The following is a 115759-nucleotide window of genomic DNA, read 5'->3' as shown; positions in this document are numbered from 1 at the left end:
GTCACCACTGTCTACATAAGAGCGCATGTGAGTTCACAAGCACAAGGTCAACACATGGTCTTTTCACCTGACATACTTAATTCTCCACCAGAAGGCTTGATCTACCGTGATGTATTGGTGCAGATCCCAGAAAGGAGAGTGCCATACATACCCATCTCTGTGATCAACACTACTGATCGCACCATCTGTCTGGACCGTCATAGAGTGATTGGCCACCTGGAACCTGTCAAGACCATATACACAACATCTGTGCAAATGAAAGAAAATGAGACAACAGCTGAAACGAAGGACAGCACAGAGACAAAGTCCAGCGAAGCAAGTAGCACACCACAGTCAGATAAGCAAGCAAGAAGACCAACCTCATGGGACCCACTTGTAGATCTCTGCCATCTCTCAGAGGGACAGCAAGAGGCTATAAGGAGAGTGTTGCGGGAGGAATGTGAGGCCTTTGCCTATGACAGTGATGATGTGGGTTGTATACCTTCTCTCAAGATGCATATCACCCTCCATGATACCAGCCCAGTGCAAAAGACCTACATGTCCGTCCCAAAGCCTCTTCACAGTGAAGTTAAGGAGTACCTGCAGGATCTATTGAGAAGGGTGTGGATCACACCTTCCAGATCCCCTTATTCGTCGCCGGTGGTGTGCGTCCGCAAGAAGGACGGTGGTCTCCGTCTCTGTGTTGACTTCAGGGAACTCAACCGTAAGTCAGTCCCCGACCGCCATCCGATACCGAGGATTCAGGACATGTTGGATGCTCTGGGTAGGAGCTCATGGTTCTCGGTTTTAGACCAGGGTAAAGCTTACCACCAGGGTTATCTGGATGAGGAGAGCCGGCCTCTCACAGCATTTATCACACCCTGGGGGCTCTACGAATGGGTGCGTATACCCTTTGGCTTGAGTTCGGCACCTGCAGAGTTTCAGAGGAGCATGGAGTACTGTTTGGCTGACCTGAGAGACACGGTTTGCCTCCCGTACCTTGATGACAACCTGGTACACAGTCACAGCTTTGAGGAGCACCTAGAGCATATCCGTGTCGTCCTTCAACGCTATAAGAAACATGGTGTGAAGTTGACCCCGAAGAAATGTGAGCTGTTTAAATCGAGTGTGAGGTTTATTGGCAAGTTGGTGACAGGAGAGGGTTATACAATGGACCCTGCAGAGATGGCTCCAGTGATGGCTCTCAAAGAGAAGGCACCTGCCACCGTTGGTGAGGTACGCCAGATGCTCGGGTTCCTCTCCTATTACAGACCATTCATCCCCAACTTCTCCCGTGTGGCCCACCCGCTGTATAACCTACTCACCGCCCCCAAACCCTGAAAATCACACTCCAGACCCGACCGTGAAGAGGCCCAGTAAGACAGGAAAGAAAATAATGGTCACCTACTGTCACGGACACCCATACAGTGGACCAGGTCTCACCAGGAAGTGTTGAATCAGCTTGTCGAGGCACTCACAAAGCCCCCTGTCCTTGGATATCCTGATGTCACTCAGCCATTCGTATTACATTGTGACGCATCCCAAGTTGGTCTGGGTGCGGTGTTATACCAGAGACAGCAGGGGAAGATGAGGGTGGTCGCCTATGGCTCCCGCACCCTGAGTCCATCAGAGAAGAGGTACCATCTGCACTCTAGAAAGCTAGAGTTTTTAGCTTTGAAGTGGGCCATCTGTGAACGTTTCCGGGATTATCTTTACCACGCCCCATCATTCGTGGTATATACAGATAACAACCCACTGACGTATGTGCTCACTACTGCAAAACTCAATGCAACAGGACACAGATGGGTGGCGGAGTTGGCTGATTATAACTTTATAATCAGGTACCGCCCAGGCAAAAACAACTCCGATGCAGATGGGTTGTCACGGATGCCGTTGGATATTGAGGACTACATGCATAGCTGTACGGCTGAGGCCAGTCAAGATGTAATCAGTGCATCTATGGAGAGGGTCGTTGCGGAAAGGGGGAATCCTTGCCAGGGCGTGGGGTTGATCCAGGTCAGTGCTTTGAGCCTGGTGAAAGACAGTGAGACCAGCCAACCTCTCACCTCTGATCAAATCTGCAAAGCTCAGGAGGAGGATGAAATCCTCTCAAGAGTTATCTGGTACAAGTCACAGAACAGGAGGCCAAGTAGAGCTGAAGTGAAAGCAGAGAACCCCGCAGTGGCCATACTGCTGAGACAGTGGTTAACCTGTTAACCTTCACCTCCATTTGTGGCCTCGCAGGTGAAAATAACCTACCTAAATTAAAATGGTAACAGTTTGTGACAAAGTGTGCTTACACAAACAAATTAGGTATCTTTGGAAAGAAGAGACTCTGGGCTTTACTATCTATCATCCAGAGTTGATAATGCTCAAAAAGATAAAAAGTTATAGGCACTGACGTGCCTTGAAAAATATTTTTCCACACTGAATGTTTTTTTATTTCATATACAAATACATGAAATAAGTCCTGGAGCAATCCAGAAAAGTAATGGATCGAAAGCCATGTGTCTCATAAGTTCATATTTCAAATTTGAAGAAGATACCATGAAAAATGAGATTCCTGCAATATTTTTTCTGAAACTATTTATAGTCCCCCCCACCCCCCTGTTTGAGGAAAAATAACCACCAAATGGATTGCAGAATTATACAAGCTATTTTAGTCATTATACATGTTCCTGCATAGTTTTTCAATTATAAAATAATAGACAGATTTATTTGAGCACTAAAAAATACAAAAATAATTATTTGAGTAATAAAAAAGGAAAAAAAATAGAAAAAAAAATGCTTTGTATATAGTATGTATACTGAAGTATTCTTCGTTATTCGTTATTACAATGATAAATATCACTGCCAGACGTGAAGTGATATTGCCAGACATGGTCATAGAGTCAGTAAACACACGCTGATGTGCTTCCATTCAGATTATAATCAAACAGATGGGCCATATAATCAATAATAGCTGATCAATGAATCACAATGATAGCCGTCATAGAGTCGCTAATAAACACGCTGATGTCCGTCCATATATATTATAATCATGCAGACACGGCCACATTCCCCACACAATACACACACACACATATAAAAAATGTAGAAGAAAAAAAAAACAGTTTTTTATGGATAAAGCAGATCGCTAAGTTACGCCCCGCTCAGATGACAGAAGCGTCATAGCCCGCATCAGAGCTGGCAGGAGGGAGCGCCAAATTCAAATAATCTATATTCCGCTTTTCTGAGACTTTTTTTTCCGTAGACGGTCTCATTATTTTTGTAAAACCGTATGCTGCAACATCGTTTTGTTTTTTTACCACCAAGACGCTGTTTTTGAGCGTAATTTATTCCATAACGGACGCGAACAATAACTCTCTGAAGAAATGAAACGTAAACAAAGGGATATTCATCCTTATTACAACGTTGTTTCGCTGGACTAAAAGTGCTCGCTGGGATGTTGTTCTGTGGACCCTTACCTCTGTAACTAAACTGGGATTTCAGCAGTGGACGCGTTTGTGGCTCGTTATTACAATGATAAAGGTACGTACTGCTTTTTTATTCTGCGTGTTTGGATGTGTACTGCTTACACAAATGTAGCAAATTTGTGCCACTCATTCCTTATAAGCTTTCCATCGAAAAACAGCGATCTGTCGTCGATGCTTAAGGCTTAGACCCTCAGAATGATATATAGTTTGACAAGATTAACTTTGTCCCATTTCATTTATTCTATTAGAAAACAATGACACATGCAAACAAATAGCGTTCAGTGCGAGGTCGCTCTGGTGAACGTTAACAGGTTAAAGGTTCTTGTGGGTCAAGATGGTGTTCTGCGCCGTATAACTTCCCGTCGAGAACAACTGCTGCTCCCCAAAGCTTATCATCCGCTGGTCTTCAAAGAGCTGCACCAGGATATGGGTCACTTGGGGGTCGAAAGGACACTTGACCTGATTCGAGAACGGTTCTACTGGCCACAGATGAGTAAAGATGTTGAACATTTTGTCACAAGAGTGTGTGAATGTCTCAAGAAGAGGAAGCCGAATAAGCAGACACGTGCGCCTCTGATACCAATCCAGACCACCTACCCATTCCAGCTCGTCTCCATAGACTTTCTGCATTTGGAGAAATGTAAGCACGGGTATGAGTATATATTGGTGGTGATGGACCATTTTACAAGGTTCGCGCAGGCCTATGCGACAAGGAACAAAGCGGCCAAAACAGTAGCTGACAAGATTTTCAACGACTTTGCACTTAAGTTCGGGTTCCCGAGCAGACTACATCATGATATGGGCAAAGAGTTTGAAAACAGATTGATGGCCAGCTTGAAGAAACTTTCTGGCATCCAGGGCTCACACATGACACCATACCACCCCCAGGGTAACGGGCAGGTGGAGAGGTTTAACCGTACCCTATTGTCCATGCTGCGCACCCTGGAGGACAAGGATAAGGAAGATTGGAAGGAGTCACTCGCTAAGGTTGTCCACGCGTACAACTGCACAAAGAATGAGGCAACGGGTTACGCGCCCTATTACCTCATCTTTGGACGGTCTCCTCGCCTGCCCATTGATCTGTTGTTCGGACTTGGAAGGGATGAGGCTCGAGACACGTATGATGACTATGCCAGTCATTGGAAAAAGAGGATGCAAGAGGCCTATCAGATTGCAGCTAAAACAGCCATTAAGGCAGCAGCTCGGGGAAAAGTCTTCTACGACAGGAAAGTTCAGGGAAGAGACCTCCAACCAGACGACAGAGTTCTCCTCAGAAACCTTACCCCCAGAGGGGGGCCAGGAAAAATTCAGCCCTACTGGGAGGATCAAGTGTATAAGGTGAAGGAGAGAAAAGCAGATGGCAGTCCCGTTTATGAGATCAGCCCAGAAAATGGAAAAGGGAGGGACAGAGTGGTTCACAGAAACCTCCTGCTGCCTTGTGACTTCTTACCACCCGCAGAGACTGTCCAACCACAGAAAAACTCCCTGGGCTCATCAAAGGAAAGAACCAAACCTCGACATCAGCAACGGCAGCAGCCAGAACAGAGTGACACCTCTGGTGATGAATACAGTGGAACCTGCTATTGGCATCTTAGACCTGGCAGAGGAAGACGGCAGAGACAGACGTCACTGAATCCTCTAGCAGAGCCTTTCCAGCCTCAGCAGAGTCCTCAGAATCATGAAGAGGATGTGCCACTACAGAGCGAAGAGGATGTGCCACTACAGAGCGAAGAGGATGTGCCACTACAGAGCGAAGAGGATGTGCCACTACAATCTCAGAGACCTGATTTGAGTTTTGACAGGCCTGAGTATGGTGAATCAGGGGCAAACCCTCTAGCCTCGACACCAGAAGAGCAACAGACAGTAAGACAGAGACCTCAGAGACTGAAACATCAGCCTGTGGTACTGAGTTATGACACACTGGGTCAACCATCCTTGGTACCACGAAACTGCTTGGTAACAGAGACTCAGGTAACACAGATTATAGGTTACTGGAGGCCATGGATGGCTGAGGTGTCTTAAAGAAATGCTTTAATTGTTCCCAGAAATGTCAGGAGACATTTAATTTTGTGGGGGAGAGTGTAGCCTCGGGTATTTAAGAAAGTTGGATTAAAAAAAAAAAAAAAAGAAAACTGCCCCTTTCAAATTTTGAACTTTGTCACGACTGTTGTCTGGGAACAGTGAAAATGATTTTGTCATTAACTTCCATTACTGGATTCTTGTTCTGCATAAACTGGTTAGTGTTAAACTCAGGTTCGCCAGCAGGGGGCACCCAAGCCTTACACTACGTATCAGTAGCTGACTGAGAGAACAGAAATAGCATTCAGTACGTGATTAGTGTCTGTGTACACGCAACGGAAAGCGTTCCCCATTTAACCTGTGTTTTTCATATTGTTTTAACAGGTAAGCTGACGATAATCATTACAGTAGTGATGCCCAACAGTATATTGTGTTCCTATAGAGTCGGATATCTGGCCTGAGACATTAAGAAAGGGTGACTGTAACCGTGAGTAGGAGTGCCGTGCATAAAATGGCGGACGAGAGTGTTATCAACTCCAAGAAAGACTAGTAACTTTCAGCACGAGCAAAGTGAGAAGTAAATGTATAAAAATACACATAGTGGAGATAAGAATGCAAAATGTTGAATTAAATAGATGTGTACGAACATTGATTAGTCATGTGTAGTGACATACAGCTGAGTTAAGAAAACACTGAGAGTGTTTATGAGAATACGTTAACACGATAAAACTTCATTTGACGTCATTCTGTCAGCCATAACATTTGAAAGAACGTTCGTGAAATACAGTTAATAAGAATTCCAGTCAGATTCAGTGGTAAAATGCTTTTATTAATCATGTTGTCATAATGTTATGGAAAACATGGTGTTCGGTTAAGATCTAGTTCATGAGATAAAGTCAGTTCATTAGCATATTTCATAGAGGATTCAAAATTATTAAAAAGAGTATGAATACAGCTTCATACAGTTATCGATGCTGGAGTAATATGGATATAAAATAATTAGTCATCCTCATAGTTTGTTTATAGGTTTTGCATTACTCGCTTGTATTCATGTTAAAGTGGGTTTGTGATGTTTAAATGTTATTTGTCATACTTTTTCTTTACGCTGTGTGCGAGTGGGCACAGAACACATTCAGATCTAGTAGATAATGAAGTTTATGAGTTTACAGCAGATATTTCTTGAGAATTGAGTGTGGTTTAAAGAGTAATGTGTCCAGTGCCATGTATCTGCATAAACATATGCACTATAAGACATGTTATTGTTTATGATACTCTGTTAAGATAGCTGACTGAGAGAACAGAAATAGCATTCAGTACGTCATTAGTGTCTGTGTACACGCAACGGAAAGCGTTCCCCATTTAACCTGTGTTTTTCATATTGTTTTAACAGAAAATAAATGTGTTGCCATAAGAACGGACGTCACATCCTTCTTGAAAGTGTAACACACATATATACATATAAACAACAAATTATTACCAAATTAAAGAAAAACCACATCCCAAAGACGTTATACATAAAGTGTCCGAAAAGGAGTAGGATGAAGCAAAAGCTTATTATTATTCCCACCCCTATACAATTCCATAATATTCCAGTATATCTTTTAATATTACATCAATCCCTATATTATTTTTATATATTCCTCCCAAATTAACAAATCCACAATAAACAAACCCCAACCACATTGTTTTCATCCAAAATAACCCATCATTCTATAGTCACCTAACACAATGAACCTTATAACCCTCTCAACCCTCACAATCACCCTATACATCCACATATCCTTTTAATAAAGAGTTTTTATACAATGTTTTAAACTGCTTAATATTTATACAATGCTTTAACACCTGCTCCAAACCATTCCACAACCGCACCCCACAAACAGAGACACACATACTTTTTAAAGTTGTTCTTATACGAATCTTTTTAAAGTTTAACTCTTCCCTTAAGTTATAACCACCCTGCCTTTCCAAAAAAATTTTGCAAGTTTCCCGGAAGTAACTTATTTCTTGCTTTAAACATAATTTGTGCAGTTTTAAATTTAACCAAATCAATAAACTTCAATATATTAGACTGTAAAAATAATAAATTTGTCTGGTCTAGATATCCCACATTATTAATAATTCTAATTGCTCTCTTTTGTAATATACTTATTGAATGTAAATTAGTTTTATAAGCATTTCCCCAAATTTCCACATCATAGCTTAAGTACGGTAATATAAATGCATTATACAGAATATACATTGATTTATTATCCAAAATATATCTTGCTTTATTCAAAATTGCTATAACCTTTGCCAATTTTTATTTAACATACTTTATTTGTGGTTTCCAGCATATCTTGTGGTCTAATATTACACCAAGAAACTTATTTTCATATACTCTTTCTATATTTACATGATCAATTTTCAATTCCACTTGAGGGTTTATTTTGTATTTTCCAAATAACATAATCTTTGTTTTACTTATATTTAATGACAATTTATTTACATCAAACCATCGTTTTAATTTATTAATTTCTATTGTTATTACTTCCAAAAGCTGTTGTAAATTATCCCCACCACAAAAAATATTTGTATCATCTGCAAATAAAATAAAATTTAATATCTGTGATACTCTACACATGTCATTTATATAAATTATAAACAATTTTGGACCTAGAACCGATCCTTGTGGTACACCACAAGTTATGTTCATATATCCAGATTGGAAAGTAAAATAAAATATATGTGCTCTCCAGTTGTATCAGAGGTCATCCTCTGATACAACACATGAACCAGTGAATCTAACAGATCTGCAAGGAGATGAGGGTGTAACCCATAACACTATATTCCCATTATGATCGTGACGATCATAATGGGAATATAGTGTTATGGGTTACACCCTCATCTCCTTGCAGATCTGTTAGATTCACTGGTTCATGTGTTTTACAGTGTGTTTATGATGGCAGCTCTTATCTGAGCTTATATATATTGTGCTACTTACTGTTTCTTTGTCATTTCTTTTTTTTCTTTTTTTTAATAAAAGTGTAAGTTTAATTTCAATAAGTTTGTTTTGTTTTTTTAGCATAAAGGTTGCAACCTAACGAAATGTGAAAAAATGTGGAGGTCTGAAAACTCTAAATGCACTGTAGAACTGTGTTCCCCAAATTTACTAATATACATTTACCCCAAAAAAATAAATAAATAATCCACACTGTATAATTATAAAGGTGAACCACAAAAGCTGCATTTTTATCAGAAACACAAACTTCTCTTAACAAGACCAGGCTACATTTCCTGTTCATAACAGCTTACAAGACCGGACTACATTTCCTGTAAACAGAAGCTGCAAGCTTACAAGATGAGGCTGCATTTACTGTAAATAGAAACTGAAAGGGATTTGTATGTAAAGCCTAAATTTGACTTTATGCATTCCTGTCCGCTGCAGTTAATAAAATCTAGATGGGCACAAAAAAAAAAAACACATTGTTATAGTAAGAAATTAGTATTTAGTATGATGCATATGTTGGTGCTGCCCCCTTAATGTCTACTTTTATTTTCATACAATATACTGTATGAAATGAGGGTGACTAAATGGTGAACACTTTAAAAAAAAAAAAAAAAATCCCTTTTAAATTATTGAATTGCTCCATGTCACTGAAACTGCAAAAATAAATACAACCGTATGAAATGCCTTAGCCCAGTGGGTTTCAAACCCGTCCTGCAAGCACCGGTCTTTGCAGGACGGGTTTGAAAACCACTGCCTTAGCCAAACAACAACTGCAAAATTGCAGCCAAACAAATGCAAATATTTATTAAAAGGATAATAACTAAACATGTGAAATAGATTATAATAAATAAATTAGTTCCAACAGGGTTAGGAATTGTGCTAGTTGGCTGGTGCCTTATTGTGCGACTTTAGAAGTACTCCTAACCATACTCGGAATTTGTGCTCTGCATTTAACCCATCCAACGTGCACACACACAGCAGTGAACACACACACACCGTGAACATACACCCGGAGCAGTAGGCATTTTATGCTGCAGCGCCCAGGGAGCAGTTGGGGGTTCGGTGCCTTGCTCAAGGGCACCTCAGTCGTGGTATTGAGGGTGGAGAGAGCGCTGTACATTCACTCCCCCCACCTACAATTCCTGCCGGCCGGAGACTCGAACCCGCAACCTTCGGATTACAAGTCCAACTCTCTAACCATTAGGCCACGACTTCCCTTACAGTTGATATGCTACTTATTACGGACTGATTCACGAGCTCGGGAGCTAGGAAGCTGATTGAGACACACTACAGGTGCATCTCAATAAATTAGAATGTCGTGGAAAAGTTCATTTATTTCAGTAATTCAACTCAAATTGTGAAACTCGTGTATTAAATAAATTCAGTGCACAGACTGAAGTGGTTTAAGTCTTTGGTTCTTTTAATTGTGATGATTTAGGCTCACATTTAACAAAAACCCACCAACTGTCTCAAATTAGAATACTTCATAAGACCAAAAAAAAACAAAAACATTTTTAGTTAATTGTTGGCCTTCTGGAAAGTATGTTCATTTACTGTATATGTACTCAATACTTGGTAGGGGCTCCTTTTGCTTTAATTACTGCATCAATTCGGCGTGGCATGGAGGTGATCAGCCTGTGGCACTGCTGAGGTGGTATGGAAGCCCAGGTTGCTTTGATAACGGCCTTCAGGTCATCTGCATTGTTGGGTCTGGTGTCTCTCATCTTCCTCTTGACAATACCCCATAGATTCTCTATGGGGTTCAGGTCAGGCGAGTTTGCTGGCCAATCAAGCACAGTAACACCATGGTCATTGAACCAGCTTTTGGTACTTTTGGCAGTGTGGGCAGGTGCAAAGTCCTGCTTGAAAATGAAATCAGCATCTCCATAAAGCTTGGCAGCAGAAGGAAGTGCTCTAAAATCTGTAACTGAGAAAAACATTTTAATGATATAATGTTAGGAGTTTTGTTTTTGAATTCAATCTGTATTTATCTATTGCTACTACTATGTCAACATAAGCTTTTAGGAGCGCGAGAGAAACAGAAGATCATGGAAGTTGAATTGTTAAAGTACTGTATATAATAATATTTTTTACTGCATTGTAGTTGAATTATTGCAATTGCTGTGTACTTTTCTGCTGCATTGTCACAGATTTGTACATTGTACACACAAAAATTTGCAGAATTTGTGTTTTTGTCAATTTCCCATTCATTTCCTATGGTCGATCATTTTTGACCAAAGACCACAAGTGTGACTATTTTTTTTATGACCACTTAGCCAGCTCGAATCAAGTCCACAATTTTTTTGTGTGTTCACATTCCAAATGCCATAAAAGTCACCAAGTTTCGTACCATTCCGATGAAGATTTAAAAAAAATTCAAAACAGAAAATGTTTTCAGTCAAAAGTGAAGTCTAGATGTCAGGATGTCCCTCTTCATTGGCTAAAAATGAACAAGTCACATAGCATTTACAGCTCAGGTTACTGAATGCACATGAGCGAAATGGCAGAATTCAATTAACAAACTTTCGGGGGGTCCTGCACCAGCCGAGCAACTGCCATTGAGATAAATTACAGTGTAAACAAATAGCTCTCCCCAGGTATTTTAAACCCTCTTGTCTTGCACATATTTATCAACATCTGCTTTTCAGCAAACAAGGTAGAACCAATTGATATTCATAAGCCAGTTGATTTTATAATCTGCCCCCCACTACTTTTCGTTCCTGCACCATTGCACACTAGTGCTGCGATTTGCTAAAACCAACACATAAAAATGCTAAACTATCAGAGCAGTGCTCATCATGTATCCAAATTAACTGGAAAATATTATAATCCACAGCATTAAGAGGCAAAGGGGGGCCATATCGCACACATTTTATCTGCTGTTAGTGAGGGGAGGAAACACAAGGCCACATTAAAGGTGACAGAATGAAAAACTGTCTTTACCCTGGCATATTTAAATAATAACAGTTCTGTACATGGAAATGACATACAGTGAGCCTCAAACACCATAGTTTCCTCCTTCATATGTAAATCTCGTGATTAAAAAAAGACCACTGAAAAACAGGCGAATCAGAACATAACACCGACTGTGACGCAACAGTCAGGATCACTACGCCCCCAACATTTGCATAAACCCGCACTTGTTCTAAGCCGGCCGAACCATCAGAAGCTCTGCAGGTATTGTAAATAAACAAGCGCGGACAACAGCGAAAATAACACAATAAATGTTATGTTCCAGGCCGTGCAGGGGGTGTGAAGTGCAGGGATGGGTTGGTGTCTGTATTCAGAAAGGCACAGAAAGCAAATAACGCGAGCCACTAAAGGGACATGGTTAGCTCCTTGCTAGCGGTAGCCTGTTACAGTACATAAGATTTCACTCTCAGTAAGGAGAGATGAGGATGATGGCGAATGACTTACAGATCCTGAGCACCGCTGACAAGCATCTGATCTTGTGAAATGTGTGGTAAGTACTGTTGCTCCATAATGTAAACATAGTTTGTGTGATCGCGTCTCTTGAAAGTGAAACTATAACGCGATCGATGGATTGTTCAAAAGCAGTTTCAATGCCTCGCATATTAATAACGGCTCCCTGATGCCTGCGTTTTATATACAGTATAATTACCCGACGATATAACTGCGAGAGAAAGTATTTAAATATATATTTTCCTCCCTGTGCTTCCTTCTTGCTGATGAGCCGTACTGTGAAACAGCCAATCAGAGCAGAGCTCATTATTATTCATGACCCTGCTAAATAAGCCAATAACAGACCGTTTCATTCTAGGGAGAAATCCTAGGGTTGTAAATGGACATGTAAAATCGTTTCTGGAGATTTTTTGCCCTTACCTAAGCCACATACCTTCTGTGTAGATATCAGAGAACAATTTAAAATACTGTATCAATGCATTCTATGGCACCTTTAAGGATATCGCTGAATGCCAACAGCACATGCCAGCTCATTGTCATTCACAATCCAACTGTGCCATATCACTAGAGCCATGGCAACGGACTTACCGACCGAGGGCTAGTCTCTGCAGAAATAAAGCCATTGAATCCTGTTAAAGCGTGTCTATGCTGTCACGTTGGCAGACATTGTATGGAATCATTATTAATACTTTAGATAATAAAGCACGCACATTCCTTTTTTAAAAGAGAGACAGTGGTCTGAATTCATTACCACGAATGTTCCAAATGTGAATCACTGTTTCAGTACAATTGAGGCAGCGTAAGGTTCATATCCATAAACAATAAATTACTGCCACTGGCACCACCTACCTTGACCTCTGAATAACAGTAAAAATCACAGATAGACAAAAACATCTTAAAGGGATAGATAACCCAAAAATTTAAAACATTTTCCTTCATTGTCATGTCATTCCAAATCTCTATGATTTTCTTTACTGTGTGAGATATCTTAAAGAACATTCCAACTGCTTATGTCCATACTAAAAACATTGGACCTGACTTTCACTGGACAAGAGAAAAGAACGACCTACACAAACAATGGCATAATTGCAATTTTTAAGGCTCCTTTTAAGCCTTCAGGATATGTTTGGTTTTGTTCAGAACAGAATATTTCCATACTGTTTATATTAGTGTGTTAAACTGATGAAAAAAATGTTTGCATTGTTACAAAAGTCTTTCAAATAAATGTTATTCTTAGAAATGTATATTCTTCAAAAAATCCTGAAAAAATTAAATGTATCAGGGTTTCCTTTCATAAATATAAAAGTTATTTTTAACTGCAATATTAATATTTTCAGTTTCCACTGTTTTCAAATTAAAATATTAATTTATTGCTCGTGATTCTTTTGCATTGTAGGGTCTAATTAGGTTGAGCTGTTACATTTGAAAGATACTATCATATATATGTGTGATATATTCAGACGTCAAGAAAGTCTCAGTCCAGCCAGGCAATCAAGTTCATTTCATATTCCACACAAAAGAATGTTCTCTCTGCCAATTGTTTTTATCATGCTGATAATTTTGTTTAGTTATTTTATTAAGTTAACATTATCATCTAACTTTTAAAATTGGAAATACATTTTTAACAATCATCAACTCTTTCAAGTGAGACTTTTATAAACCTGTTGAATGAATGTAAGTGACAAATGAAATAATTTAAATAAAATGTACATTCTTTGTCACTATAGCATATAAACAAGTATCAAAGTGAAAGTCTTGGATGCAATGTTGTGACAGGAAAGACCAGAATCCACGAAACACTAACTAACATAGTATACATGCAATGCACTGTATTCTCATAATTTACATTACTACACAAAATGCACAAGAACATAATATACAGAATGTTTAAAATTCATTATATGTTTTAAACACTGCAATGATCCTTTCAACAGTTCCTGTTACAGTATAAGTTACAAAACAGTGAATGAGTATGTTATGTATGAGTATGTTATGTGCAATATCAGTCTTTATGGGGATAGTCCATCCAAAAAAAATGAAAATTCTCTAATTATTTACTAACATTTATGCCCTTACAGAGGTTTATGACTTTCTTTCATAACATAAACAAAGATTTTTAAGAAAATAATCCATCTCTGAGAATCCACATAACACAAGTGGATTGTAACCCATGCACGTTTGATAGTTGAAAGGAAGCGATTGTTAATAGTCAAAAGTTTAAATTAGTGTTTTTCTTATCTGTTGTTTTACTTCAAAAATATTAAATTTAACCACTAAAGGTCAGATGGACTAGTGTCATGTCACTGTGTGTGGTTTTTAAAGCATCTTTAGGACTCACAGAGATGGATTATTTGCCTAAAAATCTTAATTTGTGTTTACCTGTCCAGTAGAAAGAAAGTAATATGCATTTGGGACAGCATGAGCGTGAGTAAAAGATGAGAAGTTTTAACTATCCCCTTAACAATCATATGGTCCATGTGGGGGGTGGTTTGGGGTGGTCCATGTTTCCGGAGGTAGGGGTTTGTATGGGGTTTCAGAGGGGGGCGGGGTGGTTTGAGTTCAGGGCTCTCACAGCCTGGGGGAAAAAGCTGTTGAGCAGTCTGGCGGAGCGGGCTCTGATGCTCTGGTACCGTCTTCCTGATGGTTGGAGCTGGAAGAGACTGTGGGAGGGATGGGTGGAGTCCTTCACTATGCTGTTGGTTTTGCTGGAGCATCGTGTAAGTAAAATGTCCAGGATGGAGGGGAGAGGGGCACCGATGATCTTTGCAGCTGTGTTCACTGTCCGCTGGAGGGTCTTGCGGTCAGCAGCACTGCAGTTCCCGTACCAGACAGTGATGCAGCTGGTCAGCACACTGAACTTGGCAGTGCAGTCGTGGGTCAGCAGTGTGAAGAGCAGCGGGCTGAGCACACAGCCTTGTGGGGCCCCTGTGCTCAGTGTGGTAGAGCTCGAGGTGTTGTGGCCGACACGGACTGACTGAGGTCTTCCGGTTAGAAAGTCCAGGATCCGGTATGATTGTTGTGGATTGAAACACGTGGGGACGACTGCCTGGCTCAGCGAGGTGTTGAAGATATCTGTAAGCACATCTGTCAGCTATGCAGCACAGTCTCTCAGAACATGGCCAGGTATGTTGTCAGGACCCGCAGCCTTGCGTGGGTTAATCCTAGATAGGGTCTTCCTTACGTCGGCTGGAGACAGACAGAGCGCCCGGTCGTTGGGAGGTGTGGGCAGTTTTTGTGCAGGTGTGTCATTCTGCATTTCAAACCGTAAATAAAAGTGGTTGAGTGCATCGGGGAGGGATGTGTCCTCATCACAGGCCTGTGGCGGGGGCTTGTAGTCAGTGATGGTCTGAATGGCTTGCCACAGGCTCCGTGTGTCTCTGCTGTCTGTGAAGTGATTGTTGATTTTTTGAGCGTATGACCGTTTTGCATTTTTGATGCCACAGGACAGACTGGCTCTTGCTGTTTTGAGGGCTGCTTTATCTCCTGATCTGAATGCTTAATCTCTGGTCTTTAGCAGCCCACGAACCTCTGCTGTCATCCATGGCTTCTGGTTTGCACGTGTGGTGATGGTCTTGGTGACGGTCACATCATCAGTGCACTTTTTGATGTAAGCAGTCACAGTTTTCTCAGTGTACTCATGCAGGTCTGTGTGGTTGTTGTAGGTGGCTGCCTCTTTAAACATGTTCCAGTCTGTGTCCTGGAAGCAGTCCTGCAGTGCTGAGGTGGCATTGTCTGGCCATTCTGTGATCTGCTTTTGAACCAGTTTGGCGAGTTTGAGAAGTGGTCTATATGCTGGGATTAGCATAACAGTGATGTGGTCTGAGTACCCGAGGTGGGGGCGGGGTACAGCCTTGTAAGAGTTCTTTACTGTTGTATAAAAGTCCAGTGTGTTGTTTCCCCTTGTTGCAAAGTTCACATGTTGGTAGAACTTTGGCAAAACTGTCTTTAAGTTTGCGTGGTTGAAGTCACCGGCTATGATGAAAAAGCCATCAGGGTTATTTGTTTGTTGTTCACTGATGGTGCTGTACAGTTCACGAAGCGCGTCCTTAGCGTTTGCACACGGGGGGGGGGGGGGGGGGGGGGGGTGTAAACTGCAACAATAACAATGACCGTGAACTCCCGCGGCAGATAGAACGGTCGACACTTCACAAACATAAACACTGTTCATCGCTGGTGGAGTTTTGATAATACCGCAGCATTGTTACACCAGTCTTTGTTGATATACACACACAAGCCACCTCCGCGGGTCTTACCAGACAGTGATGACTCTCTATCCGCTCGGTAGCTGTTTAGCCCGTGCTGCTGAATGGCGGAGTCCGGGATGTTGTCGTTTAGCCACGTTTCGGTGGAAACAAACACACAACAATCCCTTGCCTCATGCTGTGTAGACCGACTGAGTTGAATTAAATCCAGTTTGTTTTCCAGAGAGCGAACGTTTGAGAGCATGAGTGTTGGAAGAGCCGGTCTTGTGGGGTTAGCTCTTAGCCTAGCTCGTATAACTCCACGCTTACCGCGTTTCCGTCCTCTCTCACACCGCTTGCGATGCTGCCTTGTGCGGGTAGCATCAGTAGGCGAGGCCGCAGTCTCAAGGTCCGGCTCCAGCAGTAAACAAAGGCCTCGTAGCTTCTCAGTAGCCGCTGGCGAGAGTTGTTGTTTGTATGCGTTGCCGATATCCAAAAGACTTTGGCGATCATAGATGAGTTTTGGGGTGATTTCCTTATGAGTTAGCGGTAAACTGACACTATTTGGAGACGAACAGATGACATTAAAAGACATAAAAGCACCGTCTTTGGGACCCGGAGTAGCCACTGCGTCCGAGCGCGCCGCCATCTTGGATTGATGATAATGATGATATCATTCCCTGTGCTATTCCGAAGAAATCATCTTAATGTAGTGCAGCAGCAGAACAATACTGATAAAATAATAATAAATAAAAATATTTATATATTATTTTATATCATTAAAATGAAATAGGAAGCCGCTAAGAGACGCTCACATCCACACTGGGGGCGCAACACTGAAGCCTTCACTTCTAGGTCAAGAAGCTGTCAATCAAAAACTCAGTAGCCAATGAGAACACACCGCTGCTAGCCCTGCCCCCACAAGGGATTTGTGCCAGAATGGCGAACAAAAACTTCAGAATCGTAAACAAAAACTTTACAAGCGTATTTGTAAGTACAGATCAACGAATGAAAGAGGAGAAAGCAGTCGCAAAACATGCAGTGTATTAAAAAGTCAGATTTTGCATGCAATTATTTTTTCAGTTTCAAAGACATTTTATTCCGTTTCAGTTTATATTTTCATACATTTCTTGAAAAATTACATTCATTTTAATTAGCTTTATTTTCCTTATATCAAGAGGCATTTCATTAATTTCTACCTGTAAGGTAGGAATAGGAGTGATGTGATTCTGCAACCGAGCCTGGTCCAAACGCAGGATTTAGGTAAGGAAACGGTTATGAAATATTTGTATTGTTACATTACCCTCAGGCCGTCAAAAATGTAGAGGAGTAGGGTTGAAAAGGGGCAGAAAATTTCTGTAAAAATAAAATAAAAAAAAACGTTCCCAATTTTTCCTAAAAATGCTGGAAACTCCAAAAATTCAAAAAGGTTTCCAGAAATTTACTGAAAATTTCCATAAGTGTTCTGCCTCTTTGCAACCATGTAGATGAGTTGTTTCTTCATCGGAACAGATTTGGAAAAAAATTAGCATTACATAACTTGCTCACCAATGAATCCTCTGAAGTGAATGGGTGCCGTCAGAGTGAGTCCAAACAGCTGATAAAAACATCACAATAATCCACACCACTCCAGTTAATAGTGTCTTAAAGTGAACAGCTGTGTTTGTAAGAAACAAATCCATCATTAAGACGTTTCAATTTTAAATCTTTGCTTCTGTCCAAAATATGAGTCCTCTCACATCATAAATAATCCACCAACATATTTGTATAGAACTGTTTGCACTTGTAAACAGTGCTTGATCTGAACATATTTCTTTAGCCAGAAACAACAGTTATTTCTTAAAGACATTGATTGATGGACTGGAGTTGTGTGAATTACTTATTGTGATATCGTCTTCTGTTGGCACCCATTCACTGCAGAGAATCCATTGGCGAGCAAGCGATTAAATGCTAAATTTTTCCAAATCTGTTAATTTGAAGAAACAAACTCCTCTACACTTTGGATGGCCTGAGAGTGAGTAAATTTTCATTTTTGTGTGAATTATTCCTTTAAGACTGTAAACACACAACTCACCGCATGTGTGGCACAGTTAGCAGCGTGCTCATATTCTGTCGGCTGATATCTCTTATTAGATGGTGCACGATTGTTCATAAATCTAAAAAAAAAAAAAAAAAGAGCTACAAAAAACAGGATGAAGTAATGCTAACTACAAAGTCTTCACATAGAGACTTTCTGAAGAGGACATGTTGCACTGCAACACTCTCACTGAACAAAAGCTCACTGAACAAAGAGGAAGGACTAGTTTTGTGCCACGGTTTTTATAAGAAGTCTTCTTTGTGACCTCCACCAGCGAATCAAAGATGCGTTCAAAGCTCATGCATGTCCTCTGCTGGCTGGCTTGAGTCTTTGCATAAAACACAGACATGACCCCAAAATAACAAGTATCCAATGGCAAGTTGTTTTTAATTTAGATACAGTTTCTTTGTCAGGAATATCTCCATGCAGACAAGCTGAATTCGGACATATTTCCTTTAAATAATCTTATGTCATATTTTAAAGTAAAACACTTATTTTGATGTGTTGACTAACATACTAAAGCATATGTATGTCATTATAATTTAGTTTTATTTAGTATGACATCTAAAGTTATTATATTTCAAATGTCCTATACTGCAACTTCAACATTGCCAGATGTTTCTTGAACAGCAAATCAGCATATTAGAATGATTTCTGAAGACACTTAAGACTGGAGTAATTGTTGGGAAAATTCAGCTTTGCTCACAGAAATAAATTACAGTTTAAAATATATTAAAATACAAAGCAGTTATTATAAATAGTAAAAATATTTCACAATATTACTGCTCTTGCTGTACTTTTAATTATTATTTTGCATTTAGACCTTTTTATGTGATGGCCATACAAATAATAGGGTTATCTGTGGTTTCAGAAATTGTTGTATTGGCTAGAAAAAAAGGGACCAAAACTGCACCTTTTGGGGTACAAAAGCTTGTCAATGGAACAGTACCCTTAATAGGACATATTTGTTCCTTTTTTACCCCTAATAGGTAGGCCTAGTACCTTAAGGGTATGAATTACTATGAGTGTGAGATTTTCCTTTTGAATGGTGTCTTTGTTGTTGTCCCCTTTTTAGGCTGCTTTCTGTCTGGAAGAAAAAAAGTAGCAATGAAATCATCTTAACAAAGCATTATAATAAATTACATAAAGCTACAGTACATACAGATATTTATACAGAAATATTTTTATAACACTTCTTACAGTGACATTGGTGTTAAGGTCATAATCAATACACTTTTATATATACCATTACAATATCAATAATTGTTAAAATGAATTGTTCCAACAATTTTGTAGCACAAATATCCAAATTAAATCACTTGGCATACCATTCAATTTACTTATTCAGCAAAACAGAACAGAACATGTATGTATGATGCACGTGTGTATGTATGTATACAGATGACGACTCTCGAAATGAGAGGAGGCCTCTACACTCCACACACTGGAGGTCTTGTAAGGAGACTCACTTAGAGCCTACTACTCACAGATGCTGTCTGGGCGGAGCTCTGGCAAGCGGAGGCCTCTAGAACCCTCTGAGCGAGAGGAAGCCTGATGACACTCGCCAAAATAGTCGAACTCTTGGAGTGAAGACCTCTGCATGGCAACTCTCTAGATCGAGAGGAGGCCTGCTACACTCCATATGCTGGATATTTTGCAAGGATACTCACCTAGAGCCTACCACTCACATAACTCCCCCCGCGGAGCTCTGGCAAGCGGAGGCCTCTAAAACTTTCAGATCGAGAGGAGGCCTGACGACACTCGCCGAACGGCCGAGCTCTCAGAGCAGAGGCCCGAGCATGACGACTCTCGAATTGAGAGGAGGCCTCTACACTCCACACACTGGACATCTTGTAAGGAGACTGACTTCGAGCCTGCTACTCACAGATGCTGTCTGGGCAGAGCTCTGGCGAGCGGAGACCTCTAAAAACTCTCTGAGCGAGAGGAGGCCTGACGGCACTAGCCGAAACAGCCGAGCTCTTGGAGCGGAGGCCTCAGCAAGACGACTCTCTGAATCGAGAGGAGGCCTACAACACTCCGTACACTGGGCATACTCCTAGCGGAGCTCTGGCGAGCAGAGACCTCTAAAAATCTCAGAGCGAGAGGAGGCCTGATGACACTTGCCAAATGGTCGAGCTCTTGGAGCGGCGGCCTCAGCATGACGACTCTCTGGATCGAGAGGAGGCCTGCAACACTCCAGACACTGGGCATTTTGTGAGGAGGTACATCTACGACTCACATAGCTGCCCTAGCGGAGCTCTGGCGAGCAGAGGCCTCTAAAACTCTCTGTAGGCAAGAGGAGGCCTGACGACACTCACCGACCAGTCGAGCTCTTGGAGCGGAGGCCTCAGCTACCCCTCACAAAACCGAGCCAGCGGAGCTCTGGCAAGTGGAGGCCTCAAATCTCAAGGCCTCAAAACGCCGAAAAGGTCAGGCTCTAGGAGCAGAGGCATCAGCATGACGACTCTCTAGAACCAAGAGGAGGCCTGCTACGCTACACACGATGGGATTTTGTAAGGAGGCTCACCTGGGGCCTACCACTCACAGACTGTGCCAGTGGAGCTCTAGCAAGCGGAGGCCTCAAAACCTCTCAGCAACGAGAGGAGGCCTACAATACTTGCAGTGACCGTTTCGAGGGGAAGAACCAATATAGGTATGCTTTGCCCCCAAAGCAAACCTCACAAACCCCCTGCTAAGGGAACCAGTCTCCTGAAACTGGCCTCTGGTGTAAGAGACCCCCAAAGGGGTGGCGAGCATCCCAGTTCCGCTACGTTTCCGGCCGGAAGAAACTGGGATGTAGGACAACTGGAGATCGCTGCGCCCTGGAACACCGAATGTGTCAGGGATGGCAGACTGATCTCCTGAGGGCACTGAGGAGAGACGGGCACCGTATACCGCAGTGTACGCCGCTCTTCCCCAGCAGGACCTGCCCTCATGAGTTCTGGGCCATAGGCAGCAGGATGTTTTAGTCAAAGACTATCCAGCGAGAATGACGGTCCGCTGATCCGCCTTCTGCTAGAAAGCTACAGCCCGGCAATGCCACTCTGACTCCAACATTCTGGGGAGTACGAGAAGTGACGTCCCCTAAATGAGGAGCTGGAACACGACTTCCGATCCCAGAGAGCGAAGCGCTGGATCTGATGGGAAAGGAATAAGATAGGGGCTCGCCCATCTTCATTCCCTCCACCATCTGCAATTCCCACGAGCGCAGCCGCCGCTCCGCCTTGGCGAAAGTGGGGCCGGCACCACGAGGAACGCTGGTGAAAGCTCCCTCCTCAAAGAGAGCCCTCTGAAAGAAAGCATACGCAGTGACAAATGCTCACAAAGCGGGCAGAGCTCCCTCGAGAGCTGACTCTGCATGCTCTACTCTCAAGCAGACCACACACGGACTGTGTGCATCCCCAGCAGTGAAGAACACATAGCCTGTAATGCGATCTACTCTCGCCCAAGTGCTAGTACCCTGCACTTAAAGACATTGTGGGGCTTATTTCAAGTGACTGTAAACAAACAAAACTAAATAAGACTTACCTCACAGATCGACAGACACACACAGAGTAGCGGTTGCTGAATGACAAAAGCTGATGCTGGTTCCACCGCACATGCTTTTATGCTTCCTGGCCATTACGTCACCCGGCCGTGACGTCTCGCCCATCCTTTGGACAGATTACACTTGTATCAGAGCACGGTCACGCTGAAGGCGTTCCCCCAGTGTTCTTGGACGCAGCTCGAGTTCCTGAAGAGGAACTTGTGGCACCCCTTGTAAATATGCAGGAAAAATGTAAACTTTTAAACCTAACTGTAGAAGCAATCGGGTTCATGTTTAATTATGTAATACATTTTTTTGGACATTTTTAACATGAGAAAAATGCAATTACCTTCTCTTTTATCTTCTTTCTGGTGTAGATTTTCCTTAAGTCTTTTTTTTTTTTTTTTTTACCAGTGGACATGCTTTATCCATGATGATTTGACCATGAATACAAATGTTTATTGATTGTGTGATGTAGCTGAGGTCAGGTTGAATGTGTATTATGTCAAAGGCTAGGTTAGGATGCCAATGAAACATGACTTTGTTAAATTAACTTTTTACTGTTTGTAACAATGCATATCTAGACAAAGATATGAACCTTGGGACAAAGACAATTGTTAATTTGGCCTTTGGTATGGGGAATTTGCTATGATAAAATAATGAAGATAATCTCTGTTATGGCTAATTTTCAAAACTTTCTTTAGCCCCTTGAGGTTAGACATAAACATAAAACACGGCACCATTGCAGGTGATCGCATGTGATAGCATGTGATTGAATAAACTGTCGTTCTCCGCCCTCTAACTCTGTCTTTCTAAACAATGCTGCCTGGCTATTATGACCTGCACTTTCGCACCACAGTGATGCGTAAAGGAGGAGGAGCAACACAAATCCACGGATAGTCTAAAAATTTGACAAGATTTCTTCATATACTTAAATCATAATGTTTGAAATACAAAATAAGTCAAAAATAAATAAATAAGTCAAACTTAATTGAGAATCCGAATACGGCTCCTACATCCTGTCCCCTAATTGTTATGCCATAAGCAGAACAATTACCAAACACAAAATATTCAATGGAGCCATGGCACATTATCAGATACTATCTAGCCATATGTTCAATATATCAAACCAAATGTCATTTCATATTGCATTCATCAGATCAATCACATTGCATTCCATTCATCAATCTCAGGACATTGTCACTGTCACATATTTTTCTGTACAATTACCATGAATCCCCCCATAGTATCATACAACGTACACTCCATAAGGAGGGAAACAAAGAGTCCATTGGGAGTAAATGTAGTGCAAAATGAGAAGTCTATGTATATGCAAATTTTGAATGTATATGTGCTGAAAGTCCATGTATGTAAGGATATGTACTGGTGTGTGAGCACGCCATGGTATGTGTAGGTTTGTCAGGATATATGTGAAAGCGTGCGTATCAAGCAGACCATAGAAAGCTGACATTGCATTGTCAGCCTTTTAATCTGAAGCTTCAGCTTCCAAAAGTAAGCAGAGTTTGGTGATTGGTCTTTGGAGCGTAGTGGTTTTAGTTTTCACCAAAACACTGTGGACAAGTCCTTCAGGCCCCGACAGGGTCTTTACCACACGACCTAAAGGCCACGAGTTTCTTGGTACTGTATTGTCTATGATGACTACTATGTCATTAACCTTGAAGTTTCTCTTGGTATTAGTCCATTTTTGCCGTTGCTGCATCAAAGAAAGATATTCAGTGGTCCATCTTTGCCAGAAAAGGTCTGCAAGTTATTGCACTTGTTTCCATCGTTTCTTAATATACAAATCATCCTTACTGAAAAGTCAAGGTGGAAAGAGGGATTGGTGCCACAATCTGTCCTGATGGTCAGGACTGGTCCTCTTCAACATAGAAACCGCCGAATAGCATTGATACAAGAGTCTGTGTCTAGTGTACTTGGCACTTCAATATGAATGGCTCGGCTAGTCAGGCAGGTGAATATGACTCCCCATCTTTTCACATGAGAGCAACCTCTTTTAACTTCTATATGTCCGAAGTAGTCAATACCTACATGTGAGAAAGGTGGTAGATCAGGAGAAACAACTGGAGAGCCAAGCACAATGGCTGCCATGTACGGTGCCATCTTGAGAACTAATCTTGAGAATTTTCTAAATGGCGCACTGCAACGATTTAATCTGCAACGTTTATGGAGACTAAAACATCTAAAGTTTAACTTAATGTGCTTTTGTTATACATAAATAGATAAATTTGGATATTATTTGTGGAAGAAAACTATAAATATTCTTTAACTAATTATTAATGAATTGCTTATGCATATTACAAACTACCTCAAACAAAATTTTTATAACATTCCTTAATGTGATTCAAACCAAAATATAAATGTTCATTTAAAAAAAAAAAAATGCATGACCAAACTCTCAGATGCCACTGTGGTTATATTCATAACAATTTATTTATATTAATTCCACATATTCGCAATGCTTTTTACATGGAAGAGGTCTTTGATGATTTTTATTTTTTTCACCAGGGTCAGACAAACACATTTGCCATCTGAAGGTTTACACAAAATAACAACTGATTATAACACAGTTTTACACTGTAAAATATTTCATATTCCAACATCTATTCCATTGACTTTGCAGGGTCATAATCAAGGACAACACTGTTATGATTGTCGGAAAATGTTCAGTTCTGTTGTATTCCAGATGGCTGGTTTTAAAGTATCACTTATAAAGCTAAAATTAATAACATGATGCATGGATAAAAAATATTGCTCTGTAGTCTTATACATCTTGTGATGACATAGTCTTATCTTATTTTAGCCACTTGTATAGAATATGCAACATCTCCTGTCAGCAAGCCTTTTTTTGTTTGCATGACAAAACAGGAATAATTGCACTGTCCAAGAGATTAACACACACTCAGCCTTTACAAAAAAGTACTGTGTTGGTGGTACTATGGTATCAGATAGTAATACAACAGTACTGTATGATTACCATATGCATGTACTGTAGAATTAACATGGTCATCCAAGCTACTTCAAAAATACCATGGTACCGTGTCCAAAAACATGGCACATTTTTTGTAAGAGAAGACAAGCACACAGTCTCTTTCCCAAAACTATAAATATACACTTCCTAATTCTCTCAGTCTCAAACTGACTTCCCCTCCAAACACACAAACAAACAAACACACACACACACACACACACACACACACTTATTAGAGCACATTAGGAATGAGCAGGTGTCTGATGCATTCCATACTCTAGACTATCAATGATAACTATAACCTATATTTCATATACACACTACTCTTTCCAGCATCTTATTCTGAATTCTGTCTATATCTATGTATTATACCTTGGGCAGGGTGGGATTTGTCAATGCAAGAACTACACTACACAGTCAGACATTCACACACACACACTGACAACAACAACAACAGCAACAACAATAATAACATACACAAAGATTACAATATACCTTTTCAAGTCCAAAGCTTTTCTTCATTATATTTAAAAGGAACAAAGAGATCTTGCACAAAATAGTCCAAAAAAGTGTGAATATCTTCAGGGTCATAAATGGTGTAGCTCTTCATATATTTAGTCCAAACTAAGTGTTTAGTAAATTTTCCAGTTGAAGACCACAAGGTAAAATTCAAAGTTCCCCTTTACATGTGGACAAGCTCTCAGCAGAAATGTGTAAAAGAACAATGCAGCTTCCTAACATCATAAAAGAGAAAACGACTTACCTTCACTGGTCTTAGCACTGCCATCAAAAGAAATATTCATCGATAGTCAACTCTCACCCAACATGTAGTACACACATATAAACACACTCATACATATTAGCATTTATATATTTTTATAATATCTAGAAAGCTTGTCACATAGTCTCTCTTAATATTGTGCTTATCTCTGGAAGCAGCATGACAGCAGGTCAGAATACATACTTGCAGTACCTACTGTGGCCACTAGAGGAAAGGCTGGTGGAGAATGAAAGGGGTTTGAGAAAAACATTAGTCAACAATTAGGCTTTTTCTTAGAGATGCTCAGTTGAAGTTTGACTTTTAAACATGTTGGAATGGAAGAGATTCATTTGCCCTATTGAGTTTCCAATCCTGTTGAGATGGCATCCCTCACGGAGAAACTTCAAGAAGCTTAAGTGTGTCACACTCCCTATGGAACCTGGTATAACTTTTGGTTTTTAATCTAACATGGCCTCCAACTGATCCGCAAGATCATCAAACATGCTGCCAATGTCATCGAGAATGTTGACTGTGCTCTTGTTGTCCACAATGGAGCTGAAGAGGAAAAGAAAGAAACTAGAGTAGACAGAATGGAAGAGATTTCAACAAGTAACATCGTCATCAGAAGAAAGATGATTTGAAGAAAAGTATTTGTTTTAGTGTTTGTACCTGTCATCCTTCTTAATCTTCTCCTCCACTACTTCCAGAGCAGCAGCCAGGGATGCACTGGTCTCCTCCAGTCTGAGTTGTACCATGTCCCCCAAAGCAGAGCCCCCTGTTTCAGCAAACTTCAGTAACCCTTGGCTTTCCACCTCTGTCTTTCCTTCTCCATCTTGTGGTTCACCCTCTACTTGTGTCTGTCTGGCTACACCTACTTTCCTCCTCCTCATTACCACGGGTCCTGCTCCCTCCCCAGTATCTGAAATCAGGCCTTGTTCACCTTGAAACATTTGATCCACCTGGATCAGACCTGTCCTTTCCATTCTAGCAATTCCAACTTGCTCTACTCTTTCTTGCCTCCTACTGTCAACTTCCTCTCTTTGTTTCTCTATTTCTCTTAGATTCTTTTGCACATCCATTCCAGGCAGTTCTACTTCCAGAGGGCTTGGGATGTCCACTGAGAGACCAGCCATGGAAGACCTTGGGGGCTTCACTGGAGCTGATCCTGAACCTGGTGTAGAAGGTGTTTGTGGGGTTTGGGGTGTCTGAGGCGTCTGTGGACTCTGAGCTGGAGATGTTACTGCACGTGGGGAAAGCATGCTCCCATCTATTGGTTTTGGGGTGACCGGACTCAAAGTCTGTGGTGGATGCTCCAGTTGCTCAAATGGAGCTTGGCTGAAGGAGGCACTGGATGGGCTGAGAACATCTGCCTGAGGAGAGCCAGGAGTTCCGATTGTATGGATTGGTTTGATTTTTACAGGTTTGGGCAGTGTAGGAGGTGGACTTGGCTTGGGAGATACTGGAGGTGGAACTTTCTTAACCTCCACTATATAGAAACAAACAAAAAAACATAATATAAAACTTGTCCAAATCATTTCATAAAAGACTTTTTACTACATTAACCATAAATTGGGAAGGCGTCTATTGATATGTGGCTATTTAAATACGAGATACAAGCTAAGCAGAGATCTGGTTTCCTTGAGCAACTGTGAAAAAATACCCATTAACTTCATGCATGGATGAATTTCTATTTTTGCTTGCTAGACTGGTTTATACTTACTTGCTAGTTTGCTACAGACAGACCAGTTTGCAGGACAAAGAGTGAGAAAAAAAAATGAGAAAATTAAGTATCTATTAGATAGCATTGTTACCTGGGCTATGTTGACCTTCTGGTCCAGGTAAGGGAACCTTCCTTGTAGGAGTTGAGGGATCTGGTTTTCGAAGGGCCATTGCTGGTTTAGGTGAAACTGGGGGTTTTAGTATTTGTCTGGGAAGAGAGCCAAAGCCATCATGATGCAGTTCTTCCTCCCTACCACCATCTCCAACACAAGCTTCTGATACAGGCCTTCTCCGAAAGTTCTCTGGCCCACCTCCATCAGTGCCCTTACTCTGTGCTGGAGCCAATACTTTGGGTCTTCGCTTTATAGTACTTGTTTCTGCCAGGTTAAAATGTTCACAATCTGAGTGATGTGGTGGTCGCGGTCTTCTCAAAGTTGCTGTGGCATCCATCCGTGACCACTCCTCTTGTGGCAGAGAGGAAACTCCCACTTCCAGATGAGTGATCATGGAACGAGGACGTGGTTCAGGGGCCTGTTTAACTAGTTGGGTTTCACGAGGTGCTGGTCTATGATGTGCGGAGTCTTGCATGACTCGGCTCATCTCTTCTTCTCGTACATCATCATCAGGCTGCTTATGAGAGTCATAAAATTCGCTGATTGTGCAGCGGCGACTATCTGCATCAGAATTCAGAACTTCACGGTTCTGCCGCAGTAGGTTATGGCTTGCCTGGGGAACAGGTAAAACATAAAAAGTGTGCTGGGCATCAGTACTCACTATTCAAAATGTAAATGCATTGCATAGTTCCTAGTTACTTTGTCTATCCAGTTACATGATGTATGCATCAGAAAAAATATGAAAGTTCATGTATCATCAACATTTTAATTTGTGAATTGTTTTTAACTGCATTGTAAGATACATTTTTTTGCGTTAAAACAAGCACTTGGCCATTTGGGCATTAGCTATGGTAGCTTAAAACAATGCCTAAAACTATTTAATTACCTGCAGATTACCACTTCCTTTATCACTGCTCCCGAGATTGGACATTTCAAGCATGGCAGCAATATCCCTTACGCTGCCCCCAGATGAAGTTTTTTCAGAGGCAATGCCACAGTCACTACGTCTGCGCTCCCTGTATGTCACATTGAGTAGCAAATTGTTAGCCCTATTTTCACTAGACCTTGCATCATCTTCTGCAGCCTCGTCAGCCAGGTTACCAGTGGAAATGGAAGAGCATGAACGTTTTGGTGGAGTTGGAGGACGAGTCCGTCTGCGCGGCCGAGCTGTAGCGAATGACTGACTGCGATTGACACTGTTGATGTCAAGAGTTTCACTAGAGGCTCTCGAAGAGCTGCTGGGTGTAACCCTATGTCCACCTAGTGTGGCATATTTCACAGAGGAGTCTGGCATGGGTAAGTCATGCTCAGCATCAGTAACAATGGACTGCCCAAGTCTTGGCTGGGGCAGAGTTTGGCTATTGCCTTCTTCGGTTTCTCCTTCAGGCGATAGGCAAAGTAAGGGGACAGTACGAGTGTGAGAATGCGAACGGGGAGAGTCGCAAGGCCCTCTAGCTCTGCTCTGTGCTTTTAGCGGGGAGGAAGGACTGTGTGAAGGAGAATTTGAAGCAGAAAATGAAGTTCTGCTTTTAGTAGGGGTGTGTGGAGGTGTTGGGGTGGGACTCTCAATTGAGCTGGTTTTCTTCAGAGAAGGAGGGGCATTAGCTCTTTGTATGCCCCGTCCTTGGGTGCTATGCCGGGGAGAGCTACGCCCCTCCAAACGTCCCTCTGTTCTTTTACGTATTCGAACAGAGGGGACAGAGTTCTCATCTGGTTCTGTGCTGGTTTCTAATGATTGTTTTGAATCTGTGCTTTCTTCTAATTGGCTCTCCTTGGTGGCAATGTCTGCTTCTGTAGATTCACTCAGTCGTTTGACAGCTAACATCAACTTCTTTTGGTGTCCTTGGTGGGAAAGAAAAGGCAGAGGTGGAAAGTTATTATTTTTGTCTGTTAGGTTCAGCCTGTATGCTTTTTTCCTGCTGAAAAGACCAGCATGAATTATTAGAACAGCGTCAATGGCGCATGGTACCCTGAGTCATGCCAAGGTTTTGGCAATCAGGCCTGATGTTGTGGTTTTTGTGGTTTAAGTCAAGTGCTGACAAAAGCGTGTGTCAGCATCTTCTTGAAAGTTCTCGTAGCACCACAGAAGAACGTAGAGAATAAAAAGAAGGAACATAGGCTTTATGGCTAAACAACACATACAGTAGAATATTCATCTGAAATCCAACTTATTCAACATCTATGCTTCTATGTCCTCCTATTCCTCATGACATTTAGTAGCAAAATGTAGATTCTGCTTGATCAAGGAAGTCTAGCTGGTTAAGCTAGATAAGAAGACTGGGACACCAGCACCAACTTGCCTCCATCCAGAACACAATATACTGTGGTGGTCATTCATGCCAGTCTTTTCTGCATGAATTCTAAATGTAAACATAAGTATGTGTAGTATACATGCCTAGTTTAGTGATGCCAATCTCTTTTAGGTCCTCCAGGGTAATATCACTAATGAAGTCCATATTGTCATAGCCGTTCTGAACCAATGTCTGGTAGTATTGATTGAGACCAATTGCCGACAGCCACTCAGCCAGATTTGACTATAAGGTGCAACAGCAAGTTCACATTACACATTACATAAAATTGTACATGTGTATATATAAATACTGTATAATCAGCAAACCACTTTATATAAAAAATGAACATGAATTTCATGTAAGCCTGATAATCATGTTCTACAATATAAATTTATAAATGTACGTATTTGATTAGAGACCTAAAGATAATCAAAATATACTCAGTATTCTCAAAATAATAATGCTTTCTGTAGAATTTCCTTTTTATTTCCTTTAAATTATATTTTGAATTCCAGATTTCTGGAACCCCACTTTTTTCTCTTACAGGTTTCTCTTGAGGTATCCAGTCTGGGATGTTTATTTTGCTGATCTCTGAAAGCATTTTCTTCCTGTGCCCTGGTTTTGTCACTCCAATAGCAGTGAGGTCCTGTGGGGTGCACATACATACACAGCTTATAAAATCTCAAAACTGATATAAACAGTTAGAATAATTGTAAACATATATAACAATTAAAGAACTATTTGCAAAAAAATATTATGTGTTTTATTCTGACTGTCCCTATAATGTAAAGTGGACTAAAAAATAATAAGGGCTTAAGTCACTTTGGGGTCACTATACATATATAGTTACAGAATGCAACATTTATTCTGTTTTAAGAATTCATAATTTTAATACTTCAAGAGACTTTGCATCATATGTATTAAATGCTTATACATAGGATGCGCAAGGAATGATGATTGACAGCGTTTATCTGAGATTTTGCATTACCTCTGATGTCATTCTGTTTATGGTCTGCAGGTCATAACCAGCAGTGAGAAAGTTTGTTGTGTAGAACTGCAGCTGTGCACTAGTGAGCCATTCAGCAACAGCCTCTGAGCTCTAAAACACACACACATACACGGCAGGGAAAGACAGAAATGCATCAATAATTCAGACATTCCTTTGACAGATTCATGATTCCAAGTCCAGATATGTTATCAAAGTGTGTCAGGGAGTACACGCTATAACCACTGCGTGGCAGCAAATAACATACTTGCTTCAAAATTGTACTTCACTAACCAAAACGTATCATGTCAATACAATCTTTACAATATCTTGATATCAACCCTAACATATGAATATAATAATAATTCAGCGTTATGATATATCAAATTACTGTGGTATTATCTGATACAATGATGGCACTACAGTACTTACTAATAACTTTGACTAATAAATTGACATATAAATGTTCTTTTGAACATTTACGTTTTCTACAAATAAATGTTCTTTTGAAATTTCTATTCTTGAAAGAGTACTGAAAAGAATCATATTTTCCACAAAAATACTAAGCAGCACAACTGTTTTCAGCATTAATAATAATAATAATAAATCGTTCTTGAGTACCAAATCAGCATGTTAGTATTATTGGTTAACACTTTTCAATAAGGTTCATTAGTTAACATTAGTTAACTACATTAATTAACATGAACTAAGAACCATCACAGGAATAAATTACACTTTAAAATATGATAAAATAGAAATTAAATTGTAATATTTCACAATATTGTTCTTATCAACGCCTTGGTAAACAAAGGAGACTTCTTTCAAAAACATGTAAAAATCGTATAAACATTTGTAGAGTAGTGTATGTTTAAAAGTGTGTAGCTTTAAGTTTTACAATATTCATTCTCATTAAAACACTCACTAAGTATCTGACCACCCAAGAGACAGATATAGACACAGTATGATTCACATAAACAAATCTGGTCCACCACACACACACACACACACACTTGCCTTGCTCTCAGCTGAAGCTTCATCTTTCCTCTGCAGCAATGGATCCACAAAGGGTTTCTTCCTTTGCTGACGTGGGACAGCAGAGGCACTCTGAGCGTGCTGAGAAGACACTATGGGGGGTGGGTGGAGTTAAAAAAAAATTTAAAATCACATTTAATATTTTTACTTATGAATAGTAGTATGGGCTTGAGTATGGACATATAAGATGTGTACAACTGAGACATATGGATAAAACCTAGATAGATAGATAGATAGATAGATAGATAGATAGATAGATAGATAGATAGATAGATAGATAGATAGATAGATAGATAGATAGATAGATAGATAGATAGATAGATAGATAGATAGATAGATCTTACTTCACACATCCCCTAAAAACACCTGGCCACCATTACATGTACAAAAGTAACTATAATGGCTGAGAAAAATGAAGTTCCTCAGAATACTGGTATATATATATATATATATATCGCAGTACCTGAATTAGGATCTAAAGACTGAGATGGGTCCATAAGATGTTCTTTTGCTTTGGCTGACTGGGACAGCACCGTGGCCAACAGCTAAAAAACACACACACAAATGCACACACACATGATCAGTAATGTGAGAAATAAAGAGAAAGACAGACACATCTGTCCTTGTGTGCATCTTTGGGCTTTGTGTGCGCCGCACCTTCACGCCCTCGGCCTGAGCATGCAGTCCCGGGACGTTGAGGCCATGCGCGTTCACCCCGGGTGAGTGCGTGGGGGTGGTTGGCACAGGCGCGGGTGAGTTGGTGAGGTGAGCGTTGGCATTACTGCTTTGTCCGCTAGTAGATGAACGTCCACTGGTCAGACTGCCTGTGCTGCCCATACTGCCAACACTACCCCCTGCTGGCAGACACAAGTTATCATAAAAAAAAAAAAAAGTATGTCCATGTTTGTGCATGAGTTTGCTTTAACTACTTAAAAGAGAAACATGAGATATTCAAAATGCACATTCTGTAGTTCAGCATGTGTTTGGGTTGCTGACAAATAACATGACCATATTTGAATATATATGAATGTATATGGTAAAGTTTTTGGATCAACCTCTGTTTTAACAATCAAATGTCATTTACGGTTGCATTAATTTCAAGACATTTATCCGTATTGCTTCACAATGTATCACAAGATTCGAACCAAGTATGTGGTGCGACGACTCTTGAAGCACTGTAATTGAATGCACAAATGAGATTTGTTGATATTTTTGGTGTCTTTTCATCATACTATGGTATGGTATGGCTTCACACTTGTAATATTGTCCTATATAGACTACTTTTATCTGCTTTTGAACTTTTAGGATCTTGATAATGTAAGTCGCTGTATTTTTATTTATGAAAAAGGTCATGAATTCAGGTTTGGAACTAAATAGTCCTGTTTACTTGGTTTTTATACACTAATATTAAAAATTTTGGTATTCTTGTTTTTTTTTTTTGGTGAAAGAGTAGCATTAAAAAATGGTATAAATTACATTTTAACATATATCAAGTAATATTGTGAAATATTATTACAATTTTATAGTTTGTTATACTTGATCAAATAAATGCAGCCTTGGTGAGTATAATGTAAAAAACATAAAAACATCTTACTGATCTCAAACTTTTTATTTTTAAAAGCATAAATATTCCATGCCTCTAGGTTAATATGAGACCATAATAAATGATGCAAGCATAATATGAACAATTTAAAAAAAAATGTTTTATATAACATATAGCATGCCACATCAACTGTCCAATAAAACTGTCCATGTGTTTTTACCAGCTAAAGGTTTCCTCAGTACCCAAATCTCCTCATTAGCACCACTCTGCTGGCCGCTAAGGGTTGGAGAACCATGAGGGCTGGAAACGGATCCCCTTGAGCCTGAAAGATAGCAGACACACACAAACGCAGTGATGTAAGAATAAAAACATTACTTTGCAAACTCCTAACTGGCAACCACAGATGCACACCGAGGGAGCAGATAGCAAAGGGATCATTTAGGGCAGTTTAAAAGGACTGTAGCATAACCCTCAGTAATGTGGGAGCCTTGCTGATGAAAATACATGTCATGTTTGCAAATACATTTTCATGCAAAAAATATTCAGACCCCTTACAAAGTTAGAAAACTCAGTTAGCTGTGCAATTTTATGTCTAGTACTGAAACAAATAAGATCCTCTGAAAAAGTCCTGTAATACAATTGGTTTTGTTTTAATATTCATAAAAAGGCAGTGCAACAAATAAAACACTACTGTTAAAAACAAAACTGGGTCAGTAATATTTTTAATCTCTTTGAAAGAAATATCTTATGCAGACTGCATTAAATTGATATAAAATACAGTAAAAACAGTAATATTATGAACTATTATTACAATTTCAATTATTTATATTTTAACATATTTTACAAAGTAATTAAATTCCTGTGATGTCAAAGCTGAATTACTCCAGTCTTCACATGATCCTTCAGAAATCATTCTAATATGCTGATTTGCTGCTCAAGAAACATTTCTTATTATTCATATTGCTGCTTAATATTTTTGAGGAAACTTAGATATTTTTTAAGTTTCTTTGATGAATAGAAGGTTCAAACAAACAGTATTTATTTATTAATTAATATAATTTTTGTAACATTATAAATATTTTTACTGTAACCTATTTCTCCTCACTGAATAAAATTATTAATTTTCATTTAAAAAGTCTTAGCGACCCTGAACTTTTGAACAGTAGTGTGTATATATATATATATATAACCATAAAATGCTGAGAATTGGGGAGAAAGTTGCTTAACTGACATAAAAAAATTAATGTCACAATGTTTTTAAAAACATAATTTTTTTTCATCCAATATATGATTTTTAACTTTTTTCTTGAGGTGAAATATTATCTGGAAATGTTCTCAATAGGTTTAGTCAGATTCACACAAATATCTAATTTTTTCGCATCCGAGTTTAGCAAAAACATTCAGATTCACATCTGTTTACTGCATTTTACTATGCTCATGAAGTTTAAAAAGAAAAAAAAAAATGCCAGGTGTATGATATGATACACTCATGATGGGTAAATGTAGGTATTTTTCTGACTGTGTTATGTGTGTTTATACCTGTCTCTTTTTGTGGCTCCTCTGAGCAGGAGGAGGCTGGTTCATACCCAAATGTGCTGCAGGTAGGCATATTATAGCCAAATGAGGTGAAGAGGGGCTGATGGGTAAGGGGCTGGGTAGGAGGGGGAGGGGGAGTGAGGGGCAGAGAAAAAATGTGGAAGAAGTCACCGTTCACCATGACAACTGAACCAATTGCTGGCGGACGGATCTGTATCTTAAGATACTGTTGGGTTGAGGGACCTGGGTACAACAGAACGGCAACACCAAAAAAACACAAACAACAAGAACAACAACAAAAAAACAGGAAAGGAAACAAAACAAAACATGTTCAAGCAAAAATGTCTAACTCTATTGTTGAGCTTAACTTTACCCTGTAAGTTAACATGCAATGGGAAAATGAACTTATGTACACTTAAGTTTAGAATACTAAAAGAAAACAAAAAACACTATACTCATGCATACTATTTCCACAACATACAGTATACTTGCAATGCATTCCCGCCAAAAAAAAAAACATATTCATAACTGATCTATGTGCTATGCATGCAGTCTACAATTCACGCATGAAAAAGGAAGATAACAGGGATCGGAAGTGTGTTAGAGTGTCGCCTATGTACATCAATCAATTACAATTCAATATTGGCATATTTCAATAAAAAAAAAAAAAAAGTGTGAAGTAAAACCCAGCAATGAATTTTGTAATCACACAGCCCATAGAGCCCCACTGGGAGTCTATGGCACATAACTGTATGCAGATTTTAATGTACCACAGATTTCGATGCTCATCTGACAAGAGGAACTGCACAATTTGGTCAGAAATTGCATTTGGTTATATTGTCCAAATGCACAGTAAGTGACCCAAACTCAGAGCATATGCAGGGATGAATCCCTGTAGATCAGTATTTACTGCAAACTGAGCCACTTCGAGAAACTAAAAAACCCAGATCCTGAGCTGCTCACATGTACATAAACACAGTGCCACGCTTTACTGTGAAACCTGCAGTGCATATATTTATTTAATTAAATTGCAACCTCTTTGATTTGATAAAGCCGCTTTTTTATTATGATTAATCGTGCAGCCTTACTTTTTAATTACTGTATTTTTACGTCTTGCCTAGAAGCCCAGCTTCTCTTATATGGACTGGATCCCAACCAGCCCAACACAGCCTCAAAGGCACAACCCATGGCACTGGATAAGTAGTAGTTTGAGAAGTATGCATAAATTACGGACACTAGAATAATTTTTTTTTAAATCTGATACATATTCTGATACTGATAAGTGATGTTGTTTCTTCACTTTTGAGATGCAGCAGCCGCCGCTGATTTGCATGTATAAATGTGTGAAAGCCTGTTTGCATGTGTGTGAATGTGCAAAAGTGAGAATTCACTGATGTGAGTTGAAGGAAAATAAATGGGGGCATTAAATGATGGTACAGGTGGACTCAGAGATGACTAAACCGTGACAGATAGATGAGCCACTCTCATCTGCCCCATTTGTCACTCCCTATTTCATCTCTTCAAGCTGACACTTCTAATTAGAATCACTTGACTGGTGATAAAAGGCAGGACAGTTGGATATAGAGCGAATGAATGACATCCACACACATCTACCATGGGCATGAAAACACATTTTGAAATACAGACAGCAATGATCAATTATGAGATTTAATTTTGCTTACAACTTAAAAACATTTCAGCTATTTATTAACTGCTATATGTTTTTTAAGGTGATTATTAATGTGTTGCTATGTGGTTGCTACAGTATTCTTTGTGGTTTTATTGAATGCATTGCTAGGTTTTTGTTAGTTTGTTTTTTTGACTGTACTAAAGCATAAAAATGATATGTTTGCAGATATTATGCAAAGTTTACATACTTGTTTCTCTAAAACATAATGCTACAGCCAGTTATTCTATTTTGAAACGTGTGTTCTATGTTGGAATGTCTGTTTTTGTTTTGGTCTCTGTGATTCCGCCCACTATCAATTTACCCAATAGTACTTCAACATCCTGGGTTGCCAGTTGTTGGAAATCACAGCATATTGAAGCCATGGAAGCCAGCAAACAAATTGAGTGAGAGATCGCAGATTCTACCTGACCTAAAAAGCCTGGGTATCCATCTAAAAAGCCAAAGGACCAAATGAACATTAAAACGCAAATAAATCAAGTCTTCAACTTACAGTGTAAGGCGCGTCACCTTCCATTGCCAATTGTGTTTGTTCCTGTTGTGTATCCCCAATCTGGCAACCTGTGAGTGTTAAGACTGAGGATGACAACAACTCCACCAGTATTTTTGAATTTGGACTGCAGTACCCTTTTCAACGACTAGCTGTCAATATTACATTCTGCACCATTAATGAAGTGTTATGTGGTTGCTAAGAGTGTACTTGGTGGATCCTCAAACTGTCCACTCTGCCTCTATGATATTCTGGTCTTACAATCAGTTACACTTCTGTTCAAAAGTTTGGGATCAGTAAGATTTCTAATATTTTTGAAGAGGCTTCTTATGATCATCGAGGCTGTATCTATTTGATCAAAAATACAGGGGAAAAAAATTGTGAAATGTTATTGCAATTTAAAATAATAGTTTTCTCTTTCAATATGCTTTAAAATATAATTTATTCCTGTGAAGCAACGCTGAATTTGTCAGCATCATTACACCAGTCATCAGTGACAAATGATCCTTCAGAAATACTTTTTCCTTTTAAACTTTTTATTTATCAAAGAATCAAAGAAAAAAGTATCACAGGTTCCAAAAAAAAGAAAAAATGTATTTAAAACCTTACTGATCCTAAACTTTTGAGCGGCAGTCTAAGTCTATGGGATTTTTATTTAATTTTTTTTTTTTCATTTGTCAGGAACATCTGATCACTTTCTCTCTTCAGCAAGCTGCATAATTTGCTGTTTCATTTATGTCAGCAGGTTTGATCCAATATTACAATAGTGATATCTGCTCCCTTAGTTATGATTTATCTACTTACTTCTTCCATTTACTCAAGTGGATGAAACAAACAAAATGCTCATCCCTAACACACACACACACACACACACACATGAAAATGAATACATAAATACTTATATATGCAGAAATGCATGCAACTAAATCAAAAATCATTTAAACACACACACACACACACACACACACACACACACACACACACACACACACATTTATTTAAGTGCCAGGTAGATGAGCTTCAGATTGACCTCAATGTAATATGTGCATATGTGTCACATGACATCCTAGAAGGCTCATGTGGTGATGCAATGGCACACCTGCCCTTTTGATGACTTCCACTATGTTGGACGGAAAGTAACCCACACGGTCATTTCCTGTTCGGTTTTCGTGGATACAGCCCTTCCATCGTCCATCAGAATGCTGCTCCAAGACCTGAGGACCAAACAGAAATGTTCCAGAATGAGCAGTGAATATAAAGAACCACTATAGAGTAAAAAAAAAAAAAAGTGTTTCGTTCCTCTTAAGAAATATGCATGCCATCACTGTGTGTAAAGTTTAGTTAAAATTCAGAAATGCACACCTTGCAATGTTACAGTTCAAGAATTGCTTCTTTACCGTGATGATGTCGCCTGTTTTAATATTGAGGCTTGTCAGGTCGTAGTTGTTGCAGTAATCCTTCAGAGCCCTCACTTGCATGGCAGCTGATGCATCTGTATGCACGAACACACACACAGACACCAGCGAATTTAGAAAGCCTTGGACATTTCTATGTGAATCTGTGTTTTCAGAAACTTTCCCCTATTGTACCTCTCAGCATCTGTTTGATTTCCTTGCTGGCTTGGGTAGTGGTGAACTGGTTAACAATATCCAGAGCTGTCTGAGAGTACGTGTTCCTCACCCCAGCACTGATACCACTCTGAAGAGATAGAAAAAACATTCACATGGTACATAGTGGTTATGTTGATACAGACATGCCAAGGAGCGCACCAACTCTCAAACTAAAATAAACATATTAAAGCTATGGTCTACGATTTCAAAGATTGTTCATTATTAATAACCTCATTTAGATGCTGGTTATGGTTCTACAGTACAATCCTAATAATATGAAGAGAAAAAAGAATGAAAAAAATCCATTCACTCTATTGGGTGTACACCCGCAGAGAAATTGACCAATGTAAGCTGTCCGGCCGGACAGTTTACATTGGTTAACTGCTCTCATCCAATCCCCTGCTCCACTCGCGTCTCCACCCACCGCACCCCACCCCGCCCCCTCCTGCGACATGAAATTTCGCGCGAAAGTAGGCAGCATCAACTCAGCAATGGAGAAAAACTAACAAACAGACAGCAGCGAGCGGCCCCTGCTCGCCCCAACAGTCAAGGTTGGAAGAAAGAGAAAGTCAATTGAGGAAAGAGCAGAGATTAAAAAAAAATGTGAAGAACGCTGGACTCAAAGCCGAATCAATATAGGGTCCACCATTGCCCGTTGGAGGAAGCTTCATAGAAACCTTGGACTTAAAACCGACGCTGACATGGCTGACTTTTTGTTGAGCAGGTAAGCATTTATTTATACTTTTATGGTGTGGTGTATTACATAAATAGTGACGTTGTTCAGGTCGTTTCCCGGTGGGAGGGATCAGGTAGCACAGAGGGGAGGGGTGTGCGTGTGGAGGGGCGGGATGAGTTTTTTAAAAATTCTGGCTTTCTCGACTGATTTTCAACATCGTAGACTACAGCTTTAAGTAATAAATGCAAGTAAACTTGGCTTTGGCGAGTAAATAAAGCACAACTGGCCAGCCATTTATCAAGAATTGCCAGCCATTTATCTCGTACAATAATGATGATTTTTATGTTTATGATTTTATGACTCAATTACTTTTTTTGCCACTTATATGCAAGAAAAAAAAATTAATTGTCACAGTGACAGAATACACTACCACTCAAAGGTTTTGTTTCAGTAAGTTTTTTTTTTTCTGAAAGAAAGTAATACTTTTGTTCAGCAAAGATGCATTAAATTGATCAAAAGTGTCAGAAAAGACATTTATAATGTAAACAACATTTCAATTTCAAATAAATGCTGCTCTTTTGAACTTTCTATTAATCAAAAAATCCTGAACAATTTATGGTTTCCACAAACATATTAAGCAGCAACTGTTTTCAACATTGATAAGAAATGTTTCTTAAGCAAGAAATCAGCATATTACAATGATTTCTGAAGGATTATGTGACATAAAGACTAAAGCAATGATGCTGAAAATTCAGCTTTGTATCAAAATAATAAATGACATTTTAAAACATGCAAAAAATAATAAAATAATTCACAATATTGCTGTTTTACTGTATTTTTATCAAAATAATGCAGCCTTGGTGAGCCTAAAATACATATTTCATAAATATAAAAAAATCTTACCTACGCCAGATGTTTGAATGGCAGTGTATATTTAAAAAACAAAAAAATGCATACCATTGGCAAGCAGTCAAATGAATTACTCACATCCAACAGCAGTCGTACAGCCTCGGTTTTCCCACAGAGAGCAGCTTCATGCAACGCTGTGCCTGATTTCGTCTGTCGGTTTATATCTATACCAGCCTGGATCAGTAACCTGAACACATACACGCAAGAAAATGTCATAAAACATTTATTTTATTTTATTTAAACACACTAAAAGACATATTTCACAAATTTGTTCTAATTCTAATAAACACTTCTTTCCAGAAAAAAAAGGTTATTAAAGTAAAAACTTGTAGGTGTCCAAATACATGAAATGAAAGTAATTATCAATTTGCAGCAATTTAAATTAAGTAAAATATGTCCTTCACACACATCCAACCAAACTCATATTCATATTGATCCATAAACAATCTAATATGTGCGCTGAGTGATGAAATCACTAATTAACGTTGTGCGTCACTAGGCAGTGATGGCACTGTCCATCAAAGGGAAAAATGAGGACACACGCTTTGAATGTGTGTGTGTGTGAATCTAATGAATGAAGCCTCTGGGGACTGATCGGACAGCCCACAGTGCCTTTCATTTCTCTCATCATCCCCGATCCCTTTGCTCCTGACCTGTCTTAGCACATCAGTCATGCAGTTTTGTGTCAGTGAGCTAAATGCTGTGTCAGGATTTCGCACCATCAATGTCTGTCCCCTAGTAAGGAATTGAAATGAAAGCAATAATAAAACTAGTACAATTCCTCATAAAAAAAATCATAACATCCTCTGAGTTTTGCAGACTTTACATCCATTTCCATTCCAAAGTTTAAGATTTTTAAAAGTCTCTTAAGCTTACGAACAGTAATATAAAAATTTAATTGTATAAATATTAAAATAACTGTTTTATATTTGAATAGAAAACCTAATATTTTTTTGTGGAAATAATTTGTGGAAAAAATATTCTTAGGATTCTTTGATGAAGTGAAAGCTTTTTTGTGACAATGTAAAAGAATTTACTGTCGCTTTTGATCAAATTAATGCATCTTTGCTGAAATGAAAGAGTCTTACTAAATCTCACTGTATTAATTTCTTTCAAAAACAAATTAATAAATAAATACTGACTGGCTTTTTTAACTGTGTATATACTACATAAAACGATGTTCATATACAGAAGTCATGTGAGTCTGAAATCTTTCAAGATTGTAAAAATTATATTTAATAAAATATTTTTTATTAAAATCAATATCAAAGGCAGTACAACACATACTTCTATGATAAATACATACTCAAATACAATATAAATTATATTTATTTTCACATTAATAAGACTTTCATGAGGGAAATGTGTATCATGACATGAAGGCAATGCCACAAAATTGAATTATGTTTTTACAACATATATATTGTGTTTTATACAACATATTCCTGTTTTATATTGCTATTTCTATATTTCCTATTTCTTCTTCTTTTGTTTTTGGGGTGAAATATGAGCCAGACTTTACCCATTTATATTTTTGTGAGATTCACCAAGTATTCATGATATTAAAATGATAAATGATAAATTGTTCTAATCACCTCACTGGATAGTTTGAAATTTAAGTTCTAATTCATGGAAAATTACATGTGAAACATATAAGCATACGATTCATAATAATATGCTCACTTGAACTGTACCAGTAAAGATAGGTTGTACCTAACAGTATGTAAGATGTAACCTAAATGATGACTTCAGTGCATATGTGTAGCGATAAAGTGCAAAGTCCAGTGAGCACCTACTTGATGATCTCGATATGTCCATTCTTAGCCGCCAAATGGAGCGGACTCATGCCATTGGGATCGGAGGGCTTCGGTTCTAACATAGCAGCACACATGTTACTGTTCAGGAGCAACTGCACCAACTGTAGAACACACAGAAAAGATACATGCATACTGCACAAACACAGCTTACATAGGTGTGTAATGTCTGTTTGATCTGCTATTCAGTGGTGGCGAACTCCGGTCCTGGAGAGCCACAGCCCTGCAGAGTTCAGCTCCAACCCTAATTAAAACTCACCTGCATGTAACTTTTTTAGTAATCCTTCAGACCTTGATTAGCTTGTCCAGGTGTGTTTAATTAGGGTTGAAGCAAAACTCTGCAAGGCTGCTTCTCTCCAGGACCGACATTTGCCACCCCTGTGCTATATATTCATTCTTTCGTTATTTAAAGGGATATTTCACCCATAAATGAACATTCTGTCATCATTTACTCTCATGTTGTATGATTTTCTTCTTCTGCTGAACAAAAAATAAGATATTTTGGTAATCAAATAGTTGCTAGTCTCCATTGTCTTCCATAGTCTGGAAAAAAATGGGCACCAGAAAACAGTCTGGTTACCAATATTCTTCAAAATATATTTTTTTGTGCTCAGCCGAATAAAAATTCAGACAGGTATGCAACAACATGAGGATGAGTAAATTATGACAGATTTTCATATTTGGGTGAACTGTCCATTTGATCAGGAACAATACCGATTAATAACACATAGAAGCAATGTAAAATGTGCCATATTTAGCCAAGATATATCTTTTTTATCTGTAGTCCCTGGGTAGGCTGATGTCCAAAGAAAAAAAAAACTGTATATAAACACAAAATTATTATACTAGTCCTTATAAATGTCCCAGAACAAAAAACAGAATGAAGGAAAAAATTCCACAATGTCTATGTTTATAAATACAGAGTTCTGGCATGCAACTCTAGATGGCGCAGTCCAATAGGTCAATCTTAATCTGACCTAATGACATCATTATCACATGGGACAGCTGACTGGTTCTCTCCTGTATCAGTAGCCAATGAGTTCGCTGCTCAACATTCAAATATATGACTAGTGCTTTCTGTAGCAGTTTGCAGCGTGCTTCAGAAACCCTTCACCTTCCCCAGCTCCACCTGTATAGATCTTCTATGAGGTGATTCATGTATGCTATAGGGGGTTATTTCATGTATGTAATATTTGCAGCAGCAGTATACCTAACATGCTCACAGCAGCATGTTGTGGATGTATTCAAGTAGGGATAACTGCAGGCTTGAGCAATGGGCGTGGCGAAAGGTCTTAATGATTGGTCGACAAAGCTGTCTGTCAGGGTGTGGGGGTAGGGTTAGGGGTAGATTTTGTTGTACTGATTCACCTTTCGGAACGCCTCATTTCAGCACGCCCATTGCTCCAGGCTGCAGCTACCCCCGTCTCGATGTATTGGCAGTAGCAAGTCTTGGTACTTGGTCTGCCACAGCAGCAGCATAGCAGATCTATTCCGCCAAGACCAAATACATTAACATTGTCATGTACAACTCTCCCTCCGAGAGTTGTTGTGACAGAAATGTGGCATTAAATAACCACCTTGTTAATCACAGTAAATTTAGATGGTTTTCACTTAAATAACTGTTTAGGAAAAGGGTTTGATTAAACGTTAGCATTGTTGCCCACAAAATCAAACATTACGTGCAAAATATATTAAATATTTTTATTTTATGCTGTTAAAAATGTTTTGTCAGTTAATGGTGCTGTAAATATATTTTTATGGAATAGCATGCAATAAAAGCCCAACTACCTGACAGATATCACAGAAATAGGTATTGTGAGAAATCACACCTGTCTCTCTGACAGCTTTAAGCTCTGTCAACAGCAAAAAGGGATTCGATCACTATTGTTTAGCCAGTCGGAAGACTTTGAGTCACTTTGACCTGTCAGTCACTTTGAGCGTTCGGATAAGCTGACATGTTTTTGGTGCGAGATATTTTGAAGAGAGAGTGATTTAATTCAATATCTGAGTCTGGCTGAAAGTCAGCAAAACAGAGCATTATATGCGGCAACTTTAACACACACAAAAAATCTTTGAAAAAATGTTTTAACATGACAAATAAAACAGTATGTCAATAAAACAAACATGAATAGTCAGGCATAGTTCCCTCAGTGACTCACCCTCCAAACCCAGAAATGTAATTCTTCTAGAACACAAAAGGAGGCTTTCAAGCTTCAGACGGATGTCAAAACACCATAAAAGTATCATACACTCATAAATTCATACATGGACTCATATATAGTGCAAGACCTATAAAGCTGATAGATTTAAGTGAGGAACAGACAGAATTTAAAACCATTTTCGATGGATCCAGACAACTGCCCTAGCTCTCCTTATTGTGTTTGCATGAAAAGTAGTGATTCGTTCACAAATGAATCATTCTTTTAAGTAGAATCTTCTCAGTGAATTGGATCCCATTCCCAAATGCGGACTGAACGCATCATTCACAAATCAGACTTATTTATCTCTCTGAATGATCTCAGGGAAATTCAGTGATTTAGTTACAATGGTTAACTGCTCACTGGAGGTGAAGATCTTCAGTAAATTACACAAAGCAAAGGTTCCAAAAGGGAGTTTTTGCTGTGATGCCAAAAGCTTTTTTCTCAGTGTGAGAATTTTTGCAGTGGAAAGATTCCATGGATCTTAAAATACCCCTATTATGGGTAATGAAAGGTTCAGATTTTGGTTTTGGGAGTTCCCAATAACAGGTTGACATGCATGCAAGGTCAAAAAACACTTTCATTGTCTTATAATATGCATTTTATTTTTCCCTTACTTGCTCAACGATTCGCTCAATGATACTTTTTTCAAACCCCTCCTTTGCGTGACGCTAATCTGCGGTGATTGGCCCGATTGGTCTCATTGTCATTTCATCATGCTTGAAATGCCTGATAAAGCAGCGGTTTATGAGTGCAGTGCTGCTTTGTGTACAGCATTACCGGGGAAACAGCTATTTTACCATTCCAAAAGTGCCACCTATTGGCAAAGAATGAATTTGCATTTTCATTCAAGGGTTACTTCACCCCAGAATGAAAATGTTGTCATTAATCACTTACCCCCGTTGTTGTTCCAAACCCGTAAAAGCTTTGTTCGTCTTTACATTTATTCATTTCATTTACATTTATTCATTTAGCTGACGCTTTTATCCAAAGCGACTTACAATTGCTATATATGTCAGAGGTCGCACGCCTCTGGAGCAACTAGGGGTTAAGTGTCTTGCTCAGGGACACATTGGTGTCTCACAGTGGATTCGAACCCGGGTCTCTCACACCAAAGGCATGTGTCTTATCCACTGCGCCACCACCACCCCATCGTCTTTGGAAAACAATTTATATTTTGGATGAAAACCGGGAAGCTTGTGACTGTCCCATTGACTGACAAATAAATAACACTGTCAAGGCCCAGAAAAGTATTGAAGACATCGTCTAATTAGTCCATCTGCCATCAGTGGTTCAATCTGAATTTTATGAAGCGATATACTTTTTGTATGCAAAAAACAAACAAAAATAACGACGATTTTGAATTTGGGGTGGAGTAACCCTTTCAGACCAACGCGAAAAGACCAACTAGTGGGCGGGCAATATGCTAATGTTTCATGTTGACGTCAACATGAAATGGCTTGACTTGTTTCAGTGATTCAGAGTCGACTTTTTCTTTTGAGAGACAATAACTTTATACATGGTGCACTTTCAGATTTAAAACTTTGCAAGATGTTTTCATTCACTTAGAGCTGTGTTACACATTGCATGAAAGGTCATTTTCAAAAATCCATAATAGGGGCACTTTAAAAGCACTTCATGGAACCATAGATGCCACTAAAGAACCTTTATTTTGAGTCAATGATTAAATTTACATCTGTTTTTTCACATAAAGCTATCATATGACTTCAGATGATTTGGAATATTGTGCATATGGATTTACAGTATAACACATTTATGGCTCTTTTAATATTTTGAAATAGCATCCAGTACCATTTTAAAAATTCCCCTGTCGTGTTCCATGGAAGAGAGAAAGATTTGAGGTTGAGCAAATGGTGATAGAATATTAATATTTGGAAGAATCGTCCCTTTAAAAAAAACAAGTTATAATATACTGTTATGACAATCTCTTGTGCTCATTTGGAAGCAGTGAAAAACGGGCTGTGCGTGAATAAGGGGTTTCCTGCATTTGGCTGAGAACGTGAGAAGAGGTGCAGTTCCCACAATCACACAGGGGAGCACTGCTTCTCATCTATCTATCACAAACTCCTGCGTACACGCAGACAGACACGCACAAACACAGCGTAACTGACCGTGACTCGTCCAAATTCACAGGCCAAGTCTAGAGGGGTTTTCCCAGCGTGGTCTCTGAGGCAGGGGTTCGACTGATGTTGGAGCAGCATCTCGCTCTGCAAACATACACAGAACAGTACAGTGAGTATGTGTGTGTACAGCATGAGTCTAATTGTTTATGTGTGTGTACTCACTCCTTCATAATGGCCATGTTGTGATGAAAGGTGTAAAGGGATCTGTCCCTCATCTGATTGGCTGTTGAGTGATGAGCCCGCCTTGAGCAGCATTTTCATGGGCTCACACTTGCCCTGCCAAGCAGCGTAATGTAAGGGCCGCATCCCTTCAGAAAAAGGGAAGATAGAGTTTGAATGAGAAACATAAACAACAATTCAAATGTTTGAGGTTAGTAAGAAATTAATACATTTATTCACCAAGTACACATTAAATTGATCAAAAATGACAGTAAAAACATTTATAATGTTACAAAAGATTATTATTTTGAATACATGTTGTTCTTTTATACTTTGTATTCATCAGAAAACCCTGTAAAAATCACAGTTCCCACAAAAGTATTATGCTGTGCAACAGTTTTCAACATAACATGTTTCTTGAGCAGCATTTTAGCATATTCTGAAGGAGCATGTGACACTGAAGACTGGAGTAATGATGCTGAGAATTCAGCTTTGCCATCACAGGAATTAATTACATTTTAAAATATAATAAAATAGAAAACTGTTATTTTAAGAAACAACTGTTTTGATAATTGATTAATCTGTGTAAGTAAATACTGTGCATGTGTCCATATGAGACAGTTACTACTAACTGGACTCAATACATCTGCATGTGTGCGTGGTGCTGTGTGTTTGTACCTTTCTGGTCTTTGATGTCTACGACAGCTTGTGACTCAAGCAACAGTGAAATCACCTCCACGTTACCGTTAAGAGCAGCATGATGCAGGGCAGATAACCTATAAAACAAAAGCACACAAACACATAACGCTTTATAGATTTCTGGAGGGAAACCAGTGGAATAGACTTAAATACGGAAAGTATAATTGTGAAAGTAACTGATTTCATGTCAAATGAGAAAGACCAGAAGATAATGTCACATTTAAAATAAGAAGTCATTGTTAAAATAAGAGTTATTGGGTGCAACTGTAAGAAATTAAATGAACCCACTGTATCTCAAATATGTATTGAAGCCCATTCCTGCCATATAAGAAAAAAAATACTTTGGTGAATCATAATTATGATTCTAATATGAGATAAAAGGTCTATTATGACCTATGTCAAAATTATGACATAATCATAATTAAAATGAAAAATCATTAAATCATCAGATAAAATCTCATTATTGTGACATAAATAGTATCTTATAATTCCAAATGTCATGATGCACACCTTAATGTTTTCTTCTAAGGCATTTTTGTAAAAGTTTACTAAATATCTTACTTTAACTAAGGCCTAGTCCTGGCTTAAAGGGGTCATATGATGTTGCTAAAAATAACATTATTTTGTGTATTTGGTGTAATGCAATGTGTTTAAGTGGTTTAAAGTAAAAAAAACACATTATTTTCCACATACTGTACATTATTGTTGCTCCTCTATGCTCCGCCTTTCTAAAACGCATAGATTTTTACAAAGCTCATCGTTCTGAGAAGCGAGGTGTGCTCTAATTGGCCAGCTATCCAGTGCGTTGTGACTGGCCGAATTGTGCCTTACCGTATTGTGATGCCGTGTCGCGGCGTGATGAGACAAAAACAATAAAACCTATTATAAACGAGACATTTTTGCATCCAGTGGGGACATAATTACTGATTATAATGATTTATACTGTCTTTCTACGCGTCGCGTTGCATTTCACCGCGTAAACATTACCATGTCTGCATTTGTGATCGGAGAAACGACAAACAACAAGTGCTACTCTACACTGCTCAAAACTCGCGTTTGAATAGTCAGTGGCAAATTCTTTAAATATGAAAACATACTTACAATCTGTGAGTTAGAAGCGCCAGACTATCCTTGCAAAGTTGGAATTGCCCCACTTTATAGAAACAGCCTTTGTGCACAGCTGGCATTGTAGGCTACTCTCCCAGGTTTAGGAAATAGTCCTCCGTGAAATGCGCTGCACACACTCTTATATTTGGGTTGAACTGTTCTGGAACAGTGTCGGTTAAATATAACTTAACCACTGATTTCTAGTTGTGTCCTCTTTTGGAAGGCCAAACAAAGTACTTTCACAACGAAACACAGCGTATACATTTGGCCGGTGTTCTGCAAATCTTCCCACACCGTGACGTAGACATGTGGGGGCGTGTTTGAATGAGCTGTTTTAGGAAGTCGTGGACGAGTCTTAACTTTTATAAAGAATATCTCTTTGGGTTTGAGACTTTAGTCTTTGCACCTTTAAGGATCTTATCTATGCACGAACAGCTTGTAACACTCCAAAGAGAAAGGAAAACATGAAATCGCATCATATGACCCCTTTAAGCTAAGCCCCGTTTGTGAAACCGAGCCTACAGGTACCTAAAACAAGTTAAATCTTAAGAATAAAATATATTGATTGCTTGTTGCATCAAAACACTCTGCAAGCTATACATTTTGATTAAAAATATTCATTGCACATTTTAAAGATATTTTTTTTCAGTTCAGTTATACATTTTATTTCATAATGTAAGTAGAGATACAATTGCTCAAAACCTTAAAGCCATGAAACAATCTGGGATGGTAGCTGTGAGCAACAGTGTTAGCATCTGTCATTCATGTTAACATCAAACCATCAGCATTACTGTGCATGTGTGGAGTGGTTACCTGAAATGTTGTGCATTGCAACTGCCCTGAGTCAACTCTCTCACAGTCTGATGAACAACATGTATTCAACATGTTATTAAAATGCAAATACTGGGACCCATACAATGTATTTTTGGCTATTGCTACAAATATTCCCGTGCGACTTAAGACTGGTTTTGTGGTCCAGGGTCACATATCTCCTAATAATCCCATAATCCTAATATCTCATTTCCAGCCCAAGTGCTTTCAGCATCCTGTGTAACTTTTTAGAGGGTCCCTAATCGGACTTCATTGCAGCTCAACTCTACCACATCACTCCGATCCCTCACTGCCTAACTGAGCAGGAGGCTATGACCTACTTCCATGAGTAAGAGATTTTTCTCTGCCAGAGCCCCAAGCCACGTGTGTACACACACACACACACACACAGACTCTCTCTTACTCTAATACACTGTAGCATTCTAATAACAACACACCTGTATTATGCTGTAGGAATCTTGAAAATTCAAACAGTACAAAAGTTTATTCAACATCATACCTGACTGTCCAGTAGATAATTTAACCATGAAATGAAAATAGACTGTATGGTATTGACATCACCAAGCACTTAGTTTTCAGCTCTTTTCTTCCAGCCACCTAACGGTTATTTGGGTAAATACAATTCACAATCCAATCAATTGCTAATTAACACAAAATCCTGATCTGTGTTACCTGGAAATATGTCACATTAAGTTGCAAATGCAGTTTCCTGTTTAATATAGCCAATGGCCACTGAATAGTCCAGATCAGCTGATCAGTAATTGATAGTGCATGAGTACAAATGAACCTCACCCGTCTGTGTCCTGGAAATTCACATTCACTTTCTTTGCAGCACCCAGGAGCTCTGGAGAGAAAACAGAAAACAGTTTTGATTAGTTTTAATTACTATAATTGTAAGGAAAGATGTTTAATTAAATTGGCCAAGCTGAGACATTTGTTAAACTAACAAAAAAAAAATCTAGATCAGACATAAACGTAATGCAATGATTACATATGAAAAGTAAAAATAGATGCTTTGTGTTTACTTTTAAATAATACAAAATTGTAAAATAATAACAACAACAGTAATAGTACGTTCAATTGTATTTATTTATTTATATAACAATTGAATAATATGACTGGTCCTATTATAAATAGTAGTAAATACTAGTAAATAGTATTATATATTGTATTTATATTTCTGGAAATGCACCGAATGATGTGAGAATACACCAAATGTCAGAAATACTGGAAATGCTGAAAATATACTAAATGTTTGATAAGTATTTCATGCTGAAAATGTACAAAAATCACATAAAAATACACATTAAGTTATATGAATATAATTCAATTTAAAATGCATTCTTAATTCCATTTTAAGTGATTTTTGGTTTGAAGCAGAACCCTAATTAGCAGGAATAAAATACTTTCCCACCATGTTCATATTGAGGTCTAAGGTCAAAGCGAGATGTGGATCACTCACAGAGGGGATTCCTTTAAATCTAAGCCAGCACGTAGAGTTTCCATTCATTAAACTCAAGCAAAACTGTTTAATCACAGCTGGTTATGAGCCACACTTCCACACAACCACATATTACAAACACACTGACAATCCAAATCCAAATCAAAGCTATGCATTAAATTCTGGGCGATATTTCCATCAAATGTCAATGGCTTGATATATAAATCTCCAGATGTATGCGTGTGTGTGTGTGCATATGTGTACTAAATGAAAGGAGTTCACACTTTCATTGTCTCAGAGTGTGAGACAGGCGATGGGGGTGTAGAGACAGACAGAAAGTGAGAGAAATTTTATAATGCAGGAAAATATCACTAAACGGTGAAATAAACAACCTGTATGTGTATGTGTGCTGCTCATTTGACCTTAATAACAGTCTTATTCTAATAAACATGCTTAAGAAGCTATTCATTATGCATAAATGATATTATTATTCATACTCGCTGATCACAGCCTAATCAATTATGCTTATGACTTGGTGAGGATGATGAATTAGTTAATTAATTTCCCTATGCAACATTATCTCTTGAAAACAGTAAATTAATAGATACGTAATTAGTGTACATTTAATATACAACTACTAATTAAGCATTTAATTTTGTACAAACACACTCCTTCAGAAAAAGTACGGAATTAAATGATAAAAACGCAAATGAGCATTTCCATGATGACTCAATGTCACTGGGATGCTAATTAGAGAATGTGACAGAAATGGCAACGCCTCACCTGGAGTTGCTATGCAATGTGTCTCTAGTATCATGATACAAGAGGAAGTTATGGGTAGATACATACATTTTGTATACATTCACAAACTGGCACCCATACAGTCGCACACCATGAGGTGTTTTGGAACTCGGTCATAATCCTTCCATGTGATAAATTATTCATACCATTATCACTGCAACCTCATTGGTGCCTGTTGCTATGGAAACCTTGACCTTAACCATGACAATAACAATCGGTGTTGCCCAGCTCCTGCTCACGAGCACGCAAAATCTCCTGTGCTTCAAACATTCTTTAATACTCATCTTCCCCTTGGATCCTCTTTCAATGATGCATTTGGTTAATTCACAGCTTTATGCTCCAAAAGACCCAGCTGGAGTGTTTCAGAGTGTCTAAAACTTGGAAATCTACAAGAGGTTAAAGGTTAAGATTATATAATCCATCATCTGCCATGGCAAAATGCAGAAATCAAATTTTTGCTCATAAACATAACAAGACTTCTCCCTAAGCAATGCTCAAAAAGTGCAAAAATCCCTGGCATTTTGTTGCCATACAGCTTATGGTCTTTGAAACGATTAGGTCACCCATAAATGAAAATCTTCACTTCATTTACTTACCCATATTGTTCCAAATTGAGAGGAACACAAAATGAGAAGCTTAGCAGAATGTCTGAGCTGCCCTCTTCCTTAAAGAAGAAGATTTATGCCCCTTTTTACAAGATGTAATACAAGTCTCAGGTGTCCCTAGATTGTGTCTGTGAAGTTTCAGCTCAAAATACCCCACAAATACTTTATTATATAATTTCAAATGCCTATTTTGAGTGGGAGCAGAAACATGCTGTTTACGTTCATGTCTCTTTAAATGCAAATGAGCTGCTGCTCCCTGCAAGTGATGGGAAGATCGGATCATTTTACTGACTCGGATCTTTGAATCTCGTTCATCAAAATAAACAAATCTTTTTTTAAGTCATTTCCTTCACTTCAGCAGAATATAATTAAAATGTTACATAATTATAGCCAAATTTGACAACACATTAACTTACACATCGTTTCGAGTAAAACAATGCAATAAAACTATAATGCAGCAAAGGCCGAATTATGAGAACAAGACATGATACATTTATTGTTTCAGGTTATGCAGTTTGTTATTTTACTTCACCACCCGATTTGTATCGTTCGTTCTTTTGTCACGTCACATCCCCATAAATCGAAGCTATGCAGTCTGCACCGGAGACAGAACGGATTAGTTCATTTCTCGTGTCTTCGGGTTAGAACCATTCTCTTCTTTCTTTTGAAACACACAAGTTTATGTTAAAAACACACAAGTTACAAAAACACAGTCGGTTGTGTCTGTAAAGGTAAACAGCTGGGAAAATCACATGTTTATAAGTGACCCGTGCTGGCAAAATGAGTAGTAATGCGCACTGGCCAATTTTGAGCTACGGGCAAAAAACCCCCCGAAAAATATAGATTTTAGTTGAATTTGAGATTTTCACAAAAATTAGTTCATTAAGCCCTGTGATCCCAGTGCTCCAAATACTAATTCAACATCTAAAAGTATCTTTACTTGTATGTTTTCTGAGTGGAGTACCTTTTTTCCGCTCGCTTCACATGCTGCCTCTTACGGAGCCCCTAAGAGCTCATGGTGGTGGAAAGATTTCGGGGTGGGTGAAAAAAATTCAGGGTGGGAGGAAAAAATATTTTTCAAATCTTTTGCGTTCTCTCGCAAAACTTTTGCGTTCCCTAATTTTTGAAAATGAACTCATTGTGACTCATTTTGCCAGCAGAGGTCACATATTAGATCTGTGTATTAAGTGACAGCAGTATAATGTACAGCACCTATACTGCTGTCCATGTTGATGATATGACCCAAATAAAATAAAAACTTTTCTTACTTGAATTCTGCTTTTAAATGCTCTAGCATGAAGATAAAGATGGCAGACTGTGTGCAACTCACTCAGGGTGGGGTCTCTGCTAATACGGCATTGTCTGGCAACAGTTGTGGGCGGGGCCTGTGCAAAGTGATGAGGACCAGATGTTGTCAAGCGCCATAAAAGTAGTTTTTATGACTTGTGCACTATATTCTAAGTCTTCTGCATTCATAAGATAGCTGAGCGTGTGTGAAACAGACTGAAATTTCACAAGTTATTTCACTAAATCCTGTCTTGAAATCTTGCTCGACATCCATGGTCACCATTCACTTTCATTGTATGAAAAAAGTACCACACTGGTACACTCCTGTGTTTTACAGAAGAAAGAAAGTCATATGAGTTTAGAAAGGCATGAGGGTGAGTAAATGATGGCATTTATGATTCCCATCCCTGGATGGTGCTCCTGGGCAAATGCCAAAATGCCCATATGCCTAATCCAGTCTGGACTGCACAGAAGTTAGCTACCAAATTTCCCATACAGAAACTAGAGTTCAAATTTTTATTTAGGCCTTACAGCAACACTGAGCTATCATGAACCAGTTAAATTCATTAGCTATGCAGGGCATTGATAAATCAGAAAGTCACAGCTGGGAAACATTAAAAAGTGTTCCAATAGTTCCTAATAATCTCTCCAGCAGCACTTAGACTCTTGAAGCTGTTTACAGCTTAACTGAACTTGTTTCATAATTGATAATAGAGTAATTGAACTGAACTGAACCATCACTGAACTGACTGGAGCTGAATAATGACACTATTGTCTTATTAGAACTGCTTTGTAGCAGAATTTGGATTCTCCTCATATTTGATTCATTTTGCAATCACTGATTCTGTTATTTTCCTGTGAAGCAGGAAGCATTGAAACATATTGTATAAAGCATTATAGAAAATAATGGTGAATTCACTTGATAAATATGATTTTAGGTTAGATTAAGACAATTTTAGTCTTAAATATGACGTGAGATTCACCCTCAAAAACAAAGAACAGCACTCTCATTCTCTAACTTTTATGAATGTAATTCTTAATTAAATTAAATTAAAAGTTTAATAAAATAATTAATTAAATATTAAATTAAATTAAATAGTAATGAGAAACGGGTAAAGACTTAAAAGATATATTTTGCATGAGGAAATATTTGTAAGACCATTTTTGCATTAGATTCTCATTACTATTTAATTAAATATTAAATTAAATTAAATAGTAATGAGAATCTAATGCAAAAATGGTCTTACAAATATTTCCTCATGCAAAATATATCTTTTAAGTCTTTAAACTTAAACTACTGTAGATCCAAATAACAGTAATGTATCAGTATATTGATACTTCACTGTAATTTACCCGGTGTGGTTTACAATAGGAACATTATGGATAAATGCGCATCAGTATCACATTTGTCATCAGTGTCACGTCACATTTCATAGTAAAAAACTCAGAATTTTGACTTTTTTTCTGGCAAATCTGAGTATAGAACGTTGTTTGTTTGTTTATTTGTTTCCCATACAGAATGAAAAAAAATAAAAAGCTAACTGCAATTTTTTATCTCACAAATCCAACCTTTTTTCTTGCAATTGTATTTATACAGTATGTCACGACTCTTGACTTTTCTTCTCAGATTTGCAAGAAAATAATTGAGATATAAACTCAATTGCAAGAAAAGTCTGTTTTGTGAGATAAAAACTCAAAATTGCAAGAAAAAAGTCAGAATTGCAAGAAAAAAGTCTGAATTGTAAGATATAAGATGACAGAATTTTCATATTTAGGTGGACTATTCCTTTACATTGGGAAAAGGCTGTGATAAACATTTCATACTAATGTACATAATGTACTTAATGTGACAGATACCATTTTTTTAAAGGACACCTATGATGCCCCTTTTTACAAGATGTAATATTGGTCTTGGGTGTCCCCAGAATGTGTCACCCAAGACCAAATCTGGAAATACTAAATCTGTTTTTTGCGAGTGGGATGAATTAATGCACATTCACATTTAGTCTAGAACTACAGTAACATGTTCACACAGAGCACTGCCAGTCAATAAATGGCGTTACTTTTTTGGAAGAGTAACTCAGATATTCAGATATTCAGATATTTCTTGTAAATGAAAAAGTAATGCGTTACTTTACTAGTTACTTGAAAAAAGTAATATTATTACGTAACTATTACTTGTAATGCGTTACCAGATTAACATTAATCTGTGAAGCTCTATGATACTGATGCTGGACCTCGGGATGGGGTGAACACAGAACATAACTTACTGAGCTTCAAATCCCCTTCGGGGACGGGCTGAGACTTATCCAGCCTTATCACTGGCTATGAAGATACTGAAGGATACAACACAAGTTCAGTACAAAAGAGGTGACAAGAGCTGCAAACCTTTAACGCAACTGATTCAGGAATTAGATTAACGCTTCTCAATGTACTGCCCCAAGAGGAAATGGAAAAGGAATATAATTTATAGCAGTGGATAAGGTTCACTCTGGAGACATGATATCTTTCACAGGTGCACACCAGTACATTTCATAACAAAATCAATAGGACGAAAAAAAACCTGATATTTTGCCTAAAGAAAATAAAAACAATAAGACTTTTTTTACAATGTGCCATCATTTTCATGACAATAAAGCCTCAATAGTCATTACTGTAATACAAAATAAATAAATATTCAAAAATGCCATTGTTTCATTTGTATTTATATACAAATATACTAATTTAATTTCAATAGACTCTAATGAGAAAAAGGTCAAATATTCTTATGCTAAATATAATGTAATTTTAGACTGAAATGTAATGTGAGATTCATCCTTGAAAACAAAGCTGTCACGCCCCTGCACTGTTTTGTCCCTGTTTTTGTTCCTGTTTCCTTTTTTGGTCTTGTTCCTTTTCTTGTTTAGTTAATTTATTCCAGGAGTGTCTCGTTCTTCCCTAACTGTCTGTGTATTTAAGTCGTGTCCATTCAGTTAGTTTTTGTCTGTCCTTATCGTCATCCCTGATGTTCTGTGTCTCCCTACGCTTCCTGTGTTCCACGTTGAATTATTAAAGACTCTCTTTGTGATTGATCTCCACGTCTCCTTGTCTCCGTGTGAATTGTGACAGAAGGACCGACCGAATACTGTTACCTCTGTGTGTGTACCCTCCGTTTTTTGTTTCCGTTTCTTTACCCACTGTTTTTCTTTCCGTTGTGTTCCCGTGTATCCCCTCGTCCGGCCCGAATTCCTCCTCCTCCAGCTGGAGCAGGGGGACCGATCTCTCGAGGACCATACCAGACTGTTCCTCCTGTTATCTAATGCCACCAGCTACCCGGACGACGCGCTCTGCTCATTCTATGATGCAAGCCTGAACACCGCAAGCAGAGTGCTATCGTCCGAAGATAGTCCTCGAGAGGATTTTGCCACTTTTGTGGAGTGAACTCTGGCGAGACATGGATCGCCACTCACCATCTGCCCCGAGGATGTATATAATTAAATAATATTTCATTATTAATTTAATTTGAATGAGAATCTAATGAAAATTGGTCTTACAAATGTTTACTTTATGTAAAATATAATGTATTTGAATTTTAAACTGAAATTTTGAAGTAAATTATGTGAGGAATCAAATTTCTAAATTCAGAAATTTCATTATTTTATTCAGAAAGCAAACACATAATAATGGAATTCCACCATGCCTGTTTTTTTTTAAAGGAAGTAATTTAATCTCTCAGCTCTGAAACATAATCTGGGACAAGCACAGTAATCTGAACAACACACACACACACACACACACACACACACACCACCATCATCTCCCTCCTCCATTCTCATGCTTTAACCCACAGCTATAATTATAGATATTTAATGATTATCATTTTAAAATGACCCGAATGCATGAGTGCTATAAGTGGCCAGAACTGCAAAAAGCGTGCTGAATATATACTGCCACACTTACCACTACACTCCTTTTGAGTTCTGTGAGTTATATTTGGTTCTTTGTGTCACAGCAAATGTACTACGGTCTTTTCAATACCACCGAAAAGGACCCGTGTGCACTGCATATTTACACACTCTCACAATACACACACACAAACCCTCAGTATCCCTCAGCATCATCTAACTGTGTGCAGTTTAAAACAGCCATGGCCTGAAGCTTGAGCAAGCTGACTGTGAGAAGAAAATGAGAGCGAGAGAGAGAAACATGGAGAGAACAACAATTTTCTTCCACTAGTTTGGCCACACGTGCCATACATGTGACTGTCAGTTTCACACTAGACTCTATAAATAAATATGAGGGAACCCATAGAAAAAAAATCACAAAGGAGTTTCTTCAATATTTTCAATGTTTCTCCTAGACAGCAATGGAGACTTGAGTGAAAATCTGTTTCTCCTGAGAAGAGAGCAGAAAAAACTGCTTTATACTATATCTCATCATAAAAGGCAAAAAGTTGCAAAAAAGCTCATGAAAAGCACATGAAGATGAAAAAAGACAACAAAAATGCAAATGCGAGATTAAAAAAAAAAAAAAAAAAACAGCTTTACAGAGGAACAGCAAACATTTCAGCCACAGCATGACAATTGTTTTTATCTTAGATAAAGTTATATCTCGTCCATGTAAATTTACATTTTTGTCATAACTTCTCATGATGAGCTACAGGACATTTTGTCAGTTGCTTAGTTTCTATTTGTGTGATGTTGTGCTGAATGGCCCCGCCCACCGTAAAATCTCATTGGTCCAAAATTCCTTTCCACTCTATACAGAGTACGACAATCAGGTTCTGGGAGTAAAAAATCCCACTTATAGGGGAACATTATTTTAACTTATTATTTAAATTGTGTTTAACAGTAGAATTATGTGTGGAAAAATTACATTACCCACAATCCTGCAAAGAATCATGGCGGACAAATGGCGGTAAAATAAAGCTTTGCGAATCCTTATGCTCTCAAACTAATTATACATTTGTGTATATGTAATGAACGTAAAATATATGGTTTTTATACATATAATCAACATCTCTAAATCAGCAGTTTTATATTTTGCCACAGTTTTTTAAATATCATTCACAATACCTCATATATTTCCATCATACTGTAAAAGATGTTAAGTACATCTTGTCATTTTGTACAATTTTCAAATACTTTTTTGCTTCAAATTAATGTTTGCAATGATGTTGTTACAGCTCTGCCCGGGAGCACGAAGACACGGAGACCAGGAGACGAGGAATTCACAAACACGAGAATCTTTAATCCAACTAGGAGCATGGGAGGCACAGGAAACACATCACGGACAGGGAAGACAATTCAACGACCGACAAAACTAACTGAAAGGACTGGGGCTTATAAACACAGGATAACGAGGGACCTAAGGAGACACACCTGGGATCAAATTAACAATTAACATGAGGGAGAAACTGGGTCACAGAACACATAGGGAGCAAAACACAACAAAAACAGGTCCACAATCCTGACATATCGCCCCCCTCCCGGAAGGTGCGTCCTCGCACCGTAGAAACATCCAAAGGGGAGGGGCGGGTGGGAACTAGGGAGGCGGTTCAGGAGGAGGACGGATACCCGGGAGGGGGCCGGCAGACAGAGGCCAAGGCGGTGACGAAGGAGGGAGGAGCCAGGGAAGAGACAGGAGGGACCCGGAGCAGGAGGCGCTCAGCTGGACCCAGGCCACAGCCGTGAAGATGGCCCACGGTGGAGCCGACGGAGGGAGGAGCCATGGAGGAGGGATGGCCGCCGACTCCAGGGGGCCGACCAACGGCGGCGGAGCAGGTGGTGGAGGGGCCCGAGGCGGAGACGGAGAGCCAACGAGCCAGGGTGATGCCGAGGATCCGGGGGGACAGGGTGGAGCCGAGGGCTCTGGTGACCGAGGTGGAGGCGGAGACCCGGAGATCCGCGGCGGAGCCGGAGCGACTGAGGACCAAGGTGGAGCTGGAGGGAGGAAGGAGCCCAACGGAGCCGGTGGGACGGAGCGACGAGGCGCAGCCAGAGGAGAGGAGTCCAGAGGCGAAGGCGGGTCGACGCCCGACCAAGGCGGAGCCGGAGGGACGAGGGAGCCCGGTGGAGCTGGTGGATCGAGGAGTGACGGTGGAGGCGAGGGAGCTAGGAGCCGAGGTGGAGCCACTGGGTCTACGGACCGAGGCGGAGTCCGGGCCTCGGAGGCTGGAGGCGGAGGTAAGGGATACTCCAGCCCCGGCAACGCTGGAGGATGGCAGACCCACGGGGCTCGCACCGTACCGATAGAGGGCTGAGGGCGAGCGGGGGGGCTGCCAGACGACAGCGGTGGAGGAGGCAGGAGTGGGTGGGAGGGTGGGGATCTTCGAGGAGCAGGCACTGGAGGGCACGTGCGTGGAGCCGGCACTGGAGGGCACGTGCGTGGAGCCGGCACTGGAGGGCACGTGCGTGGAGCCGGCACTGGAGGGCACGTGCGTGGAGCCGGCACTGGAGGGCACGTGCGTGGAGCCGGCACTGGAGGGCACGTGCGTGGAGCCGGCACTGGAGGGCGCTCTGGAAGCGCGGACACTTGGGGGCGCTCGGGAAGAGCTGAGCTGGACGGGACCAGCGGAGACGCAGGAGAGCTGGGCGGGACCAGCGGGGACGCAGGAGAGCTGGGCGGGACCAGCGGGAACTCAGGAGAGCTGGGCGGGACCAGCGGGAACTCAGGAGAGCTGGGCGGGACCAGCGGGAACTCAGGAGAGCTGGGCGGGACCAGCGGGACTTCAGGACGGCTGGGCGGAACCAGCGGGACTTCAGGACGGCTGGGCGGAACCAGCGGGACTTCAGGACGGCTGGGCGGAACCAGCGGGACTTCAGGACGGCTGGGCGGAACCAGCGGGACTTCAGGACGGCTGGGCGGAACCAGCGGGACTTCAGGACGGCTGGGCGGAACCAGCGGGACTTCAGGACGGCTGGGCGGAACCAGCGGGAACTCAGGAGGGCTGGAGGGAGCCGGCACGGGAAAGTCGGACGCCCCCTCTCTGTCCAGCAGTCCCAGATTTGTCCTCAGCTCACCCTCAGCCGCGGTGCAGGGGGCGGAGCTCCACTCCGCGCTCACACCGTCCACGGCTTGCTCCCTCGTGATGAACACTGACGCCGGCTCTCGCACCTGGTCTGACGGGTTGGGCTCTACTTCCGGGACGATCATCCGCTCAGTCGCTCGGCTTCGCGCTGGCTCGCAGATCGCGGCGGGAAATGGCTCTCCGTCATCGGTGGGCTCGGGCTGGTGCTCCGCACCGTGGGGAGATGGTGGGCTGGGCTCTGGGTCTGGAGTGGTTCTGGCGAGATCATCCTCTGATGAGACTGTGAGAGGCGATCCGTTTCTCACCAGAATCCACTCCACAAAAGCGGCGAAATCCTCTCGAGGACCATCTTCGGACGACAGCGCTCTGCACGCGGTGTTCAGGCTTCCATAATAGAAAGAGCAGAGCACGTCGTCCGGGTAGCTGGTGGCGTTAGCTAACATGAGGAACAGTCTTGTATGGTCCTCGAGAGATCGGTCCCCCTGCTCCAGCAGGAGGAGGAGGAATTCGGGCCGGACATAGGGATCCATGGGTCACAACGGAAAACAAAACGGAAGGTAAACGTAGAGGTATCTGTTTTCGGTCGGTCGTTCTGTTACAGCTCTGCCCGGGAGCACGAAGACACGGAGACCAGGAGACGAGGAATTCACAAACACGAGAATCTTTAATCCAACTAGGAGCATGGGAGGCACAGGAAACACATCACGGACAGGGAAGACAATTCAACGACCGACAAAACTAACTGAAAGGACTGGGGCTTATAAACACAGGATAACGAGGGACCTAAGGAGACACACCTGGGATCAAATTAACAATTAACATGAGGGAGAAACTGGGTCACAGAACACATAGGGAGCAAAACACAACAAAAACAGGTCCACAATCCTGACAGATGTGAGTCACCTCATTGCATGTTGGTTTTATTTCATGGCTTAAGAAAGACTTTTTAAATATCTCTTTGGGAAAAATGAACTGGAAACATATTTCCAGAAACAAGGCTGATGGGAAAGAAGGCAGGCACTGTTGCACTCTATTAAACGTTAAATATATGCTGATGGGTGTGATTGTCACATACTTCTTATTTCGTATTTCACAATGCTTCTGTATGTGCACCGCAATAAAGTCACAAGTCATTTAATATAACTAACATTCAATTTAACAACAAGAAAAGGCAGCCTCAGTTCTGGAGATTTAGCAGCTATAGTGTTGTTGTTTCTCTGGTTATTTCTCGTCACCTCAGGGATTAGCCTGTCCTTCCATCAAATACACACCGACACAAAGCCTTAAGAGGATAAAAAACAGATATGCAATATGTCGATACCCAGACACATGGCTCTAGTCTCAGCCAATACAGATGCTCAGCATTGCCATGGAAACTCGGTTGACTAGTTTTATGAATAATAGTATTTAAGCATGTACACTGTCCCCATATACACAAAACCAGATGTTCATCTCAGCTGTGAGAACAACATGAAACAAGGATGCGAAAAACAATCTGCAAATTATTTCCTCAAGCCTTAGACCTCAAATACTATTTCACAAGCAATAACACAATATTTTAAGTACACTACAAGTCATTTGAAAAAAGTCATGCTCATCAAGGCTGTATTTATTTGATAAAAACTATAGTAAAAACTATAACAATGTGAAATATTATTACAATTTAAAATAACTGGTTTCTAATTTAATATATTCAAATCAGCATATTAGAATGATTTCATGCTTTGCCATCATTGCCATCAATTAATGACTTCTTGAAATATATTAAAACAGAAAAGAAAATAGATGAAGATGCACCTTTTTAGATACCCTTTGTGTGCGGATTATTTAAACACGCTCTCTATATGTTCATATCTCTATATGATATCATATCTATGATATCCTTATTAAAGCCACAGTTTTTTGAGAGACAATCTAAGCTGAGGACAAAATTAATTGTGTTTAAATTATGTTTGTAGGGGATAATGAAGTGCTTTCATGCAGTGTTTTGTTGGCGTTTCTTCATACCAAAATCATCTTACAAAACTGAGCTCTATGAAGTCAGCAACAAATGGAAAGGTTTCATCCAAACCAGAAAATTGCTCATGTTGTTCCAAAACTGTATGACTTTGTTTCTTCTATTAAAGATGAACAGAGAACCAGAACATTGACACAGCTCTTAGGTTAAAGCTATAAAAAGGGACACATATTTTTACTTTGCCCTAGTAAACATATACTATAACTCTATGTTTAAACTGAATATTATGAAAGACTCCAATCAGGAGTTATGGTTGGAATAAAACAGCAGACTGATTGATTTATATCAGTAAGCCAATGTTTTACCTTACAGACTTCAATCCTTCAGACATATATAATGATGATGACATTTACACTTGTTAACAAGGGTGAGAAGGCTGAATAAATTTCTTATTAGTGGCTCTTAAACACAAACCCAATCTAAAAAACACACACCTCTATGTGCATCGCTCCATGTTGTGCATGCCACATAATATATCATCACGATGTCATTTCTTACTTTTTTTGTCTCTGTATTTATTTATACATGCTTAATTAATTTTAAATACATATAAAAACAACTATAATGTTCAACATTTTATTTAATTGGAAATGGAAAGCATTATTATGGATCATGGACTGGTAATTTGGCCAGAAGTGTTGGTTTGATGTTAAAAAATTCTTAATGATGGATTTGTTTCTTACGCAGCTTTTCACTTCACAGGATGTTAATTGATGGACTGGAGTGGTGTAGATTACTTGTGGATTATTGTGTGAAGTTTTTATCAGCTGCTTGGCCTCTCATTCTAACGGCACCCATTTACTGCAGAAGATCCATTGGTGTGAAAAAAAATGGCCTGACGGTAATTAAATTTTCAGCTAATTTTATTTTATGGGTGAACTGTTCCTTTAAATGTTTACTTAAATACATGTTTGGAACAACATGAGGATGAGTGAATGGTGAGAGAATGTTTATTTTGTGTGAACTGTTCCTTTAAGAAAATAAAATGCATATTTTCAGATACTGTTCTATTCCAAAGCCCCGAATAAACCCACAACAGCTTTGTAAAACGACACAAGCGGAACCAGCACAAGTCATCTTGCTGAAGGCCTGCCTTCTTCTGTTTTCATCTCCAAGACAAGACCTGTCAAGCTCAGCTCAATGCAGCAAAAACCTGCGATGTCCAGACTTCAGCTGACCTACCATGACCCCTGGAATATTTTACTACACATTAACATCAACAGCTTCAGGTGCTAGACAATACACATACTAGTCAGACACTGTTTCTGCTCCCTGTTGTGCACGGAAATGCATGCGTTGTTTTCCTATACTTCTATTTCTCCCAATATGTGGAAGGAATTACAAAAGATTTTTTTACATTAACATATGATAAAAAATTCTAAAACTTTTTCTGCCAAAATTATACTAAATATCTCTTTAAGTGAGTCCACTTCATAAAAGAGTTGTCTGCATACATTAAAAGCTGGACAGTCCAATAAAATTAGATTGACAGTAAGGGTAATCTTGCAAAACATGCCAAAATAAAAATGAAAATTAAATTATACTGTATAATTTACATTTGCCATTATATAAATTTAAATAAAGAAATGCATTGCCATTTTGCATATTACATTTCAAAATGAATATTGCTACCCATATGCTTCCATAAATTTCTGTATACCCTGTAGTATTTGAAATAACTTTGAGATATAACAGATTTAATAAATAAATTAATTAATTAATATAGCTACCATTTTTGTATACCCAGTAGTATTTTAAATAACTTTTTAACAGATTTAATTAGTGCTGTCAAACGATTAATCGCATCCAAAATAAAAGTTTTCGTTCACATAGTATATGTGTGTGTTCTGTGTATATTTATTATGTACAGTCGTGGACAGAATTATTGGAACCCTTGGTAAATATGATCAAAGAAGGCTGTGAAAATTTATCTGCATTGTTAATCCTTTTGATCTTTTATTTAAAAAATTCACAAAAATCTAACCTTTCATTTGATTATAAGAATTTAAAATGGTGGGAAATATCATTATGAAATAAATGTTTTTCTCTAATACACATTGGCTACAATTAACGGCACCCTTTTATTCAATACTTTTTGAAACCTGCATTTGCCAAAATAGTATAGGGGTTTTCTCCTATAATGCCTGATGAGGTTAGAGACCACCTGACAAGAGATCAGAGACCATTCCTTCATCCAGAATCACTCCAGACCCTTTAGATTCACAGCTCCATGACGGTGCTTCTTCTCTATAGATTCACAGCTCCATGACGGTGCTTCTTCTTTTCAGTTCACCTCACTCATTTTCTACAGGGTTCAGGTCAGAGGACTGGAATGGCCATAGCAGAAGCTTGGTTTTGTGCTCAGTGACACATTTATGTGTTGTTTTTGAGGTTTGTGTTTGGATTATTGTACGGTTGGAAGATCCAAACATGGCCCATTATAAGATTTCTAACAGAGTCAGTCACTTGTTGATTTTTTATTTGTTGGTATTTGATAGAATCCATGATGCTATGAGTCTAAACAAGATGTCCAGGACCTCCAGCAGAAATATAGGCCCACAACATCAAAAATACAGCAGCATATTTCATTGTACACATGGGGTACTTGTTATCCGTGTTCACCAAACCCATCTTGAGTGTTTGCTACTAAAAAGCTCATTTTTTTGTTTCATCTGACCATAGAAGCCAGTCCCATTTGAAGTTCCAGTCGTGTCTGATAACTGAATATGCTGGAGTTTGTTTTTGGATGAGCTAGGAGAATTTTTCTTGAAACCCTCCCAAACAACATGTGGTGATGTAAGTGGGTTTTTTTTTTTTTTAAGGTTTTCTGACCCCGAGACTCAAATATTTTCTGCAATTCTCCAGCTGTGAGAGTCTTTAGCCACTCAAACTCTCCTTCTCGGCGTACATTAGGACGATATAGACACACGTCCTCTTCCAGGAAGTTTTATAATATTTTCTGTAGATTGGACATTCTTAATTATTGCCCTGATGGTGAAAATGGGAATTTTCACTAATTTGTGAAGCTCAATTATCTTTTACTGCACATGAGAAATATATTATTTGGTTTTTCTCATTATGATGGATGATTAAGGGAATTTGGGCTTTGTTTTCCCTCCTATTTATATTTCTGTAAAACAGGAAGCCATGGCTGGATAATTTCATGTTCATAATCACCCTGGAGTGCACAAAATTGTGAATATGAATGGGAATATTCTTCAGAGATATTTTACTCATAAGAAATTCTAGGGGTGCCAATAAATGAGATATTCCACCATTTTAAATTGTTTTAGTTTAATGAAAGGTTAGAGTTTTGTGATTTTTTTTTAAATAAAAGATCAAAAGGATTAATAATGCAGGTTTATTTTCAGAGCCTTCTTTGATCATATTTATCAAGGGTGCCAATAATTCTGACCACGACTGTATGTATAAAATACACGCCCATGCATGTATATATTTAAGATTTTTTTTTAATGTTTATATAATAAATATATTTATATATAATATAAATTATATGAATATAAATATATACATGTAAATATTTTCAAAATATATACTGTATGTGTGTGTATTTATACATACATAATAAATATACACAGTACACATATATTATGTAAATAAAAACTTTTATTTTAGATGTGATTAATTGTGATTAATCGTTTGACAGCACTAGATTTAATGAATGAATGAATGAATGAATGAATGACTACAGAGTTACCATTTATGTATAACCAGTAGTATTTGAAATAATTTTATATAACAGATTTAATAAGTTAATTAATTAATACAGCTACCATCTTTGTATACCCAGTAGTATTTAAAATAACAGTGAGATTTAAGAGATTTAATGAATAAATAAATTAATGAATATAAAAATACCTACAAATATGAACATTTTTATATACCAAGAAGTATCTGAAATAACCTTGAGATATACCCATTTGTATATGAATTAATGATGATATTTAACAGAATCAATCAATCAATCAATCAATCATGATCATCACCAACCAATCAATCTTACAATCAATCAGTGGTGTCTAGAATGGCACAGTGGGGTGAAAAACCCAAGTCAATAGAAGAAACACTAAATATATTTTGGCATTTTAAATGTATGAACCACTTTTTGTTTTGACTGATTGCCATAGGATAAGCAAAAAAATAAAAATAAATAAATAAATAAAATACATCTGCCAACAAATGCCTGATTTAACCAGTCATAACTTATGAATTACAGTAGAAGTTTAGACAAGGGAATGATTATATATATATATATATATATATATATATATATATATATATATATATACATACTATATATGCTATATATATATATATATACATATGTACATAGACTCACAGAGTTTAAGCACCCTTCTCAAGGACACAAGGGCTCTGGTCAAAGGAAACGGCCTGTGCAGGAATCTGTGTCACCCTGTTAAGAGCGCAGGTTCTTCCTGCAGCATCGCACACACTTGGCCTTGTACATACAGATGAATTTTCAGCATTCACATTCTCAGTTACACATTTGGCCTCAAGTCCAATGAAACCTCCTTGTCTGGGAAAATTATGGCCCAACCAATCAGTGTCAGCTACAACTGGGGATGGATCAGCTCGAGTTTACAATGCCAAGATCTGACAATGACAACGACAAAATCACCGCTGAGGAAGCCATCGTAAAACTCACTTTAGCACTGGGTTTTACAGATTTGACAGTTATGAATGCATGAAAAGAGCTGGATTAAAACATTAATAACTCTTGCTAGATGCAAGTAATTCAACTGATGCTCAACAATCACGCTTCATCTTCTGATTTTAACCACTTTTCAAGGTCAGACAGCATTCAAGGGACCAAAAAACGTAAACGTTTTAAATACACTTATTCACAAAAAGTTTGTCTATAAAGTTATGCGTGGTGCGTGTATTCTCCTTGAGCTAAATGGTATTTCCTTCTCTGTCTTTCCTCCCTCTTTCTTTTTCTGTGAGTGCATTGATGTTCATGGCTGGTTGAGCTGATGTGTTCTGGCATTTTCTTTTAGCTGGTTTAGGAATGTCCTGCTCACACCATACAGGATGGCTAGAAAACACACACACACACACACATACACACACACACACACATAGTGCAGAAGCGAGGCCCTGTGAGGAGGCACAGTTGCAGAAAAACAGATACACATGAATGAGGTACATTCATGTTAAGAAATGTAATTGTAAGATTTGAGTGTCTATAAATCTTTAACACAATGCCTGCTTCTGTTTCACATAATCATACAGTAGGTGTCAATTTGTCTCACAAAAATAGGGATTTATCTGATACAGAGGAAACATTTCCAATTGTCAAGCTTAGGCTTCATTTTGTTTATGCATGGTGAGTCAGTGCTGGAATTTGTTATTTGTAAAATTTTGCTTAGTGCTCAATGAGGTTTTTATCAGTAGCACATTTGTATCAGTACAAATGTGATTTTGGTTCATTAAAACAAAGATCACAAAAAAATGCCTCAAACACAAAGTGATAACACTGAAACAATCTAATACAATCCAAGAAGCTGTTGCCCCCCTCAAATTGAAAAAGGTACTGCGCCATGGTACAACAGTTATACCCAGTCTCTCAAGAAAGAAACTCGTAATCTTGAGCGCAAATGGAGAAAAACTAACTTGGAAGTTTTTAGAATTGTGTGGAAAAACAGTATGTCCAGCTATAGACAGGCTCTAAAAGCTGCCAGGGTAGAGCATATCGGCAAACTCATAGATAATAACCAAAACAATCCAAGGTTCTTATTTAGCACAGTGGCTAGGTTAACAAATAAACAGACACCGCCCTATCTAAATATTCCCTCACAGTTTAATAGTAATGACTTTATGAATTTCTTTACTGATAAAATAGATAACATCAGAAATACAATATCAAATGTAGATTCTACTGAGTCTAGTATTTCAGCTTCATTCATCGCACCCAAAGAAAAACTGCAGTGCTTTACAACTATAGGACAGGAAGAGCTAAATAAATTTATCAGTGCATCTAAACCAACAACGTGTTTATTAGATCCTGTACCCACTAAACTACTGAAAGAGTTGTTACCTGTAGCAGAAGAATCGCTTCTCAATATTATTAACTCATCGTTATCTTTAGGTCAAGTCCCAAAACCATTCAAGCTGGCGGTTATTAAGCCTCTTATTAAGAAACCACAACTAGATTCTAATGAAATGGCAAATTACAGACCCATTTTAAATCTTCCGTTTATGTCTAAAATTTTAGAAAAGGTTGTGTCTGCTCAATTGTGCTCCTTCTTGCAAAAAATGATCTCTATGAAGAATTTCAGTCAGGTTTCAGGCCTCACCATAGAACAGAAACTGCACTTGTTAAAATTACAAATGACTTACTTCTTGCTTCAGATCAAGGCTGCATCTCATTGCTAGTATTACTTGATCTTAGTGCTGCATTCGACACTATAGACCATGACATACTCATAGATCTATTACAAAACTATACTGGTATTCAAGGGCAAGCTTTAAGATGGTTTAGATCCTACCTGTCCGATCGCTACTACTTTGTTCATTTAAATGGAGAGTCATCACAATTATCAACAGTAAAGTATGGAGTACCACAAGGATCTGTCCTAGGTCCTCTTCTATTTTCAATATACATGTTGCCTCTTGGTAATATTATTAGAAAATACGGGCCCTAAATGATTTAGCTCCTGCGTACCTAACTTGTCTTCTACCACGCTACAATCCAACCCGCTCCCTAAGGTCACAAAACTCTGGACTTTTGGTAGTACCTAGGATAGCACAGTCCACTAAAGGAGGTAGAGCTTTTTCACATTTGGCTCCCAAACTCTGGAATAGCCTTCCTGATAACGTTCAGGGTTCAGACACACTCTCTCTGTTTAAATCTAGATTAAAGACACATCTCTTTAGCCTAGCATTCACATAATGCATCTTATAATCTTGTACTGCAGTTATATCTGATCAAGTGTACATTATTATTATTATTCTTTAGCTTGGGTTGAACAAATCATTTTTGCTTAGATGGAACAGCAGCTACGCTAATTATGTCTCTATTTGTTTCTCTGTTTCTGCCACAGGATTAACATCCCGTGGTAACTAGGAATGACAGAAGCTTCAGTCTGGATCCAACCCTTAAATGATCGGAGTTGACCGAACACCTGAGGAAAGATAATGCCAACCCCTCAGAGGACTTCGGAGGATGTCAATGCTCAGACAACATAGAGAATTACCAAATTTTGCCATAAGTTAAACATATTAAGGTTCTGCAATATATAAATATATTGTGGAAACTTAAATTCCTGTACAGCTGCTTTGCAACGATTTGTATTGTAAAAAGCGCTATACAGATAAACTTGAATTGAATTGAATTGAATTCCCCCGCCTACTTATTAAATATTCATATTTGCAAGAGCCAATAACCACTTCCTTAGACACCATCACTTTTTTTTTTTCTCTGTTTGGCAATTTAAATTGTTCAAAACAAAGACTAATATAGAAATATTGCATATTATAAGCTAGATTTCGTTTAGCAAAACCAATCAAAACAGAAAGATTTGTACCAAGTTTCTTTTTTTTCTGTTGTAGTTTCAGGGGAGGTGCAAGGGAGCTGCTTTAAAAACAAAGGTCAAGGAAGAGAAAGTTCAAGGATGTCATGTAATAAACCTTCAGAGAACATACAATTTCATTTATGAGTCTCTTGAGAGATAATCTGAGACAGGAACATCGACAGCTCTGGTATACCCTAGCTGACCTACTACAGCAGCGCAGAACATATTGGACATTGATGTAAAGGTGTTAGCAAGGGATTAGCAACAATCACAGAAAGTATGTATGCAGTCTGACATATTGACACACCAGCATATGATCCTCGCTTTTACCATGCCAAGAGAGAAAAATAGTGACTTCTCTCTTAAAATATCATCTACAAGTGTCTTATTTACTCCACAGTGTATTTTGTCCAGCACTCTATAATTTTCTATAATTTTGACAAATTACAGGTATACATAAACATTTCTGTCCTCTCTTTTTCTAAAAAATATAGTGCCTAAAAATGCACCAGAAAAAAAGTGAATGGTTTCTTTACCAACACAAAAGAAAGAAGGGCATCTTCAGTATAGCTATTATTGTAAAACTCTCTCTCTCACACACACACACACACACACACACACATACACACAGAGAATGACCTGCTTTCATTTCAGGCCACCCCTCCTACCATAGCAGGAGATGCATCTCTCACCACCTGGGATGTTACCCAGCACTGGAAGTGGTAATTGCATTTCAAGTATAGATATGTGTGCGTATGTTTGGGTGTGTGAGCCTGATCTTGTGCAACAGTCGCTGAATGTGCAGGACATTATTTATTGTATAAATGACAGGAAAATCTATCCCAGCTGAGCATAACTTTTTACCTACCAAAACAGTCACAAACTATCTGCATCCTCATTCTTAGTTGAGACAGCAATGACAGCCTGTTTTGCTTGCCGTGTAAAATATTCACTCGTACTCTGAAGGCCTGTTAATAGCAAGAATGATAACTATTACAATATTACAACTATATTAGTGCCCACACCAATACACAATAATGTTCTCTTTATTATAAGCATGCACTGCAGTTATGCGCTGTGGTGGTGCTATTCTTTTACATTTTCAACCATTTGTAAAACTATATATTCATCTTATCGCTATATTCCTTGGTGTGAACAGGCCTTACAAGAAACATCAGATATGGAGAAAGTTAGCATTGCATCACTCACCAATGGATCCTCTGCAGTAAATGGGTGCCGTCACACTGAGAGTCAGCTGATTAAAACATCACAATAATCCACAAGTAATCCACACCACTCCAGTCCATCAATAAATGTCTTATGAAGCAAGAAGGTATGTGTTTGAAAGAAACAAATCCATAAATAAGGCATTTTAATTTTAAACTGTCACTTCTGGTGACAGTTCCATAACCTGTAATAATGCTTATCCAGTAGAAAAGTCCATCCCCTCTTGTAACAACAAAATTGACCAATTTACTTGTATAGAACTGTTTTCGCCAGTAACCAGTACTTGATCCATGTATATACTGTATCTCTCCTGATTCAGACGAGACCATTTTTACACTGAAGAGATCAATACAGGACTATTATGGATGTTTTAGACAGAAGCAACTATTTGTTTTCTACAAACACACAGCTTTTCATTTCACAAGACATTAACCAATGGACTGGAGTGGTGTGGATTACTTGTGGATTCTTATGATGTTTTTATCAGTTATTTGTACTCTCATTCTGACGGCACCCATTCACTGCAGACATTGATTGGTGAGCAAGTAATGTAATGCTGCATTTCTCCAATTCTGTTCCAGTGAAGAAACAAACTCATCTATATCTTGGACAGCCTGAGTAATATTTCATTTTTGGGTGAACTATTCCTTTAAGAGAGGTGTTTACAAACTTGCATTCCTTCTGAGCATTTTTTAATTTAAACTCTCCAACCACAAACGCATGGTCATGCCATACTCATAATTAAACCAACACTAATGTGACCTGGCAACCTCCGACAGAATGAACGCCCTTTTGCAGGTCATAATGGACAGGCCCCAAGTGAGTGAGTGGCCTCTCACTCTCTCTCTCATGTGCTCACACACTTTATCACTCTGACATCTGGCACTTTTCACTAATATAATCCCTCTTCCCTTCCCGAGCCTCATGCTTCCCAACAAGGACAACAAGATGGTATCTATCTATCTATCTATCTATCTATCTATCTATCTATCTATCTATCTATCTATCTATCTATCTATCTATCTATCTATCTCATTTGAAGGATAGCTAGTTAAATCAAATAGGCACAACGTCTAATATTGAATAACAGGCAGCCTACTTTTGACAAAGTAAAAACAATAAGACGGTATAAACAACATCAATTTATATATTATGAACAGGTAGAATCTAATCGACCATAAATGTAAAAGGACAATATCCATCTGCACATGTTTCCTTCAATACTCCATCTCTTTAATCTTTAGAGATCTTGAGCCACCTGCCATATCCGAGCGCGCGCTCATCTGGACATCAAAGCGAGCATCAAGTATTGACAACCCATCTACCCTTAGCGACGCGACACAAGTGGAATGTCGATATCTGCGCTGATATTAACTAAAAAAGAACCGGCTCACTCTGAAGTCATTCGGACGAAACTGGCGTGATTCACTAAAAGCAAAGGGGCTGCGAACGCTTCTGCTCAGCGGAAATCAGCAGAAAAATGCACTACGGGGAACTGTTCATGAACGTCATTAAAATCATTTGGTTTCAATGTTTTAAAAATTGAAGCTGTTCTGAAAAAGAACCGGTTGTCGGTTCCCAGCGACACCAATATGCATAAGGCCTACAAATTCATTTTATCTACATGCTCTTACGAGGAAACTGATGGGAAAACGCACGAAATTGTTAACGAAACATTTATTTATTTCGCCAAAGCCAAGTGTTTCGCCATATAATATCAATAATTCCAAAGCCATATGTGCTTATCATTGAAGCTCTGCTATAGCAAGGGGGTGTGTGCAGGGTGTGATGAGACATTTAAAGATCGGTGGGTGTGATACTCACTCGCTTTGCCCTGTTTGGGTCTCTGGAGGAGCCGCTGGACGGTAATCAGATCCTCCGTCTTCACCGCCTGCAAGAGTTCCTGTTCTTTTCCCATTCTGTCCAATCACACACTCAAGCACCCTCTCTCACACATGCAGTCATGGCTATACTTCTACATCCAGCGCATCTTCAGGGGACCAGGCGACCATAACGGTGCCGTTAACGCCAGCGCATCCTCGCCGTACATCGTAAAAAGGTCGAGTGCGCAGAGACGCGCTAGACGCGTAAAACGAGTTTACATGCCAAGTGGAGTGACCAGTGGCGTCCACGCAGTCCCTAAAGACGAAAAACTGCGTTATTGCGTGCTGAGGTGACAGAGTACAATCGTTTTCAGGTTAAAGAGACGGCGCGGAAACCTTGCGCGTATTTACGCACGGTGACATGGTTGTATTGCTACAAAAATAACAGATGCACTGTAAATCAAAACGGAAGTCGTCTCTTTGACCCGAAGCTCATAGAGAGACCGTATATATTACGTAAACATCCAGGCAGATGTGCGCGCGGCCGCTGGAGGTTGTAATCCTCTGTAGCTTTCTCATGTGCGCATGTATGTGTGTGTGTGTGTGTGTGTATCTGTGTACGTATGGCAAGCCGTTTTAACATGAACTCCTTAAAACTAACTAGTATCGATTTTGTTACTTTACATCTTTTTAGTTAAGTAACACACTAGTAACTATAATCTTTTTTTTTCAGTATTACCAGAATACACACTGTTTTCTAATATGTAACCCCTATTTACATAGTAGGCCTATAAGCAAAGCTACAACATTTACTAGTGAAACTGGAAAACATAATGATATGATATTAAAAATATGATAGTTTACCCAAAAATGACAATTCTATCATTATTTAAACACCCTCATGTCGTTCCAAACCTGTAAAACATTTGTTCATCTTTGGAACACAAATTAAGATATTTTTTTTATGAAATCTGTGAGCTTTCTGACCCTCCATAGACAGCAATGCATGCAACGACCACGTTCAAGACCCAGAAAGGTAGTAAGGACCAGAGGCGTCACGTGCCCCCTCAGATTTGTGAGCCAAGTGGATTTTGAATGCAGCTTCCAAAAGCCAAAAATCTGTATATTTGATACAATCACACCAGCGTGATTCATGAAATCGTTCAGCGCGTCATCAAAATCATCTGCTGCTAAATTCAAATCTGCATTCGCTGGCTGGCGCTAAGCCGTTTGTACAGCATTGCGCATTATAACCAATCACACACAATTCTGTTGAGCTTAATTAGCACGGGCCAAACATTTTTCTCTCCTGTGGGCCACCTATTGAGGAACCCTGCTTTAAAGTATACTCTATTGTCAGTCTATGTGACAGACGCGTTTAGAATCAGCACATGGTCACTGTCTAGGGGGCTTTCTTTTCAAGTGCGCAACTCATGGCATTCGCTGTTCTTCTGCTGGCGGTTATCAAACAGCGTTGCATTACTGCGGGCACCCCCTTCTGGATTGAGGGTGGGTGAATTGACTGTATTTGTTGTAAGGCCTCATGCACCGAGATGTCCGTACCGTAACGGTTCGGTACGAATACATGTATCATTCCACTCCTACACACTACACTCTAAAAAATGCTGGGTTAAATACAACCCAGCGCTGAGTAAAATATGGACAAGCCCAGCGATTGGGTTGTTTAGACCCAGCGGTTGGGTTACTGCCCAGAAGGTTGGGTTAAACATTTAACCAAACTGTTGGTTGAAAAGAACCCAGCATGTGTTCTGTCCAATATTTACCTAGCACTGGGTTGTATTTAACCCAGTGTATTTAAGGTTGTATTTAATTTTTTAGAGTGTAGTAATTAAAACACTAGTAATGTAAAAAGAAATTAAATGAAATAAATGACAAAACAGCTTGCCATAGCGTGTGTGTGTGAGAGAGAGAGAGAGAGAGAGACTGCTTGGTTAAATTGATGGTGCTGCATCTATCAGGGGGCGTGACTAAATAGACCCTTTCCCATGAGCCTGACAGATTAAAAAGGAGGAAAGCAGTGTGTGCTGTATTTGTGTGTGTTTCTGTGTGTGTGAGCGAGCATGGTTTTGAGGAGAAAGGTCACAGGACCGATTTTAGCAGGGTAGATACTGACCATGCATGCTTAGCCAACGGCACACGGTCCTCTAAATACATAGGGGAAATATGAATATCTGACTGTTATATGAATATCTGACCTTCTTTCTTAGATTGAATATTCTTCAATGTTCACGCATCTTTTTTACTGTCCACCACATGGTCCAAAAACTTACTGTATGGCTTCAGAAAACAAATACAGCACACAAGGCATGGAGCATAATAGCCCCTGGTCAAAATATACCATCATTTTATGGAAAAGAGCTAAACAAAAAAAATTGTAAAAGATAATTTCATTTGCTGTTCCTTTAAATCTCACTGGTGGCCCTCAGACACTGATGGCCATACTGATTATTTTCATATAATTTAACAGCTCACATTCTCTATCTGCCATTTCAGCCATAATTTTGGTGACAATCTTACAATTAAAAGTCTGTGATACGATACATTACGCCTAAGGATGTCAGCAAAACCAGAGCAGATGTCTAATTTGGGCTCCATTCTAACCCACATCAGTCAGTGGGTAATTGGCCGTTCTTTACTTATTTTGCACTGTCAGTTTTAAGGACTGCAGTGGCTAAAACTGCAGGGAGAACTTGTTATCCAAATGAACTGCAGGGAGATTCCTCTCCTACCAGTTCCCTGCTCTCTCCAACCTGGATCTGCTACATTTGTGTTTATCACTCAAAACATTAATCACTAGTTCACCAACAGTTTACTCCTGGAGATCTACCTTCCTGCAGAGATTAGCTCCAACTCTAATTAAACACAACTGAACCAACAAATTCAGCAGGTGTGTTGACTGCGCTGGAAGTATACTCTTTCGAAGGAAGATATCCAAGAAAATGACCGAGATACAGTAAAGGATATCTTCTATTTTTAGTGCTATGTACCATAATGCATCCAGAAACCATTTTATTCTTTTATTATTATTATTATTAGATATAATTTTTATATTCCTAATGCAGAGTCTCATATAGATGATCTTTACTATAGAAGATAATGCATGAATGCAGTACATCATTGTAAAAACAGATTTTTTAATGTTGTAAAACAAAGATTATTGGATTACGTATAACAAGAAAATACAATTTCAGTCTTTCTTCTTTAAAATCCAATGTTTAATTAATTCAGTGTGTGACTTGCTTTTTCTTTACAATTAATTGTGACCTTTTGAAATCTTTGTTATAATATATATATATATATATATATATATATATATATATATATACAGTGGGTACGGAAAGTATTCAGACCCCCTCAATTTTTCACTCTTTGTTATATTGCAGCCATTTGCTAAAATAATTTAAGTTCATTTTTTTCCTCATTAATGTACACACAGCACCCCATATTGACAGAAAAACACAGAATTGTTGACATTTTTGCAGATTTATTAAAAAAGAAAAACTGATATATCACACGGTCCTAAGTATTCAGACCCTTTACCAGCACTGGAATAAATTACATTTTAAAATAAATGAAAAAATATATATTTTAAATCACAATTATATTTCACAATATTACTCTTTTTACTGTATTAAACCCCAGGTGAGCAGAGGAGTGAGCATAAGAGAAATGTAGGTGAGCATAGGAGACTTCTTTCAAAAACAGTCCTAAATTGTTCAGTGCCAGAGTATAAAAGAAATAAGTATCAAAGTAATACATAACTCAAATGGGAGACAAAATATTATATACACTATGATAATTTAAGACTGCCAAGTCCAAAATAGCACAATATGCTGGAAAGCAATACTAGAATTACAGCCAAAGACATTATTTATTCATCAAAATGCATTGCTCTATATGAACTAAAAAGCTTACTGAATAAGCAGAACATACCAATATGCATTAAAACGAAATTACTCCAAAGATTAATTAACTTCATCTTGAGTGAGTAGTGTTGTATTTCCAAGAAATTAGGTTGCAAACACTCCTGCCACACTGTAAAATAAAGTGCACCCGATGTGAACAGTGACCCCATGCAGTTAATACTAAAGATATCGCTAGTGAGTATACTTATGTCCATGTGCAAGATTGATGCTAATGGTTAGTGCATGTGCGTGTGTTAATGGGTAGCACGAGTGGGTGTTTAAGTAAATGATTCACTTTGTTAAGTGTGTCTAGGGATGTTTTTTAGACTTTGTCAGTCACATTAGGTTAGTTAGATCACACGTCTAAATGCACTGATTATTTGATTAAGCTTGTATGTATGCATGCGTGTGTGTAGTCATGAGTGTTTGTGTCTGTGTGCAGATGCATGTGTATGTCTCTCAACCCACAGCAAGCAGCAGGGTTTGTGTGTCTTCAGGGATGTGTTTCCTCTGCCTTGTTGTTCTCATGTAGGTGCAAGTTTGCTTCATTAAACTGATGTGTTTAATGATCAATTCACACACAGAGCTGACTGACCGGAACGCCTTGTGTTATTGTGTCCTCCTTGTCTTGTTGTCTTAGTCTGTGTGTGGTGTGTGTGAAGGCAGGACATGGCGTCTAACTCTACCACTAAATTTTTTGCCCTTTCCCAGTCTTTCAGCGTATCTGATATCATTGTAATCGGAGCGTATTTTTTATTGAACGTCGCAGTTGGAATATGGGTGAGGCGTATTATTTGCAAAATTGTGTGTTTGTATTAATTGTAGATAATTATTATTATTTAAATAATATATTTAAAAAGTAAATCTCAATTTTCTGTAAGAACATGTAGATGTAAACTGTGGAAATAGAAACTTTATTTAAAATTGAACACTATTCTAACGTTATCTATGATGTTTGAGTGAGAAATGCAACTCTATTTCAATTTTGCATAAATTGTTCTGTGTATGTACGTATGTGTGTGTTTCAGTCATCTTGCAGAGTGAGCCGAAACACACTAAGTGGATATTTTCTGGCTGGCAGAGACATGGCGTGGTGGCCGGTAAGTGATAATTACTGTAAACTGACTAAACTGAAACAATATTTGAACTTTTTTTTTTTTTTTTTTACTTCACTTTACTGTGATTAAAGCCCAATAACGAGCAGATACAATTTACAAATAATCTTTTATTTTTATTTTTAATAAACAGATTATTTGTACTTTTATCTGCTCTTTTTTGTCTTTAAAACATGCTTAAATAATAATAATTATTATTATAATAAAGGAAAACTTTTTACCTTGGTTTATATGGTTAAAGCCTAAAAATAGCCTGATAATGTCCAGATAAAATTACAAATAATCAGTGTCTTTTTTAATAATAATAAAAAAAACGGATAATTTGTCATTTTATTTTTAAAAATTAAATAAAAATGTAATTACAACACATAATTGTTTTTATCTGCTTATTTTCTTAAAAACAAATTGCTACCTAAAAATAATAAAAAAAACAGTAATATAAACTTCAAAGGTTGATCTCAAGGCAAATATTTTCTGAATAATGTTGGAAAATTTAGCTTTTTTTGAAAAGGTAATAGCATGTACATTAACTACTAATTTTCAACATCCAGATTTTAAGTCAAATTGTGTATGTTGAGGTCCAAAAGTCCAACCACAGAAAACAAAATCTATAAATCAACCGAAAGAAACTGAAAAATTTATAATAAAGCAAATACATTACGCATTATGAGAATTTTGAACTAATCAAATCAAATCACTAAGCAAATTTGTGATATTTATCAAGTGAACTCTATGTACAAGGGAAATGTCCAGCTTCCACTAAACCACAAGATGGGCTTTAACATCTCGAATCATGCTGGACAAAATAATCATCATCTTTTACACAGTTCATGCAGATTGAGAGCCGCTGATTAATGCAACAGACAGACCACATAATAAAGACATTAAAATTTTAATGCATATTGTTATGTATAATTTGGAATTAAAAAAAAAAAAAAAAAAAGCTTTAAAAATTTTTTACTAGTGGTTTTCAGACACATATATGGAAAAACTAATTTTATGTGCTGCAAAAGTCACCATTTCTTACCATTTTCACTAACTTGATAATTTTTCTTCTTTTGCAGTTCCTTTAATTAGTCATGCAGAATGACAAATATTTTTATAGGATTAAAACTTCATGTATGTGTCAATTAAAATACAAATTTTGGCCTGTATATAATTATTATACATATTACTGCATAGACACTGCCTGATGTGTCATGTCAACTAGCCTGCAGAAATGAAGTCTGATGCTGTCTGTTGTAAATCTAGTTGTTTTATGTAGAGTCCAGTCTGAGAACTGCACTAATATGTGGCATGAATGGATGCAGATTGGTGCATCTCTGTTTGCCAGCAGTGAGGGTTCAGGACTGTTCATCGGTCTGGCTGGGACAGGAGCTGCAGGAGGGATCGCTGTAGCCGGATTTGAGTGGAATGTGAGTGACATTATGTTTTAATGCATCTTTTCCAATTTCCCTCTTGCATTTATTCTGAACAAGTGCAAAATATTTATTAGTCATAATTCGTTATTGGGCATTACTTCAATCACTAATAAAACTTCATGTAAATGCAACTGCATTTGATCAGCACTAGGGGGAGAAAAAGGACCAGCTTCTGTCTTAAACAGGAATTATGGGTGCTGACTATCCTATTCTTAGTTTTTGTCTAGACTGTTGGTCCTTTCTGTCAGTCCTTTGTCTAGTCTGTCATTTCTCAAATTCTTAAAACAAGATAAATGAACCTGAGGAACAAAAGCGCTATATAAAGAGCTCAAATTGTTTTTCAAAGTATGTGCCTTGAAAACATTTTCACGTGTTCATTTTTTTTTTCTTTTACTTGTACTTGTCTTAATTTACTTAATAACTTGTCTAAATGTATAGAGGTGTATGAAGTGAAAAACAACAACAATTAAAACAAGCAAAAACCTTTATACTGTAAATCTCACTGAATATTGATTACACTAAGAAAAAAAAGAAAAAAAAGTTAATTTAAGTCAGTTTAAAATACTGATTATTGACTAAATTTGATTATACTTACAAATTTAATGCAGCAACTGAATGTTTTTAAGTTAAAGTAGGTGGAAATAATTTACACAATTATATTCATGATACAGTAGAACTAAAAAGTATTTTATTGTTTTCATAACTACTTGTAGTGACTATTTGCAAAACAAGTATAAAGAAAGAATCAACAAATACACTTTACAAGCAAAACATTTTAAAATAATATATTATAAAGAGAATATAGATGTGACTTAATTTTGGAAATACTTTTTGGGGCCTCTGTATTCAAAGCAAACATGCAAATTTGCTTCTCAGATGAACTGATCTTGTGTCTTGGATGTTTAATCATGCTTCAATGAAAAACAAACAGATTTTCTGCAGTGCAGTAATACTTTCTCTCTCTATTAGGCAACGTATGTCCTGTTGGCTCTTGCCTGGATCTTTGTCCCAGTTTATGTGTCTTCTGGGGTGAGTTTTAGAAATACAGCAAACCACCGCTTATACTGAAGTGCCAAGTGAGCTATTTAGTATGTGAATTAATAATTGAGAACTTCTGTTTAATGCCGCCACATGCACTATAGACTCACTGTCTCACCACATGTGTTACTTCCCTAGGTTTGCCTATTAATTTGCTTAGTTCGTGCCATTCTCTCTGTACTTCCTGTCTCTCTCACAGATTGTCACAATGCCAGAGTATCTGGGTCGGCGGTTTGGCGGAGAGCGAATTCGCATGTACTTGTCAGCTCTCAGTCTGATGCTGTCTGTGTTTACCAAGATCTCAGTGAGCACGAAAGCACATACATTCATGATGTTTCATACAATGTTTTTTGTTTGCCATTTCATTCACATTCCCACAAAGCTAAAAGTCAAACATTAATCTACAAAGGCTTCATTTATTGAGACCTATATTGCTGCGCTGGCATGTTTCTGTACCTAAGGAATTTGAAGTTGTGAAAGAGAATGTAGTTTAGCTGTTTCAACATCTGTTTTTCACTGCAGACACACAAAAACACTTACACGCTCATGCTCATGCTCCCTTGTTGGCTTACTAACAAACCCATAATGCTAGGTATTAAACTTTGGCACGTAAAAAAAAAAAAAAAAAAAAAAAAAAAATTATTTGTCATAAAAGTGTTAGATGTTATAAGTGGTAAACCTACCATATAAAAGTTTGGGCTCAGTAAGATATTTTCAAGAAATTAATGCTAATTCAGCAAGAACATGTTAATGTGATCAAAAGACATTTATAATGTTTTATTTTTTTATTAAATTCTTTTTTTTTTAACTTTCTATTAATCAAAGAATCCTTAAATCCTTATGTTGCTCCTTTTTAAACCTGCTATCAGCAATGATAATAATACGAAATGTTTCTTGAGTAGCAAATCAGAAAATACTGCCACCATGGGAATAAATCACATTTTAAAATACATTAAAACAAAAAAGTCATTCAATTTATAATACTATCTAAATTGTAAAATTACTGTTTTATTTTAGTTTTTCAGCCTCAATGAACATAAGATACTTCTTATAAATATATACATACAGTATCACACACACACACACACACACACACACACACACACACACACACACACACACACGTGTAAAATAGATAAAATAGAGAGCAAGTTAAGCCCTATGTTTAAGATTTTCTTAAACAAGACTCAACAAGTTCTCATGTATTCTCTAGATTTGACGAGATAGCTAAGTCTAGAATTGAAAGTCAGACCTCAGATATTTCTTAATAAATTCTTCCAAGACCAACTGATCTAAAGCTACTGTATATTGCCAACATTCATTTTATAGTTCTATATACTCTACTCTTAACTATTCTGTTCTCCAAGTTATTTTAGGACAAACACAAACTGGCAACACAGTATGCAGTTTGATAATCAAATGCAGAATAACTGAGAACACAGCAACCTGATCTCAAAATTCTGTATCGTTCACAGACAGATCTGTACTCTGGAGCTTTGTTTGTCCAGGTTTGTTTGGGTTGGAATCTCTACCTCTCCACTGTGCTCATGTTGGTGGTCACTGCCCTCTACACTATTGCAGGTTTGTGCATATGTATTTTGTATATATACTGTTCAAAAGTTTGAGGCAGGTAAGTTATATTAATGTTTGTTGTTTTTATTCTTATTCATTATTTTGTTCAAAACAGATTAAACAGTCTTTTCGTGGAAAATTATTACAATTTAAAATCACAGATTTCTGTTTTACTATATTTTAAAGTGTACTTTATTCCTCTGATTGCAAAGCTGAATTTTCAACATCGTTACTCCAGTATTCAGTGTCACATGATCCTCCTGCTCATGATATATTTCTCATTATTATCAATGTTGACAACAATTGTGCTGCTTAATATTTGTGTGAAAACAGAGATACTTTTTTCAGGACTCTTGAATAGTAAGTTGATAAGAAGAACAGCATTTGTTTGAAACTGACAGTTGTGAATGTCTTTACTCTCATTTGTGATCAATTGAATCCTTGCATCCTTGATAAATGGAAGTATCCTTTTTTTCTTTTTCTTTTTTAAAAAAAAACAAATAACTTTCTAACCCCAAACTTTTAAACGGCAGGGCCTATATATGCATTAGGTACAACAAAATAACAATAAGCATACCTTGCATTTGTTAATTTAGGCTAATGTTGATTTCCACATATACTAATGCATTGTATAAACTAATCAACTGTATAAATTAACAGTTGTTCAAAAAAAATGTTCATAATAGACGAATCAACAATGAACAATAGTATATTTGTAACAATACAAATAAACAATAAACTAGATTAATAAGTGCTCATGATACTTCTTGTAAAGTGGTACAACTACATTTTTCAGTAGTGAGCGGTTTTATAATTAGTATTTCCAGTAAACAAGCTCTTTTTCCAACAAGCAGCAGTGTAGCGTGACAAAGCACAGCTTTTGATGTCTCACTGTGTTGCTCACAGATTTACAGCCGAGCAAGCAGATGCAATAATCAATTGTGGTCTTCCTTTTGCACTGTAATGCAGTAAAACTGGATGGGGTGGCGTAATGGTTAAAGCTCAGGGCTTGAAAAAGTAATTTTCCTTGCTGGAGTTGTGGATAGCATAAATTATAAACTAGAAGAGTCCTTGAGCAAACTGCTTAACCACGGGTTTGAGTAGAACCAATTGTTGACCAGCAGTTTGGATAAAAGCTGCTACTAAATGATTAACTTTCTCACCGAAGCCCGTGGTTCAGCATCAGTTAACTTCTGCAGTAGTAATTATGGTCTGCATGACTGATTCCAGCATAATTGCATGATTACTTTAATCCGCAGCATTGCTGTCACTGTATTCACTGTCTACAAGTGCTGATTCAGACTTGACCCCGTTGACTCATATCACATTAAACCATCATGAGAGAATTGAGCAATACCCACTTAGTCCTCTGTTTCACCAGGTGGCTTGGCTGCTGTTATCTACACCGACACTCTTCAGACCTTCGTCATGATCATTGGAGCAGTCATCCTAACCATTACAGGTCAGTCAATCTCAGGCCTCTTCTTTCATTCTCCTCTGGCAGTAATCTCATGTCAACTGTCACTGAGGAAGTAAGTACATCTCGAAAGTGGCACTGCTGGAAAAAGATGGCAGCTATAAGAGAAAGTGTTTGGCAGGCACATTTTCCGGGTTATGTGGTTTACATACATTAATCCTAAATCTTACCTTGACTTACCTCTTGTGGTCTGTCGATATAGGCAAAACTATATATGTATATATAAAATGATAATAATAAAATAATGAGATAAAGAAATCTGGTTATATATCTATTTTCTAAATAGATAAATATTGTTCAAATAAATCAATCAATCATGCACTAAAATAAAAATCTTATGAAAAAAATTATTTGCCAGGTAACCTAAAACTATCCAAATTAAATATACACAAATAAAAAAATGTATTCTTGTATAAATGCATTAAATTTAGAATATTCTCCAAATGTGAATATTCAATGCGAACAAGCTTTAAATGCATTTTCCTGGTGCTATGCACATTAGGGTCAAATCTTGTATCTTGTAATTCATCATCTGGAATTTGTCTTTCCGCAGGGAAAGTGAAAACAGGCAAAAATAACAGCATATTTGGTATAATTTGGAGAAGATTTTACTGTGGCTGTCACAGAAATAGAAACCAGGCAACGAAGAAAATATCCTGTAACACAGCTGTTCTCTAAGTCAAATAGAGCAGTTTAAACCACGTCTGGTTAGGACACATCAAAACCAGCAAAGCTGGGTTTTATGGAGGTGTGGAAATGGGGAAAAATCCCCATTAATGTCTTAAAAACTTTTAGAGATGACTTTCTCCATGTTGCTAAAGAACCTAAAACTAAAAAAAAAATGTACACAGATACAAGCAAACAAATGTGACAAATACAAAAGTCTAAAGTTAAAGAAATTTAAATATTTTAATTGGAATCAATTCAAAATTTACATTCACGTCATGTCATTTTTATGCTACTACAAAAAAAACAAATATTGCTAAACCTCTACACATTACCCATAAAGTAGTAGATTTAGCTGATATGTATTTATGTACGTTACAGCATTCAATAAGATTGGAGGCTACAGTAACCTGGAGAGCGTGTATTTGAAAGCTATACCATCTAAGATCATCCCAAACACGACATGTCACCTGCCCAGGCCTGATGCCATGCACCTGTTCAGAGACCCTGTGCATGGAGATCTACCCTGGCCAGGCATGACACTGGGATTGACCATTCTAGCAACATGGTACTGGTGCACCGATCAGGTATGCTTCAACACACACACTTACTCTCAAAAATGGATAACAAGGCTACCCTGGTTTTCACAACACAATGTAAAAAAGCTTTGCATAAAGGACAGTTTTGCAAATGTATTTTGCATTATGAGTTGCATTCTGTTAAAAGAGATTAAACATATCACTTGACACTGCAAAGACTGCAGTTTTAGAGACGGGGTAAAGACCTTTTAGGAAAACAATCTACCAAGTCCGAATATTTCCACAATTAGACCTAATTCAGGGTAGACCCTTGCAAATTGATGCAAATGATTTGCATCAGCTAAAGTCTATATTGAGTCCTGTGTCACTAAAACATCTCCAAATGATTCAAGTATATTCTCACAGAAACTGTGAAAATCATTGTGTGCAGACTAGCATCAAAAATGATAAGGGTGGAAAAATTATAGAAGACTGTATTTGCAATAACTAAAATTGTAACACTTTCCTTCTATAATGTACAGTGCACATCACATCTTAATTTTTTTTTTTTTTTTTTAAAGCATATATTTCCAAACCTCATTAGCAGGCATTAAACGAAACAAAAAATTACCAAAAGGAGAGTATTATTAAATTCCTGGAAATACTGTCTTGAGTTGGAGTCCCCTCAATACCCAATACATGTGGGATTGGTCTGGGTCTTATTACTTGGGTCTTCCGGTTGGGGGCTCAAAACTTGGTCTGGGTCTTGGCTAAGGGTCTCAATCATGACCACAGTCAATTTAACACTGCACAAGGTGGCTCAGTGCTGCAATAAATTCAGTGATTTTCTGAGTAAGTTTCAGTTTGTTAAAATAGCCAAGTCTTGGTCTGAGTTTAGGTCCAGGTCATAGGGGGCTAGGTCTGGATCTTGGAGGGTTTGGTCATGACTCCAACTCAAAGGCTAATTCTGAAGGCCGGTTCACACCAATAATGATTGGCACAAAAGTCTGATCTTTCTAAAAAAAAAAACTGCAGACAGGCTGAATCAAAATACAAGTTCACTTTCTGTCATTAGGTGGCGCTTATGGAAAAACTGAAATACCCAGCTTTTTTCACTGTTTCTATTCTATTATTGAGTCCCACAAATAATATAATAATAATATACTAATTCTATATAACAGCAGCACCTCTGGGCATGTGACTAAAAGCACTAATCTTGGTTGACCAGTCTTTTTCTGCAATGCGCTGGAAAAGAGATTAGAACGCCTCTCTATAAAGAAAGAATCTGTCACGCTGACAACATGCAAATGTTTGTATCAGTCTGAAGTGATTCACATAAAAATTTTGATGAAACAAACATTCATCTTGGTGTGAACAGGCCTTGAGACAGTTTGATCTCCTCAGATAAAACCATGGACAAATGCAGACTTTAATATTAACTCTGTCAGTTTGTACTGTACCTTAACCTTTTCTGCGTCCTTTTCCCACAAGCTGAGACAATAATTAGTCAACAACAGGGGTGAATGTGAAATCGCCATCACCATGGTCACAAATCCACCACCAATTTTTTTGCACTAGTCCAGATTACACAACAAAGGCACGTCAATAAAGAGTAAGGCTGCTTGTAACAAGTTTTGCTTGCCACGGTCCAGTTTAAAGATCCAGTTGAACTCCAGTTGAAAAGTCTTTATCAGTGGAGACTGGTGGCTACATCATTGCACATTCATGCCTTTGTACTCAATACAAAGTTGTTGTTTTTTTCTGAAAGAAAGCCACCATTAATCAGTTAATTTTCATTGTGCCTCTGTGTCAACAATTTATCCCCCAAAGCAAAACCAGACGTGTTCACTGGAACCTTCCCCCTGAGGTGTTTGTAGCTGGCGAGTTTAGATAAAGAGATTCCTAATGGCATACGAGTCTCCACCAGTCTACGAGGAGACGGAGACTTTGTTTGAGAAGCCCGATGAGTGGGAGAGAGTGATTGAGAGTGCATGAGCCGCTGAGCGTGTGTTTGGCCGGTTCGCAGTCCTTCTATCGTATAGGCGGAGCTTTGTCTTCTAGGCGACCGACCTGAGCGGTTTAGATTTCGCTGTCCTGATCCATTTGAGGGGAGGTCAGCATTCGCCTTCCCGTGCCAGTACCTGTGGCCCCCAATCACATGACCGCTGCTTTTAGGAGGTCTATGGAAAACTCCAGGTTTAGCAATCACCACTTTGGCCCGGCCATAAGTGTCTCGAACAGGTGATCTGGAAACCATCTGGTAAAGCTGAAAGGGAGGAAGGTGTATGTGAGATAGAAAATGGATGAAAAACCTTCAGGCATGATTTCAAATGTGTCAACAAAATATAAACTATTCTGATGAATTTGATGAACTCAGAAAACAAAAAGTAATGTTGGTTGATCTGTATCTTGGCAGGTAATCGTGCAGAGGTCTCTGTCAGCCAAGAATCTGAGTCACGCCAAAGGGGCGTCAATCTTTGCCAGCTATCTCAAGATGCTTCCCATGATATTCATCATCCTACCTGGCATGATCAGCAGGGCACTCTACCCAGGTACTACACACACACTTCAGCTGCTGTATCCGCTAGTCCTGCAAAAATTCACTGCTATGCCATCTTTTGTGCAAGCTTTGTCACCTGTTAAGCCTATGCCTACAGAAAATGGGGTCATACCATCTTAAAGTAGTCAAGCTGTTTTTTGGTAAATGGTAGCTGGTTTGTTGCAGGTCCAAAGTGGACTACACTATTCTACATCAGCAAATACACAAAAACCATCTACAACCTTAAGCAGGGTATTATACCCAAATACATATTAATACTACACATCACACTTAACTGAAGCATTTTCAAACATTAGACATAATGGAAATAGAATGAGACAAGACTAAACGGTGACATTATAAGCAAAGATTTGTAAGAACGGTCCCACTTTATGTTCTTACATTTAGATTAATCCTTTGATACAATGCACTAAATGTGTACATACATGCTTTTACATTGTACTTATATATTTTTTTAAAATACATGCATGTAATTACATCTGTAATTACTTTTATAATTACACTGTTGACCCACCCCTTACACCCATCTTTAACCCTACTCATACCACCAAACCTGTCCCTGACCTTAAGTGTTTCGCAATACAATATGAACACAGTAAGTACATGAACTTATTTTTTTATGTAAGTATTTAGTAGTTAAGACCCCCTAATATAAAGTGGGACTGTAAGAACTATGCAATAAAAGTTTGGATTTTAAATATCCAGTATTAAAATTCTGTCCAACACTGTTTCACTGATAAACAATGAATAATTGATATTAAACAATTTTCTATTTAAATAAATGAAAACTAAAATATTTAAAACTACATTTTAGATGCTACAAATTTAGCATACATTTATACTGTATGTTAAAGTTAACTAGCCTAAAATCTAATCATTTTGAGATTTAAGCAATTAATTTTGTAATTTGTAATAACTTAGCAAGCACAATTAAATATCCGATAATGGCCAATACATATACAATATTAGTTAAATTTTTAAAAAGCATGTACATACAGTATATTGACTTTTTCCATTGGGAAATCCCATCAAAATGAGGATCTGACAAACCCTAATAAGATGCTATCTTACAACTCTCGCCTGATACGAAGCTTCATTTACATTTTCCCCTTCTCCCACCCACTACCCCCATGCATGTGTTTTAGCACTTATACAGGTTCAGGCGTGCTGAAAACGTGAAGAGATTTCGGGAACACACTCCGGCACGCCCTTGTGCATTCCATAACACACACGCCTCGCTTCTTTTCATCTACTTGAGACACTCCCAGGTTTATAGACTGGCGGAGTGAAGAGCCAAATCTGAAAAAAGCACTTTCACATTCAGTCACACTAAATCAAAGTCCAACCTACCTTTGTTTTATCTCTTCTCTGCATGTTCAGTAGATTTTTCTCAGCAGTGTTTTGTTCGACATCATCCAATCGCAAGTCCAGCATGGATTGAGAGAAACGGGCCATCACGTTTAGTGCATCAGGGCTGTGGTCTCCAACACGACCAGAACCCGTTAACCTTCCGTTAGGGAGTTTGTCACTACTGTCAGAGTCAGAACATTCATAGTATTCATCTGACATTGTGGAATTCTCATCTTTATCCTTTAATGATTGTGCACAGATGACAGCGGTGCTGTCAGCATCGTTGTCGCAAGTGTCCATGTTTGCATCCTTTGTCTGGTTTTCGTCCCTTCTGACTAAAGTGACCTTTGCATCTCCAGAGCCCTCCGGTCTATTAACCACCAACTGAAGGGTGCGTGGCTTGGGCACAGGCATTTCTAAAGTCTGTTTGACTTCCGTTGGTTCAGGGTTGGACTGCTGCTCTTGTGGAGGAGGGTTGGGTTGGGGTCCTTCTTGCTGGATCGGAGAGCTTGGCGAATGGGATGAATTGGCTGGTGTATCTTGATGGGCATTGCTAAACTCAATCTCTGGCTGAGTTTGGGTGCTCGATTGAACATTTGCATCTACAGTATCTGTTTTAGACAATTGTGTTGTTTTAGAACGAGGACTTGCCTTATCTGGTAATGGTTCCTCAGGTGGGCCAGTGAAAGGGTCTTTAAAACGTATTGCTTGAGATGTTTCGAACATTTGCGAGCGCATTAAATGCACCTGCGTTGGCTTGCTTGTATCACGGATATTAATAAACCCAATAACATCACTGGATGGGTCTGGCTCAGGCCAGGTGGGCAAGTAGGGTATGAGATCTGCCTTTTGCATACCTACAAGTCCTGGATGCTGTTTCGGTTCTTCTATCAACGCCCGTTGAGGTTTGGTAATCTGGACCATAGGATGTTTGGAGTTACTATTCTTAGCCTTGTCTGAAGAGGCTTTGCTTGCTGAATCTATATTAAGCAATGCATATTTGGGGTTAATTAGTTTTCTTGCAACAGTTACTGGAACAGGGGGAGGAACAGCGATTGGGGCAGGGTCAGGCTCCGGAGGGTCCGCCAATGGGATCTTGGCTAGATTGACCCCACGAGAGTTCAGGTATAGTTCGCGGAACTGCTTGTCAAAAGTTTCAACAGCCTGTCCCGTCAGGACTGTAATGATGTTGCGGTCGAAACGAGAAGCTGTCCATGTAAAACTGAAACATAAAGATGCCGTAAGTCAGAAAAGATAAACAAATAACATGCACAGCACAATCACATAAATTGTCATTTAAACTAGCAAATCAAAATATCTTAGAGTGCGTTACCACCACTGTTGAGGTGATGGGATGTTTTTCAGTTGTGTGACAATAGTTCACTCACCCAGCTTTTTTTTTCTTGGTTATGTTCACACTTCCCTTTTCTTTTGGTATTCTGGCATTTCATGCAATATGATCGGTTTATTAGGTCTGTCTTGTGATTTGAATATTGTTTGACGAGTCTTTTTTTTATTCAGCTTCTAGTTTGATTGTTTTGAAAGTTGTTTTGTTTTGATTTGTTTCACGCCCTTGTAAATTATTCGCCCAGTTTCATAGACAAGGCTTAAGCCTAGTCCCAGATTAAAATGTAAGTATGAGATGTTTCAACTGAAAGAAACTTGTACTGACTGATCTTAAAATATATCAGTGCCTTTGTATTGTCTCAAGATGGACAAGAGTAATGTGTTTTTCTAAGGCACGTTTATAAAATTTACTTCAATGTCCTAACTGAACAAAGGCCTAATCCTGGCTTAGTCTAAACCCTGTCTGTGAAAGCAGGCAATTATCTTTTAATTTGCCATTGTGTATTGAATGTTTTCCCATGTTCTCTTGCAGATGTTTGGGTGAGATAAGTGATGTTTCTAGTTTAGTTAAGACTGTTCCTGCTTCGAGTTTGGTTTATGGTTCTTGAGATTCTCTTACCCATACCGAATTGAACTTGCAATTTACAAGGCAGACAGTTTTTAAGTTTTTAACAAGCTTCCTTAAATCTAGTGCGACTGGCTTGCATTTAAAAAAACACAAAAAAAACTCATGTATGTGTACATTCAAATATTTAAGCACACAGAACAAACCTATATGATCCTGATACAGCACGGTCTCCATCCACAAACATGAATTTCTGACTCAAAGAGCCTTGCACCTTCTGAGCGGAGCGTGTAAAGAATTCGGCACCACCGATGCATCGCACCCGAAGATGCTACAAACACAAATTGTTATTCATACACTAACACACACAAACTGCATATTTTCTCATTTTAAGAAAAGTCTACAAAACAGACATTAATGCATGTGTCTTCTACTCACATTGAGGTGTCCCCTGTGCATTTTGGCTCTCTCACACATATGTAGGAAGTGCTGTATAGTTGCAAAATCTATAATAATGTATATAGCTACTTTCTTTTTAAATCCAGCCTCTATTAGATCCTTGAAAATGTCAACGTCTGTGAAAATATCCATTACCACAGCAATCATCTGCAAAAACACAAATGGTTTTGTATTATTTATCTGTGTACAAATGATTATACACAAAAAGGTCATATTCCAATTCTATTCTAAGTATGGAATATGTTCCCTTTATTAAGAAGACAGCATGATGACACAAAACAACTCCTACACGCCCTTAATCTGTTGTACTACACCTATTAAGACCGATATCTCGTTATAAGCTCTCATTGTGTGAAATGTCTTTGGAAAAAGCAATCTCTTTGATTGAGTATTTGAGTGTGTGTGTCTTAAAGAGAGAGGGGGAGGAAGGGAATTTCGGCTGGTATGTGTCACGGGCCAAACTGCTGGATTCAAGTTCTAACAAGACAAATGAGTCAGTTGGAAACCAGTACCATTGTGAAACGTGATGGATATTTGGACATTTAACATATAGTTCATTTTCTGCTGAACTCCATTCTTTCCTAACAATTCCAGGTTATCATTTTAAAAATTAATCAGCTTATAGCAGAAGAGTTGTTTTGAATAGTGTGTGTTGACAAACATAAGCATAGCAGCTTTTTTACTTAGAGCCATAACACCCCACTGATGCTGTCATTGATTATTACTATTAAAATTATAACTTTATGTAATGCAAGATGAGTATTTAGCATACTAAAGACTAACAAATATTAAAGAGCCAAGCCATGGTTATGACTTAGCAACTTAAAATAGTTTAACACTTTTGACTAAAAAATATTTTCCAGTGAAATGATAACTTTTTGAGGTCCACAATTAAACTTTATTATTGTTCATTGCCCTTATAAGCTGTTCTGAAGAAACTATTATGATGAAACAGCAAAAAATTTATGTTCATTTATCATAAGTTCAGAAATGTTTTCCAAGAACGTTTCAAAATATAGATATGTATGGTTTCTGTAGACACTAGACTACAAGTTATTCGGGATCTGCGAACAGAAATCGCTTTCATCAGATGTAACCATAGCAACCGACGGCTGCTTCAGCGTGCAAGTGAATGCTGTCATTATTTAACAATTTAGTATAGTTTTACATCTCACAAATATGAAACCAAATCTCTTGTGGTTGAAATAGTTGATATTTGCCTAATTGCACTAAAAGAAAAGGAAAACTGGGTTGCGTTCACGATTTTGCACCATACTTCTCAAAAATCGACCCTCTGAATGTCACAGAATAGCCCAGGCTACATAAAGAAGCGGGTAAGAACGGTTCTTTTTGAGAGTGGACAGTGTTTCTGTGGCTGACTGACCATACAAGCGTGCTATTCAAGTTTCTCTAGTTCACCCACCTTCTGTGCTTGTGCGATGGCCTTCCTCACAACCTCTTTTATATGCGTCGTCTGTCCGTCCACTGGAGGTTGCGTGAACACATTGACGCGCGTCACTCCGCGGTAAGAATTACAGTCTGGCCATCCGAGGTCCAGATTCGGTATGGAGGTATCAGAGCGGTCCGGCCAATACTGCAATGAAACCGCACCGTCCTCTCCATCTGTCGTACCATCTGGTTTTTGATGCTCAGAACCGGGTGTATAATCTTCGATGCTCCGACGCAGCTGCTCGAGTTCGGATTCCGACAGGAAAGGACGCAGCTCGTGCTCTTTCACATAGGCGTCAAACGCGTCGCGTCCTTTAGTAATAAGCGCTTCAAGCGCGAGCCGCTGATCCTCGCTGTAAAAAAACTCCGGTTTGGATTCATTCATACGCCAGTTCACATGATTGTCATCAAGACACTGGACCTGAGAGAGAGCCATAGCGTTTCCACACACAAACCGAATTAAAGCCGACTCTTATTTCTTATCGTATTATTTAAATCTCACTGTAATCCCAGAAAAGTATAAAAACTCTTAGTAAAGTTTGTTAACTACTAGAAAAACTCCTTTTGCGATCGAGGTAAAGGGTTTCCATGGTAAAGTGAGATAAAGTTGCCTAGTTTTTTTTTTTTTTCTTGTCAAATAAAGCGGCTCAGCGATAAATTATACGCACAAAAGCTCGTTTTTTCATAAAAATAAAGGCGATAATGTTTCTTAAAGTTATAAAAGATGCCTCGTATGTTATGTGATCATGTTTCCCCGAGCAGAGCCGGAGATCATCTTTCAGTTACCAACACAGGTAGACTAGAACAAAGCATCTCCACAGGCTCTTGTGAATAGACACACCTCAGTCACCTGACCAGGAGGGGCACACACACACACACACACACACACACACACAGAGCAGTTAAACCGACTGGATCCGAGTTTAGGGTCTTCCACAAAAGCACGAACCCTGGAAACCTCCGACGCCGACGAGAAAAACAAGCTTCCGGATTGTTCACCAGAGTGTTGCAAGTTTCTTCCACGTCTCCCGATATAAGCAATGTCCTGAGTTTGTTGTCCAGTAAAGTCCAGTGCGGCTTTTGTGTTACTTTGCCCTACTTCTGTGGAGCTGGAAAGAGGAAGAGGCTGGATGTCTGGTGGCATGAGCGCCGATGACGCGGGTATGGGCGGGGTATCCGGGAAGAAAAAAGTTGCAGGAAACCAAAGAAAGTGAAACAAACACTTCCTATTTCCTCCCCTGACTTTGTATAAGTAGGCAGACACTTAAATTGACTCCTGGGGATAGTTGTCACGCATGGAAGCTGCCACAAGAACTTTATTTTGAATCCATTTGCATTAATGTTTTTTTTTTCTTTTTTCTAGCAATAGTTTTACATTTATCCTACCATTAAGACTTCAGCTTCTGTTTGATACATTTGATAGTTTGATATAAGATGTGTATGTTACTATTTGTTTTATAATTGTCACTTATTATTTATTATCAGTTTCATTTTTTTATCTTATTATTATTATTATTAATTAGGCCAGGGATTTGCAAATGATTTTGGCAGCTGAACCCCTTTGACCTAAAGTAAATACCTGAGATTTTACATTAATATTTCAATAATTGTAAAGTTAATTTGCATGTTCATGGTTTTCTGATGTTTAATGATCATATAACATGCAGACAAATAAACAGGCCTTCTTGAAGCATCTTGGAGACGTTGCCACAGTTCTTCTGGATTGAGTCTGTCTCAGTTTGTTCTGTTTCTTCATGTGATTCCAGACAGACTGGATGATGATCAGGTCTCTGTGTGGAGCACTGGCTGTTGACAGACTCCTTGTGCAAACAAAAATCTCACTGGATTATTACAATTAATGGCAAAATGAATGTTTGGAAATGTAAACTGATATTTCCTACTGACACACTACAGTAAAAGGTCGAAATAACTGACTGAAAATATAGTGTTCTAATAATTTTGGCCCCCACTGTATGTATGTATACTATGTCATCGCATCTTTTTTTTTTTTTTCTCCCCAGACACAGTGGCTTGTGTGGACCCTGAAGAGTGTCTAAAGGTGTGTGGTGCAGAGGTTGGCTGTTCCAACATTGCTTTTCCAAAACTGGTCATCGAACTCATGCCCAACGGTAATCAGGATCGCTTTTTGTTTTCTCAAATTGTGTATATGTTTGAATTGTTAACATGTACTTCACTAGATGCGTAGTCAATGTCATGTTCTTTTTAGCATAAATCATGCAATGATTATACACGTGTGTGTTCCAGGCCTCAGGGGGTTAATGATAGCTGTAATGATGGCTGCTTTAATGTCATCACTGACCTCCATCTTTAACAGCAGTAGCACCCTCTTCACCATGGACATCTGGAAGAAGTATCGAAGAGGTGCTAGCGAGAAGGAGCTGCTGCTGGTTGGCAGGTGTTTATTACTATGTTTGTTTGCATTTCGTGCACGGAGTTGTGTTGCCTATTTCAAATCATTAATCACTGTGTAATGCATAAAGGTTACTTGTTGTCTAAGATCCAACATCGTGTTTTTTATTCAAAACCAATTACGTGAAAGAATGTAGAGATGATGTAGAGATGATTCATAGCCTCAAAAATGCAGTATGACCTAGACATCAAGGGGTAGATTAATAATTTAGATTAGCTCATATTTATGTCCTGTCATTAGATTGAGATCTATTTAAATGCAAATAAAACCACAAAATAGTTATTTATAGAACTAGACAATGGAAGAAGACTAACCCGCGGTTTCACAGACAAGGCTTAAGCTTAAGCTAGTCCCAGACTAAAATGCAAGTTTGAGCTGTCTCAACTGAAAATATCTTGCTCTGACATACAGGTGCATCTCAAAAAATTAGAATATCGTGAAAAATAGATTTTTTTGTAACTTATTTCAAAAAGTGAAACTTTCATATATATTTTAGGTTCATTACATGTAAAGTAAGACATATATGAAATATATATGAAAGTTTCCTTTTTTTAAGTTTTTCACGATATTCAAATTTTTTGAGATGCACCTGTATCTTAAAATATGTCAGCGTCACTGTTCTGTGTCAAGATGCACACCTGTAGTGTTTTCTTCTAAGGCACTTTTGTAAAAGTTGCTTTAATATCTTAATTTAACGAAGACCTAGTCCTGGATTAAGCTAAGCGCCGTTTGTGAAACCGGACATAATAGTCTAATAATAGTGAGTAATATAATTTATCAGCAAATATTAGCCTACTAATAGGGTCCAATAGGATTTAGATTTTGTAGTAGAACTTAACTTTAATATCATTAACATAATGACTTTCATTGTCCATATTAAGAACTGTGGTTGAAACTGAAGATGAGCATAAAATGTATGTCCATTTGTTTTCCCAGGATAGTGACTGTTATTTTGGTGGTGATTAGCGTGGTTTGGATCCCGATTCTTCAGAGCGCTAACAGCGGTCAGCTGTATGTTTACATCCAGTCAGTAACCAGCTATCTAGCCCCTCCTGTAACTGCCATTTTTGTATTGGCTGTTTTCTGGAAAAGAACCAATGAGGCGGTAATGCACACACATAAACACTGTCTAAGGCCTCACTTAGACTATGTACATATTGACATACCAAAATGAAACACTCACATGGATTCGAAGAAACCACTTCTCTCTCGTGAAGAAGGAATGTGTGCTTATTTTATTGTAGCACATTAGTGAGGGTGTGTGTATTTGTCTGTTAATACAAACAAAGAGTGAGTACATGTCTGAATGACAGCAAAAGAGAGCGTAACTTTCACTTGGAAGTGATTGAGAAGATAGATGCTTTTATTGTACAGAAAGTAGGTCACACCTTAATATAACACCTTAATATAAGCCATTTTATTGGTGTTGCTGAGTCATTATATATTGTGTTTTTGAAATGGAAAAAACATTGATGCATTTGATTTTGTTCATTCATTACAATCTTTCCAATTGTGTGTGACAGTCTTCTATGCTGTTTAATAGTATAATAATGTTATAGTGAAAATAATATGTAAGATAGATAGATAGATGGATAGATGGATGATACCAATGTGAAATGTTTGAGATCTTTGCTGGGAATAAACAAGATATATTCTTAGAACAGGAGAAACATTGTGTGAAAGTGCAGAAAAATAAAAAAGGTCCTGTGATTCATTAGATTCTGTGAAATCCCCCCAAACCCAATGTGTTTTGAAAAATATGATTAGAATGATTGTTTCAGAAGGATTGTGGTGTACCAGGCTTATTATCTTGGATGTTTTACTTTGAGCAAAGAACAAAACTGCAGTTTTCTCATTGACTGCATTAGAGTGACCATATAAGCTCACATCGTCTGTAACTTAGAAAAGGATTAGCTGTTAGCCAGGCAGTTTAAGAAAAGAACGAAAACCTGTTGAACTAAACATTTAAGAGCTGGGAGGGTGGGATTTCAAAATTCCTGTCTGTGTTTACCCCGAAGGGTCATTTAGTGCAAAGCTATCCTCCGTCCCCCATAGCAAAAAGGAAATACCCATTTTAGCTTGTGAGATCTCAGATAAGTATAATTGCTCTGGGAAAAATAAAAAAAGCCAGTAAGTAGAGAACTTTAACGTTGGTTTACGGTTAGGCCATGTTATTGCGAAAACTAATGTTCCCCCGAGAAAAAGAAGCCTGCCTAAAGAAACTAAAACTGGCCGGGTGACATTCATAGGGTAATAAATAAATCGTTACAGTGAACGTATTTGTGTAAGTGCATCTGTGTGAGTCAATGACACAAAATAGAATAAAATCAGTTTAACTTACGTAATAGTTCATATCTACTGTCTTTACACGCAACACATTTTTGGCAAAACACTTGAAGAAATATCACTGAAATATGACATGCTTCACAGGAATTGTTGTGTTTGTCAAGGGACTTTCACACCTCACTCCACCCTTAAGTACATTAAAAAAACAAATAAGAGCCTGTCATGTCAGGAATCTCGGCTCAGAGATCATTCAGTGCATCCTCTCAAGATACCTGACATGTTAAAAAAATAAATGATTAGTTTAACAGTCTCCCACACTCATATAACACACTAAAAGTAAAAGGAACACTACTGTTGGTATGTAGAGCACCAGAAAATGCTAAGTCTTCCTGTAGCTCTAACAGTAGATCATGACGATAGGTCATGGGTTCAATTCCCAAGAGAAGCAAGCAATTGATCAAATGTGTACCTTGAATGCAATGCAAGTTTTGGATAAGTGTCTGCCAAATTCATAAACATAAATGCTAAGAGGTTTCCTGAAGAGTCTTCCTCATGAATGTTTTTTTTTCTTTGGTATTGTGTACGCAGGGAGCATTCTGGGGACTGATGGTGGGTCTAGTGGTGGGATTGACACGGATGGTTCTAGAGTTTGCGTTCCCTCCCCCCCGCTGTGGTGTTTTTGACCCTGCTCCCTCTGTCTTGAGGAGTGTACACTACCTGCACTTTGCCATCATACTCTGTGCCCTGACTGCTTTTGTTGTAGTGGTGATCAGTCTACTGAACCCTCCACCCACTGATGAACAGGTAATAGCCTCTCTTAAAAAAGACACAAATATTTAAGAAACATTTATAATTCTTGTAGCTCTTTGTCTGATTTTTAGACTTTGACATTGTTCAGAATAGCGTTTTCTACCTTTCAAAAGTTCAGAGTCAGTAAGATGTTTTTAAATATTTTTGTAAAGAGCCTCTTAACCAAGGCTGCATTATTTGACCTACAATACCCCGAAGACTGTAATGTTATGAAATATTGTTACAATTGTCTTCTAATTTAATAATTACAATTTAAAATGTAATATATTCCTTTGATGGAAAAGCTGAATTTTCAGCATCATTACTCCAGTCTTCAGTGTCACATGATCCTTCAGAAATCAAGAAACATTTCTAATTATCAAAGTTAAAAACAAGTTGAGCTGCCTAATAATTTTGTGGAAACTGGATTCTTTCATGAATAGAATGTTTAAAAGAGCAATCTTTTGTAACATCATAAATGTCTTACTGCCACTTTTGATTAATTTAATGCACCCTTGCTAAACATAGTGTTCATTTCTTTCAGCAAAACCTTACTGACATCAGACTTTTAAATAGTACTGTACTTGAGGCAGTATGTGAAACAATTTTGCATTATGCAAACAGTAGTACAATATGCTTCATTGTTGCCACATGACCTCATTGCAAGCATGTTTAATTCTGCAATTTACTTTCCAGAAGAGATACGAATCTGGTTATTTTGCTACAGTTTTGTTGTAAATGTCTCAACTCTTATTAGTATGATCAAGTATAACAAGTAAAGAAAAGACCTTAAATCATTGCTAATATTAATTTCACTTCATTTGTTTGACTGGAAATGGAAAGTTCAGTCATGCCCATTGCATTACAGGCTACAGAATTAAATATACAGAAAAAAATCATGTGCATTATACACTGCAGAAACAATAAAAGTAGTATGCCATTTCAAAGATAGCCTATAGCCTCTACAGTATTTATAGGCCCCCGGTATACTATACTATACTTTTAGAATTCTATTCGTAGAATTCTTAATCAATCACTTCCTTTGAGATTTGTATGATATTTAATTGATTTACTAAATTTAATAAAACTCCAGTAGTATATACGGTATATCATGACTCGAGTGGCTTGTGTTTGATATTGTTTCAGACACATAATCTTACCTGGTGGACTCTACATAATAGCACTGAGAGAGAAATACCGCTACAGAAAGTATCTACACTCAGCCGCAGGACAGACGGTATGGAACACACACACACACACATTTGTTTTATGATATTAATGAGGTCATTTTATAGACTTTCATTGTCTTTAAAGGGGTCATATGATGCGATTTCAAGTTTTCCTTTCTCTTTGGAGCGTTACAAGCTGTTTGTGCATAGATGAGATCCCTGAAGTTGCAAAGACTAAAGTCTCAAACCCAAAGAGATATTCTTTATAAAAGTTAAGACTCGCCCCCCTAAAACGGCTCATTTAAACACGCCCCCACATGTCTACGTCACGGTGTGGGAAGATTTGCAAAACACCACCTACATGTATACACAAAGAAAGGGGCCGTGACTCGTATTCTCGCTGTAGTATTGTTGCTGCCGCCGGCGCCATGTCCTGGAGACGCTGTGATTCGTTGTGAAAGTGAAAGTATTTACAACACCGTTCCAGAGTTCAACCCAAATATTAGAGCGTGTGCAGCGCATTTTACTGAGGACTATTTCCTGAACCTCGAAGAGTAACGTTAGCCTACAATGCTGGCTTGCACAAAGGCTGTTTCTATAAAGTGGGGCAATTCCAACTTTGCAAGGACTGTCTGATGCGTCTGACCCACGGCCTGTATACGTTTCTGCTACTGACTATTTAGTTTAGTTTAATTTAGTTTATTTGCACAAAGGTCAAATACAACAAAAACACACACACACACACACACACACACAAAAAAAAAAAAAAAAATTAAACAAATACAATCCATATACTGTGCAGGGAGAGGCAGAAAACCCAAAGGCTCTCTCGGCCACCATACAGCTTATTTAGAGCGTACACCTAAACAATGAAATACAAATAAACTCATAAAGCTAAAATAAAAACTAAATGACAATAACAAATATATAAATACAAATGACTACAAATTAATTACAACATATGTCAAAAAAAGAGAGAGAATAAACCCCCAGAAATGATATACTCAAAAAACAAACCATCTATGGTACATAAAATACATAAAATAGACAAATTATTACAGAAGAGCATTTAAATGATCCTTTATTCTTCTTTTATAACATATTAAAGAGGAATTTATTTATTTTTTGCTAGATAAATTATTCCATAATTTAATACCCCTAAATCTGATCAAGTATTGATCTCTACAAAGGTATCAAATTTGAAAATTGACGAGTTAAATAACAATGAACTTGTGGATTTGCTTTAAAATACATTCTAAATTGCTCTGGAATGTTACCCTCACTTGAATATATCTTATACATGAAAACACATTTGAAAAGTATTAATATCATAAATGGTGAGAACCTGAAGTTTATGATGAAGTGTATTTGTTTGATTGGGTTGCAATCCTAACAAAATGCTTCTGAAGAACAACATTTTTTCGAAGAGTAGTAGGAAAAGTACTCGCCCAAACAATATTACAATATGAACGATACGGATAAATTAAACTATAATAAAGCATAAGAAGACACTCTGTAGAAACAAGATGCCTAACCCTTCTTATTATACCAGTAGATTTATGTACTTTTCTGCTCACGTAAATCAGCTTGTTCTCAAAGTCTCATCAACAAACACTCCCAAGAATTTGACAGTTGACACTTGAGGCTCCTCAATAGGCTCCATAACAGATCATTTTAATTCATCAATAATTTCACTTATTTCCTGAACTTCAGGTGGCTTAAAAATAGAGATACACCATTACCAGTAGGGATATTATTAGCTCATTTATGACCAACATTAACAAAAAATTCATAACATTTTTGAGCTATGTCAAATGGATCATTAAGAGATTTTTCACCATCCACAAAGTCAGAAGGTAATTCCGAATTAGTCTTTTCTCTTTGCAGCAACTGATTTATTACTTTCCATGTGGATGTAATATCATTTGAACATTTCTTTAATTTTTCACCAAAGTATTGCTTTTTGCTGATCTAATAGAATGGTTATATTTATTTCTGTAAGATTTATAAACATAGGTGAGAGGAGTGGGATTTAAAATATATTTTCTATGGAGTTTGTTCTTTGTCTTCAACATTTTCTGTAAACTAACTGAAAACCAAGACTTATTAAAGTCCTGACTGAATTTCTTTGCAGAACTACTGACTGGAAAGCATTTATTAAAACTAGAACTATTAACAGTCATAAATTGTTGATATGCTCTATAACCTTATACAGATCATCCCAAGAGGCACTAGAAATCAAATCTTTAAAGTTAGAAATATTTAATTTACTCATAATTCTCTTTTTTCTATTCAAACGTGAGTTTTGAGCCGCGTAGAGTAGTGCTTGTTGTTTGTTGTTTCTCCGATCACAAATGCAGACATGGTAATGTTTAAAAGACAGCATAAGTCATTATAATCAGTAATTATGTCCCCACTGGATGCAACAAATGCCTCGTTTATAATGGGTTTTATTGTTTTTGTGTCATCGCGCCGGGACACGGCATCACAATACGGTAAGGGGCGTAACATTTCTGTTACACGCTTGAGGTATTCGGCCAATCACAACGCACTGGATAGCTGGCCAATCAGGGCACACTGATGAGCTTTGTAAAAAGAGGAGGCATAGGAGCAACAATAATGTACAGTATGTGGAAAATAATGTGTTTTTGAACCTTAAACCGCATAAACACATTGCATTACACCAAATACACAAAAAAATGTTCTTTTTAGCAACGTCATATGACCCCTTTAAATTGGGTTTTGTGATATCACCTAAGCAGAACTTCAGCCCTAAAATATAACACTAGATTTAAATAGAAACATGATTTGGCTGATTTATTCAGCAAGCCTCATAATCATAAACTAGTAAGGACTAGTCAGTCAACAGGTTTCACTATATTAGTAAGGACATTTTTGAATGGTGAGGACATTTTGGACTTCACAAGTTGTCAAAACTATACACACATTAATCCAGCTTCCTAATACAGAACGGAGGTGTGTGAGGAGTTTACAGCATGATAGATCTCATGAGGATTTTTGTGGCCTATTCATCAGGGTGTGGTGCTGTTCTACATATGTGTATCAGTTGACAAAACAAGTGTCTTATATGCGTGAGAACACACACAAGGAACTGAGAAAAATACCAATTGACATTTTCTTGGTTTTGAATGAAAGCTTACAGTGTATTATTTTACCAAACGCAACATTGAAAAAATTTGAAATGAATATTAAAATTCGATGTCTCAGCATGCAATCATGCAATATGTCATTTAATTGAGTTATAAAGCGTTTTAACTACAATAAATCAGGTTTTTGAAATTTTACCATGAAAGTACTTTGGTATTCCTTCAAGAACCTTAGAAATCATGTAAATCTCATAGTTTATGAACATGCAATCATTCAGTACTCTAGTATATAAGAAAGTACCATGGTATTACCATTTGAGACTATCACTGTAGAGCTCCCTTGCCAGTTAATTTCACATTCAGCATTTTTGTTTAGGCTGCGAGTCTGTGCGCAGGGGTAAGTGTGTGCGCACCGCTGGGTTCTGTAGCCCTCGACCGGCACGATTTGCAACCGGGACGCCACCTCCTGTGATTCCCGGCATCAGAGAAGATCCCTTCTGGTCTCGTTTCTGTTGTGTCAATGCCATCATTCTCATGTGTGTCAACATCTTCCTCTATGCTTACTATGCATAACACACATCGCCACACACATCGGGCTTTTTTTGGTCTTTTTGGTACAAATGCATCACCTAGGCTTCTCATAGACTTTCTTGCAATTGCGAGTTTGAGTTTATATCTCACTATTTTTTTTTTCTCAGAATTGTGAGACAAAAAGTCATTTTTTTATCCCATGGAGGAAACAAGCTTCCAAAAAATCCCTTTAAATTATTGGGCTACATTAAATATTTTATAGATTGTGTTTTAATAGTTGTTCAGTTAGATTTACATATAATGCATATATGCACTACTTATATAGAAGAACTGTATATTTGCCTTTAAGAATAGAGCAAAAAAATAAACGACCATGAGTTTTCTCACAGTGCATGCTTAAAAGGTCATACATTATGCTTATAGTAAGAGCTCATAGTGTATGTTTGATAAATACGTTCACATTGACTGGGAGAAAAATAAATATTCTCATTACTAGATACTCCCAAGGATGTGGGTGTAAATTTAACTGCAGTTGTTCCTCTTGGAAATAAATTATCTGTAATTAAACTGTAATTTTCTGTACAGCATGTCAATGACTGTGTAATTTGTGTCTAAATAATTATTTCAACAATAGCATGAGAGTAGCCATAGTTCATATGATTGTAACAGCTTGTGAATGATTTTAAGAACAGAAATTTAGGGTGAGTTATAAGAAACGTTAACTGTTAAATATTTGTGGGTGTTTCACTTTTTTCTCTTAATTTATATTGTTTTATTGTTAATGTGCAAATGCAAACGGATGCATTAAAATCACAAAGCAAATGTGTAAACCAAGTGTTTCTGTTGTTGTTTTTTTAGCAGATTTGAAACATTTTGGGATAGATGTACTAAACCTCCTTTCCTATACATTTGGAATACAAGTACAAGAAATACACTTAGTAAATAAAAGTTTATTTTTTCCCTTGAGTTGACAGTTCGTAGAGACAATACGTGCTTGTAAAATACATCCTTACATGATCACGCAATATTACACCTGACATTGCTATATTTCTACAAAAGTTATAGATCATAACACAACATAAATAGCAATGCTTGCTATCTAAACGTGTACAGGCATTTTATATGTTAATAGGTTTAAAGTTGAGTCAGCAATTTGACTGTCTCATATTTTATTGCATTACATGTCAGAACAGCAGCGTTGCAGCAAAGCCTTGCTTGCTGATATACTGTGTATTTTGTATATCACTGAACAGCAGGAGTATTTTCGAGGGAAAATAACAGTTTAACCTTTAATTTAACACATCATACATGATAATGTAAATTAAATTACATAAATGAACTAATCAGTAGAGAGAAATTATTTTAATTATGTCACTCAAAAAATAATATCAGCTTATTATTGCTTTTTTTTTGGTTATGACGTAAACAGGACTAGATGTTCCAAATGTTTTCACATAGCATAGGTGGATCCAACATTTGTTTTCCATTAGAACATCAGTAAGTGGTCTTCCTGAACAGACATATTAATGATAATAATGAAATAACTCGCTCTCACTCTAATAATAGGTACAGAAATTAATATATATAATATATATATATATATATATATATATATATACATATATATATAGTTTTTATGTATCTTATAAAATACATTTTTATAATTACCTCTGTATTTAACAACATAAATACATTTTCTGTTTTTTTCAGTGATTAGTTAAATTGTTTAGGAAATTAAATTTGCAATTTATAATAATTACTAGAGGTCTAAATTAAATTAATTACGGTAATTACTTCAACATTACAGTAAAAAAAAAAAATGGTAACGTGTAATTTCTGTGGCATTAAACAGAATTACAAAAATAAACGTGAGACTCATCCAATCTGCCTTTGGTGTTACAAAGGATAGCCCCCCCCAAACTCACATCATAGGTTGAGCAAATGTTTTGATAGCACCACAAAGCCACAGTGTTTACAGAGAAATCAACATGCAAATGATTTAAAGTTGTCTCTGCATATTAATCTGGGACCGGATAAAGTATTTTCACAGAAATAGATACATTTTTTAAATCACAAAAAGTGTCATTAGTAATTCTCAAAAGTATGTTTATGGCATAAGCACAATAAAGAAAAAATATATAATATTTACCGTGTATGTAGAACTTTATATTGAATATGTCTGGCTCACTTCTGCATGGTAATAATTTTTTGCACTATCAATATAAAACATTAAGAGCAGTAAAAAATATGCAAGTTTGAAACTCCAATTCTAATGTCATACCTTTATGTGAAAGGACTTTAAAGTATTTGAAAGAAGAATAGACAGGAAGCTCAGATAATGGCTGATCAATGAGTAAATTATGAGACTGAATAGTCAATTGTTATGTTCATTAAAGGTGTTACAAAACTGGTTTGTTGACAAGTTATAACTGATTTCTGATGTGCCTTCTGAAAGCAATCAACAAAGAAGATGATGAGCAAAGGTTGACCTTTGACACATAAGGTTAAATTCGAACCTTAAAAACCTTAATCACCTGATACACCAAACACTGATGAATAAGGCTTAGTTTACCTTCAGATTTATGAAGAATGTGTTACTGATGAATATGTTAACTGTACAGGATGACACGCATAGCTGAAATTCAGTGATAAATTGGCTGCACATACTCCGGTGGAAATACACCCACTCTTCCACGGCATCGCCCCCTCCAGCACTGAGCATCCGAACAGTCGAGCAGGTCGATGACATCACCGCGCAAGAAACGTAAATGAGTCGCATGATTAGATGTGAAGTCAAAGAGGGCATGGGCATGACGTGGCCTCTGAAAAAGAAACACACACACACACAAATCACGGACATGACAAGACTGTGCACTGGATCAGCAGTCAACAAAACATAGTCCTACCTATGAAAGCCACCTCAGAGTAACAATTCAACGTGTTAGAAAGTCACATTGCTAGATTTAAAGACATGACTATGAGAAGTCGCAATTACAAGAAATAAAATTCAGGGGAAAAAAAGTTGCAATAGTCATAATAATGAAAAAATAACATTATTTAAAAATAAATGTCTCACAATTAGGCTATGAGAAATAAAATAGATTTTTTTTTCAATCTTAGAAGAAATACAATTGAGATTTAGTAGAAATATAGTTGTAATTGTGAAATACAGTCACGATTAAGAAAAAACTTGTGAGATATAAAGTTATGACTGTCAAAAATAAAGTTGCAAATGTAAAAAAATAAAGGTCGCAATTAGAATAAATAAAACTGCAATTTAGGAGAAAGAGTTGTAATTGTGAGATACAATTACAAGAATAAAAAAGTTACAATTATGAGAAAGACGTCTCAATTATGAAGAAGTTGCCACATTTATCAGATGTAAAGTCATGCATGTCAGAAATAAATTTGCAAATGTAAGAAACAAAGTCAATTTTAAGAAATAAAATCACAATTACAAGAAAAGAAGTTGCAATTATGAGAAAAAGGTTACATTTGTGAAATATGAGAAATAAAGTTGCAAAACAAAGTTGCAATTAAATAACTAAAATCTAAATTTATGAGAAATAAAGTCACAATTTATGAGAAATAAACAAAATAACTCTGTGAAAACTGACTTCCATAGGTAACCCGATCCCAAAGCCCAACTCTAACCTTGAACTACCTCGAAACTCAGCAATGATGATTAAGCAGGGGTCGCATTTGACTCAAAGAGATCATAACAAATATCAACAACAGGATATGATTTCAAGGTCAAGCCATGTAGGTCTGCATTGTGCATTGAGCCAAGAGATCAAAGTCTGACTTTATAACCTTTATCGGTCAGACATCCTTTCGCTTTGCAAATTTGTAGATCAGAGTTCACCAGAGTTAAACTTTGGCACCTCTGTAAAAAAAACATCATGTGCTCATGTACATGTGACAACTCTTACAGCTAATGATCCCTCAGGCTCTTTCAGGAAGACGGTTCTCTCTTTGGCAATGCTGTTGATTTTGTAGAAGTCCACCAGCTGGTTAAGGGAGCTGAAGACTTCATCCCATATGAAGAACTGCCCCAGTCCATCTTTTAAAACCTTAAAGTGCTGCACATGGTCCCCGTAACTAGAGAGTGAGAGAGAAAGGGTTAATTACCTTCAAGATTAAGGGGTAGATCTTGGCTTGACTTAACAGTGTTTAATTAAAGGTTTTGCCTAATAAATCACAGTTTGACATTTCAGCTGTCAGCATATTCTTGCATCACAATGATGTAGAAGCAGAGATTTAATAACTTAATAATCAAATTAGACTTTGAACAAGTCAGCTCTTATTCTCCCTTAGCTATAAAGAATATTCCTCTCAGAAGATCAAATACTCATTACAGTACATTAAACAGCATACTAAAAGATGCTTAATATAAAAACAACAAGCCAGTAAGCAAACAATAGAATATCCATATGCATATCCTGTCAAGATGCAATAATATAGTACATGCATTTTCTATATGTCCTGTAAATATGTGAAAAACCAAAGACATCATTAGCATTAATATTTGCTACAGTGTATTCAGTATTTGATTGCTGAGTGCTAGACATCAGCCATTCATATCTGTCTATATTATAAAATGTTATTTTTATTTTATTTGTACAAGCATTCTAATTTTTAAATAAAGATTTTATAATGAATATGTTTTTTTTTTTTAGATATATTTATATATAGTTGCTTAATATGTTTGTGGAAACCATGATACATTTTTTTCAGGAATCTCCGATGCATAGAAAGGAACATCATTTATTTTAAATTTGAAAACAATTTGAAATTTTTTTTGTAACATTATTTACTGTCATTTTTGATCAATTTAATGCATCCTTGCTGAACAAAACAATTCAATTCAATTTTTCAATTTATTTACAGTTTTTCTCGATTGCTAAAACACTATAACCAGGCTTTTGAACTAAAATTTCAAAACCATAACGCCATTTTTCAAAAAGCACACCCATTTTGCTGAACTATAAACACTATTCCCTGCTTTAACACATGACTCAGATTTGGTGAACTGTTACTGCAAAACTCTACACACAAATCCCTACATTTCACAGTGCTTATACTATTGTCAAGTCAAGTCAAGTCAAGTCTGCTTTATTGTCAATTCTTCCACATGTACGGCGCATACATACAAAGAATTGAAATTGCGTTACTCTCAGACCCTTGGTGCATACAGTTAACATTAAACACGTTCAAATACAGATAGTTTAAACATATGTACATACAGCTATACAAATGAGGACATTGTAGAAAAATAAAGAAATAGATAAAGTGGCATAAGGCGCATGGCAGAACAGATAGAGTGCAAATCAGTTAAATAAAACAAAACTGTGCAGATATATATATTATATATTGTCATGTTGTTCAAGATGTATTATATAGTTCTCTGAAATAGCTCAACGGTACATCTCATGAACCTTCAGCTGGAAAGCATGTATTAGAAAGAGGACAAAACAAGACTTACAAATTCTGATAGTGGACTTTCTCATTTTTATTTTCGCCTTTGTGCACATATTACTTTTTCTTTTCTATTTCACAATGACGTTGTAATGTTTGTTTTTTGTTTTTGTTTTTTTGGTCAGACCACTAGTAAACTGTAACTGTGAATCATATCCAGTCTTTTTTCAATCAATATCCCACATACAGTAATGTGTAAATGTTACGTGTCTGTTTCTGTTTAGTTCTCTTTTGCCCTTATTTGGTTCTTCCTGTTCTTGTTTCCTGTCATTAGTTAATCAATGTCCATCCTCATCTCCTGTGTTATATTAATTATCTTGTTTCCTTGTTTGGTCGATCCCTTTATAAGTCCTGAGTTCTCCCCTTGTCTTTTGTCAGATTTAAGTTAATGTAAAGTGTGTTGATGCTATTTAATAAAGAATACTCCTTTTCGTTTACTCCTTCGGCGTGCTCTTTACTACAACCACTACATGCATAACAGTAAATTTGTACTTTAGAAATGGATATATGTGCAGCCTTCTGCGTTTCAGTAGGCCTGCAGTAACTGTCTTCCAAACTATTGCCATAGTTTGCCTCCGGTAATACTACACAGTTTTCTACAGTCATGGTGAAAAAACAACTAAACATTTTGACCAATGTGGCTCACACGATGACAAAAATATTTTATATTTTGGTGGCCTTGGCCAAATTACCGACACGATAACTAGGTTTTGAGGCATGAATGAAATGTTTTGGGTGAGTAACTACATTTTGCAGACATGCAATAAAGTTTTGAAGTTCCAGCAAACAGTTGTGACATTTGCACTCACAGTTTAGAGAATGTTAAGATTGTTTCGGAAAATGTGCCAAAGCAATTGAGAAAAACTGTAAATTGAGAAATAAGACTTTTGGGAAGTACCACACTTATAACCGGTTTTTGTAGTATTGTTTTCAATTGATCTCATCAGTGTGTAAAACTGTGTTGTAGTGTGTGTGTTTTTGACTGTTTGTGTGTCATGTCTGAAAGCAAAGTTTGGTTTTTCAGCAAGATTGAGTTGTTTTGAGTGGAGAGCTTCATTTTGACCTGAATATAGGAAGTTTGGGGAATTGAGTTAGAAGTTATGGATTCGTGTTTAGAGTTTCGCAAAAAAAGAGGCATAATTTCAAGAAATGTGTTTAAGCAATTGAGAAAAACTGTAAAAAAAAAAAAAAAAACGTATTACTGACCCCTAACCGCTGATTGGTAGTTTAAGAATTTGAGAATGTAGTCTCAAATACAGTAAATACTTCTTATATTATATCTGTATATATTTCTGTATATTAGTCCAAATGTCTAACCAAAATCTGGAATTCCAAATCTAATTTAAACCTGGAAATATAAAGAATGTTTTAGGTAATGTTTTCAAATTAATTAAATGAAAGTAAATAAATAAAAATAAATAATTAATAAATAAAATCTACAATGGAAATAAAAATTTTTTTGCTGATTGTGTCAATCTACCTATCGGTCTATATTATAAAATATGTATTTTTATCATAATTTTCATTTTTTTATGCATTATATTTTAAAACCCATGTAAATTACAAAATTACTTTGGAGAAAATATAAATGTAAGATATCAAGTTTAAAATGACTGATTAAACATTTTTTGATGAAAAGAAAAAGCCATTTGAAAATATGCTATTAATTGTTTCTGGGTTACTGAGAAATGTGCAGGCACTGACGCACACCCTGCGCCTGCGGCAGGTGTCTTTAATCACCTGGCAGCTCCACCCTACCACACCTGCTCTTAACCTGTGTGGGTTTTACTCACACACACACACACACACACACACTCATACGCTCATCAGTCCACGCAATCCTGCATGGATCACTCAGCTTGTTCAGACAGAATCGCTGACAAAATGAGGAACTGCCTCCGGGATGTGGATTTGTGAGTGTGTGTGTGAGTGAGAGAGTTATACTGAAGATCATCAAAACAACAGGGCAAGTTTAGGGAGAGCAAGACTGAATCAGTATAATCACAGTCATTAGATATTATTTATGCTAGAGCCATATTAACAATTATCCAACTCAAACTGTCTCACATTAATTGTCTGATTTTTGTGTAACATTATGATTTCTGTATTTACATTAAGCTTTTAATCTGATATAATGACCCGTTTTGTCATTTTCTATAGGTTCAAAGAGCCTAAATACATTGCTGTTGAAAAGTTTGGGGTTAGTACTTTTTGTATGATTTATTCCTGTGAGGTTAAAGCGGTGTCAAATGATTCCTTGGAAATCATTCTAATTTGCTAATTGAGAAACATTTCTTGGTTTTATCAATAAAGACAACCATTGCTTAATATTTTGTGGAAACCATGATACATTTTTTTACAAGTTTAAGAGAACAGAATTTATTTTAAATAGAAAACTAAATCATAAATGTCTTTACTGTCTCTTTTTATGAATTATTATTTTGTATTTTTTTGCTGAATAAAATGATTAATTATTTTTAAAAATAAAGAACTACTGACCCCAACCTTTTGAATGGTATTGTATGCCACATACACAAATAACATCTTATACCATATCTGTACGGTATATTTCTCGATTAGTCCAAAAGTCTGAGTCCTGTTGGAAAAACTTTAATTCAAAATCAAATTTCATATAACTTAATTTAGTGTAACAGATATATTTACATAAAAATGAAACAACATACTTGTTCTGCCCTGTACTTATTAAAATATATAAAAGAATAAGTGACCACACTAAATTGTATTAAAAACATCTAGATGACAAATGGGTAAAACCTATGTGAATCATTAAATAAAAATAATTTTAATGTCATCTAATGATTCTCGTTCTAAATTTACCTGCGAATATTTTTTATTTTTTTGGTATATAAACTATTGTGTTGGACCCCTGTATTCCTGTATTATGACTAGTCAGTATAACATTCCAGCTGTGCTAAATTACACAATAATTGAACAACTATAACGCAAAACACCTGTTAACCAGTGTTAACCGAGCACATCCCCAGAGGGTCTGTACGCATGATATATAAACAGTTCCTTAAATTTATTTTTGAATGAAAATTTGCTAATGATCTTTTAAGCATTAACATTAGTTAATCTTCTTAAAACAATTCTCTGTGTCTGTAAAGGTTGATTTATGGGCACATATATCTGCTTATAACTGTCTCTTTCTCTCTTCCCTCTCTTTTGCTTCTTTCTTTCTCTCTCCCTCTCTGTCTCTATCACACACGCATGTAAACACACACAGAAACATCTGTGCTGGCCTCAGGTACTCAAGCTTGTTAGGAAGCACTGTGCTAATATTACATGGCAGAATTGGATTCATTGTGCTGCGATTGTGTTGCAACTGTCTCTCAATTTCTCTTTCTATTTCTTTCTCTCTGTCTCAGTAGGATTTGACGTTTTAGGTCAGGTCTTTAGAGGTGTACAGCAAAGCGATCTAAAAATAATCTATGTATGTCCACCCTCCCAACGCATGCCAACTTTTTCAATAGAATTCTACATTGAGCTGTAAATAAAAGAAGAAAAGAAAAGGTGTTGATGCTAAGGCACGCATTACTAGTATTATTCTTTATACTTAAGGTTAAGGGGATTGTTCAAGTATTAGCACTTCACCATTTGTGCAACAGAAATGAATAAATCCTAATGTCATTAAACAAATGGCTTGGCAACTAAAAGAATAGTTCTCCTTAAAAAAGAAAATTCTGTCTTCATTTAAGTTGTTCCAAACTTTTATGAGTTTCTTTCTTCTGTTTAGCAACATAACATATATGTGTAACCAAACTTGTGCTGGTAGCCATTGACTTTCATGGTATTTTGTTTTTTCCATACTATGGACATCAATGGCTTCCGTCAACTGTTTGGTTACCAACATTCTTCAGAATACATTCTTTTGTGCTCAACAGAAGAAAGAAACTCATTCAGGTTGAAAACTATTGATTAAATGATTACAGAATTTTCATTTTTGAGTGAGCAATCCCTTAATAAAACCTTGATAGGTTCTTTTGACTTGCACTGTAACCACCTAGTAAATAACATCCAAGCAATAGCCTAGCTATTCCATATAGAGGTTTTCTAGAAAGTGTTATAAAATGTACTTTTTGGTTGGAATATCTAAAAGGTTTCAGTTTCCACCTAGAGAACTCTGAACTGTTTAAATAGGTTCTGGAGTGCTGGGAGCAAAAGATTGCATCACAGCAACACGCTGCCATGCACTCCACTCTAATTAGAGTGTGTTAATGAAGAACCAGATAGGGTAACAGGGACACACATTAACACACACATATGCGAGTACGCTCTCATCCATTGTCAATGTTTGCATGCAGCAAATGCAGGGAATATCACTAACAAGCCTTAATAGGAACACAATATATGAAGCATACATGTTTGTGGTGTTCTGTATAGTCCGGTGAAGGCAGGTTTCATTTGTAAGGGTGCATCTGACCTGACAGACACAGAGAACTCTCCCGGTGTGCTCTCGCTCTCCCTTATGAGAAACGCTCCACACTCCAGCGGTCTCAGACGGTTTTCTGCAGCCTGCCGTGAAATTCCGCCCACAAACCACCTGCAAAATACAAGCTCAGCTGTCAGTTCAACATCATATTGTATATTTATGGATTGAAAGGGGACTACTGGTACAGTACACTTTAATAATGATTCTTTAATCAAGTAAATAATTTAACAATTTTCACTCAGAAATTGCTAGTAAAGTTCAAAAATAATTACAGAGCAACACACTGAATTAAATGTGAAATACTGAAGTCTGAAATAGTATTTTCCTCTTCAAACATTATCTACAATAATTTTGATTTACTATTATAAAAAATACCAGCATTTCTATGTTTTAAGTCAAGCCAGCAAGTGCAAAATCTTAAGACTTTGTTGTTGTTCAAATAGGCCTACACTGAAAAATGTGTGGTTTAGTCCCAGTCTGTCTATTCCCAGCATGCACCAGGACATGAATAATTAACATGGTTGCATTGTTTGACCATTTGCCAGCTATATTTACTTTGTTGTTGCTGATTTTGTTGTTGCATTTATTATCTTGTGATGTCAGGATAAGTTTATTCCTCTGTTAAAAAGACTAGTTGGTTGTTTTCGTGTCTGTTTCGTGTGTTGAGGTTTACAATATGTGACATTTTAAAGTATTTTGTGAGTGTTCTTTTGTCTCAAGCACTTTCCATGTACATTTAGAAAAAGCACATAATATTGAATAATTTAAAATCACATAAATAAAGGGAATAATCTGCTGTTATGATTTGAAGTTAGACTTCATCTAAATAGGCCACTATTAAATGAAAATTTATGCATTTGGCATTTAATATCTTTTACATTCCATTTATGATGTATATTTTATCAGTTTATACATTACTTGAATTGAACCTATATGAGCTTGCTTGTGCTATGATCTAATGTTTTAGCAACAGAAATGCCAAATTATTATTACAATCATTGCATATTATGCAAATTTAACTTTTCAAGTTAAAATATATATTTTTTTTAATCGAGCTAAGAGGGATTGATTCCCCTTAAATATTAAAAATTTGTTCACAAAATTCCCTATGGCATTAACATGTAAGTGTGTGCATTATGTGGATTAACAATCCACCCCCACCCCCCCCCCCGTATCACTGGATATTTTCCGATTCTTAGAGATACAAGTGCCTGCATGATATAGAGTGAAATCACACGTTTAATTGCGTGCAAACATTCTGCCATCTTATACTTAATAAGTACCTTCAACTGCATTTATCATAAGCCGCAATTGATCTCATTCAGTCCACTCTTTTTATCATGATCATGGTTTTTAACTGACTCATTCTTTTATTTCAGAATGACTGGTAGGTTCTCCGACATAAACATCTATGCTCAGGTCAAGCTACAGCATGTTTGTTGGGGTTTGGTCTGGGCTTTGACTTTTACCTATCCTCACTGCCTCACAGGTTTCTGAATCTTCCATGTTATGGTAAAACTGCAAGGTAAGGAAGTCCTTCCCAAGCAGTTTCAGTCCTAGTCACACCATCGGGAAGGCCACACCCACAGCAATGGGTGTCGTATGACATCACAGTGAGGAGAAACACTGGGAAATCCCTACATTTGTACTTCAGCAGAAGCTTCTTCTTCAAAAATCTCTCTTTTTTTTCTAGTCTGGACGACACAGATTAATTCTTCATCACGTATAATTCTAAACCCAACCCTAAACTCGCTCCAGCTGAGCATCCAACAGCACCTTTCCAACTCGTGCAACTGCCATCTTGCTCAACACAATTAGAACCATGGAGAAAGCAAATACTTTGTGGACCACTAGAGGTATCAGCACTACAAATAAAGGAAAAGTGGAAAGTATAACATGAATAGATTTTGGAAATGTCCTAGTTTCCAACTGAGACGGTGTCTCTGCATAAAACATCACAATAACAGACTCTGTAGGCTGTCTCCACTTGAAGTGTTTTATTATCATATGGTTAGTTAGAACTATACCATTTCCTTTTAAAGACTGCAAAATTTTCCCAAAACATTAAGACGTCCCAGGTAAATATGCACTCATTTGCATACATTTCTAGAACAGAAGTCTAAACAATGGACAAAGCCATGATCAAAATTCTTGTTTAATTGTGTTGACATTAAAGTTAAAGTTTTTTTACAGAAGCATGTCTCTTGGATATCTATTTTTATCACTCCATATATACTGTAAAAACAGCTAGAAAACCAGTTTTTAGGAATAAAATGTTGTATAAAACGAATTATATATAAACACCATATAACCTCATTTTGAGATAATAACCTATAAAGATATGTACTGTAATAGATAAAGTACAATAAAACTTAGAAGTGCATTTTGTATGTTTTCTTTCCACCAACAACACTAACTTGTCTGAAACGATACATTATGAAAAGCCAAACTTGACTCAAAGATAAAATTGGCCAGTGCATTAAAAAACAATGTTTTTGCCTGAAGTGTCTTGCCTTAACGAATTTTGCCTGGTTATTCACAGATAAAACCACATGCTACATTAGATTCATTTCTGTCATGTGATACTTACGTGTGAGGTCTTACATTGATATAGTTCTTCGGTACATAGCCCCGCCTACCAAACAGCTCAGCCGTGTACCAGTTCGGATCATCATCCATGTTTGTCACCTAAAATAATCATAAGACCAGTAGTCAGATGTCCACTATCAGCTTAGGTTAGTTTTCCTCCTTATTTAAGAATAGACTAGGCCAGGCTTTCCAAAACTAGGGCTCATGAATCAATGGGGTTTTGTGAAAAAAATTAAATCTAATAATTAAATCTTTAAAAAGCAAAATTAATTAATATTTTGACATTTATATATTTTTAAAAGATTTAATTTGAAACTACTTTATTTTGATTGATTTTATTTTAAAATATCTTGAAATTATTTACTTTTTGAATAAAACACGTTCCCTTTTCTATATTGAAATACTATCAAATACTTCAAGTATTTTACATCAGAGGAGTTCAGCTGACAAAAACATTTGGGCCAGGCTATTTTAAGTACATATACCAAAGTAGAGTAATTGAGTTTTCTGCATATGCTTCATATCAGAAATTTATTTGGAAGTATATTTTGAATTAAATTTAACACACACACACAAACAAAAAATCTCTAACTTTACCATTTGCTAAGGTAGTCTTACCATTTGCTAAGACTTTTCAAGTATCCAAATACATATTATGTATGCAATTCCCCAGATAACATAATTTGCTAATCAAAACATAAAAGCTGTTTGCAAAGAAATGCACATTACACATAA

The 115759-nt window shown here is 37.6% G+C and overlaps 4 protein-coding genes across 5 annotated transcripts in view; 1 reads left to right on the top strand and 3 right to left on the bottom strand.

The window, feature by feature from the left end:
- Positions 1–24098: 24098 nt before the first annotated feature.
- Positions 24099–72823, bottom strand: LOC306873497 (caskin-1-like; the record flags this gene model as incomplete). Its single annotated transcript, XM_079422829.1, has 22 exons — positions 24099–25974; positions 26089–26905; positions 27231–27864; positions 28138–29093; positions 29647–29785; positions 30087–30188; positions 30531–30641; positions 31542–31651; positions 32023–32104; positions 32217–32416; positions 33323–33424; positions 34642–34881; positions 37915–38029; positions 38213–38307; positions 38405–38513; positions 40089–40197; positions 41807–41928; positions 46155–46250; positions 46329–46474; positions 47004–47101; positions 49755–49806; positions 72730–72823. The coding sequence occupies 22 exons, from the start codon at positions 72821–72823 to the stop codon at positions 25878–25880; spliced, it is 4626 nt and encodes a 1541-aa protein (XP_079278955.1). The 3' UTR covers positions 24099–25877.
- A 4480-nt stretch (positions 72824–77303) lies between these two features.
- On the top strand, positions 77304–103300 carry slc5a10 (solute carrier family 5 member 10). Of its 2 annotated transcripts, none has more exons than XM_079423991.1 (15): positions 77304–77434; positions 77683–77754; positions 79080–79184; positions 80160–80219; positions 80428–80532; positions 81737–81809; positions 83182–83262; positions 84325–84530; positions 86878–87013; positions 94213–94320; positions 94457–94607; positions 95559–95727; positions 97497–97712; positions 98844–98934; positions 102350–103300. In XM_079423991.1, the coding sequence occupies exons 1-15, from the start codon at positions 77324–77326 to the stop codon at positions 102544–102546; spliced, it is 1881 nt and encodes a 626-aa protein (XP_079280117.1). In that variant the 5' UTR covers positions 77304–77323; the 3' UTR covers positions 102547–103300. The 2 variants fall into 2 exon arrangements, with proteins under 2 accessions (XP_079280117.1, XP_079280116.1); XM_079423990.1 differs by having other exon boundaries at positions 81704–81809.
- fam83gb (family with sequence similarity 83 member Gb) lies at positions 84527–93296 on the bottom strand. The gene is made up of 5 exons (XM_079423989.1): positions 92166–93296; positions 90722–90889; positions 90490–90614; positions 88372–89593; positions 84527–86727 (listed from the first exon to the last, which is right to left on the bottom strand). The coding sequence occupies exons 1-5, from the start codon at positions 92625–92627 to the stop codon at positions 86248–86250; spliced, it is 2457 nt and encodes an 818-aa protein (XP_079280115.1). The 5' UTR covers positions 92628–93296; the 3' UTR covers positions 84527–86247.
- Positions 103301–105146: 1846 nt separating the features above from the next.
- The window catches only part of grapb (GRB2 related adaptor protein b), a gene marked incomplete at both ends in the record, with an annotated part of 11080 nt that continues 467 nt past the window's right edge, over positions 105147–115759 (bottom strand). Inside the window, 4 exons of the mRNA XM_079423114.1 lie at positions 105147–105326; positions 106437–106605; positions 112427–112546; positions 115026–115123. Coding sequence (XP_079279240.1) covers positions 105147–105326; positions 106437–106605; positions 112427–112546; positions 115026–115123 — 567 coding nt within the window. The remainder of the gene's footprint in view (positions 105327–106436; positions 106606–112426; positions 112547–115025; positions 115124–115759) is intronic.

This window comes from Barbus barbus, assembly GCF_936440315.1.
Source record: "Barbus barbus genome assembly, chromosome: 8".
NCBI lineage: Eukaryota > Metazoa > Chordata > Actinopteri > Cypriniformes > Cyprinidae > Barbus > Barbus barbus.
Note: the sequence above shows the minus strand (reverse complement) of the source record. Positions and strands in the feature narration are given on the sequence as shown.

Bases quoted from the DNA above. Each gene is read 5' to 3' on its own strand.
- slc5a10 (XM_079423990.1), top strand. From the start codon at position 77,324: ATGGCGTCTAACTCTACCACTAAATTTTTTGCCCTTTCCCAGTCTTTC. The intron at 84,531-86,877 runs GTATGCTTCAAC...GTATCTTGGCAG, and splicing joins GGTACTGGTGCACCGATCAG to GTAATCGTGCAGAGGTCTCT. The intron at 98,935-102,349 runs GTATGGAACACA...ATTTTTGTTTAG, and splicing joins ACTCAGCCGCAGGACAGACG to GCTGCGAGTCTGTGCGCAGG.
- fam83gb (XM_079423989.1), bottom strand. From the start codon at position 92,627: ATGGCTCTCTCTCAGGTCCAGTGTCTTGATGACAATCATGTGAACTGG. The intron at 89,594-90,489 runs GTTTGTTCTGTG...TTTATGTTTCAG, and splicing joins GCTGTATCAGGATCATATAG to TTTTACATGGACAGCTTCTC. The intron at 86,728-88,371 runs GTAGGTTGGACT...CCTCCCTTTCAG, and splicing joins AGAGAAGAGATAAAACAAAG to CTTTACCAGATGGTTTCCAG.